The sequence below is a fragment of the Rhinatrema bivittatum genome, chromosome 2 (assembly GCF_901001135.1).
Source record: "Rhinatrema bivittatum chromosome 2, aRhiBiv1.1, whole genome shotgun sequence".
In the NCBI taxonomy this organism is placed as follows: domain Eukaryota; kingdom Metazoa; phylum Chordata; class Amphibia; order Gymnophiona; family Rhinatrematidae; genus Rhinatrema; species Rhinatrema bivittatum.
The window spans coordinates 180,904,140-181,026,035 of NC_042616.1; the positions used below are offsets into that span (position 1 = coordinate 180,904,140).

General features: G+C 42.6%; 1 protein-coding gene across 3 annotated transcripts; it reads right to left on the reverse strand.

The window, feature by feature from the left end:
* Positions 1–5,582: 5,582 nt before the first annotated feature.
* On the reverse strand, positions 5,583–117,753 carry ASNS (asparagine synthetase (glutamine-hydrolyzing)). 3 transcript variants are annotated; one of them, XM_029588939.1, is made up of 13 exons: positions 105,836–106,013; positions 105,092–105,114; positions 103,623–103,885; positions 100,358–100,595; positions 87,033–87,218; positions 85,251–85,352; positions 80,206–80,333; positions 79,890–80,016; positions 67,508–67,614; positions 35,484–35,584; positions 31,634–31,715; positions 30,898–31,053; positions 5,583–6,689 (listed from the first exon to the last, which is right to left on the reverse strand). In XM_029588939.1, the coding sequence occupies exons 3-13, from the start codon at positions 103,869–103,871 to the stop codon at positions 6,480–6,482; spliced, it is 1,686 nt and encodes a 561-aa protein (XP_029444799.1). In that variant the 5' UTR covers positions 103,872–103,885; positions 105,092–105,114; positions 105,836–106,013; the 3' UTR covers positions 5,583–6,479. The 3 variants fall into 3 exon arrangements, with proteins under 3 accessions (XP_029444799.1, XP_029444798.1, XP_029444797.1); XM_029588938.1 differs by lacking the exons at positions 105,092–105,114; positions 105,836–106,013 and adding an exon at positions 117,638–117,753; XM_029588937.1 differs by lacking the exon at positions 105,092–105,114 and having other exon boundaries at positions 105,836–106,012.
* Positions 117,754–121,896: the final 4,143 nt, after the last annotated feature.

Genomic DNA, 121,896 nt, shown 5'->3' on the forward strand with positions numbered 1-121,896 from the left:
ATTCCTAAACTGACCTTAACTGAGCTGAAAAGTGTCAAATTGTATCATTTTCAGTTAGTGCGCACTAACTCCCACTTAGTGCGCACTAACTCCCGTTAGCGCGCACTTACTCGAGTTAGTGCGCACTAATCGGAAAAAACGATTTTTAACGATTTTTTAACTAAATAATCGTGCCTAACACGATTTTCTTGCCCTGCCACACGATTTCTATCGTTAAGACGATATGGAAAACGATTCACATCTCTAGTGCATTATGTCCGGGATGGCATAGAGTCCAACAGGATAAGCATCTTGCATGAGACTAAATGCACAATTGAATCTATATGGGTAGAAATCCCTTGTGTGTCAGGGAAGATTATAGTGATAGGAGTATACTACCGTCCACCTGGTCAAGATGGTGAGACTAACAGTAAAATGCTAAGAGAAATTAGGGAATATTATTATTCCCTAATTTCCCATTATTACCGCACTAACCAAATTGGTAGTGCGGTAATAATGGGAGACTTCAATTACCCCAATATTGACTGGGTAAATGTATCATCGTGACACAGCTAGAGAGATACAGTTCTTGGATGGAATAAATGATAGCTTTATGGAGCAATTGGTTCAGGAACCGACGAGAGAGGGAGCAATTTTAGATCTAATTCTCAGTGGAGCACAGGATTTGGTGAGACAGATAACTGTGGTGGGGCTGCTTGGCAATAGTGATCATAATAAGATCAAATTTGAATTAATGACTGGAAGGGGGACAGTAAGCAAATCCACGGCTCTCGTGCTAATCTTTCAAAAGGGAAACTTTGATAAAATGAGAAAAATAGAAAAAAACTGAAAGGAGCAGCTACAAAAGTAAAAAAAGTGTGCAAGAGGCATGGTCATTGTTAAAAAATACCATCCTAGAAGCACAGTCCAGATGTATTCCACACATTAAGAAAGGTGGAAAGAAGGCAAAACGATTACCGGCATGGTTAAAAGGGGAGGTGAAAGAAGTTATTTTAGCCAAAAGATCTTCATTCAAAAATTGGAAGAAGGATCCAGCAGAAGAAAATAGGATAATACATAAACTTTGGCAAGTTAAATGTAAGACATTGATAAGACAGGCTAAGAGAGAATTTGAAAAGAAGTTGGCCATAGAGGCAAAAACTCACAGTAAAAAACGTTTTAAAATATATCCGAAGCAGAAAGCCTGTGAGGGAGTCAGTTGGACCATTAGATGATAGAGGGGTTAAAGGGGCACTTAGAGAAGATAAGGCCATCGCGGAAAGATTAAATGATTTCTTTGCTTCGGTGTTTACTGAAGAGGATGTTGGGGAGGTACCCATACTGGAGAAGGTATTCATGAGTAATGATTCAGATGGACTGAACCAAATCACGGTGAATCTAGACGATGTGGTAGACCTGACTGACAAACTGAAGAGTAGTAAATCACCTGGACCGGATGGTATACACCCCAGAGTTCTGAAGGAACTAAAAAATGAAATTTCAGACCTATTAGTAAAAATTTGTAACCTATCATTAAAATCATCCATTGTACCTGAAGACTGGAGGATAGCTAATGTAACCCCAATATTTAAAAAGGGCTCCAGGGGCGATCTGGGAAACTACAGCCCGGTTAGCCTGACTTCAGTGCCATGAAAAATAGTGGAAAGTGTTCTAAACATCAAAATCACAGAGCATGTAGAAAGACATGGTTTAATGGAACAAAGTCTGCATGGCTTTACCCAAGGCAAGTCTTGCCTCACAAATCTGCTTCACTTGTTTGAAGGAGTTAATAAACATGAGGATAAAGGTGAACCGGTAAATGTAGTATACTTGGATTTTCAGAAGGCATTTGACAAGGTTCCTCACGAGAGGCTTCTAGGAAAAGTAAAACATCATGGGATAGGTGGCAATGTCCTTACGTGGATTACAAATTGGCTAAAAGACAGGAAACAGAGAGTAGGATTAAATGGTCAATTTTCTCAGTGGAAGGGAGTGGGCAGTGGAGTGCCTCAGGGATCTGTATTGGGACTCTTACTTTTCAATATATTTATAAATGATCTGGAAAGAAATACGACAAGTGAGGTAATCAAATTTGCAGATGATACAAAATTGTTTAGAGTAGTTAAATCTCAAGCAGATTGTGATAAATTGCAGGAAGACTTTGTGAGACTGGAAAATTGGGCATAGTAGATAACACATTGAAATTGTCAGTTCAGTGTGCTTCAGCAGTTAAAAAAACAAACAGAATGTTGGGAATTATTAGAAAGGGAATGGTGAATAAAACTGAAAATGTCATAATGCCTCTGTATCGCTCCATGGTGAGACCGCACCTTGAATACTGTGTACAATTCTGGTCGCCTCATCTCAAAAAAGATATAATTGCAGGAGGGACAAGATGGCGGCGTAACCGGACGCATAAACGCTGAGCTCTGAGGTTTCGAGTAAATTCATGCAAAGATGCCGGCGAAACGCAAGGGCAAGCTCCGTGTCTTTCCCTCAGACACAGAGCTAATGGCCGCTCAACGCTTAATCACCTCTTATGCATCCGTGAAGGAACCTGAAGAAGGGGGAGCAAACTCCATTGAGGCAGCTATCGAGGAAGCGTTAGCTTCTCCGGGAGATATCACTCTAAGCCCCCCTGTTCCGAGGAAACCCGAGATAGCTTTCTCCCCGATCCGCCCGGAGACCGCCGAGCCGCAGGCACATGACGTGGCACTGGAGAGCCCGGTGCAGGGAGGTCAGAGGGCGGCGAATGCCGAGACGCCGAAACAAGACTCTGAAGTCCCCGGAACATCAGGGGCAGAAAGTTTGGTTATGCCCCCCGTATCGACTCCGATTGGAAATGAAGACAGAGGGAACTTGTTTGAAGCGTCTCTGGCACCGTTAAGGGAGAGTCAACCAGGCGGAATATCATCGGCACTGAAATCGGGTGAGTCTTCAAGGCCCCGTTTTCAAATGCCTAGTAAGCCTGAGAAAATAACTTTAGAAGCTATCTGGGATATTTTGGCTGCGCTAGTGAATGTGATTGGAAACTTTCAGGAAGACTTGGAAAACGTAGAACATAAAGTAGAGCTTTGTGAAAATCAACTAGAAGAAATTAAACCGAAACTTGCAGTTATGGAGACTGAGCTAAAGAAAAACCAGGAATGTAACGTGAAGATAATAAAGGATATTACTACTATCTCTAGAAGGTTGGAATTTATGGAAAATTTCTCTAGACATTTAAATTTGAGGTTTTTGAACTTTCCAAAAATTGTTGGTGAACTTCCATTTATTACGTTAAAAAAATTTTTTGTTGAAAATTTAAAATTTCAAGAAGGTGAAATTCCGCTAGTAAATAAATTATATTACTTGCCTGTTACAAATAGAAACAGAAATTTCTTGCAAAATGTAAATGCTGATGCTAATGAAGGAAACTTAACAAGATTTTTGGAGGATTCCACAATGGAGTATTACGAAACAGCTACATTAATGGTATCTTTTGTTGTTGAAAAAGATCTTAACGAGATAATGAAACGTTACTTTAGAAATATTCAGACCCAATTTCGTGGGGCAGCAATTAGGGTGTTCCCAGATTATGCACCAGCTACACAAAATAGGAGACGTGAGTTCCTGGTAATGAGAGCACAAGTGATAGAAATGGGATTTTCCTTTGTTTTAAAATATCCATGCAAATGTCTAGTTAAATCAGCAAAAGATATCTATGCTTTTCAATACCCTGAACAGTTAAAATCCTTTCTCAACGCTAGGAGGGTAATTGTTCCCTCCTAAAATAAGTCCAAATTTGGAACAAGTAATATATAGGAACCTTAATACGTTAATGCTTATTAACTGCATGTGTTTTTTCAGTTTTGAATCTTCCTTAATTTCTGTCCCCTGCAAAATTTCCTATTGGTGGAATGCAATGTATAATTTGAGAAGTTTAAATAATAGGTTTTGGTATTGGAAAATTGGAGATTTCCTTTAAGGTTATTATATTGTATTCTTATTACATTGTATTCTTTTTCTGAAGTAAGATAAAATCTTGCTGTATTTTGAAAAAATGAAAAATAAAATAATAATAAAAAAAAAAAGATATAATTGCGATGGAGAAGGTACAGAGAAGGGCTACCAAAATGATAAGGGGAATGGAACAGCTCCCCTATGAGGAAAGACTAAAGAGGTTAGGACTTTTCAGCTTGGAGAAGAGATGGCTGAGGGGGAATATGATAGATGTGTTTAAAATCATGAGAGGTCTAGAACGGGTAGATGTGAATCGGTTATTTACGCTTTCGGATAATAGAAAGACTAGGGAGCACTCAATGAAGTTAGCATGTGGCACATTTAAAACTAATCAGAGATAGTTCTTTTTCACTCAATGCACAATTAAACTCTGAAATTTGTTGCCAAAGGATGTGGTTAGTGCAGTAACAGTTAGTATAGCTGTGTTTAAAAAAGGATTGGATAAGTTCTTGGAGAAGTCCATTACCTGCTATTAATTAAGTTGACTTAGAAATTAGCCACTGCTATTACTAGCAACAGTAACATGGAATAGACTTAGTTTTTGGGTACTTGCCAGGTTCTTATGGCCTGGATTGGCCACTGTTGGAAACAGAATGCCTTATATGCTACTCAAACCAGCCCACAAAAGATTATTCCCACATGCATTTTATTCACCCCCAGAGCCCTTGTGCCCAAATATATGTGCTCTTGCCTAAGAACATACGCAGTGCCATACTGAGCTTGACCAAAATCCATCAAACCCAGAATCCTGTCTCTAATTGACCAATCTAGGTCACAAGTGCCTGGTTGGATCCCAAAAAATAGATCAAATCCTTCTTACTCATAAATAGAGATAAGCAGTGGAGATAAGTATAGCTTGGTTTAAGAACATGCCATACTGGGTCAGACCAAGGGTCCATCAAGCCCAGCATCCTGTTTCCAGCATCCAAAAAGGTTTAGACAAGTTTCTGGATGAAAAGTCCATAAACTACTGTTAACCATATAGATCTGGGAAAGCCACTGCTTATCTCTATTTATGAGTAAGAAGGATTTGATCTATTTTTTGAGATCCAACCAGGCACTTGTGCCCTAGATTGGTCAATTAGAGACAGGATTCTGGGTTTGATGGTCTTTTGGTCAGGCTCAGTATGACACTCCATATATTCTTAGGCAAGAGCACATATATTTGGGCACAAGGGCGCTGAGGGTGAATAAAATGCATGTGGGAATAATCTTTTGTGGGCTGGTTTGAGTAGCATGTAAGGCATTAATGAAGTCTCAATGGTGGATCCTCCTCCTGTACATCCTGAATAACTCCCAATTAACCACTTTTATAAGAGATGTTATTCTGCAGAATGCAAATATTCTGGGATATTTGCCCTTGGGAGTTAGGATTGGATGAATCAGGTCCATAGTGATCGCACATCTTTTTGACTCCCACCCATCTAAAAACTACATGGGTCACAAGTTGGGATGTATTCTGACTATAATGACCATACAATTGGGAAAAATGTGGGAAAGATGACAGATCTGATGAATTAAAACAGATTTCCTATGATCTTGCAGTAACCTTACAGTTAAAGGTTCTTATAAAGAAAATTACACACAGGCAAGCCTTATGTCATATAATGGATTTTATTTGATGGCACAGAAAAGCTAATCAGGCTTTCCAAACATGTGAATAGTATTGAGCAGTTAGAATTCTAAATGCTGTCTAAAAGCACAGATAGGTCACAATATTCCTTCATCATTTTTGGTTACACAGCTGACTCCTTTCTGCTTTAAGTGTCACTCATAGGTTTGAACCATTATTCCTGCAAATATGTCTAGCCTGCAATCAGGTGTCCTTCCAATCACAGCTACTTCCACACATACCAGGCTAGGTCATCCTCATCATTGCCTCTACTCTAGGAATGTGCTGTCATTTTAATACAACAATACAACATCAAGCATATCAGTTATATCGTTTTGTATGGTTTCCCATTGGAAAGGACACAAAACAACTAACAAAATTTAGTTTCATGTCATTGTGTCATTTTAGCATGCACTATTGGTAGAGTATGTACATTGTAAAAATGTACATGCGGTGTAAAAAAATATATATATAGCATATGCTGAACCAAAATGGCAGAATGACACAAAATATTTTTTACCATGCACACCTCTGCCCTCAGAAGTTTTTTGTTTGTACCCAAGCAATGATTGAAAGTTGCTTTTTCATGCCTGCAGCTGCACTTTGGGAGCGCAAACAAATAACTGACTTTCTACATCCTGTACTTTTCCATCTTATGCCTGAAGGTCAGATAATCAACTCTTGTAGCCTAACATTTGAGATGTGTACTTTTAGGCCAGTAATTTTCACAGTAGTGTTCTTTGATTTTGAGCTTAAAAAACAGAAGGAAGTCAATCAACTTAGTTTTGAAAAACTCTATTTTTCCCTAACCAAGGGGGGGAAAGAGGGGAACATGCACTGAAGCCCTTTTTTTTCATATAGTTTATGTTTAATTTATCTGAAAACGCTATTCTGTAATATCCGACTTATAGTGCTTCAGCGTGCGAGCAGAAGGATCAGTAGCTTTAATCCACCTAGGCATCCAGTAATGAGTTAACCAGTTGGCGTGCCCTGGATAATACTTCTCAAAGATCTGGCGATAGAAATAGCCTTCTTTTGTTTTAGGAGGATTGAAAGGAAATCTTTCTGCTGCCTTCTCCAGCATAATGTCATCCACCTACAGACACAAAAGTAGGAACATGTTAATCGGTAACTGTATTGCATCAAAGAAGAAAAGGAAATTACATGTTTTTAATAGATGAATTATCACAGCACAAGAATGTGACATGACAAAATCTGAAAAAATGTTTTTGTTGTATTCTTCCTTTCATTTAATATCTTACAATATATTATTCTACAGTGGAAGTTTGCTGAAGGAAGAGGTCTCTTTTAGAAGGGAACCTTTTCAAAAACTGACCCAGTTTCAAGCAGCATACTATCCTATTCAATTCTTAGGCTTTATACCATCTTATTCTCCCCTCAAAGGCACCCAAAGCAGTTTACATCATACGAGATAATACATCAATATAGCACATACTAAATAATGTAACATTCCAAATATGGCACTACCTATCCGCCATCTCACTAGGGAAGAGATGGGGTCTATCACATAATTACCAAATAACACTCCTTCCCAATTTCATTACAATAACTATAAAAAGCAACATATAAATATAAGCATAATGTAAAAAATACATAATAAAACACTTAACAGCATCACAATAAATATGTGAAGACATATTAATCCCACCCCTATCCCCATCTCCTAACAACTACCAGAAATTTAATCAGGATTTTGTTTGCGCCTATCTTTTTCTGATCAAGGCAATAATTGGCCTGACACTACTATGGTCTCAGGTTTCTCAAAGTGAGTTCCACTGGGCCCAAATGACTCTGATGTTGACATTTTTTGGTTTAGTGAAGAAAGATATTGATTTAATAACAGCTCAGTCTAAAAACAAAAGGAGGTTCTGTAATATTACAAAGCAGGAATGTTGGCAATAGTGGATTTGAAGAATGATTTGGACATTGTAAGCAAAGCTGCCAATTAAAGGAGGAGCTATGTCTGATCATTGTTAATAGACAAGACTTTATACAAAATTTTAAAACAGATCTCAGAATTATCCTTTTATTCTCCTTTACAAACTAATTCCATTAGGAAACAAATGGTCAATGTCTTAATAGAGGCCACATGAAAGGGTAAATTACAGACAGGGTGAATTTTCAAAGTTATGGAGGTAATTTTCAAAAGAGTTTCACGTGTAAATGTAATATACTATTGTAGCAATTTTCAAAAGCCCATTTATGCACTTAAATTGCACTTATACATATAAAACCTATCGACAGTTCAATGGCATATTTTATAGCAATTTTCAAAAACCCACTTACATACATAGGGCCAGATTTTAAAACTTAGGCGCGGGCATAGATTTGTACGCGCAACCCAGCGCACACAAATCTACGCCCGATTTTATAACATGCGCGCGCAGCTGCACGCATGTTATAAAATACGGGGTCGGCGCGCGCAAGGGGGTGCACACTTGTGCACCTTGCGTGTGCCGAGCCCTAGGGGAGCCCCGATGGCTTTCCCTGTTCCCTCCGAGGCTGCTCCGAAATCGGAGCAGCCTCGGATGGAACTTTCTTTCTGCCACCTCCCACCTTCCCCGCCCCCCAGCCCTATCTAAACCCCCCCTTACCTTTGTTTGCGAAGTTGCGCCTGCCTCTGGGCAGGCGTAAGTTACGCGCGCCGGCGAAGGCCGGCACGCGATCCCGGGCATAGCAGCAAATGGCCGCTGTGCCTGGAGGCTCCTGCCCCGTTCTGCCCACACCTCGCCCCCTTTTTCAAGCCCCGGAACATACATGCGTCCCGGGGCTTGCGTGCGTCGCCGAGCCTATGCATAGGCTCAGCGCGCAGGAAGCTTTTAAAAGGGTTACGCGCGTATATTATGCAGGTAACCCTTTTAAAATCCGCCCCATAAAGTGCATTTACGTATGTAAAACACAGATTTAAACATTTAAATCCTTTCAAAAATTATCTCCATTGTGCATAAGCCTGTATTCACACAATCAGTATTTGATAAAAGTCAAAAGTACATGCAGACTTTACGTTTCGCACACACATATACGTGCGTAACAAAGGGGTGGACTAGGGGCATTTTGGGGCAGGGCCAACGGTTACGCATGTAAGTTGCTATTTTAAAAGACAGTCACGTATATTTGGCAACTTACTCGCATAATTTTACACCTGCTAATTATCTGGTATAAGTGATATTAAACGGGTTTAATGTGTAGTACTGATTGCATGGGAGGTCTGGGTGGCCTGGGTGAAATTAAGGCAAAAGAACCAGAAGGGTCTTAATGACCTACAGAAGGAATGGGCAAATTGAGGGCTAATTGGTAAAACTGGGAATTTCATTGATGTTCACATGTTTTAAAATGCACCCATTTACGTACGTCCTGCTTTATTTTCATGCATATATTTATAAAATAGCAAAAGTACATGCATTCAATATATTGCTATACATGCTTCCAATGCATTATGGTGTATATTTTAAAAAACAGCGCCGGCGCGAACAAAAGTAGGCCGGATTTTATAAGATACGTGGTAACCGCGCTTATCTTATAAAATCCGGGGTCGGCGCACGCCGAGCCCTGCGTGCGCTGCCCGTTCCCTCCAGGGCCGCTCCGAAATCAGAGCAGCCTCGGAGGGAACTTTCCTTCCACCCCACCCCCCCGCACCTTCTCCTCCCTAACCCACCCCCCACCCCGGCCCTATCTAAACCCCCTCCACCTTTATCGCACAAGTTACGCCTGCTTGAAGCAGGCGCAACTCGCGCGCGCCGATGGCCCACTGCCGCGCCATCACCCGACCCGGGGGCTGGTCCGGAGGCCTCAGTCACGCCCCCCCCCCAGAACGCCCCCGGGCCGGTACCACACCCCCCGGAATGTCCCGAACGTTGCGCCGCCCCCCCGACACGCCCCCCTAGCAAAGCCCCGGGCCTTATGCGCGTCCCGGGGCTTGCGCACACCGCCGAGCCTATGCAAAATAGGCTTGGCACGCGCAGGGTTTTTTTTAAGGGTTATGCACTTAAGTGCGTAGTAACCCTTTTAAAATCCGGCTCTATATGTATTCGCATGTAAGCCTACACGCATAGTTTGCGGGGTAGAGATACGCATATTTTATAAAACATGCATATATCATACACATGGGTTATAAAATACTAGTATAGATCTGCTCACGGCCATAAATGCCGCCATGCGCATTTGTTTTTCAAAGTTGATCATCCAGTTACCATTATCATATAAACCTAAGATTCATAAAACATTTCATTGACTTCCAGGATTGCCCTATTATTTCAACAAAGGGCTCTTTACCTGAACCACTATCTTTAATGATAGATTTTTACATTTTTTAAATTTCAATATTGCCCTCCTTTTTAAGGTAACTAAAGAGATATGGCCAGTGGACCATATCAAAGGCCTTTTCGGCGTCGATGGATAACAGTACTGCCGGGGTCCCTTGTGCCTTGACCAAACATATAAGGTCCACAACCTCTCTCACATTATTTGCCGTCATGCGGCCGGGAATAAAACCCGCCTGGTCCAAATGCACTAATTTGGCCATGACTCGCTTCAGCCTATTTGCCAGGATCTTAGCAAAGAAGGAGATTGGTCTGTAGGAGCCACACAAGGAGGGGTCCCACCCAGGCTTGGCCAGGATGGAGATCCCGGCTACATTGGCACTGGGCATGAGAGAAGATAATCGGACTTCAACGAGTTAAACCACTCCTGCAATAATGGGGTAATTTGAGTGGAGAATGTTTTGTAAAATAAGGCCGTATACCCATCTAGACCTGGAGCCTTATGAATTTTTAACCCCTTGATTACCTGCAATATCTCATGTCCTGTGAAGTCTTTATCAAAAAACTGCCTTTCAATGTCAGATATGCAAGGAATATCTACACCTTGGAGGTACTGTTCTATGTGGCCTGTTTGAATCTGAGGGTCTGCGGAATAAAGGGACTTATAAAAATCCATAAATTGTTGGCGCATTTCCTCCGGCTTGGTTAACATGATACCCCCTTCCGATTTGATTTTCACTATTTGACGTTGGGCCACTCGTTTTTTCAAGCGGCGAGCCAAAAGTTGGCTGGCCTTATTCCCCCATTTAAATCGTTCCTGTTTTATTTGCTGGAGTTGGAAGGCTATTGTTTCTAACTCAAGGGCATGAAGCGCTTCTCTAGCTCTCTGGAGTTTTGTGTAACAAGCCTTAGCTAACGTTTTCTTATGTAGGTGCTCCAGTTCCTGGATCTCTCGCCGTAACTGCTGCTGTTGTTTGGTTCTATTTTTTTAACATATGCCACCCTAGCTATTAAGCGGCCTCTAATCACGGCCTCTAAGCCTTCCCAAACCATGGAGGGGTTAGTATCCTCCTTTACACTAAAGGCAATATATTCGGAAATAGCCTCTTCTAGTTGCATGCAATATTGTTCGTTCCTCAGTAATGAATTATTGAGAGTCCAGAATCGCCCCCCCTCCCGTCTAGAAAGATCTTTCAAAATAAGTTCAACTGGCGCATAATCAGACCATGTGATCGGTTTGATATCTACCATGCTATGCTGGGGTAACAATAGTTTGTCTATAAGAAAGAAGTCCAGCGTGGAGTAGGAATGGTGGGGATTAGAGAAGAAGGTATAGTTTCAACTATGGGGAAACTGGAACCTCCAGATATCTAAAAGATTCCATTTTCTCATCAGTTTCTTCACTCTGGTCCTTGCAGTATCCATTCCAGAGCTACCACCCTTTGTGTTATCAACCCGGGGGTCTAATGTTAAATTAAAATTGCCCACTAATATCAGGTGACCCTCTACTGCCTGCACCAGGTAATGACCCAAGGCGGTATAAAACGAGGCTTGACCCTGCACTGGAGCATATATATTAACCAAGGTAAACGTAACATTTGTCAGCTGGAATTGTATCATCACATATCGGCCCTCAGGATCAATAAAGTGACTTTTTATCACCCCTTGAAAGTCTCTGTGAAACAGAATGGCAGCACCCGTATATTTATCTTGATGTGTAGCGGCCGCAAAGTATTGGGTGGGATAAAGGGACCACTGCATTAATGATTTATACCGTTTCCTTAAATGCGTCTCTTGCAGGAAAATGATAGCGGCCTCTGAACGTATTATTTCAGCTCTCAGAAGCTGGCGTTTTCTGGGGCTATTAAGCCCTTTTACATTCAGGGTAACAGTACAGAATTAGCAGCCAAATGTCCGATCTGGATTCCTTTATTGAGCAGAGACACAAATATGTAAATTCTGTACTGTTGCCCTCACGGCTTTGTTAGACAGCCTCCCTTGCTGTTTCTTCAGTCCTTTTACATTCAGGGACAGCATAGATAATTGCTCAATCATGATTTATTCATTTAAGAAAGTAGGAAGAAAAGCAAGAAGGTCAAAGGTACCGTCGTAGTGTGTGTGTTGCCATTCTGTTTGCCCTGTGTGAGGAATGCGGTCAATACGGAATCTCAGTCCAAAACCCCAATCCCCAAAATATCTGCTATGCTGCCATAGCAAAGCTGCCCACGCAGCTAGAGGGGAGAACCGTGAGAACATTAAAACGTGCCACCCCCCCCCCGTGTCTCCCATGCAAACGTTATTTAACAAGTATAATAAGTCATTAACCCTTTATAAAACTAACAACCAAATCGCAAATCCTGTGTGAGTGCACTCAGAGTGCAGTCTTTCTGCCTATCCAAAGAGGATGGCATTGTCACTCCCCGCTACATTTCTCTGTCCAGTAAAGCCAGGAATATACCACAGTGTCTCCTCATCCTCTTTCTTTTCCAGCTTGGGGGTCCCCGGATTGCCTCTGAAGTCGCTTGTTGTTTTTACCCACTCTCTGCCAGCATGGCCTATCTAGTCGTCCAGTTGCAGGTGCTCGGTTCTGCTGTCTGGTCTTCTGGGTCATGTAGCAGGCCTCCGTCAGTATGCGTTCTGCTTCCTCCGCCTTATGCACCGTGGAGGTAGATCCCTGTATGGTCATTGTGATCCCAAAAGAAAACAGCCATCGGTATCTGATCCCCTCTTTCCGCATAACAGCTGTGACGTCCTTAAATTCCGCTCTTTTTTTCAGTGTCAAGGGAGAAAGATCAGATAATATAGAGATTGGATGATTTTCCCAGGTCCAGCTGTGTTGCTTTCTTGCTATAGACAGCACTTTCTCTTTAACAGGGAATCTGTGAAAGCAGGCTAATATATCACGCGGTCTGTCTCCAACTTTTGAGCCCAGCGTGCGGTGCGCTCTTTCCAACACAATCTCCACCGTGCTCTGCTCCGGGTCACTGCCATCTGCTTGGGTCAGCAAAAAGGCACATATATTTTGCACCACCTCTGGGACATTAAGATACTCAGCTGTTTCTGGCACTCTCCGGAACCGTAAGTTACATCGGCGCCCCCTATTTTCCAAGTCCTCCATTTTGAGGAGAAGAGCTGGGTTTTCCTGCTGTAACTCGGTCATGTGGGAATCTAGCTGATCAAGTTTTGCTTCCTGTGCATCCTGTCACACATCGCACTCATCAACGCACCGCCCCAGGTTCGAGATGTCTTCCTTCATCTCTGTGATGAGTTCCCTCATTTCTTTTTTAAAGTCAGTCACCTCCGTTCTAATTTCCCTAAACCATTCCCTGAACTCTTCTCAGGAGGGAATTCCACTCACCAGCCGACTCAGAGGGCTCCGCGGCAATGCTGGACGCCATGTGCGTCTCTCCGCGGCTCTCTTAAGCACCAGGCCCTGAATTTTCTTCCGCGGATTTATAAGAGAACTGCCGGAGATTGGGGGTCTTCTTTTTAGTGGGCTGAGCCATAACCTCTCCCGGAGGTCAGAGCGCTGCTTTGTGCACTGTTTCACGGGGTTTCCTGCCAGTGTGCATGCAATTAGGCTCGGTGAGGAACGGAGCAAACGCTTAAGTGGCCATCTTCCGTGGTGGCCACACCCCCTCCTCGTGATCGGCCAGTTTTGATTCAATAAGTACTTTGATTAGCTCCTATCTCAATCAGTAATTCTCTTAAAAAAAAAAAAAAAAAGATTAAGGTCTGGTCCTTCACTTTTGATCCAACCCTTTCAGACATGCATCCATTTTAAAAGAAGTGAAGTCTTTCTCCTCTTTCATTAGCAAAAGATATGTTTTTAATAATTATTTGAATTTTAAATATATATTATTTAACTCACAATTTTGTTTAACAACATAATTATCCTGTGACTCCTGAAGCAGGCAGTTTGTTGTGATGAGTCTCCAGTCTGAAGCATCCACATGGTGGTTTGAAATTGTAGCCTGGTCTCTAGATGCCTGTACATAGTAGTCTGAAAATATTGCTCCACACCATGAGAAATCAATTTGAATACCTACTTTGTTTAATATCTCAATCCACCTCGAAAGTTAAGTATTTAGAGCTTTTTGGTCACACACATTGCTCATAAAGAATTTATTAGAGGGATAGCACAGTTGAGAGATATTTTGTTTGCATTGCTAAAAACAACAACAAAAAAATAGGGGGGGAAGTGACATCATTAGACCAGATGGCTGCCTAAATCAGTAGCTCCCAGCCCGAATCTGTTATAATCCCCGCTAATTGCAATCGAGCACTTGTCTGACTATCTGAGAGTTGACAACAGAGGAGTTGAAAGGCAGGATGGCGTCACAAAAAAAGAAAGTGGATTTGAAGCATTTCTCCTTTGCAGGCATGGCAGTGGCTGGAGCACTAGAACCTGATTGTGAAGCAATGAAAGAACATGAGGCACTGAAGGTAAGCCACGATTGTGGTGAAAATGCAGCTGATGGCGTGCCGATGCGAGTAGATTTCCAGGCGTGGTTTAGAGAACTCTGTAGGGATATGGCGAGCATTAGAAAGGAAGCTGGGGTCAGGATGGCTAATATGTGCAGTGACATTACTGAGCTGGGATGCCGAGTAGAGGAGTCAGAATCCAGACTAGACGAGCAGGCCTCCGACTTGCCGTGATGGCAAGAGGTGCATGATAAGATGTTGCTGGCAAACGAGGAATTATTCATGTACATGAGGACATTGAAAATAGGTCCCACAGAGCAAATTTGTGATTTAGAGGTGTCCCAGAAGAGGCTGAGTTTGGAGACTGTTTCCAGATGGTATCTAGCATTTGTACTGCGGTGCTGGGTTTGGATAAGCACACAGCGGATGTGCTGTGGAAGTTAGAAAGTGCACTTAGAGCACTGGGGCTGGTGAGCAATAAACAACCGAGGGACATCACCACATGTTTCCACAGCTTTTCTTTAAAGGAAAAACTTGTGGCAAATTCAAGGAAAACAGGATTGCTAGTGTAGAGAGGCGATAAAATCAAAATTTACCAAGATCTGATTACTTCAACCATTCGGAAGGGAAGGGAGCTTCGGGACATACTAACACAGCTGTGTCATCATAATGTGAAATATGGGTGGCTATTCCCTTTTGGCCTGAACTTCAGCATCAGTGGGGTATCTTCACAAGTGAAAATGGTTTTGGAGGCAGTGTAAATAATGAGGGCTGCAGGCATGGAGGTCCAACAGAGCAACACAGCCACAAAAGCACAAGAATATGACAAATTGAATGTTGAAACCTCAAGAAGACAGCAAGTGAGCAAAGGCAGCAGGAGGCTGAGACGCCAGTCTGGTTGGTCGACATCATCTAAGGAAGCTCCAGTTTGAGGAAAATGGTCAAAATCACAACTGATAGCCAGAACTATCAGTTGTGATTTTCTTTTTCATTTGGCTATCTGTTTAGCTCAAAAAGGTTTCCTTATGCTATGTGGGGAAAAGGGAGGAGAATAACTTTGTTGTGGTTAGTTAGGATTGGGTTATGGGCTGCTGGGGTGGTGATCTAGTAGGAATGTTTTATTCCCCACACAAAAGGGAGTCCACAGGAAATGAAGGTAGATACGGATTGGGAAGTGATGGGAGGGAATGTGGTTGGGGGAGAATATTAGGATAGCTGAGGTTAGATGGAGAGGTCACAAAGTTTCATGGAATGGGTGCAAAGAATGTGGATTTGTGGGTGGTTGTATAGCAGTAATTAGGGTGAGTGTTGGGAGTTACTGGCTGAAGGGGGGAGAAGTATTGGTCAATGATAGGAATGCTGAAAATTATATCTATTAATACTAAGGGGTGGAACTCACTGGTCAAGAGAAGGTTGCTTTACCAGGAGGTGGTGGGACTCAAGACCAATGTAATCTTTTGCCAGGACACAAAACGTAGAAAACGATTGCTATGGAATAAGTCTTTCCCACAACAATATATATCTTCAGTGAGTGTAAAAAGTAAATATTGTGGAGTGGCTTTATTATTCTTATGTATTTTGGTGGTGGATGTACAGGCAGTCTTGAGAGATGCGGAGGGTAGGCATGTTTTAGTTAAGGTGCTGGTGGATAATAAGATATTTACTATGCTCAATTTACGGTATATGCCCCAAATATAGAGCAAGGGCCCTTCTTGGATAGCATCTTAACTCTCCTAGAGGGGTGAGCAGAAGGGTATCTCATTGTAGGGAGGAGACTTCAATACTACTAGATACCCCTATCTCGATAATACAGGTTCTGGGCTGGGGACGGACGGACAAGAAAACAGAAATGTTCTTAAAAATCAGATGTTGGATAGTGGGTTGATAGATATTTGGAGATTGAGGAACCCTACCATACGAACTGTACCTATAACTAGTGATTCTCACATGGAATGATGGTATATAAACATTCAAATAAATATAAAGATATTTTTTCCAAACATATAAATCTTATTCGCATTTGGATTATCTTCTGATTGACAAAACTCTAGTGGGCCAAATAGAGGATGTTGATTTGGGTAAAATCACATAGTCGAATCATGCTCCAGACTGTTGTGTCTCAAAACAAAATGTAGGAGTAGGGCACGCAATATAGGCTATTGGATGATAAAACATTTAATGAAACACTCACGGATGATATGTGCAAGTATTTGAATAATAATAATATAGACAATATTTCCCTGGACTGTATGAGAGTTTCTGAAGGCAGTGGTAGGGGCAAGCTGATTTCATGTGCCACATATCTCAAAAGAGAAAGGGAGGGTAAAAGACTGCAAATTATGCAACAAAGAGCAAAATTAGAGGTGAGCCACAAGAGGTCGCCAGAACTTCATACATTGAGAAAGCTGGAGGCCACAAAAAGGGAAATGCAATCGTTAGACTTCGCTAAAATAGCATTTCAGCTAGATTTTATAAAACAGAGGCATTTTGAGTTTGGTAATAAGGCAGGACGTTTACTCGCAAGGCGTTTGAAGGATAAGGCTATTACCAGCAGATTCACACGTTCTATGTGGAGCTGTATGACTCAGTTAAAAATGTTACAGAACAGGATATAGAAAAGTATTTGCGGGGAGTGGAACTCCTGATTTTATCAGAAAAGCTTAGAGAGGTTCTTAATAAAGAGATTTTGATAACTGAGGTGTATCAAGTCATTAAAGATTTAAAAATAGGTAAACCACCAGGATTGTATGGCTTTACTGCTAAATTCTACAAAACATTTTATCCAGTTATTATTCAGCCATTAGTAGATATGTTCAGTTATCTGAGGAATAGAGGATCAATTTCATCAAGTGCTAATCTTACTGGAATAACTATTCTGCCAAAGGGAGGCAGGGATCCCACACATTGTGGTTCCTACAGGCTCATTACCCTAATCAATATAGATCTTAAAACATTGACTTAAGGACAAATTTTTATTCTCCTGCGCATGTAAAAAACCCCCGTGGTTAGGCCTTACATGCGCTGCGCGCATCTTCAAAGGGGCCCGGCCACGCACGTAACCCCTGTTACGCGCCAAAGTGCTGGGTCCAGATAAAGGGGCGGTCCGGGGGGTGGGGCTGGAGGCAGCTGGTACAGCGGCCATTTGCCGCTGTGCTGGGAAAGTGCGTGCAAGTTACTACTGCACCGGAGAAGCAGCAACTTGAAAAAGAAAACAAATAAGATAAAGTAGGGCACGTTTAGGGGGTGGGGAGGAGAGGGGAAGGGGAAGGAAGGTTAGACAGAGGGGGGGGTAGAAAAGTTTCCTGGGGAAGGCTGGGATGCACCACTGCACGGGAATTCCCTAAATCTTTCCCCCCTTGTGCGCGCCTCCTGCCCATGCGTGCGCAGATTACAAAATACAGTACGCATCAGTGCGCGCCTGTTATAAAATTGGTGCGTCCATGTGTGCGCGCCGGGTAGCGCGTGCACATGGATGCGTGTGCGCTTCTTTAAAAATCTACCCCTAAGGTCATAGCAGTTAGACTGGAAGCGGTGGCTCCACTGCTCATTCACAATGATCAATCAGGATTTGTACCGGGGAGGCTAGCCTCGGACAATGTTAGGCGTTTCTTGGAACTTATCTGGAAAACACAGCAGAAGAATACACCAGCTGTTCTGTTAACAGTCGATGCAGAAAAAGCCTTTGACAGTGTTCAAAGTGTTAGAAAAAATGCAGTTGGGAGAAAGACTTTATCGGGCGGGTTCAAAGTTTATATGAAAGACTGCAAGCTTGCATAAAGATAAACAGGGGCTACTCTGCCCCATTTGAGATAAAGAGGAGCATGAGGCAGGGGTGCCCTGTGTCTCCACTACTTTTTTGCTTTGTCTTTGGAACCATTTGCACAAAGGATTAGATGTAGCACTCTAGGGCAGGGTATAAAAGAGGGCGAGTTTGATTATAAGTTGTCCCTGTTTGCTGATGATCTGCTGTTCACGGTCTCAGAGCCAGAAGCTTCACTTAGGGCTTTGTTGATGGAAATGAGAACTTTTGGGACAGTTGCAAGGTTTAAGATCAATGAGAACAAATTGGAGATGTTAAACATATCTGTACCCAAGATGCAAACTGCAAGTTTGGTTGCAGCTTCCATTTAAAAACAGCAATATCTGGGGATTAAGATAGGTCTCAAGGTGGATGAGCTGGTTGGGTTTAATTATGTTCCCCTAGTCCATGAGGTCAAAGGGATCTAGATACGTGGAATAGGATGGATATCTCCTGGCTGGGAAGAGTGGCCATTATTAAGATGAACATTCTACCTTGATTTTGTTATTTTTTTCAGACACTCTCACTGGCAACTCCGGATAAGATTCTGAAACTGTGGCAACGTAAGGTGTTGGGATTCATTTGGAAAAGGAAACCACCAAGGGTGTCCAGCTGGGTTCTTAGTGTCCCAAACGTATCATGATATTATGTGGCCTCTTAGTTAAGTACGTTTATACTGGCATAAGAAAGGGGAGCATAAACTATGGACAAATATTGCCCCAGTCGTTGCAGGAGATCCGCCTTTGGAGGTTAGGGCAAGGTTAAGGGGGGAACCTATGGCTAATGGTCTCTCCCCTTTTTCCTGGCTGACCTTGGAAGTGTGGAGAAAATGGAGATCGAGTCTGGTTGGAGATAGACTTGCATATCATCGCACATCATTTGTATACAATAGAAGCTTTTTCCCAGGGACTGAGCTGAAGGAAATAGTGAGATGAAGGAAGAGGGAGATAACCAAACTGGAGCAGGTATAGGATAGCCAGGGTTTAATTCCCTATAGCAAGCGGCAGATGATGTATCCTTTACTGGAGAAAGACCTTTTTTCTTACAACCAATTAGCCCATTTTTTCTGTAAGGAAAAGATTGGTGTTGAATTAAAGGGCAAAACGCTATTTGTAAATTTCTATGAACAAGCAGATTGGCTCAAAAGGCCTATTTTACAGATCTATGCATTGTTGAATTTGGAGCTGAAAATGAAACCACCCACAAGCTAGCCTGGGGAGGCAGATTTAGGAGGAGCCTGGAAGAGAGTGAATGGGATCGTTGTTTTATGGTTATAGGTAGACGTTCTGTGTATGCCCTGATAAAAGAAAATGGATACAAAATGCTATATAAGTGGTACTTAACTCCAGCTAGATTATGTTAAATGTTTGCATCAACTAGTGAGAGATGTTGGAAGGGTTGTGGGGCTCAGTGCAAGTGGGAATGTCCGGAGTTTGGTAAATTATGGGATGTAGGGTTGTTTTTTTTTTTTTACTTCCTCCATGATATGGCTGGGATTCTCATCCCCAAAGATCCTAAAATGTGTTTGCTAAACATTCCAGTTGAGGTGGGGAATGAAAGCCACCAGCGCCTGTTGATACAAGTAGTTACGGCTGCAAGATGTGAAATAGCCTATTGACGGTGTAGACAGTCCCTGCCTTCTGTAGCAGAGGTTTGCACCAGAATTGCGAGAGTATACTAAATGGGGAAGCTCACAGCCATGGAAAACGATAGGATAGATGGTTTTGAGAAAATTTGGAGGCCATCCATAAACAAGAATAGCAAATGACTGGGTATGACTAAGAAGGGGAGGGGTGAAGAGCTGCTTGAGTAAGGGGGGTAGGCAGTATGGCTTATACTGAGCAAATTACTTGAGAGATGGGAATTACTGTTATAATATTTTTAAATAAGAGTAAATAGCCAGTTCTGCACTCCTGCATACTGAGAGCGGGAGCTATATTTTTTGGGGAGAGGGGATTAATGTGAAATGCAGGGTTCTATGGCAATATTTTACAACGCCTTATACTTTATTGTGAGAGACCATGGTTAGTATGCACCTTGTTATCCTCAGATTTTTTTGTTGGAACATTGTTGATAAAATGTTGTAGATAAAACCTGCTAATAAAGATATAATTATTTAAAAAAAAACACAAAAAATATGATATAAAGAATATTAATTTCAGTAGGTGATTATAATTGTATGCTCTTGTCAAATAGTTTTATCAATTTTTGAAGATTTGTCACTGTACGATATCAACATTTTTTTTTAATTATTTTGTACTTTGGGGGCCCTCCTTTTTAAAATATTTTATAGTTGTGTGATGTGGGCATTTATGTCTCTGTTTTGCATTGGTTTTCAGGCATATCATCATGCCCACCCTTTATTCACCTCCTTAAAGGTTTCAGTGCTTTCCACAGACCTCAAAGCCATTTTTCTCACAATTTTGTCACTTTGCCCCACCCTCCCACCTTCCAGCTATGGTAAGAAAGCTTCTGTTTAGCACAAGTACTTAGGGCCTTATTTTCCAGACGAATCGCACGCAATAAGGGAAGTTTCGCACGTGAAAAGTCCCTTATCGCGTGCAATACCAAGATGGGGGCGGAGTCGGCCCCGGAAGAGGAGTAGTCGGGGCGTCACTGGGGCCGAGTCCACGAAGACGCCGTGGACGACGAAAAGGTAAGGCCCTTTTCGTGTCCTAGTTCGCGCCCAATAGCTACACCTTCTTTGGTGGCGCTATTGGGTGCGAAACCGGCAGCGATTGCACCGCGGCGGTGTGATCGCTGCCGGCTAGCGCAGGACCGCCCCCCGGGTCGACCCCCCCCCGCCCCTCATTACCTAAAGTATCACAGGCCTGCGATACTTTAGAAAATGAGGCCTTTAATTATACAATGGCGACAATCTCTCTCTCCCAATCTCCCCCATGCCATGCAGCCATATCCAGGCAGCCTAAACTCTGTTCCCTACACCTCAGAACCTAGTGCTAGAGCTCAGCTGCAGTTTTAACCCTCATTTTTTTATCACAAAGATGAGAAGAAAAATAATAGCACATTTAAACAAATTTCACATTCCTGAATAAATGAAAATAAATAGAAAAGCTTGCTTTGTATAGGGGTTAAAAAAACCCAAAAACTATCTTCTGCATTTCTTTCTCTTCTGCTCCATCTGTGCTCTATGACAAAGCTTTTCACCTTAACAGAGGCAACACTGCAAATTTAAAAAACTGAGGAATTAGTGCAATGCCTGGGTAATGCATCCTTATTTGTTAAAAAATAAATCAATATTGAGGTCTGCAATTAAAGATTTTGTGGAAAACATCCAAAATACCAGCGACAACTATGGAGATGGAAACAGTCCCCAGGTGATAGGGATTTGAGCCAGAATATGTCAATATCTGATTTGCAAGTTGAGTCACTTTAATCCAAATTTCAACATAATTCAAAGTAGGAGGTTTGGAATGCTCATATATACACAGAAAGGCTTTCCTTCTGATTCCAGAGAGAACTTTCAAAGCAGACTACAAAACAAAAAGTACAAAGGGTTTTTTGGGGTTTTTTGTTTTTTTTTTAAACATCTACATAGATTTCATCTCAGATAGTGCAAAAAAAAATCTTTAGGATTAGAAGCATCCAGAGTTTCTCTGTCTACTGTCTAACAAGAATAGGAAATCTCTCAGGGTTTAATATACCAGCGCTCATTAAAATTAACTATCGACTAAAGGATCATACAGGCTCGCATCAAATGAAAAAAAAGATAGTCAAACGAGAGTAGAAAAAGTATATTCAAAGAGCAGGTTTAAAATAATAGGGTGCTCTCAATTTAAAAAAAAATAGCAAACAAAAATACCAGCAAATAGAACAAAATAGTTAGCAAAATTTTAGATTATTAACTGATACTCCTTAACTTTTGCAAGTCCTTCAATTGTAATTTCTTAGAAAAAGGGATAGGTAGAACTAGCTGCACAAGTGTAAATCACCACTCTGTCTAAAATAAAAGAAACTTTTTTTTATAATTGCTGGTACAGTTTTATCTGAATGCATAATCTATGCTCTGAAATGACTGGACATGGCAGAGACATTCAAGAATCTCAAATACAAATACACAAGAGGCAGGCAATTTTCATTGAAACAGATGATACAGAACAAAGGGTCAAAATAGGAGGTTAGATGAGGGATATAGTCAAGATTAACGGCCCTGGAGTCACGTGATGACCAGTGAATAGATGTCCTCAGCTGAGCTCTGTGAACAACCTCGTACTTAAAATTAGCTTTTCTCTTTTTCCTCTCCCATTTTACTGGAACCTTTGGTCAGACTGTTTTTTTATATTCTCCCCTTTCTATTTTTTTTCCTGTGTGTTGCCATTCATGTCTGCTGGTTAATGGACAAATTTGTAATTCAGGAGGATTCTGAGATGGCTACGAAGTCTAAGAAAGCACTGACAGACAAGACCAAGACTTCTGAATCTTCTTCATCTGACTTTGCTACATTGGAGGAAATAAAGAAATGTCTACCAAGATTTCCAAATAGGTTACTACTTTAATAACTGCTGTATTTGAAGACTAGCTTTCAAAAATGCAGTCAATTCTTGAAGAGATGAATAAGTGCATGGGAATACATACCAACAGGATACCAGAGGCCAAAACCCACCTATCTCTACAGGAAGTAGGTCTGTGGAATTACCTCCTCAAGTTGCATAACATCTCAACAGTAACGGTACTGTTGGAAAGAGTGGAAGATTTGGAGAACAGATCACAGAGAAGCAATAAAAAAGGAGGGGGCCTACTATTATTAGTGAATAAAACCTACCATTTGTCCCAACTAAAAATTAATATAGCTGCACGATATGAAGTTGCACTATTTAAATCTAGCCTATTACAAATCTGCCTGGTATATACACCTCCGGGCTTATTAGAGCATAATAGTTCTCCCCTTATAGAACTGTTTTCATCTATGATTGATACTAAGATTCCTACAGTTATTATGGGGGATTTTAATTTACACGTGGACTTGTGGCCACGTTCGGCCAATTGTGAGATTTTCTTAAATACACTAGAAGCATTAGGTTTCACTCAGATTATTAATGCTCCTACGCATAAAGCGGGCCATACTTTGGATTTGGTGTTTTTAAATGACGCCCTGAAGGTCAATATAGTACCTAGTAGTCTACCAGTACCATGGTCGGACCACTATTTAGTTACTGCCGGTCTTTCCCTAAAAAGGCCTCAGATTGAGACGCTGCCAGATGATAAAATAGAAATTGAAGTTAAAAAGGCCTGTAATAGTGAGGATCTTATTGCCAACTTCCCGGAAGCCGTGTTATCTCTAGATAGATCGAATACTTTGGACGCAGTTAAATCTTGGAACTTAACTATGCTGGAGTTAGCAAACAAACTATGTCCCCTTGTAAAAAAATTGATTCCCCTTCAAGGTAAATACAGAGCCCCGTGGTTCTCCTCTCATCTAAAAGAGCTAAAAAGAGGACTGAGGAAAGTGGAAAGAATTTGGCGGAAACACCGAGACGAAGTGTCACAAGTAAACTATAGAATGGCCTTACATAACTATAGAGAAGCAACTAACACGGCCAAACGCAATTTTTATTCGGATAGGATACATAAATTTCAGTTTAATCCTAGGATTTTGTTTCAATATGTATCAGAACTGACCTATATTAGAGGCAATGTAGCTAATTGGGGGAATAACTTAAAAAACAAGAGCAATGAATTTGCCGCCTTTTTCAAGGAAAAAATTCAAATCGTATTAAAAAATCTCAATACACAGACCTTACAAAATATTGTTCTACCTAGTAATCCATCTGTGAATTGGTCAACATTTGATTCCATTTCATCGCTAGAAATAGCGAATTTAATAAAAAAAATGACACCGGCTAATCACTCCATGGACAAAATGCCGATCAATCACTTGAAGGTAGTGCGAGATATTATAGCCAAACCACTAGCTGATATTGTCAATCTATCACTAGAAGAAGGCACATTTCCTGACAGTCTGAAATGTGCAATGGTGAAACCTATTTTGAAGAAAACTAATCTGGATCCAGAAATCTTGACAAACTACAGACCAATTTCAATTCTTCCATTCGTGGCCAAATTGATTGAAAAAGTGGTCAACCGACAGTTAATGGACCACCTAGAAGAACATCAGCTGCTTTTCCCGGCCCAATATGGTTTTCGGAAAGCTCAGAATACAGAGACCCTGCTAATCTCACTACTTGATACCGTACAAAGAGGTTTCGACCAGAATACCTCCTATCTGTTGATTCTGTTGGATATATCAGCGGCATTTGACACCATCAATCATGAAGTACTTATTTCTAGATTGAGCGAAGTGGGTCTTCAAGACAAAACATTAGATTGGTTTAAATCGTTTCTGGCCAATAGATCATACGTTGTTAAATTGGGAACAGCTGAATCCGAGGTAATTGATCTTCATACTGGAGTCCCTCAGGGTTCTTCCCTCTCACCAACTTTATTTAATATTTATATGGCCCCATTATGTAGATTCTTAGCGGGTCTGGGGCTGGTACACTACGTTTTTGCGGACGATATCCAGATATTGATACCCATAAAAGATTCTTTGTCAGCTACATTGAAACTCTGGGATGTCTATTACCAATCAATAAACCAACTTCTTACGCATATGTCATTAGCGCTAAACAATTCAAAAACCGAAATACTCTTTATCGGTAACAAGGTAACAGAGAAAGTAGAAAAGGACATCCTTAACTGTCTCCCTTTATATAAAATTCAATCTGAGGTAAGAGATTTAGGGTGTATGCTAGACTCTGAGCTTAAAATGAAATCTTCTGTGAAGGCTATCCTAAAAGACGGTTTTCACAAATTAAGAGTGTTAAGGAGATTAAAACCACTATTGCACTCAAATGATTTCCGGATTGTAGTCCAGGCATTAATTCTACCCAAGTTAGATTATTGTAATGCCCTATGGTTGGGTTTGCCCTCATCGACTATCCGTCCGCTGCAATTGTTGCAGAATGCCGCTGCACGGCTAATATCTGACACAAAAAAATTTGATCATGTTTCCCCAGTTCTGATGGGTTTACATTGGTTGCCGGTTCAGTTCCGTATACAATACAAGTGCCTAACTTTAATACATAAAGCAATATATGGCACGAATTCGGAATGGCTGAATGCCTCCTTACGTATCCATGTCCCATCACGAAATTTGAGGTCCCTTGGGCAGGCCTTGTTGACCATTCCATCGCCCAAGCTGGCTCACCTTAGTTCAGTGAGAGAGAGGTCCTTATCTTTAGCAGGGCCAAAAATGTGGAATTCCTTAACCGCTGAGATTCGGACAGAGGAGGACATTAACAGCTTTAGGAAGCAGATAAAAACCTGGCTATTCGAACAGGCTTTTAGCCTGAATAGTTGACCCCGTTTTCCATAGTAGTACAGAGACACTAGGAGAGGAGGGAGAAGAGAGTCTAAGAGGGAAGGAGGGGAGATGGGTGGGTGGAGGGGAGGAGGGTAGATGGATGGGTGGAGGGAAGGGGGGTACCTGGGAAGATGTGGCAGAATTGTTGGGATTTGAAAGGGTTTAGTTTAATATATTTTTAGTCAGCTAGCTTTTGGTTTTAATGTATTTTAGTCATGTACCATGTTTTGTTTTAGTATATATGTGTTTGAAGGTTGCTACTGCAACTTCAATCAATGTAAACCGCCTTGAAATGAACTTGAAAGCCGGTATATAAGATTGAATAAATAAATATTAGAATCGTTGGTGTCCTTGAGTCAGTAAAGGAAGCTGGCTGAAGGAGCTCTGAGAGAAGTGGATACTTAAGCAACTTGATTTGCTTTACAATCACACTTTTGTGCTGACAGAGCGAGTGCACAGATTGGGATTGCTGAAAGAAAACACTGCGAAATCCAGGCAAGTTATTGCAAAGATATTTAATTTTGCTGACAAGGCAGACAGTGACCTTAACTATGAAGGGAACCGCGGTCTTTTGTTCTCAGATTTCTTGGCAGAAAAATGGTAGATTGCTGAGACATCATGCCTTATTGCTCTATTTTGTTTACGAAAGGAATCTGGTTCCAGCTACAATTCCCAACGAAAGTGAAGGGTACCTATCAAGGAGCTACTAAACTACTTTCATCTAAAGGGGAGATCACTGATTTTGTCAATGGTTTACTCTGAGGAATTTCATCTAATTTTCCTGTTTCATGGTGTTTATAAGGTCTAACGATTTGGTGGTGACCTTCGGACCATGCTATGGATTACTTTTTATTTTTTTGCATCGACTTTGCTAGCTTTGAAGATTGCACCCCTGGGATTGGATGATGGCATAGTTTGTGAGAACTGGACACAGTTCCACAAGCTTTTGCTTTGAGACGCTTGCAGTCTTTCTGGCCCATCTTACTATTGTTAGTTCTTGTATTGGAGAATGATGCAGTGTGGATACCATACCGGGGCTGCACTGCTAATGTTATTTATTTTGCTGTGTTCTTGGAGAAAGGGACAGGTGGACAATATCAAATAATATTTTTTCTTCTTCTTTTTCCTGTGGCTGGATCACTCTCTTCCAGGATGTTTATTTTCCCTCTACTTTCTTTTCTGTGCTCTTGTTGGAGGGGTTTGAGATTTCATTTTAAATTTTCGTATTTGAGGGTCTCCTGGGGCAGATTTGTATGGAAGGAGTACTTATTTGTTTAAGAGGTTTTTCTCAGGGGAGAAAGTGAATGATATGAGCCAGTGCTGTGGTATGAATGTGCTTTTGTGAGAGTATGGTCAGATATCTGTTACATATGTGTGGTTTGGGTTGCCATTGAAGGGACAAATTATTTCTTACCTGTGGATTTGGCTGAGAGGTCCTCTGGGGTAATTTAAGATGTTTTGTTGTCATGGGGTTTTTATATTTTGAGTTTTATGGCAGTGGTTATCTATTTTTCCAAAAACAAAGGAAACTCATATACAAATGGACATCAAAGAGATTGGGACGTCACTTTGAAAAAGCCAATCGCAGAAAGAAACAGGAGAATGTTGGAGAACCAACAGTGCTAATATTCTAATTGAACTGTACTCTCTTAGCCTTTATACAGACAAGACTGCCTGTTATATGGAATAATAGAAATAAACTTATTTCATGCATTTAAGACATTTTGTCTGTAGATGAACTTAAGCATTTGAACACACCCCTCGCCTGTGGACTCATTTCTTGGTGTGTTTATGTCCTCCACTTGAGTGATAATGTGTATGCTCACCAATTGTTTTCTATGTTGCCTTAACTGTCCAGTTATGCTGGTAGCCATATTATTATTGCTGGAAATTTCAACATTACTTCTGACAGCCATATTAATTGCAGACCAGCTAAGATGATACACAAGGACCAGGCTGCCAAAGGCATTAACTTCTAAACATCACAGTGGCGCACACTGCATCCAGAGAAGGTAGATTTTACTTTTTTTTCTGCTCTCCATAATGCTTATTCACGGTTAGACTATTTTCTCATTTCTATTAATTGTTTTGTGAATGTCATAGAAGCTACCATACTGGATAATGTTCTTTCAGACTATTCAAGTTCTCTCACCTTGAAGACTGGTGGGCACATTAGGCTGCATTTTTGGAGAATGAATGCCAACTTATGTTATGATTCTAACTTTAAGGAGTTTCTTTCCTTGGCCTGAAGTAATTATTATAAGGAAAACTCTAATGTGGGGATTAATGTCTTTATGTTATGGGAGACTGGGACAGCTTTTAGGAGAGGTCACATTTTTGCCTATGTGGCAGGCAAGAAAAAGAAAAGAGATGCTGAAATTAAACATCTTTCTAATGAGATTATTGCTCTGAAGTATCAACATGTCAATTCTCTATCTGATCAAGCTAAAAGAAGGTAACATCAAGCGCAAGAGTATCTTAATTGGGTCTTTCTCTTACATCTTCCTTAGTGAAGACCAAAGCAAAGAATTCATTCAGTTTCTCTGCTATGGCTTTGTCATTTCTAAGTGCCACTTTTACCCCTTGATCATCTAATGGTCCAACTGACTCCCTCACAGGCTTTTTAATTTGAATGAACCTGAAAAAGTTCTAATTCTGAGTTTTTGCTTCCATGGCAAGCTTCTTTTCAAATTCTCTCTTTGCCTTCCTTATCAATGCTATGCATTTAACTTGCCACGGCTTATGCTGTTTCCTGTTTTCTTCATTCAGAACCCTTTTCTATTTCTTGAAAGATGTTCTTTTAGCTATTATAGCCTCTCTCATCTCGCCTTTTAACCATGGCAGTAGTCGTTTAGCTTTCTTTCCACCTTTTCCAATGCGTGGAATGCATCTGGTTTGGGCTTCCAAGATGATATTTTTAAACATCAATGCTTGATATAAACTCTTAACCTCTGCAGCTGTTCCTTTCAGTTTTTTTCCTATTTTCCTCACTTTAACATAGTCACCTTTTTGAAAGTTAAATGCTGTTGTAGATTTGAGTGTCCTCCCTCCAGTAATTAAGTCAAATTTGATAATGTTGTGATCACTATTGCCAAGTTATTCCAACACTGTTACCTCTCCCACCAAATCCTGTGTTCCACTAAGGAATAGGTCTAAAATAGTTTCCCTCCTTGTTGTTTCTGGTACCAGCTGCTCCATGAAGCAGTCATTTATTTCATCTAGGAACTTTACCTGTCTAGCATGTCCTGATGTGACATTCACTCAAGTCAATACTGGGGTAACTGAAATCACCCATTATTACTGTGCTGCTTATTTTGTTAGCCTCTCTAATTTCTTTTAGCATTTCATTGTCTGTCTGTTCATTCTGGCTAGTGGATAGTAATACCCCCACTGCTATTTTATTCCCCTTTTCACCTGGAATTTCTATCCATAAAGATTTAACATTCCATTTTGATTCCTGCAGAATGTTAATCCTGTTTGACTCAATGCCCTCTTTAATATATAATGCCACCCCTCCTCCCATGTTGCTGATCTGCCAGGGCTCAGTCTGCATGCAAATGGCTATGAGCAAGACAGGTGGGACTGAGGCAATAGCTTATGATGTCTCCACATAGTCCAGATAATAGAAAGTTTTCTGGATGACTGAACACAGCTCAGGGATTGCGATGTTTTCTGGATGTTTTCTGGATAATGGAACTTTTTGGATATGACTATTCAGATATGTTAATGTTTTTAAATAACAACCACACAATATTTTTTGACCTGGTGTTCTAAACCTGTGAGACCTGTACCACAGTCACATCATACTGCTAAAGAAAACAACCAGGCATTAAAGAGGTTTGCCGTGCATTTTTCTTTATGAATATTACTATAAATGTACATTGCAATTGTTTATAAATCCAGTCCTTTTTCTTTTTTATGTGATGCTGCAACAGTGGAAGTAGTTTGTGATATCACTGCAGGAAGGCACTCCCTTGCAGGCAGCTACACCGTCACTACAGGAAGGCAGCACCATTAGAAGTCTTTTCCAAATTGTCATAGCACCATATTAAATACATAAAAGGACTGATTTTTACAATATATACTGTTTCCAAAATCACTGTCTCCTATGTCAAATGATTACAGTGTTAATTTATAGTAATGTTCTTAAAAAAAAAAATCAGTGGTTGTCATCTTTTAAGTCACTACTCAATTTCAAATTGAGTTCAAAAGACAGGGCCACCCCTATCTAGAAAGCAAGCCCCAACAACTGTCCTTGCCAGTTTAAGTTGGTGAGACATGGATAAAATATATTGGTCTCAGTTTCTGTGGCAGCTCAAGATAGAGAATACAGAGATGGTTAAAACATTCTGTAGTACAGTTTAAGATTCAGTGCCATTTAGCTAACCTAATATGCACAAAAATAATTTTCCTTTCAAATGTAAAATCGTATTCCAACCTTATTTATAAGCAGCTGGATGATTTATTTTATTTTTGCTTTTTTGTTTCTATCCTTTCTTCATCGTCTTCCCTTCCAATCTCTTTTCCTTCCTCCATCACTCCTGATTGTTCCCGCCTTCCAATCTGCTCCCTCGTCTCTTCCTCCCCTCCTGTCTTCCCTGCTCTACCTCTCTTGCAATCTCTTCTGCCTTTCCTTCCCAAAGGCTCTTCTGTTTGCTTCTTCCATCACCAGCCTTTTTCCAAACTTCCCCTACTTCAATGTTTAGCCTGTTTCACATCCCACCAATCACCAATATACACACACACACACACACACAACACCCCCACCAATCCCCAACATGAAATCTCCCCACCACCGCCCTGCCTTGCTGTTGCCACCATCTCCCTTCCACAGGCAGAGCTTTAACATTGTGTTTACTATGACTCACTAAGCATCGGGGAGGCAGAAAATCAGTGATGGGGGAATGAGAGGGAAGTAGTCACAAGCTGGTGAAAATTGCGCTGCAAAACTGTAGGCAAGAGGTGAATTCTGTGACACTTGCTGAAGATGCTAAACTGCAGCAAATTGGGCACCCTAATAAGAAATTATTCACCTCAGACCTCAAATGCCAAGAAAAACTCTCCATCACATTTTTCAGGCTAGAATTTTAAAATGGTAGCTGTCAACAGAAAGTGACCTCTGGGCCCACCAAGTCTGCTCAGTTGTCCCTACTTCCTATGCCACCCTACTTACCTTCTCATCTTCTCCTTCCCTTATTCTTATCACTGCCCTCTACATCTATCCCAAGCATTCCGTCACTGTAAATGTCCTGCCTATATCTGCAAGAACATCTTAAACTGCAGACTACAATTAAAACTAAACAATTTAAAATGGATGTTGAAACAATTTGCAATATTTTTAAAACTTGCATGGAAGTATGTCTAGAAGCATATCTAATCATGTATAACAAGATAGTAGTTGAGAGCACACACGCACCTGATTTTCAATGTGTTCCTGCAGTATCGTAAACCAAGATTTTTTCACAGATGTCAAACCATCACTGAATGCTTCTTTTGGTCTCCATAGTATGTCTTTAGGAAGTAGACCCGTGTCCTTAAATGATTCTCTCAGTAGGTGTTTTTCAATACCATTCTACCCCCAAAAAAGGAACAACACAGTGAACACAGTGTACAAATATGCACCAAAACTAGCAAAAAATTAAAGTGGAACAAATCAATGTAGCAAATCTGGTTTGCTCTATATCATATTTATATGTGAACTTTCAATGCCACGATAACGGTTCAGGAACATAAGCTCAAATGTTTAATTTCTATAATATAATGATGATTACAATAACATTTCATATCCAAACCCAAGTTCGTCTAAAAGGGAACAAACTACCACCTACTGTTTGACTGCATTAGAACTAAACAATACTGACATCAGTCATGTGTCAACTTAATCCATTATAATTACATATTTGTCCTAGCATAATTCTATTTAACTGAATGCGGGATCAGCTTTAATGCCAATGTTTACCCATAAGCTTTCTTAGCTGTCGTGGTTTTGATTTAACCTGAGTCTAGGCAGAAAAGTCAGTCCTCCTAGCTCAAAATATCACCTCCCTGAGCTGGGGTTGAGGAGTGGAGGGAAACTGTTCACCCATCTCTATATAATCTGTTTCTATACACTTTGTGAAGAGTACATGCACGTGCTGTTGTGTCCATAGTACCTTTGGAACCCTGAGCTCTGCTGGCAAGGACAGATAGTATGCAGTAAATCGGTGATCCAGAAAGGGAACTCTCAGTTCAAGGCTGTGTAATTATAAAAACAAACAAAAAAGGCAAGCATTAGAAATATTTCACTTAAACTTCCCACTGGTTGTTGTGAATGGTTTCGAAAAGCTGAGTGAGTTAAAAAAAAAACAAACCACCTTTCCTTAGACTCTTTGTCTCTGATCAACTAAGAGACACACACACACACACACAAGGTGATGATAGATAAAGACCAACTGCTTATCCAGCCTGCCCAATTGTTCTGGTTTACACTGCTAAGGATAAACCCCCAGCTGCAGCCATAGGAGCTGGATAGCTGGAAGGATATTTATTTATTTATTTATTTATTTTTAATTTTTATAGACCGAAGTTCTTGTAAGAACTACAAATCACTCCGGTTTACATAAAACGATGAACTGCCCAAAAGAGAAAGGGGCTTTACATGGAACCATAGAACAGTTGGAACAATATAACCAATGACAATTTAAAATAGTAATAAATAAATATTATATATAAAGTTAAACTATTTAACGTAGAAATAATGACATATTAATGTTACAATAGAAATACAATAAAATTGCGGTTGGATATATTACTCTTTATCCAAATCAGTTTTGTCTCTCTCTTTGGTTCTCTACCATCTTGGGCAGATGAAAATACAAATTAAACCTAGTCAATGACCCAGTAGATTTGTCAACAAATCTGTAGTTTAAACACTAGTGATGAATATATTATTCCAGATAGGAAGTAGATCTTAGTCATGTATTCAAAGTATTCCCAAGGTATAGGAAGGGGTGACTGGACTCACTCAAAGAACTGTATAACTCCATCTGTCACAAGTATAAGGGCTCTATTTAAACTAAAAAAGACAACTTTTGAAAGCAAAACATTTTTAGTTGGTTGCAAAATCTTTGCAGGCACAATGTTACCCTCAATCTGAGGCTATCCTACTATTACTGTAGCTTGTTTCTATTACAGTGCTCCCTCAGGTCACAAACTGAAAAAAGCGATTTAACAGACAGTACCACTTACACTAACAAACAATTCATAAAACTCAGCTCCTGGAGAATACTCTGAAGTTAGTAATTCAGTGCTTCAAAGGTTTCCAAAACCTTGTACTCTGTTGTTCTCTGACTTCAAATAAACTGGAATACACCCACCAGTGGTAAGAGAATGATTTTATTGTTTATGTGCTTTTATGCCCAATTTAAAGTAAGTTTTATAACCGTGTGTCTTTTGAAAAGCATAAACAAATGAAAGAAAGTAGAGTTGCTTACCTGTAACAGGTGTTCTCAGTACAGCAGGACTTCCTAGAGCCCTGTCGCGAGGATTTTCTGACCGAGGATGGTGGCCAAAAGGTGCTGAAGGATCTCATGGTGGTCCTTCAACTGGGACACCACGTCCCTGACCTTATCCCCAAAAAGATTCTCCCCCATGCAGAGCAGATCTGCCAGTTTCTCTTGAACCTCTGGCCAAAGGTCCAAGCCATGGAGCCAGGCCATCCTGCAGGCACCAATGCCCACTGCAGCTACCCTGGCTACCATCTCAAATACATCATAGATGGATCTTACCTCATGATTACCCGCCTCCAGACCCTGCTTTACCACCACTGAAAAAGCATCCTGCTGCTGTTGAGGCAGGCGCTCTGACAGTTCCTGGCTTGCTTCCACAAGTTCCGGTTGTACTAGGTCATATATGTTTGGTAAGAGGCAATGCAGGTGATGAGCATAGCGCCCTGGTAGACCTTCCTAATCAGGGCATCCAACACCCTATGCTCTTGTCCTGGAGGAGCAGAGGCGTGGGTGCGACAGCCTTGGCTTTCTTGAGGGCGGACTCCAACACAACAGACTGATGCGGGAGATGGTGCCTCTCAAACCCTAACACTTGTTGCATGAGGTAAATTGCATCCGCCTTCCCATTGACTGGAGGGACAGTCACGGGCTCTTCCCAGATTCTGAGGAGAAGCTCCTTGAAAATGGACTGGGACAGCCACTTCTTCCTTTGGGGCATCCACAAACTGGAGAACTTCCAGCATTTTTTGCCAGGCATCCTCCTCAGTGAGGAGCTGGAATGGGATGGCCTCCGCCATCACCCAGACAAAGCCCGCAAAGGAAAGGTCTTCTGGAGGGGACCTATGCCTCTAGTCCAGTGGAGATGGTTCCAAGAGAAGGTCTGAGTCATCTGAGAAGGACTCTGAGATATCATCCTCCCCCCTGGATCATATGGGCCCTCCTCCTTGCTAAGGTCCTCTGGGGGCCAATGGGGAGGGTCCCTGCCCAAGCTCAGTTTGGGCACCAGGGGTATTGATGGCCCCAAGAGCATCAATGGCCCTGGAATCATTGAGGGCACCAATGGCACCACAATCCCCGAAGGCCCAGGATCAGGGAATTGCAGTCGTGAAACTGGCGGGCCCACTGGTGCCATCGGGCGTATTGACTCTTCCTCCTTGGAGGATTTGATGACGGGAATCGTTCCAGAGGAGGATATTGGTGGCCACTGGGGCACTGATGGTACCCTGGGCAATGGTTGCGTCGGTAGTACGCCCAAAAGGACGTCTAGATGCTCAAGCAGGGGCGACAAAAGAACAGTGCAGGCTTCGGTACCAGCATGAGGACCAGTGTCGATGGTAGCTCGATACCCCACAGGCTTGCAACACCGCTAGTTGAACCCTACAATCCAACTCCTCCTGAAAATCCACAGAAGAAAAAATGGACTGCGGAGGAGGATGTGTTACCAGAGCCTCCTCGGATCCCTGAGGAGGCTTAGTGCCCAGCACCATCACCGGTGAGGAACACCTGGGACTCTCGGGTTTGATAGAGGTCGAGGCCTCCTATCCACGGGATCGCTTCAGTGCTGGCATGGCAGCCACCAGTGCCATGTAGAGACGGTGACCGGTGATTATGCTTGCGGGATTTCCCCCGATGCTCAACCCGGTGCATCAAGGAAGGCGAAGATCCTGATGTCTTGGAAATCGAGGACCCAGTGATGGCCTATCTCTGGCCCCCTTCTCTCGAGGGGGCCCCGATGGAGGAGTGGAAAGGGACGGCGCATCTAATGGCTCCCCATGGCCTCCCCAGTTTCGACGCCCCAATGCTGGAGTAGATGGGTCTGACTTTTTGGTCTCAAAAAGCTTTTCCATCTTATCCAGCCAGGCACGACGCCCTTTGGGGGTCATCTGATCGCAAAATGTGCACCCATGGATGTCGTGTAACCCACCCAGGTAGAGGATAGAAACCTCATGCGGATCCTTGATGGTCAAGGTCCACGAGCACTGGGGGCATCATCGAAAACTGGGCGATGCCATAAAAAACAGCTGGTGAGCGGTCGATGGCCAGCAGCCACCAAGCATCGACACACCAGGAATCAACCGCAACAAGGGAAGTTGAAACCTACCGTGCCATGGGAAGGACACAGACCGTTGAAGAGGGACCTGGTGCAGAAAAAAAAGCCGAAAACCGGGAAAAAACCAACTTCAAAAGAGCAGAGCTGCAAGACTGCGAGGCAAACACTTCGCGGAAAGAAAGAGACTGAAGCGGGACCCCACGTGGATGCACTGATAGTGGAATGCTGGGCATGCTCAGTGTGCCAATCATAGTTTCTAGAAACTTTGACAAAAGTTTTCCATGCTGGGCTCCATCTGATGATGTCACCCACATGTGAGGACTACCATCCTGCTTGTCCTAGGAGAAAGGTATTTCTCCATTTTTTTTTTTAATTTAATTTAAAGCCCATTTCCTCAGAATCTTTTTTTTTTCCCCCCCATAAAATTTCAGGAGAAGTATTTTTTTGATTTCTCTCTCATATTACCCATGGGCTGCCGTAGTTCTGTCTGCTCGAAGTACATCAAACATGTAGAGTTCCTTCAGAAGTCTCTCACTTTCTTCTGCGGCTTCGGCAGGAGAAGGCGCCTGTACAGAAACACAGAGAAAACCTGATGGCAGAGTGGCAAGTATGGGGGAACATTTAGAGGCTTCCCAGAAATGCCAAAATAAATAAGTATGGGTTAACTACCAACAGAAGACTTTTTTACATTTTAGCATTTGAGAAAGATTTATCTTCTTGTATCTGACCATTATATTTTATACATCATATAAGGCTGATTATAGGCTTTTTCAATAGAGTGACACTGATGATTTTAAATGTTTGTATTTATGCTGCTACATATCAAGTCTAATTGATTTTGATTTGATTTCAGCCAGACAGCAAGGAGCTTGCAGGTTACTGCTGAAGATATGACATTTTTTTTCTTTTTACTTTCACTGACAAAATGAAATAAGGTCAATATTCAAAAGGATTTGTTTGAGTTACCAGGACAAAATAAATTTTAAAATTTCCCAAACCTGTCAGCAACAAAACTTTTACCTAGATAAGTCATTCCACTGTTAAAATTTAGCCAGGATAAAAAGAGACAGGGACAGGGGCATTCTGGTGACATGGCTACAAGTTACCCAGTTAACATCGCTATTCAGGCCTAGCTGGATCTTATTTTATTTATTTCAAATGTTTCTATACCACTTTATCAACCCTACAGAATCACCCAGAGTGGTGAACAAAACAAAAAAAAAAAAGAAAAGAAAAAGCAAAAAAACAATCTCCTCATCCATCCCAACCAATACATTTATCTCAAAATCCAACTTGCCCTTAAAACCAGCATTTTAGAATAAAAAGTTAAAACAGCTACTCCCAGAACCACTACCTGACAGAACTAGCTGCCAGCAAACCAGCACCCCCACTGAAAAAAAACTCCAGCCCTCCCAGGTAAGTCTTGTCAGGTAAATCATGTCCTAAAGCTGCGCAGATCTCACTAGCTGGTAGAGTCAGTGGAACACAGAACAGCCAGCTGAAGTTACTTAGGTAATAACCACCCGAGTAACTTTCCCATTTCCTGGCTTGCTCAAAATCAAATTCTATTTATTTTTGTAAGGAAGAAAATATTTTTAGGTTTCCAGTATGTAATACAAATTTTTTTTTTTTAATAGCTAGTACTTCTGAGTCAGATTTTCAAAGTGATTTGCATGGGTAAAGAGCATTTTAGCTACATAAATAGGTTGTCTGAAAATGATCTACCACGACAGAAGTAAGTTCAGGGACTCCTTTTTCAAAATTACGTGCATATTTTTCATGGAAAATTCTATCCACACAAGAAAAAGATGTACTTTTTATTCCATAGCAATACTCTTAAGCGACAGTATGTGCATAAATTCACTTCAGGAACTGGTGGAAAGCCTGTTGAAATGAAATATTTGTAGTTTTTGTTACAGTGCAGACAGATTGAAAATTAAGGGGGCAATGTCAGAGTCCAAATATTGTCAAACTTAAAAAAAATGTATTTAACTTTTCACTATAAATTTTGGTAGGTTAGTATTTACACTACATTTTTAGGATAAGAACATAAGAACCCCATACTGGGTCAGACCAAGGGTCTTTCAAGCTCAGTATCCTGTTTCCAACATTGGCCAATCCAGGTCACAGGTGTCTGGCAGGATCCCAAATAGCAGATAGATCCCATGCTGCTAACACTAAGAGATAAAGTAGTGGCTTTCCTCAAGTCTGGTTAATAATGTCTAAACCTTTTTTTTTTTTTAAACCATCTATGCTAACAGCTCTTACCATATCCTCTGGCAATGAATTCCATGGTTTAATTGTGCATGGAGTGAAAAAATATTTTCTCCAATTTGTTTTAAATGTGCTATTTAGTAACTTCATGGCATGTCCCTTAGTCGTTTTATTTTTTGAAAGAGTAAACAACTGATTTGCATTCACCCTTTCTACTCCACTCATGATTTTATAGGTTTCTATCATATTTCCACTCAGTTGTCTCTTCTCCAAGCTAAAGACCCCTAACCTCTTTAGCTTTTCCTCATAGGGGAGCCGTTCCATTCCTTTTATCATTTTGGTTGCCCTTCTCTATACCTTGTGCAGTTCCATGATATCTTTTTTAAGACGCAGTGACCAGAACTGCATGCAATACGGACGGTGTGGTCGCATTATGGAGCGATTGCAGAGGTATTATGACATTTCCTGTTTTATTCTCCATTGCTTTCCCAATAATTTTTAACATTCTGTTTACTTTTTTGATTGCTGCTGCACACTGAGCCAAGGATTTCAACAAGTTGTCCATGATGCCTAATCTCTTTCCTGAGTGGTAACTCCTAATATTTTTATTTATTTATTTAACAGTTTTTTATACCGACCTTCATAGTAAATAACCATATCGGATCGGTTTACAGTTTAACAAAGGGAAAACTAGAGTAATAATTCAAGTAAACGAAAGATAACAATAGGTAGGAATAAGTCAAAGTTACAATCAACAGGGGGAGAGAACTTGGAAGCTTACAACAAGCTGGAAAGAAGAAAGGCCGGTAAAGTGTTGTTACCATAGAATGAACAAATTAAAAAAACTTAAACAGTGCTATAACCTGAACGTCTCAGAGTCCATTTTATACGAGAAGACAGAGTGCCAGACCGGGTAGGAATGAATGCCAACTAGTAATTGACTGGTGGTTCAGGGAAGGCTTGGTGAAAGAGCCAGGTTTTAAGTCTTTTTCTAAAAGTTAAAAGGCAAGGCTCCATGATGTCACCCATGCTTGAGGACTACCATCTTGCTTGACCTAGGAGAAAATGCATTATTTGGGGGTAATAAGTGGACCACCTGGACTGTAGCCTGAAGACTCACTTGATGCTTTAATAGATTTTACTGGGAAGCATTGCAGGAAATAAGAGCCTCCTCCACCTACCCCTCAACCCACATACATTCATACTGTTTCAGCCCATATGCATATCTTTTATAGAGAGGATTTTCTGTTGGAAAAAGTCAAAATGATCTAATCTTGCTTAGTCCTCTCCACCTAGATTATAGCCATACATCGAAATCACCCATTAAGAATGGCTTTGGCCAACACACAGCTTGCCTACTCTTCTAGGAATACTGCAATACTAGCTCATTTAATACTGCATTTTGTACTTTGATGAATGAGCGAACACACTGAAGGCTCCCTTCCTAATCCCCCCTGCTTCTAAGTCAGACAGACATAAGAAATTGCCATGCTGAGTCAGACCAAGGGTCCATCAAGCCCAGCATCCCGCCTCCAACAGTGGCCAATCCAGGCCACAAGAACCTGGCAACCATCCAAACACCAAGAAGATCCCATGCTACTGATGCAATCAACAGCAGTGGCTATTCCCCAGGTAAACCTAATATTAAATATATTAAAAAAATAAATAAATAAATATTAATATGAAACCTAATATTGTGTACCTATAGTTTACATTACTTTGCACTTGTCCACATTAAATTTCAACTGCCATTTGGATGCCCAGTCTCCCAGTGCCCTACTGAAATTTCTCACAATCCACTTTTTATTTTTATATTTTGCTTTTCAGGTACTCTAGGTATTTCCCTGTCCTAGGAGGACTCACAATCTACATTGGTACATGAGGCAAAGGAAGGTGAAGTTACTTGCTCAAGTTCACAAGCAGCAACAGTGGAATTTGAACCTTGGTTTCCCTGGTTTGCAGCTCACTACTCTAACCACTAGGCTACTCCTCCACTCAGAATAATTTTGTGTTTGTGAAATGAAGGGACAGCCGGAGATTTAATGGGGTCTATGGTATTACAAAAGGTAGGAAATTGGACAGACTAGATGGGCCTTTTAAATTTTCCATTATACTCAGTGTGCCGAGCACACTGTTTAACCCGCGGTTGGATGTGCATTGTGTAGCGAGTCCACAGCCCCTTACGCTATAAGGGGATTAGTGCATCCACAACGTGCGTCCAATGCGCTGCAAAACTAATAGCGCTCATCACATGCAAATGCATGTCGATGAGGCTATTAGTTATTCACCCCACATGCAAAAATAAAATGTGCGTCCAATCTGCGATATTAAGTCGGAGAAACTAAAAGTTTAACAAATTTAAAAAAAAAAAAAAAGTGTCAGCAGTCAGGATAGGGAAACGGACACTCAGTTAACCAGTGTCCATTTCCCTAACCTGTGGCTGTGCACCAGTTAGGAAAATGGATGCTGATAAATTCAGCATCCGTTTTCTTAACCCACAGACAGCCGACCTCTACTGAGCGCCTTGGCAGTACGACCTCTATTTTAAATATTGCATGGCGCCCCAGCAGAGGTGCCTGGGTGCGCATTAGGAAAGCGGGCACTGAACACTCGGTGCCCATTTTCGTCACTTTTTTTTTTTACATCGGCCTTTATGTTTCTGGTAAAATTACCTTGCATGTAAAAGACAACCAGTATGTATTCTGTTTTGTCATTTGTGAATGGCATTTATTTTAAAAATAAATTTACATTAGACATGATTCACTAAGGCTTTTCTCCTATTCTGTTTCTATGGGAAAAGATCTTCATAAATCAAGGCCTTGATGGCAGGGGTTTGTGAGACAGACCTAGTAGTTTTGGTGACTCCCCTGTCTCCCGGCCCCTTAGTTACGGATTTTACTTGCTTATAGTAAATAGGAATATGGCACTCATTCTGATTCATTTCCTTACTTTATGTGTAAAACCTCTATTTTATGCATGTAAAAAATGTACACACAAAGTAACAAAAAAAACTAAAAACAAAAAAATCCCCCATACTGACCCAACTAAAATTTGTCTTGTGCACACCCTCTAATAGTGAACAATACAATTAAAACTTATTTCTAAATCTGTTTCAATCCTTCAATCTGGAATGTGATGGAAAATGCAGATGCATTACTGATTACTAAAAAAGATGTATAACAGGCCTGTGAAGCCAGTTATTCCCATAATTCCTGGGAATTGAAAATGTAGCTTTTGAGAGTCATTAAAGTGATCTAATATCAAATGACGCTGGAGAGGTCCCTGTAAAATTACCCAAGTAACATTCAGCGGAACATAACCAAATATACAAATAAACTAACCCAGCTAAAAGTCAAAGTAATCCAGATAACTACAGAACAGCTCTTTGGCACAACCAGACATACTAAGATAACTTGACCCAAACAGTGTTGAATACTGACACCTCTGGAACACCTCATCAATGCTCTTTTTTTTTACCTGGCTAAATTTTGTGCAGAAAGCAAGGGGAAATTTTTGAAACCAATTGATCTGTCCAGGTGGAATTAAATGATACATTTGACCAGACACAACCAAGAATAACTGGATCTGAATTGAAAAAAGAATTGGCAACTTGTTGGACCAAGTTAACAGTTTGGAACAGGGGTCAGTTTTAGTGGCACAGCACTAAATAGAGCTGAGTGGAAACTCCAGCTGCTGATGCATCAAGCAGGCAGCTTGCTACAGCTTGCAGGCAGATTGCAGTAGCCCCCCCCCCCCCCCCCCCCCGCCCTGGCAGGAATCACATTTAAACGAACATCATCTCCTGCTGCTGCTGCGGGGCCTGACTCGCAGTTCTTATCATGACACCAGTCCCGTGGCAACAGGAGATGATGTTTTGTAATGCGACTCCCTCTGCTGCCTACTCCATGATCTGGCAGGCCCGCCACAGAGCCCATCCCGCAGTGGCAGTGAAAGAGTGAGAGGACCTAGTGGCTGCTAGCAGATCTTACCCAGCTGGTGGCTGAAGACAGAGAGGCCCAGCAGGCTGCTGCGGAGCCCACTATGATGGCTAAAGATAGAGGAAGGACCCAGTGGATCCCATCTCGCTGGTAGCTGAAGAAGAGGCCCAGACCCTCAGTGTGTATGTGTGAGCCTGTGTGTGTATGAGAGAGCCTGTGTGTGTATGTGTGAGCCTGTATGTGTATGAGAGAGCCTGTGTGTGTTTTGTGATTGCATGTTGGAGAGAGAGAGAGTGAGCATGTGTATGAGATTGCATGTGGCCTGCTCTGCTTTCTTAATAGAGGTTAGGGGGAAGGAATAAGAGGTTTTTCTTTTCTCCTTTTTATAATTTTGTTTTTACGTGAGGAAAACTGTATCAGTTTCAATCATATTAATACATAGCTCTTGAATATTTTAATTGAAAAGAATCTGGTGGATCAGGGTGCCGACCAACCTACCCCCAATTTAAATCTTGGCCAACCACTTCAAAAAGGTTGCCTACCCTTTGGAGCAATGCCCAAACTTAGAAGTCAGTGCATGACTACAGCAAGGACACCAACAGAAAAACCAGAAAGTGGCCAGCTCCCAAATACAAGAGAGAGACAAAATCCCTAGCATGTTTCAACATACAAACATGCTTTCTGAGAAGATCAAAAGTTCATCTGCCTGAATGTGTCTTAAAAGGATAACTTTCAAAGCCATTCCTGCAGGTAAAAAACAAAAAATGCTTTACCCATGGAAATGAGCTTTTAGAAAATTGCCTGCACTATAGGCACATAAAAGCATGCACAAAGAGCTTCTATGCAGGAGGGAGATGGGGGGTTGGGAAGAGGTTTGCACTTATGTGCATACTTTTGAATTTTAGAATGCACATAATTTTTCTCAGAAAAACTACCCATGCAAATTAGCAGGCAAAAATGCTGGGGTAGTTTTTCTGGGATAATTTTCAAAGTGAAAGTACATGTATACTTTCACTTTGAAAATTAGTATAAAGTTCATGAGTAAAAAGTACTTGCAGATTTTGCACCAATGCAGTTTTAAAACAACCCCATGAATGTGCATGAGTGCAAAAAAACCAACAGAATTCATTAACTTGGATTGCTCATTAATATATGTGTTCTCAGAATGAGGATCTTCCAAAATGTGAGTGACACTGTATATTCCATTTTATGGATCACCTATCATTAATCCTGAGGCATTCCTTAAAGGAGACAGAGAGACCAACAGTGTTATGGTCAGAACATATCTAATCATGCTCTGGATATAAGAGTAATAATTTGTTCTCTAGACTAGTAGTTTCTAAACCACCACTGCATACAGATTTATCTCATGCATGTGGGTATCCTGAAACCCCGATTGGATGGGGGTCCCCCAGGACAAGTTTGGGAATCATTGCTCCTTTACCAAACAAGGAGGAGAGGATTTTGCACAAAGAATTCCTAGAAAGAACTCAGGAAGGGAGAGTAGTAGTCTCATCCCCAGACTTTTTGGAGTGCTCTAAGGTTGAGGACAAATGAGTAGGTGTTTTCCCAAAAGGCTGGGAGAAAGCTTTTGCTTAAATAATTCTCAGGAATGGGAACAATGCCACCTTAAAAGAGGACATTCCAGTTAGGATGGCTAGAAGGAATCTGGAGCTCACAAAGCAATCTGCTGTGATTCTGAGTGTGAAGAGGAGAAAACTAACTTGTCCAGTTAGTGCAAACAGGTGCCAGCACAGTGATAATGAGAGAAAGGAGGGGAGCTGGGCTAAAAAGGTGCTAAACAGGAAGAGAGGAACCTGGCCTACAGATGTGCAGCATGAGAACTGTGGAAAAACGAGGTTTCCAATTACAAGGGTATCTGAAAATGGTAAAAGGAATCCCCTTAAATCGAGTCTGTAAGAGAAGAAGCAATAGAGATCGATACTGTAGAGGATGAGACAGTGTACACAGATTTTTCACTTAAGAAATGCACAGTATGCCAGATTACTGTAAATAAATATGTAAAGGCAAAGACTTTACTGGAACACGATTCTACTATGTGAAGAGTGTCTTGTGGGTCCCAGCATTTATACCTGCAAGGCCTTGAAGGATATCTCCCCTTCCCCCTCAATTGGAGAATAAACAGCCCAGTGCCCCCAATCCAGGGCAGATAGCAGAAATAGGGTTACAATTATTATTATTTGTATATTGAATGACAAAATTACTTTTGTTCATTCCTTTGAGATTAATCAGTAATACGTAGTATTCTCTTTTCTGGATAGTCTGTATCTGTTGACATGCACTATGTAGAGGGCGCCAGCTGCTTTCTGTGTCTTCTGTTAAACTTGGACAAGCAAGAAAGAGTTAAACTCTGAAATTCCAACTGAGATCAGGCACATATCATCAGTAAAAAATGGACCAGAAATACTGCCCCACAGATGTATTTTTCATATGCTGCAGAGGGTGGGGTTCAAGACCACAGAAAGGTAGCTAACATCATTAGATTTGTATAAACTGCTTAGTTATCCAATGGAATGGATATAATTCTTGTTAGATGCAGCACATAGAATTTATATCCTAAATGGAATTATGATCAAAACTATATTTTTTCCTAGATAAAGAATGGATTCTCTGCAAAGCTAGAGCATTAAAGGACCTAAAACGTGTGTCCTGACTATAATGTCAAAAGCCAGTAAAAAAGTACAGCTTTTACATCTGTGAAAAAGCAGCTATTCTCTAATGGCATTAAATTTCAACTTCTGTGCCACGTTAAACTAAGAATCCAAATCCAGGGTCACAGTGTTTCTTAGACAAGCTTGCAAGAAGCTAAAAAGCATGAGGCCAATATTCTAAAACAGCTGAGAGTCTAAACTTAGAAACACATGTCAATTCCCTAAGTTAAGGGCCTATTTTCAGACAAACGTAGCACCCATAAATTCACCTATATTTAGGTGTCTAAAACTCAGGGCCCTACATTTATGACTGCTATTAATTTACCTAAATATAGGGCCCTAAATTAGATGCCTAGTGCTGAATATCTGTGCTATGAACCTAACCATTGTCCCCACCCTAACTCTGCACCTGTAGCCACCAATGTTTTAGGTTCCTAAATTTAGAAGCCTAGTGGGTATAAGAGTCTAAATGTATCCATTCAACTCTAAGAAATTTTCAAAAGGGCCAATTTAGGAGCCTAGCTCCCAAAGTTAGGCACCTAACGCCTTTGAAAACTGGCCTATATGCTAACAGATTAGAAAAACAAAATACCCCCTCCCACCAAGAAAGGAATGTGGGAGCAAGCACCCCATTTGGGAAACTGCATTTGCTAAAATTGATGTCAGCAGCACTAAGTCGTTTTCAGCTTATGTTACAATTGCAGAAAGATTCAATCTGATGGAAGAATGCGTGTACCCTTTTGAACTTCTGCTGCTTCTAGATAGTCTCTCATAACATTTATCTGGACCAACATTAAATAAAAATCAAAAGATCATATCTAAACAAGAGGGCAAGTGAGGGGCTTCCTTGGTCTAATATACCAAATCAGATTAGGTTTTGTTGCATCGCAGGTGGACCCTTGGGCCGAGATGGGGTTGACACAACCCATAGGTAAGGACCTACGTGTCCCCACCGTCGGCAGGTGGAGTGGGCTGATAGGCAGAGGCTGCTGGAGCTTCACCTATACCAGCCTTCGTTCCCCACGGGTTGAGCCTTTGGGTGCCGAGGCCGGCAGAACTTAGGTGGGCCTCTGTATAGTTGCAGTGGGAGTTGGTTCAGCCCAGAGACAGCAGAGGAGAAATGGTACAGTCTTACTCCGGACTGGGTAATGTCCTGGAAACTCAGGCGCCAATGGAACGAAGGCAGACAGGGAGTGCTCGAGCAAAAGTAGGCCGAAGCCTGAAGAAACCATGTCCAAGGAGTAAGCAGAAGAGGCGTCCAATGGCAGGCTTGAGTCAGGGCTGGTGGCGATCCAAAGGCAGTGGGCAAGCAAGGCTGAGGTCTGATCACGGAGATAGTCAATAATGTGGTCAAGCAAAGCTGAGATCTGATCATGGAGACAGTCAATGCGTAGTCGAACGAAACAAAGGTCTGTGTCTGGAGATAGGCAGTACCGTAGTCAAGCGCAGCAGAGGTCTGGGTTTGGAGATAATCAATGGCAGCGTCAGGCAAAGCAAAATCAAAGTCCATGTAGTCAATCCGAAGCATAAGCAGGGTAGGAACGAAGAGACAGGAACCAGGAACAATGAGGAACAGGAACGCAGGGTTGAGATGAATCTCTAGGAAGCAACAAGTACTCGACCAGCGAGGAGACCTGTTGCAAAGGCAACGATAGGGAGCACAGCCTGAGCTTAAATACTATGGTTGAATTGATGTCATCATCCAGTGCCACGGCTAGGCTCCCGCCACGGTCTCTACTTAAGAGTCAGTCAATGATGCGCGTGCGCCTAGAGAGGGGTGCAACGCGAGTAGCAGTGCCTCTCCGTGGGCCTCGTGGAGAGGCCCAAAGAGCAGTGGAAGCAGGACCGGGGACATCGGGGACTGTGGCAGAGCTGGAGGCACTGGGGGAGGCCCGAGGACGAAGCTGGCAGCCCATCGCCGCCAGCAAGGAGGAACCAGAGGCTGGAGTCATTGTAGAAAGGTGAGGGGGCCGTGCCGCGGGTCTGCCGCGGACGGCCCCCTCACCTTTGATCGAGGTTGTTGCTAGTCTACAAAACTATAAATAAAAAAATCTAGGAGGTAAACTCACCCTTCATACTTATTCTCACTTATGTGGTATTTCAAAAACTATGAGAAAGCATATTACAATCAGAAGTTCAAAAATTCCTGCTCAGCACTTTCTTATCATATATGCAGCTTAAAAATAATTCAAGTTGTCTTCTTTTTTGTTTTTGCAAACCTGCAATTGTGATATATTGAACGCTCGTCACAGACCAAACTGATTCTATCATGGACAGTACATTATTTTAAGAAGCAGCAACGAAAGAGGCTCTCTTAATCCCATTATATTCCAGCCCTCTTGAATGGGATGGGGTTACTGAAAAGCAATGGCAGGTGGATAGGTTGTGGTAAAAGAAAGATATTAGTGTATATCCTATATTCCTATCAAAATATCTGTGACTTGTGGAGAATGGGCTACAGCTTTATTCCAGACATCACAAAGCACTCTAATCCCTTTAGTACAGGAACAATGATATCTGGTGTAACATTTGTAAAATCTGTATGACTCACTTTGCATAATTGAAGAGACTCATGAAGGAAGTTTCTGTGCAGAAAGCTGTGGGATGAGGGGCTTGGATGAAGTAGGTTGAACATGATATAGCAATAGAGAAATTATTATTAAATAAATGTTTTTAGTGCTTTTCCCTAAAAATAAATATTGTATATCTATTTGCTTTCTTGTCTGCATATAAATTCTCCTGAATCATTCAAACTAGAACAATCAAATTTCCAGGCTAAGTATTAGTGTTTTCTGTAGATAGCAGAATGTATTAGGCATGACATGTGGGGATAATGTCATCCAGTAGCACTGAACAGACTTGTCTCTCCTAGCTAGTAGAGCTTTAGCTGAGCATGTGCGAGTTGCCTTATGAGCCTCCTCAGTCGGTATCAGAGCTAATTCTAGCTAGGTCTAGCTAGGCTGTTCAGCTAGGCTGTTCAGCTAGGAGAAGAGATGGCTGAGGGGGGATATGATAGAGGTCTTTAAGATCATGAGAGGTCTTGAACGAGTAGATTTGACTCGGTTATTTACACTTTCGAATAATAGAAGGACTAGGGGGCATTCCATGAAGTTAGCAAGTAACACATTTAAGACTAATCGGAGAAAATTATTTTTCACTCAATGCACAATAAAGCTCTGGAATTTGTTGCCAGAGAAGGTAGTTAGTGCAGTTAGTGTAGCTGGGTTCAAGAAAGGTTTGGATAAGTTCTTGGAGGAGAAGTCCATTAATGGCTATTAATCAATTATACTTAGGGAATAGCCACTGCTATTAATTGCATCAGTAGCATGGGTTCTTCTTAGTGTTTGGGTAATTGCCAGGTTCTTGTGGCCTGTTTTTTGGCCTCTGTTGGAAACAGGATGCTGGGCTTGATGGACCCTTGGTCTGACCCAGCATGGCAATTTCTTATGTTCTTATGTTAGGTAGTCGACTCTCCAGGGAGGGAGGCAGGTATTATGCATGGCTAATTCATCCTGCTATCTATGGAAAACACTGTTGATGGTAAGCAAACTTGCTTTTTCCTTCGATAAGCAGGCTAAATTAGCCATAACATGCAGGAAATCCCAAACTAAAGGTTGCACCAGTGCATTTCTGAAAAAGCAACCTGGACTCCACCGTGGAGAGTAGTCTACTGCGAGAACAGGCTCCATAAAACCACCTATCTGACTTTTACTGTAAGTCGTTAAGAGATTATCCAGATAGTAATGGAATGTAAAGGTGTGAACTGACAACCAAGTTGCAAGTTTTGAAGATGTTTTCAAGAGATACCTGTTGCATATGCGCTATGGAAGAGGCCAAAGCTCTCACTTGAGCTTGGACAGAGTCTGTGCTGTGTAAGCCTGTTCAAGTGTAACAGTGCTGAATGCAGTCCGCTATCCAGATAGACAGTGTATGCTTGGCGACTGCTATGCCAAGTCTGTTAGGACTGTATAATACAAAGAGTTGAGAAACTTGGCGATGCAGCAGAGTTTGTCTAATGCTTCAGAGCTCTTTTACAATCCAACATATGAAGTGTCTTCTCTGCTTTATATGCATAGATATTGGAAAGCAGGTAGGCAATACAACTGATTGATTAATGTGGAAAGCGGATAAAACTTGGGAGAAACTTCAGGTGATACAAAGCACCACTCTATTGGAACAGTCGAGAGGGATTGGACCGCCACATTTTGTTCTTTTATTTGAGCAATCATCTCTCTGAATTTTTCACCAAATAAGTTGTCTCCCAGACAGGGGAGGTCTGCCAACTTCTCATGAACACTGTCTTGGATGCTACTTGCTTGAAGCCATGCCACATAGAGGGCTCCTATTGAGGCAGAAGAAGTATGTGAGAAGGAGTTGAATGACAAACTGAATGAAGAAGGTGTAGTATGCATTTTTCCACATCCAAGAGAGGCTGGGGGTAATAATCTCCACCATCTATAAGCTGTAGGAAAAGCTTTAGTTTCTGAATATAATCATGTACATATTTCATCACATATTATTGATGAACAGAGGTACAGGTGGTCAGCCTAGAACCTTGAAATACTCTTTCCAAAATTGCCCAGTAGCCTATAGTCTTTCCCTGGAGGAAAATTCGAATGAATCCTGTCTTTTTTGCCTTTTTTTAGAGAAAACTCAATGATAACAGATTGATGAGGCAGCTGTAGGGCTCTGAAGCCTGGTGACATTTGAACTCTATATTTTAAATCCAGCTTCCTAGCTGCAGGAATTCTAGAGTAGGTGTTTCCCATATTCTCATTTGAAAAAGATACAGAATGTTGTGGATTGGAAGAGCCCCTGGTTCCAACGGGGTGTCTAATATTTGTAGAAGCCCAAAGACTTCTGACTGGGGAGTCTTTATCATTGCATATAGTGATATCAAAAGGTTATCCCCATCTTTTCCATGAACTTGGAATATATCAGGTCCTCTGGGGATGATGTATGAACAGGAGGTCTGGGCAGTGGGTCAGATGGTATTCCTGTGGACCCTTCTTCTGAATCCAATGGCATGGGCTCACTGATCCAGGACTCCAATGACAAATGCAGCAAACTGGAGGGTTATCCCAATCGTACTGGAGGGGAGATAATCTGGCCAACCACTTCTGAATGACTGGATTCTGCTGCAATTGAGTGGAGCGACAAAGCACCCTAACATATACTCACATGTGAGAAATAGCATATATGCAAGTGCTATTTTTTGTGTGTACAACTTTTAAAAATTCAACTTCAAAATTTCAGTTGACACAAAATTGTTTTGAGTCATAAAAACAGTAGTGGATTATAAGGAACTACAGAAGGACTTTGTGAAACTAGCAGACTGGGTATCTAAATGGCAGATGCAATTTAATGTGAAGAAATGCAAAGTAATGCATGTAGGAAAAAATAATCCCAACTATAGGTAAATGATGATGGGTTCCGTGTTAGGAGTCACCACCCAGGAAAAGGAACTCAGAGTCCTTGTGGACAATACCTTGAAATCCTGGCTCTGTGTACGATAAAGATCAAAAAGGCAAATAGAATATTAGGAATTATTTGGAAAGGAATAGAGAACAAAACTGAGAAAGCAAATGTTGCTTACCTGATGTAACAGGTGTTCTCACAGGACAGCAGGATGTTAGTCCTCACAAATGGGTGACATCGAGGATGGAGCCCACCACGGAAAACTTCTGTCAAAGTTTAACAGAACTTTGACTGGCCCCTACTGGGCATGCCCAGCAAGGCACTGACCCTGCAGCCAGCAGGGATCTCCCTTCAGTCTGATTTTCAAAGCTACAGGCAGTGCCTAAAAAAGTAAAAACTAAAACGAACCCAACACCGCGGGGTGGCGGGCGGGTTTCGTGAGGACTAACATCCTGCTGTCCTGTGAGAACACCTGTTACATCAGGTAAGCAACATTTGCTTTCTCACAGGACAAGCAGGATGGTTGTCCTCACAAATGGGTGAGTACCGAGCTGAGGATGTCCTGACTTGCACCAAATGCACCCAACGACGTGCAACAGGCACAACAACTGGGGTGGAATTTGGTAAAGAGCATCCGCACCCTACCGAGAAGGTGGAAGGGTGTTGGTACATCATGTTGGAAAAAGGTTACGCAAGACAGATTGGCCGAAGATGGAGTCCTGTCTTCCAGCTTTGTCCAAACAATAGTGGGCTGCAAAAGTATGGAGAGAACTCCAGGTTGCAGCCCTGCAGATGTCAGGAAGCGGCACCGATCGAAGGTGTGCTACCGAAGTCGCCATGGCCCTCACAGAGTGTGCTTTTACACGGTCTTGAAAAGGAATGCCAGCTTGCTGATAGCAGAAGGAGATGCAGTCCGCCAACCAGGAGGAAAGAGCCTGCTTACCCTCAGGTTGTCCTAACTTGTTAGGATGGAAGGAGACAAATAATTGAGTGCTCTTCCTGTGAGCAACTGTACGGTCTAGATAAAAAGCTAGAGCCCGTTTGCAGTCTAGGGTATGCAGAGTCTGTTCTCCAGAGTTGGAGTGGGGCCTGGGAAAAAAGATAGGTAGTATTATGGATTGATTGATATGAAACTCAGAAACTACCTTAGGTAAAAATTTAGGGTGAGTGAGGAGTACCGCCCTGTCTTGCAGGAGTTTAGTGTAAGGCAGATAGGTGACTAAGGCCTGTAACTCACTAACCCTGCGAGCTGAAGTGATAGCCAACAGGAATAATACTTTCCATGTGAGATACTTCAATTCACAGGAATGCAGAGGTTCGAAAGGCGGTTTCATTAGACGACCAAGAACCAGATTAAGGTCCCAAGATGGGGCCGGAGGACGTAAGGGTGGCTTCAGATGGAGCAAGCCTTTAAGAAAGCGTGTTACCAGGGGTTGTACTGAAATAGGGACACCCTCTATACCTTTATGGAAAGCGGCTACCACACTGACATGCATCCTAATGGAAGAGGTTTTAAGACCTGATTCCGATAGATGCCATAAATAGTCCAAGAACTTAGAGATTGGACAGGAAAGGGGATCAAGGGACTGAGAAGTGCACCATGATGTGTACCTTTTCCATTTATATGAATAGGATCTTCTGGTGGAGGGCTTTCGTGAAGCTATCAGGACACGAGAAACCGAATCTGAAAGGTTGAAAGGCTGAAGGACTAACCTTTCAACATCCATGCCGTCAGGGACAAGGCTTGGAGGTTGGGATGGAGGAGGCATCCGCCGTTTTGAGTGAGCAGATGCGGATCCGTTCCCAGAGGGATGTGCCTGCGGATGGAGAGATCCTGGAGTATGGGAAACCACACCTGGCGTGGCCAGTGGGGTGCTATCAGGATCATGGTTCCTCCGTCCTGGCGAAGCTTCACGAGAGTCCTTGACAGAAGAGGAAGTGGAGGGAATGCATAGAGCAGACCTGTCGTCCACTTGAGGGAGAAGGCATCCCTCGGCCGAGAGTGCTGGCTCCGAATGAGAGAGCAGTAATCGTCCACTTTGTGGTTCTGAGGGGACGCAAAGAGGTCTATGCGGGGAGAACCCCACTTGTGAAACAGAGAGGTCGCTACCAGAGGATCGAGTGACCACTCGTGTGGTTGGAAGACACGGCTCAGCTGGTCTGCCAATACATTGTCTACTCCCGGCAGGTAAGTGGCCCTGAGGTACATGGAGTGGGAGAGGGCTTCCGCCCAAATCTGCGCAGCTTCCTGACACAGAAGGAAGGAGCCTGTGCCTCCCTGCTTGTTTATGTACCACATGGCCACTTGGTTGTCCGTCTGGATTAAGATTATTTGATTGGATAGATGATCTTTGAAAGTTCTGAGCGCGTAGCGGATTGCTCGAAGTTCCAAGAAATTTATCTGGTGTTCGGCTTCCTCTGGTGACCATAACCCTTGGGTTTGGAAATCGTCCACATGGGCCCCCCAACCGATGTGGGAAGCGTCGGTGGTTAGGATTACTTGTGGATCTGGTAGGAGAAAAGGTAAGCCCTGAAGGAGGTTGACTTGAGTCGTCCACCAGGTTAAAGACAGGCGTAGCGCTTGTGAAACTGTGACTATGGAGGACAGAGGCTGAAAAGCTTGAATCCATTGGTGTCGCAGAGTCCATTGTGTTACTCTCATGGCTAGTCGGGTCATGGGAGTGACTTGAACCGAGGATGCCATGTGTCCTAGGAGAATGAGGAATTGGCGAGCTGTGGCAGTGTGTTGAGACTGGAGCTGGCGAGCCAGGGACATGAGAGTTTGGACCCGTTGAAGTGGAAGGTAGGCCTTTGCCTATAAGGTGTCCAAGTCTGCCCCAATGAAGGATAAGGTTTGAGATGGGACTAAGCAAGATTTCTCGTAATTGACAAGAAACCCTAAGGAAAGGAGTGTGTGAATTGTCAATTTTAGGGAGGATTGAGCAATCTGAGGGGTAGAGGCCCTGATTAGCCAATCGTCCAGGTAGGGGTAGACGTGGACACCTTCCTTCCTGAGGAATGCTGCTACCACTACGAGACATTTGGTAAAGACTCGTGGAGCAGATGCCAGACCGAAAGGTAGTACCCGGTACTGATAATGGTTGCGGCCTACCAGAAAACGCAGATACTTGCGATGAGATGGTGTTATGGCAATGTGGGTATAAGCGTCCTTGAGGTCGAGAGAGCACAGCCAATCCCCCTTTTGCAGCAGAGGGAGCAGCGCGCCCAGGGTTACCATCTTGAACTTTTCTTTTTGAAGGTACTTGTTGAGGGCCCGAAGGTCCAGAATGGGACGTAGCCCCCCTGATTTCTTTGGTATTAGGAAGTATCTGGAATAGAATCCTGTCCCTTGTTGACAGGGAGGGACGGGTTCTATAGCATTTGATTGTAGAAGAAGGGATACTTCTTGCTGTAATTGAGCCAACTGGCTGGTTAGACTCCATGCCTGAAGGGGCGGGGAGTCTGGCGGGAGAGCCATGAAGTTGAGGTGGTAACCCTGTGCGATAATTGCTAACACCCAGTGATCTGAGGTGATCTGTTTCCAACGGTGTAAGAAGTGGAACAGTCGACCCCCCACAGGGATGTATGGAAGAGGGATCTGGCATGTGCTCAGTAGAGGGAAGTCAAAGGCCCGCCGCAGGCCCAGGAGGTGGGGCTACAGTAGGTCTTTGCTTTCTTGGCTGGCGAGGCTGAGGCCTGTTGGAGGACCGTGCAGGACGAGGCCTAGCTGATGGAGGATAATAGCGACGTGGTCGAAAGAACGACTTCTTAGAGTCCTTCTTTGGTGGTTGCTTGGAGGACACGTCAGGTGGGACAGACGAGAGTTGTTTCAACGTCTCATGGTGATCTTTTAACTCTGCCACAATCTGTTGAATTTGTTCTCCAAACAAATTGTCGCCTAAGCAGGGTAGATCAGCAAGACGATCCTGGACCTCTGGGCGAAGGTTAGACGCCTTTAACCAAGCCCAACGTCTGGCTGAGATGGCTGTGGCTGAAACTTTTGTGGAAGCATCGAATATGTCGTAGGCAGTTCTAATCTCGTGCTTCCCTGCCTCAAATCCTTTATGAAGAAGGGCTTGAAGCTGTGGTTGGTACTGGTCCGGCAACGTGTCAGCATAGTCTTGCATCTGCTTAAGGATGGCTCTGTTGTATTGAGTCACGTAAAGTTGATATGAAGCTATGCGTGAAATCAACATAGCTCCATGATATACTTTTCGTCCCACACTATCCAGGAATTTATTGTCCTTGGTAGGTGGAGTGGAAGAGTGTGGCTTAAGACGTTTGGCCTTCTTCTGCGCAGACTCAACCACAACAGAACGATGATCCAGTTGAGGCTTTTGAAAACCTGGTGCTGACTGGACAAGATATGTGGAGTCAGCTTTTTTGTTAACTGGTGAAATAGATGAAGGAGATTCCCAGTTTTTCTTTAGCAGATCCAAAAACACCTGGTGAATAGGGATGGAAGCGATGATTTTTGGAGCATCCAGAAATTGGAGTAGTTCCATCATCTGGTGTCTGTCATCGGCTTCAGATTGCAACTGAAAAGGTACAACTTCTGACATCTCTTTTACAAAATTAATGAAAGAGAGATCCTCAGGAGGAGATCTTTTTCTACTCTCTGTAGGAGATGGTGGTGAAGGCAAATCTGTGTCAGAAGATGTATCATCATCATCACCCCAGGTATCGTAGGGATCATGTGGGACTTGAAGCCCTGAAGGACCTGGTTGAGGCTCTGAAGGCATCGATGGAAATCTAGATGGAATCGGTGCTGCAGGTGGAACTAGGAATGGCATCGAGGGCTTCGGCGCTGCCGATGGAATCGGTGCCGGACGCGGAATCGATGGAGCCGAAGGATAAATCGGTGGAGATATACCAGAAGGTACCGATGGAACCACCCCGGAAGGGGGAATCCGGAACGGTGTTTCTCCTGCCGATGAGAATCCAGTCGGAGACGGTGGTGTTGTCGATGGTACTGGAATTACCGATGGAAGGGCCGTCATAAGTGCCTCCATGCGGTGCAGTAGAGGTGCTAGAGCTTGCACCAACGGCTCGGTGGTCGATTCCCTCCTCGGTGGCGAAGTCGGTGCCGGCGTCGGTGCCGGCGTCGGTGCCGGAGGCGGTGCCGGAACCGGTGCCGGAGACGGTGCCGATGGAGGTTGTAATTTCTTCATCGCTTTCTCGATGGCCTCCTGGACCAGCCGGTCCAGTTCTGCCCGGAGACCAGGAGTAACAATACCCGGCTCGATGGGAGAGGGAGGCTGAGGCAAGGCCGGAGGGACCACCGTAACCGGGGGGATCACGGCCCCCACACCCCGAGAGGGTGAGGGTTTCCTCGGTGCCTGCGAACGAGACGTGGAGGGTGTCCGGTCTGATCGCGGCTTCTTAGTCGGTGGCTCGGCTTGAGCGGAGGTCGATGGCTGTGGATCCTCGACAGGCCGAGACTTGTGCCGTCGATGGCGATGCTTTTCTTTCCGATCCCCTCGCCCATCCGGGGAAGGGACGGGAGTCGACGGCTGAGAAGCGATCGATGGCGGACGGTCACCGGAGGGTTGACGGTGATGGTGCAACTTCGACGGTGCCGGTTCCAATGACGTCGATGCTATCGATGGCGTTGGGGTGGGTGCATGGAAGAGGAGCCCCATCTTCTCCATCCTGGCTTTGCGACCTTTGGGTGTCATTAAGACACATTTGGTGCAAGTCAGGACATCATGCTCACTACCCAAACACATAACACAAACCCTGTGGGGGTCTGTGATTGACATAGTCCGGGTGCAATCCGGACAACGACGGAACCCCGTTGCCATGGCTGTAAGCCAAAATTTAGCCTGGGGATCGGTAAGTGCCAACAGGCCTCGAGGGCCAAAATCGACGGTAGTCGATGGAAAATGGCAAAAAACTTACCGGATTCCGTAAAGATGACAAAATTTGTCGAAGGGAGACCCCTGAGGGGCAAATTTTCTTAGGAAATTAATTTCCAAATTCCTGTCAGGAACGTGGTAAGAGAGCTCCTTTCACCGCGTGGCAACTGCTGCGTGGAAAAAAGAAGACTGAAGGGAGACCCCTGCTGGCTGCAGGGTCAGTGCCTTGCTGGGCATGCCCAGTAGGGGCCAGTCAAAGTTCTGTTAAACTTTGACAGAGGTTTTCCGTGGTGGGCTCCATCCTCGATGTCACCCATTTGTGAGGACAACCATCCTGCTTGTCCTGTGAGAATATCATAATGCATTTGTATAGATCCTTGGTGCGACTGCACCTTGAGAACTGTGTACAGTTCTCGTTGCCCGATCTCAAAAAAGATATAGCAGAGAAAAGATACAAACAGCAACAAAATTGATAAAGGCTAAACATCTTAGGGTTCATTAGTTTAGAAAAGAGATGATTAAGAGGGGATATGATTGAGATTTATAAATTCGTGAGAGGGGTGGAATGAGTAAATAGAAAATGGTTATTTACCCTTTCAAATAACACTAGGACTAGGGGACACACCATGAAAATAGCAACCAGCATAGAATTAAAACAAATCATAGGAAGTATTTTTTCACTCAGCACACAATCAAGCTATGGAATCTATTGCCAGAGGATGTGGTCAGGGCAGCTAATATCATGGGGTTTAAAAAAGGATTGCAAGCTCCTGATAGAAAAGTCCATAAACAGTTAATAACCAGGTAGACTTGAAAAAGCTATGTCAGCGGTCTCTCGTTCAACACAACATCTGGGTATTGCTTTGCCAGGAGAAAGTTTAATGTAAGAAAACAATTAGATAAAAAAAGTAAAATCCTTCCTGGCTTACACTTGCAGGATAAAATAAGGGACAATGCTGTTTCTCCTTACCAGAAGTCTGGAGAGATGACTCCAAACCAGCTTGAAATACTGCAGACTGTTCAGATCCCTATAAAATGCTGCTCCCAGGAAAAATTTGTACAGCATCGAATGTCACACGTATGACTTTTTACCCTATGGTGAGAAGTATATATGTACCCAGTGCAAAGAGCTCCTAGCTTTCAGAGAACGAGTCCGATCTCTGGAGGGTAGAGTGGCAGACCTGGAGGAGTTGAGGCAGACAGGCATATAGATAAGACCTTCAGGGATATAGTAGCCAAGTCCCAACTCCAGAATGGCAGCCCTGGTGCAGCCTTGGAGGAGAAAGTCTCTTGGTCGGACCGCATCAACCTGGTGCAGCAGGAAATGATCCTGTAGCAAAGTCCTGCTCTCCAGGTGATGCATTGGTCCTTTCACACTGAGATGTGTCTCCTAGGGCTACCGCCCAGGAGGGAAGGATTAGGACAGCTGTCATAGCTGGTGATTCGATTATTAGGAATGTAGACAGCTGGGTGGCTGGTGGGCATGAGGATCGTCTGGTAACATGCCTACTTGGTGCGAAGATGACAGATCTCACACGTCACCTAGATAGGATTTTAGACATTGCTGGGAAGGAGCCGGCTTTCATGGTACATGTGGGCACCAATGAATTAGGAAAATGTTGGAGGAAGATGCTGGAAGCCAAATTTAGGCTCTTAGATAGAAAGCTGAAATCCAGAACCTCTAGGGTAGCATTCACTGAAATGTTCCCTGTTGCACACACAGGTTCCCAGAGGCAGGCAGAGCACTGGAGTCTCAATGCGTGGATGAAATGCTGGTGCAAGCAAGAGGAATTCAGTTTTGTAAGGAACTGGGGAACCTTTTGGGGAAGGGGGGAGTCTTTTCCAAAGGGACAGGCTCCACCTTAACCAGGGTGGAACCAGGCTGCTGGCGCTAACCTTTAAAAAGGAGATAGAGCAGTTTTTAAGCTAGAACAATGGGGAAAGCCAACAGTCACTCAGCAGCACATGGTTCGGAGGGAGGTATTATCGAAGGAAAATAATGAAGCAGTAGAGTTAGAGCATCCCAACAGAGAAGGAAAAGTAGTCCATGTGCCTATAAGTAATCACCTGAGCTAAAAGATTCCAAATTATCCCTGTCAACTGTAAAGCAGAATATTAATACAAAAAAAAACCACACTTTGAAATGTTTGTATGCCAATGCCAGAAGAAGATGGAAGAGGTAGAATGTATAGCAGAAAATGATGAGATAGACTTAATTGGCATCTCAGAGACATGGTGGAAGGAGGTTAATCAATGGAATAGTGCTGTACCAGGGTACAAATTATATCGCAATGACAGAGAGGGGCAACTTGGTGGGGGAGGGTGGCGCATTATGTCAGGGATGGCATAGAGTCCAACAGGTTAAAGATCCTGCAAGAGACTAAATGCAGGATTGAATCTTTATGGGTAGAAATCCCTTGTGTATTGGGGAAGAGTATAGTAATAGGAGTATACTACCGTCCACCTAGCCAAAATGATGAGATGGACGATGAAATGCTCAGAGAAATTAGGGAATCTAACCAAATTGGTAGTGCAGTAATAATGGGAGATTTCAATTGCCAACTCAAAGAAAGAGAGTCAATAGGTCGACCACAATGACCAAATATACACACAAAAATGTGGAACCCAAAGCAATATTGAAATATTATTAGCCTAAGAAGGTGTCAGCAAGCCTGACGTTGTGTGACTTTAAACAAGACACCAACCGGTCTTCTAATCATTCACCTTCATCATACTTTAATGCTTCAAAAATATTTTTTTGTATAATGTTTATATTTTCTTAAAAATAGTCCTCCATCCTAAAAACGATGTTAACGGATAGACTCTTTAAATCCAAGTGTAATATGGTCAAACACGGCCAGTGTTTCACTTAAAAAAGCTTCTTCAGGGGCATACAGAAATCGTGGACACAGAGTCTTTATCCATTTAAAGAGGACCGTACGTCTCAAACATCACAGCATCACAGTCCTCCTCCGTTTCCATGCTGTGATGTTTGAGACGTACGGTCCTCTTTAAATGGATAAAGACTCTGTGTCCACGATTTCTGTATGCCCCTGAAGAAGCTTTTTTTTAAGTAAAACACTGGCCGTGTTTGACCATATTACACTTGTATTTAAAGAGTCTATCCGTTAACATCGTTTTTAGGATGGAGGACTATTTTTAAGAAAATATAAAAATTATACAAAAAAATATTTTTGAAGCATTAAAGTATGATGAAGGTGAATGATTAGAAGACCGGTTGGTGTCTTGTTTAAAGTCACACAACGTCAGGCTTGCTGACACCTTCTTAGGCTAATAATATTTCAATATTGCTTTGGGTTCCACATTTTTGTGTGTAGATTTCAATTGCCCCAATGCTGATTGGGTAAATGTAACATCAGGACATGCTAGAGAGATAAAGTTCCTGGATGGAATAAATGACAGTTATATGGAACAATTGGTTCAGGAACCAAAGACAGAGGGAGCTATTTTAGATCTAATTCTTAGTGGAGAACAGGATTTGGTGAGAGGTAATGGTGTTAGGACTACTAGGCAATAGTGATCATAACATGATCAAATCTGAATTAATGACTGGAAGAGAGACAATAAGTAAATCCATGGCTCTAGCACTAAACTTTCAAAAGGGAAACTTTGATGAAATGAGAAACATAGTTTAAAAAAAAATGAAAGGTGCAGCTACAAAGACTAAGAGAATGTGCAACAGGCATGGACACTGTTAAAAAAAACAAAAAGCATCTTAGAAGCACAGTCCAGATGTACTCCACCCATTAAGAAAGGTGGAAGGAGGCCAAACGATTGTTGGCATTGTTAAAAGGTCAGGTGAAAGAGGTTTTTTAGCCAAAAGGTCTTCCTTCAAAAATTGGAAGAAGAATCCAACTGAAGAAAATAGGAAAAAGCATAAGCATTAGCAAGTTAAATGTAAAACATTGATAAGACAGGCTAAGAGAGAATTTGAAAAGAAGCTGGCCATAGAGGCAAAAACTCATAAAAAAAACTTTAAAAAATATATCTGAAGCAGGAAGCTTGTGAGGGAGTTGATTGGACCATTAGATGATCAAGGAGTTAAAGGGGCGCTTAGGGAAGATAAGGCCATTGCGGAAGGACTAAATGAATTCTTTACTTCGGTGTTTACGGATGAGGATGTTAGGGAGATACCGTTCTGGAGACAGTTTTCAAGGGTGACGATTCCAATGAACTGAACCAAATCACGGTGAACTTGGAAGATGTAGCAGGCCAGATTGACAAACTGAAGAGTAGTAAATCACTTAGACCGGATGATATGCACCCCAGGCTTCTGAAAGAACACGAAAATGAAATTTCAGAACTATTATAAGTAATTAGTAACCTATCATTAAAATCATCTGTTGTACCTGAAGAGTGGAAGGTGGCCAATGTAACTCTGATATTTAAAAAGGGATCCAGCGGTTATCCAGGAAACTATAGACTGGTGAGTCTGACTTCAATGCCGAAAAAAATCATGGAAACTGTTATAAAGAATAGAATCACAGATCATTTAGTCAGACATGATTTAATGGGACATGGCCAGCATGGATTTACCCAAGGGAAGTCTTGCCTTACAAATCTGCTACATTTTTTTGAAGGTGTGAATAAACATGTGGATAAAGATGAACCAGTAGATGTGGTGTATTTGGATTTTCAGAAGGTGTTTAACAAAGTCCCTCATGAGAGGCTACTAAGAAAGCTAAAAAGTCATGGGATAGGAGGCGATGTCCTTTCGTGGACTGCAAACTGATTAAAAAACAGGAAACAGAGAGTAGGGTTAAACTGTTTTTACAGTGGAAAAAGATAAACAATGGAGTGCCTCAGGGATCTGTACTTGGGCTGGTGCTTTTTAATATATTAATAAATGATCTGGAAAATGGAATGACAACTGAGGTGATCAAATTTGCAGATGACACAAAATTATTCATAGTAGTTAAATCACAAGCAGATTGGTATAAATTGCAGGAGGACCTTGTGAGACTGGAACACTGGGCGTCCAAATGGCAGATGAAAGTTGAGACAAGTGCAAGGTGATGCATAAAGGGAAAAATAACCCTTGCTGTAGTTACACAAGGTTAGGTTCCATATTAGGAGCTACCACCCAGGAAAGAGATGTAGGCGTCATAGTGGATAATGTATTGAAATCATCGGCTCAGTGTGCTGTGGCGGTCAAAAAAGCAAACAAAGTTAGGAATTATTAGGAAGGGAATGGTGAATAAAACAGTAGATGTCATAATGCCTCTCTGTCTCTCCATTGTGAGACTGCACTTTGAATACTGTGTGCAATTCTGATCGTCGCATCTCAAAAAAAAAGATCTAGTTAAACTGGAGAAAGATCAGAGAAGGGTGACCAAAATTATAAAGATTATGAAAAGGCTAAAGAGATAAGGGCCGTTCAGTTTGGAGAAGAAATGGTTGAGGGGGGATATGATAGAGGGATACAAAATCATGAAAGGACTTGAACAGGTAAATGTGAATCGGTTATTTACTCTTTCAGATAATAGAAGGACTAGGGGACACTCCATGAAGTTAGCAAGCAGCACATTTAAAACAAAGTGAAGAAAAATTCTTTTTCACTCAGTGTATAGTTAAGCTGTGGAATTCATTGCCAGAGGATGTGGTTATGGCAGTTAGTGTAGCTGGATTTAAAAAAGGTTTGGATAAGTTCTTGGAGAAGCCCCTAAACTGATATTAATCAATAAGGAATGCTTATTATCAGCTTTAGTAGCTTGGGATCTATTTAAGGTTTGGGTACTAGCCATGTACTTGTGACTTGGATTGGCCACTGTTGGAAACAGGATGCTGGGCTTGCTAGACCCTTGGTCTGACCCAGTATGGCATGTTCTTATGTTCTTATGACCTAAAGGTCATGCCTTAAAAAGCAGCTTCAAACCAGGGAGGACTTAACTGCAGTCAATGAACTCTGAGCTGGGCATTGCCAGTGCTGCATACTGGGGAAGATATCAGCAATACAACTTCCCCACTTCCTTGTAGGTATCAATGGCTCTCTCCTCAGAATGCCAGTATTTCACCGCTAGGGTCCACGGTTCAAGACCCCAGCTGACCCTTGCAAGCTAGGGCTTAACCTTGGGAGTAAGATATAAGAAAGAGATCAATTATTGGGGATCTGACAGGTACTTGTGACCTGGTCTGGCCACGGTCTGAAACAGAATCCTGGTCTCTATGGAAATTGGGTCTGCCCCAGCACGGCATTTCTTATGTTATATTCTTAAACCTAACCGGCAATATTTGAATATAACTGGTTAAGCTTAAAGTCATCCAGGTACCTGTTCCTGAATAATTTAAATCTTAACCAGCTATATTCATGTAGTCCTGTCCCAGTCAGCTCTTCAGCATGGAGGCACACGAGAAGGGCCATGGAGCCAGCACCTCCTGGGATTCTTGCACTGGAGGGGAGAGTTAGGGGGAGTTTTTTCTTTGAGGCCCTTAGTGTTTCTTTCTCTCTGGGGTGCCTTTGCACACCAGTTCCAAGCACTCAAAATAACCGCTCTTCACACCTGTGATGCTGTTCAAAATAAAACGTCTTTACTGAAGTGGATTACAGGAACACAATTCCAAAACTATTACACTACTAGACAGTGCACCGCTGCAGCACAAAGTCCAAAAGATGGCAACAACTAAAAATTAATTCTTTCAAGCCACCTTCTTACACCTTCCCCAAACAGTTCAGCTCTTTGGGTGGGTACCCCTTCCTCTCTGGGCCCTCCCAGTACTGTTGGGTAGCTAAAACATTTTTCCACAAGGGGTTCTTTTCCCTTCTTGTCTCTCTGGAGTCTGTCTGATTTGTGTCAGATCAGTCTTTGATTCTAAAGACTTTCCCAGGCAGGATACCTCGCCTCTGGAACATCGGAGTACACTCATCTGGCTCTCTAAAATATGTCTGTATATATTTATTTATCCAGTGAATGAAGGTTTGCAGAAGATTTCTAACTGGCTGACTGCTAATCGTCTGTTGCTCAACACATCAAAAACAGAAATGCTGTTGATAAAAGCCTTTGAGGCTCCGCTGATGCCAATGAAAACTTGAAGGAAACAGGGTAAGTTGATAAAGTACGAGATTTGGGGGATAATTTTAGATTTTTCTTTGTAGATGCATATTTCAGACATTTTTATAAACTGCGTCAGTTAGCCCAATGCGGTCGGTTTTGAGTAGGGACTTTTTCCGAAAACTTTTGCAGGCTTATGTCACCCCTTTGCTGGACTATTGCACGGCTATGCTGATAGGGTGACCTGAAAGATCACTTCATAGGTTACAAATAGTCCAGTATTTGGTGGCTAGAATGATTTTTAGTTGTCCAAGAAGGGTGAGTGCGAGATCCTTGCTACTTCAGTTTCACTGGTTACAGGTGAGAGAGAGAGAATTAAGTTTAATATCATGTTGACAGTTTGCAAAGCAGGGTGGGGGTTACGGTTACTTGAGGCAGTTATTGATGAGGTATATTCCGGCTAGAAACCTCTGGTCTGGAGATGAATATTTGTTGGAAGTATCTTGGACAGAAGTAGATAAAGTAAAGAATTGCAGGTGAATATTCTCTGTGTTTGGGGCGGAATTATGGAATTCTGCCCCAGAGGAAGTTCGGCAGGTGATGAAGACGGTAAAAACGTGGCTTTTCAAACAGACAGGCTGATGCAATATAGTGAACTCAGACGAGCGCACAGCTTTACACACGCATGGACGTCCAAAACCCCTTATGCAATAAAGGGATTAGCGCATCCAAACCAGCTCGTAGATAATAGCGCTGGTTTGGATGCGCTAATCCCTCCGGAGCAGGCATTAATTCTTGAGGAGCCCCTAAAGTTATCAGAAAAGCAGAAAATACTGCTTTTCTGTAGTTCTTCCGACTTAATATCATGGCGACATTAAGTCAGAGAATCAAAAAAAGGAACAATGGGAAAAAAAAAGTCGCCGGCGTCCGATTTCCTAATCCACTCTCAGCCACTTCTGCTGGGCACCCGATGCTGAGGAGGCGCTAGAGACACACAATTTCCCCTAGTGCCTCCTTTTTATTGCGGCAGCTCATTTAAATATTAAATCGGGCTCCACGGAGAGGTGAATCGGTGAACGTTAGGGGAGCGGGCGCTCATGACTGAGTGCCCGTTTTATGCACGATGATACTGCATTAGCTTGAGAGCGGATAACAGTGGTTGCTGAAAAGAAATAAAATGAAATATAATGCAAAATAGTGTTTTCAGGAAAAACAGTGGGGTAGTTCAGGAAGTGGCAAGTAGTAGGTTGATATAAACAATGCAGTTAGGGTACTGTAAATGAAAGATTAAAGGGAAAGTTTTAAATTTTAATTTTATGTATTTTAAATAATGTATTTTTATTGTTGTGAACCGCCTTGAGTATGGGTATGTGCGGCATATAAATAATAAATAAAATTAAATTATTTATATATGGTCTCCTCAGCTGCTGAAAACCTTCTTCCTTCCACTATCTTGTCTCCCAGGAAGTTCTCCGCCTAAAGTCTTTCCTCTCAGATGAAACCTAGCCTGCCACTCCCTGGGTCCCAGCCTTCTTCTCTCCTGAGCCTTCCCTGTTGAGAGCCAGGCCCCACACCAGAATCCCAGATCTTGGAATCCTGCTTACTTACTCTCTTACTTTTTTTATATACCCTCCTAGAACACCTCCCAATGGAGAGTGATACTCTTCCCTACATACTGACACTACACTGATGTCGCATGAAGGCAAGTTCTAATAAGACCTGTGTCACTCTAAGGGCACTCAGACCAGCTGAAGCCTGTGTTGACATTTTTGTAAAGGCCTGGGCTACCTTTTTAAAGGCAAAACTGGGCACCCCATCTCATTAAATATATATAGCCGGTTGAGTACAAAAATAATAAAAATTTCCAGGTTAGCAAGCCCAATCCCTACCCTCATATCTATGCAATCAGTAAAAAATTATGTTGAACCAAAGTAAGTTATGGGTTGCAGGCCATAATAGCCCGAGGAGTCTCTCTGTTTGCCCCACGATTTTGAAAATATCTCACAGGCTCTGGGCCTCACCCTTCCTATCCACCCACAAGCCCCACCCTGAACCCCCTAAATCACTCCCCCATAGGCCACCAGGAGCGCAGTACATTCATACCACTCCCAACGGCATCCAGTGTTGCTTTGACAACAACTCTGATAGCGTACACTGTGTAGTTTTGCTTGGATTATTGGAGCAAACCCTATGGGTAAAAGTACCCACAGAGTTTGCACCATGGAGCCTAACTTTCAAATCTATCTGCAGTACAGCATTTGTACATGTAAGTAGATACATGGAGATTAATGCTAGTATTTTATAAACTGCGCAGCAGGAACTTCACAGTTTATAAAATACCGTGAATTTTTATTCTGAAAACATGTGCATCTTTCAGTACACGAATATATTTCCAATGCAAGAAAATACTTATTTCCTCTACCCATTTTATAAACATGCATGCACATATAGCTTATGCACAAAATAATTGTGACATTGCTCGAATAAACACTCAAAATTAAATGCAGAGGCAGGTATTTTATAAATATGCACGTACAGTTGTGATCCTAAGTTTATATATCCATGGCAGAATTTGTAAGATGTGTAGCATTTTAAGAAAACATGAGTGATCAAACAAAACTTGTCTTATTTTTAATATGTTTCAAATTAAAACTATTCATGACAGAATAGCACAATCATTAAACAAACCATAGCAATAAGGGAAATAATAAAACGCTCCTGTTCAAATATTTATATACCCTTGAATGTTTGGGCTGATAATATATACTCAGGTTGACCCATGCAGATTGAGATGGCAATGAAGAGTAGGTATTCACACCTGTACCTTGTTTGACTATTTTATACCCAGCACTAATTAAAATCAATGAGTTTCTTAGCTCTTGAGAAATCCTTGTGTATTTCATCCAGGGCTGAACCGACTCAGGTGGTTACTGAAGCATGGGGAAAGCAAAATAACTGTCAAAGGATCTGCAAACAAAAGTAGTTCCAACTTTATAAACCAGGAAAAGGATATAAAAAGATATCCAAAGATTTGAAAATGCCAAATCGGTACTGTTCAAACTCAAGAAGTGAAAAATTATGGGTTCTGTTAATACCAAGGTAGACCAAGAAAGATTTCAGACACAACTACCAGGAAAATTTGTTGGGATGCAAAGAAAAACCCACAAGCAACTTCTACTGAAATACAGGCTTCTCTGAAACAAAGTGGTGTGGGTGTTTCAACATGCACAATAAGGAGATACTTGAACAAAAATGGACTGCATGGTAGAGTTGCCAGAAAAAAAGCCATTGCTGTACCAATGCCACAAAACAGCCCGCTTACAATAGGCAAACAGCACCTAGAGAAGCTTCCAAACTTCTGGAACAAAATAATTTGGAGTGATGAGACCAAAATTGAACTTTATGGTCACAACCATAAACGCTATGAAGAAAAGTACACTATTCCTACCGTGAAGCATGGAGGTGGATCTTTGCTGTTTGGGGGGGGGGGGGGGGGGGAGCTACAGCCAAAATTGATGGCAGGATCAATGCAGCATCTTATCAGAAAATATTAGAGGAAAATTTGCATTCATCAACCAGGAAGCCTCACATGGGGCACACTTGGACTTTCTAATATGACAATGATCTGAAACTTAAGGCCAAGTGAACCATTCAGTGGCTGCAGTAGAGGAAAGTGAAGGTTCTGGAGTGGCCTTCACAGTCTCCTGACCTCAACATCATTGAGCCACTTTGGGGAGAACTCAAACACGCAGTTCATGCTAGACAACAGAAGAATTTACAGGATCAGGAGGCTTTTTGCCAAGAGAAATGGGCAGCTTTACCACTGAGAAAATAAAGGGCCTCATTCACAATGATCACAAAAGACTGCAAGCCATCATTGATGCAAAAGGAGGCAATACACAATAATAAGAACTAAGGGTATGTAAACTTTTGAACAGGACCAGTTTATTATTTCCCTTATTGTTATAGTTTATTTAATGATTGTGCTATTGTATGATGCATATTAGTTTAATATGAAACAAATTAAAAATAACATGTGTCTGTCTGATCACTCATGTTTTCTTAAAATGCTACACATCTTACAAATTCTGTTAGGGTTATGTAAACTTATGAGCACAACTTTTGAAAATAAGTACTTACTTGCGCGTATTTGGTATCAGTTTGCCACTACTTCCGCCAATTCCCCAGTCCTTCTAGGCTCTCTAGCACGTCATCCTGTACCCTGCCATTTCACCTACACCTCCCGCCCAACAAACTGCAAGCCCAATTTCACTCGCACCAGTCAATTAGCAGGTACAAAAGTGTACAAATAAGTTTGGTAACGTATACATGTTAACTCTTACAAAAATGCAATTACCATGCATACTTCTGAACTCCACCCAGAACGCCCCTTCCCCTCTCCACCATGGTAAAATATATGCATGAAACTGAAGATATGTGTGTACACTTAGCATTTATAAAAGGAATTGCCTTGATAACAAACTTCTTAGCTCAGCACAGTGAATGATTCAATTAAAAATCACAGGCAGAAAATCTAAAAAAATTGGTAAAGCATTAAGGAGGTAATTTTCACAGTTATGTGTGTAACAAGCGAAATGTAAAGTACCTGTGCACATATATGCTAATTGTTACACACATAACTGTGAAAATTACCTCAATGCTTTAGCAATTTTTTTTAGATTTTCTGCCTGTGATTTATATATATACACGAAATATATATATATATATATATATATATATATATATATACATATACACACACACACATAAAAAAGGGTCGGTCTGGGGCAGGGCAAAAAGTTATTCATGCAAGTTGCTATTTTAAAAGAAGAGTTGCACACCTACATTTGGCAACTTACTCATGGAATTTTACACCTGCTAATTATCTTGTGTAACTGATATCAGACTGGTTTATTGAGTAGTATTGGCTGGGTGGGAAATCTGGGTAAACTGTGGTGAGTTCAGGCTGAAGAACCAGGAGGGTCTCGACGACCTGGAGAAAGACTGTACAAACTGGTGGAGGAACTGGTAAAACTGGTTCATTTTAATTCTGCGCACGTTTTAGAATATGCTGCTTAGACACGTAAATCAGGTTTTACGTAAGTCCTACTTTATTTTCGTACGGTAAAATATTCTTGTATATATTTTAAAAACAGGTAGGAAAAGGACTCGTGCTCAATGCATTGAAATACTTGTTTTCAACGCATTGCATGTATTCACGTGTAAGCATACATTAGTATGTATTTTCCAGGGCAAAGATACACATATTTTATAATATATGTTTATATGATTCACATGGGTTATAAAATACTACAGTAGCTCTATGCACGAATATGCTGCCATGTGCAGTAGTTTGAAAGTTATCCTTAAAGTGTTTACCTTGTGGAAATAAATGTAGCCCTGCGTAAGCTCATCTGAACCCTCGCCAGAGAAGATAACCACACTGTCCGTTTTCTTGCGTATATATTTAGAAACCAGGTACATGCCTACAAAGAACATAAGTGTGAGCCTGTCATTCACGAATAATCAACACACAGAATCTGAGTATAATCTTCAATTATGACTTTGATTTTCCAATGTAAATAGCAATTGTCATCATGATAGTACAACCGCACTATCCAATCACCAGCATCTAAATCTTGAAAAATATGCAAAATACTGACCCGTTATTTGAAAGTCTAAGCAATTGTGTGATTAGCTATGTCATAGTAATTTATTACACTACTGTGATATTTACCTATATTGTCTTCATAATATTCCTTTGCTGCAAAGATTTGTTTTCAGTTTTCAGTATTTTGCTAATTTATGCTGCATTTTTACCATTTCTTCTCTGGCTGAAAATGTAGCAATGCATTTTCAAAATATAATATTCAGTTGGTGCAATGGTACACTAGCCGCTGCCATGTGAAATGCTTGGTTTCATGCCCAGTCCAAGCTTCTGCTCATCAAGCAAGCACTCACAACTCTTGGAGAATAAGAGGAGGAAAGGAAAATTGGTTCTTACCTGCTAATTTTTGTTTTTGGAATACCACGGATCAGTCCAGACTCTTGGGTTTTGCCTCCCCTCCAGCAGATGAAGACAGAGAAAGTTTCACTGACACTGTCATATTACCTGGTGTGCCACCTGCAGCCTCAGTATTGTCCTGTATTCAAGCCAAGATTCATGCCAAAACAATCCTAATGAAACAGAAACAACTTCACACAACAAGCAGAAAAAAAGACGGATCCCCGCAATGGAAAAAAATCTTTACTTTCGAACCACAAACCAGGAGAACAATCCTGAAATCCTGAGCATTTCTGCAGCATATATACAAAAGCAGCAAGAAGTACGAGCGGTCTCTCCTCCTCAAGCAGGGCGGGACTCTGGACTGATCCGTGGTATTCCAGGAATGAAAATTAGCAGGTAAGAACCAATTTTCCTTTCTTGTTCATACCCGAATCAGTCCAAACTTCTGGGATGTACCCAATCTTCCCTAATTAGGGTGGGACTGCAAGAGTCCCACTCGAAGAACACTCAAAGCCCATGGCCTCTGGAGCCTGGACATCCAAATGATAATGTCTGGCAAAAAAGTGTGCAATGACTTCCAAGTAGCCGCCCAACAAATTTCCTGCGGCGATACCTGCTGGCACTCAGCCCAAGAAGCTGCCTGCAACCGAACAGAATGAGCCCTCGATCCCACCAGGACAGGATGCCCCTTACAAATATAAGCCAAGCTTCCAGCCTCCTTCAACCACCTCACTATCATGGATTTTTGAGGTCTTCTGCCCCTCCTTAGAACCAGTCCATAACACAAAAAGATGGTTAGCTAGTGATGACCTTGAGGTAACGCAACAAAGCTTGATTCACATCTAAACATCACAGGTCCCTCGCATGCGGTGTTGACGCGTCCAAATTTAGGAAAGCCGGAAGATCTACCATCTGACTCAGATGGAACCCAGAAAAAAGGGCACAGTAAGTGCCCTAGGCCTTTTGCCAGGATGCGGTCCAAGGGATCCCTGAGCCCAATCTGACTGCTTCCCAGCTGTTTTCCTTGCCAAATAAGCAGCACAAATTCTGAGGAAACGCTGCAGGGCCCTCAGACTCATTTAGGCCTTTTGCCAGGATGCGGTCCAAGGGATCCCTGAGCCCAATCTGACTGCTTCCCAGCTGTTTTCCTTGCCAAATAAGCCTCATGCATAAGCAGCACAAATTCTGAGGAAACGCTGCAGGGCCCTCAGACTCATTCCTGAAGAGGTCCTCCTTTTCATCAGAATCCGGCTCCCTCCTGTTCACGGAGCTCTGCACCGCTGGAGTCAATGGGGGAGAAAAATCCTCCGAACCCCTGTAGGGAACTGAAGCCCTATCAGCTGAGGACCACAAGGCCGCTTTTCCCACACCCGACAGGAGGATACTCATGGTCTTCAGAGGCGCTCCTGCGCCTGTCTTTTGCTTTCTCTGCCGCTCTGATGGAGCTTCACCTGCCTCGACCCGCCCTCTCCCCCAAAGAGGCATTGAGGACAGAGCCTGGTGGGCGAATGTTGCACCATGCATCACCGCATGAGCGGCAGGAACTGCCATGCGCCATCAGACTGAGAAGAAAAAAGCCAGACCAGAGAAAAAAAGGGCCCGACTGCGTGGCTGATGAGCCATGCCGCCCGAGAACTCCCGCCCCAGCAAAGCAAAAAACTGAGCCGGTACCTCCCACAGCCTTCCCAGCTGCTGCAACAGTGCCGCTCCACTTACTTCTCCTTTTCTTCTTTTTTATTTTTTTTAAATAATTTTTTTTTTTTTTAACTTAATCAAAGTAGAGTTAAAGCAGAATAAAAAAGAGAGGATACATACTTGAGAGGCAGAAGAGCTGCAGGACGGCACAAATTCTCCTGGGAGGGAGGGAATTGGTACCACCAGATATCCATTCTCGGTGGCGAAAGGACTGAGCCAAGCAAGGTTCACCAACCCCCTGCTTGTCCACCTCAATCCCAGTAGGGATAGTCCCAACAGGGCCTAGCAGCTTACTGGAAGAACCCTAAAAAATTAACTACTTTGCTAATTGCACCTCTTCCATCTGCTGGAGACAGAAATACTAAGGGACTGCAGATAGCACACCAGGTTAAATGGCAGTGTCAGTGAAACTTTCTGTCTCCATCTACTGGAAGGTAGGCAAAACCCATGAGTCTGGACTGATCCGGTTATGATCAGGAAACCCAGCCAGCCACTGTACCAGAACACTACCTATTATATGTGACTTGGGATGCAAATATAACCTGGTTCTGAAGACAGCCTCAGTCTATGGGCGGTACCAAGGGCTGTCATTGCAGTAGCTGGGATTTAGAAGGAGAAAAGTAGAGCTTGTTCAAGAAAATAATCCCTGGAGCCCATGAATCAAGGCCCCTGGTGCCTCAGCTTCAAGCCTCTCTATCACAAACGTGAATGGGGCTAGTAATTTAGGTGTTGAGAATGATGAGCCAGGCCAAAGCAAAGTGTAATATTCACATTTTGATGGTTTTCCTGATTAAACTAGTAAGTAGTTCCATGGCCAATACATTTCTAAACATTTACCTTGTAAAATGATGCCTTTTGTTGTCACCTACCCCCTTCCTCCTGTCCTAAAGGAAACAAGGGGGAGGGGTAAAGATGGAGTGGAGAAAGAAAGCACTCAGAATATTTGATCACTCAAAGACCACGTAGATCAATCCAAAAATAATTATGATATAATTATTGGATGGAGTGATGTCCCTTGGTGATGAAGTAGGAACTTCACACACACTGAAGCAGCATGAAGAGACAGGATAGGTAAAGTCTCCAGCAGGCAGAGAGCTTGAAGGGAGGTCCTGGGGAACACTGCTTCAAAGGAGAAAGGAAACGTAAACCAGTGTTGACTAGGAGAATGGAAAGCCAGGAGGAACAGGAAATACAAGGCTGCTGGGAAATGTATTTCTGAGATCCTGGGCAGAGAATTAAATAGGATCAGCCAGGGCAACGTGGTGCTGAGTGGGAGCCAGAGCCGAGTCTCAGAGACTGCAGTGGTGTTCTTAAGCCAAAAAACACTGCCTTTCAGACAGAGGGGGAACAGAGAAGAGGAGGAGGAGGAGAACCAGGAAGGAGCTCCTGGAAGCAGAGATGTCCACAGCCCTTTGGTTAGAGATTTGAATCTGCAAAAAATGTACACTTGGGAAGTAGGTTATGTATGGTCCTGGGGAACTGGACTAGCTTACAGCTATTAGCCATGTACTGGAGTCTCAGAGAAGGACATGAAAAACTTTTAAAGTGTGAAGTGAACACTGATATCTGGAATAAAGTGATCTTTACTACAAATGGCTGGCTCTGAGAGATATGTTCCAGAAGGCTGTCAGCAGATTGTGCAGGACCAGGGCAGCGACTTGAGACATGCTTTAGAAGAATTTTATCTTTACACAAAGATTATTGCATCTTCATACATGGGCAACCATACACCAGCTACAAAGACCTGGATGTCTTTTTGGAAATCTGCACCTGCTGGTGTCCCACAGCTTGAAAACAGGGCATAAATTTCAATTCACAGAAGCCTTGATGATTTGCACTACTGCTGCCAAGTTTCAAACTTGTGTTAATTCAATCCCTTGTTATGTCTATTAACCTGTGTCCAATATATGCACATCCTGCCTCAAACTAAGGATGAAAGCCAGTTCTAAATGTTTTAATTAAATAATCTGTCTAATTAATAGCATGACAAACTACTGATGTTGAGGGAATTTGCTTTTTAACTATTTATTGTTTTACACAAAATTACAAGATTAACTTGTAACAAAAATATAACTTTGAAATCTCAAATTACAATATAATAAACAGGAAGAAAAAAATTACTGAGAAGGAGGGTTCCACAAAACGAGGAGTAATCAGGATGAGGGATAGGTCAAACACTGTATATTAATGAGGAATCAAGGAAAAACATCAGAGACCGGTGAGGAAGCCAAAGCAGAGATTAGATCCATCTTGTTACTGAGGAAGGCAGTCAAATGTGAAGAGTGAAGAGATTTAGGTTATTTATTAATTGCTGCTTTAAGAAAATACTGCCTCATGTTGACAAGTAACAGGAATAAAAAGGCCTGAAGAGGGGAAAATGTAATTCTTTCAGCCCAAGGCTGAGCATGGCGTGAAAGTGCTGATAAGCAAGGCTCCAAGGAAGTTATAACAAACAAGAAACAAAGTACTAACATAAGCAGAATGTGTGATGTCTGAAAGGCGCATGAAGGAAAATTACCAGCTGACATAGGGGATGAACAAGGGGGGGGGGGGGGGGGAGGGCGAGCCAGGTTTAACAGTGTATAAAAAGGTAATTTAAAACAATGAGTAATTGGCATTGCTCATAGAACAGTATATTCTGTAAAAGTTTGGCTCCTTTACTCCCGTAAGGAAACAATCTGATTCCTTATTGTTCCGCTATCTTGATTTGTGTATGCTTGCAATGAAATGAACAAAGCCTGCCAGCTTTTGTAAGATCTGTAAGCTACTTAATAGATGTTATGTTTTGAAACTGAAAGTCTGTCTCATCACTGGCTATCTCTGGAGAGGGAAACCAAGCAGGGTAAGTTCAGGGTTTTAACATGTTTTACGATCCCGTTCAACATTTGGTGGAGGATGCGAGCACTGCAAGGCACTGCAACTGAACTCAAGCAATGCAAGGCACGGACAGACTGAACTCCCTCAGGTTTCGCTCCCTAGGTATGCTGCAGATTTCTTGCTATTCCTTTCTGTACTTTTCTTTGCACTTTTCTTTGCTTTTCTCAGTCAAGATTAGATATAAGAGCTGAGAGCTTTCTATGGTACCAGCTTAGTGATTAGAACTCCCCAAGAGCTATAGGCTTTGGGTGATGACACTTTGAACTCCCAGAAAAAATCAGGTAATGAATATTTCTTAGTAACCCCAACGTGATCTGACAAGATACGGTACCATCATGATGAGATTGAGGTAACCAACACCAGAAAGTCTAATGGCGACCAGGAAGGTGGAGGATCTTCATCGGATGACGTACGAGGAGAGATTGAAGAATCTAAATATGTACACCCTGGAGGAAAGGAGGAGCAGAGGTGATATGATACAGACTTTCAGATACTTGAAAGGTTTTAATGATCCAAAAACAACGACAAACCTTTTCCGTAGGAAAAAAATCAGCAGAACCAGGGGTCACGATTTGAGGCTCCAGGGAGGAAGATTCAGAACCAATGTCAGGAAGTATTTCTTCACGGAGAGGGTGGTAGATGCCTGGAATGCCCTTCCGGAGGAAGTGGTGAAGACCAGAACTGTGAAAGACTTCAAAGGGGCGTGGGATAAACACTGTGAATCCATAAAGTCAAGAGGCCGCCAATGAAGAGTGGGTGACTCGCCAGAATGATGGCTACTGCCTGGACACAATACCCTTATTCAATAAACATACACATGCTTACTGTGACTCCAACATCGCTCTAAGCTTCAACAGCAAGAGGAAATGTGAAAAAAGGATTTGCACTTACAAAGAGGGGTGTAGCTGGCTTGTTACGGCGGTTACTACCCCAAACCAAATATGCCTGATACTTCACTTTCAATGCATATACAGCATAGCTCTCTGCTTCAACGACAGGGGAGAAGAATAACTGATACTTCACACATCCAGCAGAGCTCTCTGCTTCAACGGCAAGGGAGAAGAAAAAGGGTTCGCACTCACAAAGCGGGGAGTAGCTGGCTTGTTACGGCGGTTACTACCCCAAACCAAATGTGCCTGATACTTCACTTTCCATGCATATCCAGCATGGCTCTCTGCTTCAACGGCATGGGAGAATGACTGATACATCACGCATTTCCAGCATAGCTCTCTGCTTCAACAGCAGGGGAAAAAACAAAAAAAACAAAAAAAAAAAAACAACTGATGCTTCACGCATATCCTGCATAGCTTCAACGACAGGGGTGAAGAAAAAAAGGATTCGCAATCACAAAGCGAGGAGTAGCTGGCTTGTTACGGCGGTTACTACCCCAAACCAAATGTGCCTGATACTTCACTTCACTTTCAATGCATATCCAGCATGGCTCTCTGCTTCAACGACAGGGGAGAAAAAAACTGATACTTCACGCATATCCAGCATAGCTCCCTGCTTCAACGGCAGGGGAGAAGAAAAAACAACCAACAAGGGCTGTACAACATAGTCTAGGTAAAACAAATAAGCATGGGTGTAGCTTGCTTATCGCGGCGGTTACTGCCCCTACTACCCCTAACTAATCAAGCTAGATATTTCACTTGGATGCAGCTCCATCACTGCTCTCTACATTAATGGTGGGGGTGGAAGGGGAATAGAACAAAGAGCTAAGAGAAACAGATAAGTATGAGAGAAAAAATGTGTGAAGCTTGCTGGGCAGACTGGATGGGCCATTCGGTCTTCTTCTGCCGTCATTTCTATGTTTCTATGTTTCATTTCTATGTTTCTATGGTGCACCATCCCTCTTTGCTACCTTCAATGGTTTCTTCCAAACCATAACGGCATTCCGAAGCCTGTTGACAAAATGCTCAATGGCTCCCGCCAGCATCAAAGACTCAGCTGCTGGATAGGTACAAACCCTACCCTTATGCTTTACCAGAGCAACAGGAAAACAGGAGCAGCCCATAAGAGAAAAGCCAGCATGGATTCATCATCATGCTTCACCCCACTGAGGGCAATTTTTAGCATACACAGGTATAATGATCCTTTGGGTTCATTATCAAAAGGCACTAGTCAAATCTTTTGAGCTAGGAGAGGTAGCAGTAGAGAAGTGGGGAGGCACCATTCTGAATAGCTCCTCCTCCTCCCAGCCTCTGGGATTATAAAAGCAGCTTGCAATACTGCAAGAGTGGGCAGGGCAGCTTTGATTTTGGAGTTTAATGGAAGCAGGGGAGGTTTTTCCTAGGTTTATTTTTGGGCCTTCTTTTGGAGTCAAGCACTCCAGCCTGTTGTCCCTGGGAAAAAGTCAAGAAACTGCCCTTTTAGTCCACTCTTTGACTAGCTGGATTTGTCTACCAGGTTGTTTTCTTTCAGGATTTTTACCTTAGTTGAGGGAAGCCTTGGCAGAGCCTTGGTTTTGGCCTGGAAAGAGATTACAGGGGAATCTCTTCCTAAAATGACCAGGACAGGGAAGATCTGCCCCGCTTCACCCTCAACTAGGACAGAGATATGGTGGTGACCCACTGCAAGTGAATCCTGGTATTTGGAGAAAAGAGATTTTTGAGTTAGACCTGGGAGGAAGATTTTGCTGCCCCCTTCCTGCCTTAATAGAGGAACATCATGAGAACTAAGGGTGTTCCACCAGCTGGACCTTTTCTCTGCAAAAGATCCAGAGAGAGAGAGAAAAACATTCTGGAGAACTGTGAGTAAGACCATTTTGAGATTATTCTGAGGACCCCCATCATGAATCTTCACTCTGGGGAAGCAAAATTTTGGGACTCTGTGCAAAGACTGAGTTTTACCATTTTTCTTACAAATTTTGAAGGAGGGGTTTTCAGCCTAAGCAAGTATACCCCTGCCCACTCGGGAACCTTACTTTTTCCAAGTCTTGAAAGGCTTGGAAAAAGTTCCCTTGCCCTGGTAGAGAGACAGACCCTTGCGCAGACTGAAAACTATAATATCCATCTGTTGTGCCAAGAACCGATGTTGGGGAATTCTGCATTACTGCAGAGTACAGAATTTGCACAGAATTCCCTCCCTCTGCAGAATTACTATTTTCCGTGCAGAATTTGGTGAAGATGTCCGAGGCCCTGGCGTGCCGCAAGCGGAGCTCGTCCCACTCACATTGAAGATGAAAGCCCCAGTGAAGATGAAGCAGGCCCTGTGTGAGAGTGAGGGTGAGTGTGAGTGTATGTGTGTGTGTGTAAGCCTATGAGCCTGGGAGGGGGGGAGGAGACAGCAAGCGTGAAGGTGCATGAGAGTGGGTGCCACAGAGAGGGAGTTTATGTAAGGAGATTGTAAAGGAGTGTATGAGACTGGGAGCTGGTGTGAGTGAAAAAGAGATTGTGTGTATGTGAGGATGCTTATTTGTTTCTAAGAGAGGGAGTCTGTGTGAAGAGATTGTGTATGTGTGAGAAAGCACCTGTATGAAGGAATATGTAAGAGAGAGAAATCGGTAGCCTGCCTGAGGGTGTATGTGTGTGAGAGAAAGGGAGCCTGTGTGAGGGTGTATGTGTGTGAGAGAAAGGATGTGTGTGCTAGAGAGAGAGAGGGAGTCTGTATGAGCGGGTGTGTATGTTCACTAAAGAAAGGGAGACTGAGAGAGAGAGAGCAACAGACGGAGCCTGGGTGAGGGGCAGTACTGAGAGAGGGGTCAAACTCTAGGAGTGAGACAGAGTGAAAGGAGTTGAGCCTAGAGGGGGAGGAGAGAGATACTGGCAGGAGGAGGAGTTGGGGCCTGAGAGGGCAAAGTGGCTAGGGAAGTAGGGAGAGAGAGTGGAAAGGACACTCTTACAGTGATCTTCTAGAGAAATTCTACTCAAAATATTTTAAATTCTGCATCTTTAAGTAACAACCTTTTTCTGTATTACATTTTAAATGAATTACTTAAAACTTGTCTAGTACATTGTGATATTTTGATCAATATAAAGTATGCAAAATTTTATAGAATTTTAAGTATTTATTTATTTAACATTTTTATATACCGATAACCGTTTGCACATCGTATCGGTTTACAATTAACTTAGAACTGATAGGCAAAAAGGCCTTTACATGGAACAGTAACTGAAATTAGAACATGGGAAAACAGGAAATTAATAAACATGGGAACAGTAACTGAGATTAAAACATGGGAGCAGGAAACAGTAGTCAAATAAAGGGGAAAACTAGTGTACAGAAATTAAATTTACATAAATTTACAAGTATTTACAAAAAATAATCAGAGACAAATGCATATGGGATCTGTTAGCAATTATGAGGACGAATTGGCAAACGGGTAGGCTTGAAGAAAAAGCCATCTTTTGAGTTTCTTTTTGAATTTTGGGGTGGATGTCTCTGTGCGCAGGTCAGGAGGGAGGGAATTCCAAATGGTAGGGCCGGCGAGGGAAAAAGCCCTATTCATTGTGGAGAGCAGTTTGTAGGGTTTGATAGAGGGAGTGCGGAGGGTTCCTTGAAGGGCAGGACGGGTGGGTTTTGTGGAGGAGCGAGGAAGGAGAGGGGGGCAGAGCCAATGGAGGTTATTGTTGGTAATGCTCTTATGGATGAGGGATAATGTTTTGTACAGGATGCGTGATTGAATTGGTAGCCAGTGGAGTTCGATGAGGGTTGGTGTGATGTGATCTCGTTTTCTTGTGTTACAGAGGATACGGGCAGCAGCATTCTGTAGAAGTTGCAAAGGTTTGGTGTGGTTGGAGGGGAGGCCTAGGAGTAGGGCAATACAGTAATCGAGTTTGGAAAATATGATGGACTGGAGAACAGTGCGAAAATCTGAGAAGTGTAGGAGGGGCCTGAGATTTTTTTTTATAGTTTGGAGTTTGAAGTAGCAGTCACGTAGGAGGGATTTGATGTAGGGTTTGCAGGAGAGTTGGTTATCAAGGAGAAAACCAAGGTTGCGGGTGTGTGAGTGGAAGGTAAGGGAGGAGTGAGATGTGGGGACAGGGGGAAGAGGGAGTTTAGAGGAAATAATGAGAAGTTCTGTTTTTTGAGGGTTGAGAGCAAGATGCATGTCGGTGAGGAGTTTGTTGATGGCGGTAAGGCATGAGTCCCAGGTATGGAGAGCAGACTGGAGGGAGTCAGAGAAGGGGAGGAGGATTTGCACGTCATCTGCGTAGATGAAGTGTGAGGGGAAGCATGTAAATGTTGAATAAGGTTGAAGATAGGGAAGAGCCCTGAGGGACACCTTGATCTAAACTAATAGGGTCAGATTCATAGTTATCAGAGAGGACTGTGAATAGGCGATTTTGTAGGTAGGATTTGAGCCAGGCGAGCGCAGTACCAGTGATACCGATGTTACTGAGGATGTTGATTAGTATGGTGTGATTAACAGTATCGAAAGCGGCAGAGATGTCCAGCATAGCAAGGAGGTAAGAAGTACCAGAATCAGTTCCTTTGATTATGGTATCAGAAAGGGAGAGTAGTAAGGTCTCGGTGCTCAGATGTTTACGAAAACCATATTGCGTGGAGGGTAGAATGTTGTGAAGTTCAAGGTAGTCAGAGAGGCGAGCGTTGACAAGCTTTTCAAGGATTTTAGCCAAGATGGGGAGATTGGAAATGGGTCGAAAGTTGGAGAGGGAGGAAGGGTCAAGGTTGGGTTTGTGTGCAGAATTTTAAACCTTTTTATCTAAGAATACTTTCAGTAAAGTTTTAAATTTTGGACACTCACCCAGAGTCTCCTGTGGAATTATTGGCACTCACATCCTCCGAGGAGAAAGAGATCTTATATCTCTCCCAGTAGAAAGAAACAATTTCACTCCCTATACCCAGGGCCTTGAAGGAGAACTTCATCCCCACCCCGCCAGTAAAAACAATCTGGCCCTGGGGGTCAAAAAGACTTGGGTAAGAGTGTGAAGGAGTGGCCCTATTTCCCCTCCTTAACCCGTGCAAGACCAGGCTAGATGCCTGGTCTACCTTAAATCCTACAGGGAAAGAGCTCTTTGGGCGGGACCCTGCTGGGGCAAGATAAGTATGCAAGCCCAGCTGGGATCAGGGGTCCCCTACATCTCCAGAAGGAGGCAGCTCCTGTATCCATTTCTAACCTAACCAAAAGATTAAGTTCACTGCTATGAGGTAAGCAGTTTACCTGTGGTGTCTGCATGTGCTGAAGAAAGTGAAAGTGCATGAAAAAAGCCTGGAGTCCGTGTCTCCAGCCTGGAAACGTTGCTCAGCTATCGCACAGAGAGACTGGAGTTGGGATAATAGCCTCAAGAGCCCTATGTGCCCCTGCAACAATGCAAACAGCAAGTTGGAAGTTACATAAATGCACATTCTTGGAAAGATAAGGACCTTCTCAAGAAAAATATAAGAAGGATGGATGTACTATTTCAATTCAAAACAAAAGTGACATTTCACAGTTAAAAGTTTGAAACTTATGTGCCTTAACTTACTTGTTTATAATTTAAATGTTTAAAAAAACAAATGGTTTTCAATAAGAAATTTACTTTCATACATAGCAGTGTGAATCTTTATGCAAAGTTACGGAAATTTGTCACAGAATTTTGAAAAAACTACTGCAGGAAACTAGAGATGGATCGAAGAGTTATCTTTTCAGAGGGGTCTCTTCCAATTCATTCCTTTTTTGAAAACTCTTTGAAATACGGCCATTTAATTTTGCGAAACTCAAACTCTAATCGTTGGCACATGCCTGTCACAAAGAGAGATGATGTGCATGAGGAAAAAAAAAAAGTCTTGCAGCAGATTAAACCTAAATCAGCCTAATTGATTTGGGGCTAGTTTCCATTTCTTTCAAGATAAAATAATTGCTTCAGCAAATTGTGGTTTTCGGTCAGTGTCCTACCCAATTCAGCTAAACATAGTTATGGAATGATGCAATCAGAACCTCTGTTTGTCCTTTCACTGGATTTTCTTCATGAAATTACAGCACACAGCTTATTCAAAAAGGTCAATAAAGTCTGCTCTACTCCTTCGTGGAAATACTGCAGGATGTGTTACAATATATTCATGTCTGCTGCTGGCTCCTGTCATATATTGGCCTTGTGTAGGGATGCCCATAGGGACACTTTCCATTTCCTTACACAATCACTATTGCTTTAATCCTTGAAAATCTTACCAGCTATTATGGATAGTACATTTTGATTCTTTCCACAACATCCAAAATAGTAATTTATTTAAAACGCTTACCAACGGAGGCCCGTACTGTTGTGATGTCATAAGTTTCCAAGCTAAATATAACCTCCTCTACAGCCTGAATTCCTTCCTCAGAATTAAACATGACTTCGTGGTGCTCACTGCCAATATGAGAAGCTACCTGTGACATAACAGAAAGCGCTGTCAATTGCTGTGCGCACACAAAACATTTCATTCCATTCTGAATACAAAATGTCAGCTGAGATTTACTGAGCAACCTGTGCACTAAATCTTTAATTTAGTTTGAATTACTAGAATACATGTTGTGCCTAGACAGTGAAATCCGCAACAATGAAAAAAAAAAACTTACCTTTCTAGCAGCATTTAAATCTGGGCTATCTTCCATTCCAATTGCAAAGGTTTGTAAAGGATACGATATACTGTTTTCTTTTATCAGCTTCAAGAGCACTGCAGCAACTAGACTGGAATCCAACCCACCTTTCGGAAGAAGAAACAAGACTATTCAACCCAAACCTGCACCGTTCAGAATATGCTAGTACACAGAGGATGGAACAAGCCTCATACAGTAACAGGAAAATGATGGAGCAGCGGTCGGCTTATATTTCAAAATCCACTGCATGTAACCACTATCAAAGGGGTCAGAAATAAGCATCTCTTGATACATTGGCTGCAGACAAATTGGCAAATGGAAGAAGGAAACAGAGAGAGATGGAAAGAGGGACAGAAAGATGGAAGCAAAAAAGAAGAACGGGAGAAAGTGAATAGGAGACGGTAAGAGTGAGTGAGAGATGGAAGAAGAAACCCACAAAAGAAGCAAGGGAGGTTGAAGAAGTGTCCTCTGTTACTACCACAGAAGAAGCAGCCATGCAGGCAGCACAGAGGCAGGATTCTTGGCTCTGCACCTTTGTATTGCTCTTTCAACCTCTTTCTGTTCCAGAACAGTCTTCAGCCTTTTCTCTATGGCCTAGATCTGGTCAGATTATGGCATCCCTCCACCACTGCTGAGAGAGGGAGTCAGTATTTGAGATATGGCCTTGTGGAACAGTCCATTGCAGGTCCAGAATCTCCTCTTGCAGTAATCTCCTACACAGGCAACAGCTATGGCTCTCTCCTTCCTCATCTTATCCTTTCCTGACAATGGACTTCTTATTGTATTCCTTCCCTAGGAGTAGCAAGTAGTGCTCCATGCCCTGGATAAGACGAAGTTCCATGTCTTCAATTCAGAAAAGAAGTTTGTAGATCCTGGCTTTGGGTAGCAATGTCCCTGCCCTGCTCGTTGCCGCCAATGCCACATCTGCATTCAGTAGTTCTGGATGAGAATGAAGGAGATTTTTCCCTTTATATCATCTCTTCCCTCCATTTCTCTAATCCACGCTGTCCCCTGCCCCCTTCCATTTTCCATCCTTCCCCTCCTCATCATCTTCTTTTCCTACCACCTATTCTCTTTTCTCCATGTCTCCCTCTCATCTTACTTCTCCCACTTGCCTGTTCTCTTTATCCCTTCAGTGGTCATCTGCTTACAATAGTGCCCACAAGTAGCCTGGATGTTCTGTTCCCAAGTGACCTGGACGATCAGGTTCATCTCTTTGTCCTGCGGGGCTAGTGCATGCTTGGTTAAGAGGCTTGCTAAAATTATCATGGGGTAATTTTTGAATGGCAGGAAAGACTTAGCTAAGACTTCGGATTACGTCTGATATTGCATGCTAATGAGCATTACAACAGAAAATTTACTGCATGTTAATTTTGCATATCACTAGCTCAGTACATAGGACTATTATTGGCTGAATTCTAAAGCAAACACTACAAGCAAAGCTGAATGAACTAATTAGCTAAAATAACTGCAGTTTAGTACACAGGCTCCTGCATTTATTTTATTTTTTACTTATATTTAGCTCACACCTTTACACTGGTAGCTCATTGTCAAATCTATGCTGGAGACTATTACCTGAAGCATAACATTTTTATAAGGGACTAGAAGTTGTACAAGATTGACCTACTCAGCTCTGGGGTGATAAATACCTTTCAATTCCTTGGTAATGGCCCTTTCTGGATAATGTGTGATTGCAGTTACTGAGATTTTTACAGGCAGACACAGCCTGTTCTCTGTTAGAGAATGCTTACGAGAGGAACATTTCCTAATGCTTGCTGGTCATTATACTGTCTATGCCTGGAATTTTAAAATAGGGGTGAACATAAGTTGCTATGTCTATAAAGCCTTTTCAATTCAGTGACATAGGAACTTACTTTGTCAGACAGGGACAAGACTACCCTCCTACAACAAAATGTGACCCATAAGGTCTGTGTGTACTACATTACATGGTTTTGCAAAGGAGACTGCCCCATATGAGCTGTGTAGAAAAACTGCATACAGAAATTCCTGTTAAAAGGTTTGCAAATAAGTGAGGGGGGGGGGGGGTTTTGTGAAAACCGGTCTGAAAAAACAATTTTGCATGCCAGTTTTTGCAAAATTCATAATTAATAAGCAGCTTTGCATCATACTGCACTGCAATAGCTCAATAATTGTGACTCTGAATAAAGTTTTGTGTGTAGATGACTGCATGCAAAATTTTACTAGTTTGCAAATGTGAAAAATTTCACAAATGATGCTTCATGCCCTAAATGGAAAAATAGTGTACGTTAAATTGCAAAAATACTTACAAACTCACAATTTAGCAAGTAAAGCACCATTTGCAAAGGAGCTAGTACATGAACCTTAAAGGTAGAGCCAGAGGTGGATCTACTGCATCTAATACAGTTGCCACAGGTTTTCTACAGTCAAATATGAAGATATGAGCGCACAATGCAAAAGGCTGCTGCATTTGATCACCTGACCCTCTGGACTAACTGGAATAATCTGTATGCATTGCTCTAATGAAATGGGAAACCAATTAAAAAAAACTCCAGTGTTTATTCATCCGTGCCAGCAGATGGAGACAGAGAAAGTAAAACTGACACTGCTTCATATACCCTGGTGCCACCTGCAGTTCCTCAGTTTTGACCTGTACCCAAGCTAAGTCCGATACCAAAAAACCGGCATTCAAAACTTTGTATAACAAAACTGGTATAAAAACTTGTATTAAAAAACTTGGAATATAAATGTTCTTCTATGTCAAAAATACAACAGCTGAGCAGACGACTCTCCACCTCTATAAGTCAGGCGGGCTCTGGTACTACAGGAATGGAAATTAGCAGGTAAGAACCAATTTTCTGTTGCGTCCGTCGGTCTCAGACGGCTTTGCCCCGTATGCCTCACCTTGTTCTCAGCTCCTCCCACTTACCTTGGGAAAATGGCTACCGCCGCATCTGCAAACCGCCCTCTCCGGCGTCCCCGGAACGGCTAAGGCATTGCTTCCCGCCATGTTCCTCCCAACGGCCTACTAGGGTGCGTGCGCATGCGCTACCCACGTCTTTATTCCAGCAATGGCGCGAACCTCGGGGGTGTCCCCATCAAGTGACGTCACGCCATCCGGGTATTTAGCCTGCCCTTACTTGCTAGCTAATTGAGTTAGCAAGGACTGGACTTGGAATGGTCTCGGTCTAAGCTACTCTGCCGCTTCCGTGCTGCCGCTGGAAGTTCTCTCTCTCTGCCCTTCGGGGTATTGACTAACCTGGCTACCCGCTCCTTGGGGGCCCTCTACTTTATTTCAGGTGCCTTACTGGGATCAAGTACTTGCTCCTCGAGGGCCTGCTCTCCCTGCCTCGGTGCCTGTACCATCTACTTCAGCCTGGTGGAATCACCAACCTACAGATACCATATAGTGAATAATTTAACTCTCAGTCTGTCTCATCTACAGCATTGCCTTGCCTGGAAAACCCACACCGGAATCCCCTATACCAATGTGATGAGACGGGTTCCCTTTGCCGAGGGTCCCGGGACTGCTTTCTCTGGATCACCTCACTACTGCCACCTCTGGCGGTACACATCAAGCTGTATAATAAAAGAGCTAAAATCTGTGTTTGTGCATCCTGAGTCTAGCCCAGTACTGTGGCTCAACACGGGGCTCCTCCCCGTGGGTGTGGTCATCTGCCACAGTACCCAAGAATCCACCCAAACACCGCTAAACCATAACATTTTCCTTTCCCTGGACGTACCTGGATCAGTCCAGATTTCTGGGATGTACCAAAGCTCTCTAACCAGGATGGGACCTGGAGAGTCCCACTCTCAAGACACTCTCACCAAAAGATCGAGACTCTGGGTCCCCCACATCCTGCCAATAGTGTCTCTCAAAGGTATGCAGCAATATCCAAGTCACCGCTCTACAAATTTCCTTTGGAGAAACCAACCGAGTTTCCCCCCCAAGAGGTCGTAAAACTCTAGCGTCTCCGGCATCCCAGGCCCAATCGGCCCCATGACTGGCTCAGGGGCCAAAGCGGGAGGGTTCTGATCCCCCCTGCTGCACAGGAAGGCCTTCCTGCTGTGCCAAAAAGGCCTAGTGCATCAGCAGGATAAATTGAGGCGAGAAAGGCCGAGCGGCTGCAGGAAAAGCCTGTAGGCGTGAGGCCTCTCCCCCGGTGGTGGGGGACCCTGACCTAGGGCGCCCTCTGAATCCCTCTGTCCCCCAACAGGACCCGGGTGGACTGGGGAAAGCGGAGGAGGGAAATCCCCATCTGGCCCTGAAAGCGTGGGCAGGCCTGCAGGGATCCCAAAATGGCCGCCGCTCCCCTGGGTAAAGGAACAGAAGGCTGCACGCGGCCAGAAGCATTTAATTGCTGTGAAATTGGAACGACTGTGCTAGCACAGACTCTCCTCCTTTTCGCAGGCAGCGGGAGATCAGAGGCCGCCCCCCCAGAGATACATGCTATACAAAGGCCACAGCGATTTAGCCTCCTGGGATCTGCACCAACCTCCTGCTTGCTTAACTACCACCCCCCCTTTTTTTTTTTTTTTTTAATTTTAATACAGCTGGTCCCCTCTCCTAAAGCTGAAGAGAGCTGTCCAGCACAATACAGCAAATTAAAGAAAGGAGAGGGGAAAAAAACACTAACAGAGCCAAGAGAAAAATGGTCACCGAAGTGACCTTGTGAGGGGAGGGATCTGGACCACCAGATTTGCACCCCACGGCTACTCCTGGACCGGGCACACAAAAGGGTCACCAACCCCCAGCCTGCCCGCCTCAACCAAACAGGGTAGGAATCCCTGAGCAGGAACCCTGACCCCTGGGAGAAAGGCTCAAAGGAATAAAAAAATACTGGGCATACTGAAGAAACTGCAGGGATATTCACCAGCCACCATCTGCTGGAGATAGAGAAATACTGAGGAACTGCAGGAGGCACCAGGGTATATGAAGCAGTGTCAGTTTTACTTTCTCTGTCTCCATCTGCTGGCACAGATGAATAAACCCAGGAGTCTGGGCTGATCCGGGTACTTACAGGGAATTACAATTTTTTTTTTACCTGATAACAGACAACCAATTCTTCGATGAGCCATCAAGCGTTTTCTAAGAGCATTTTCAAAGAGAAGTCGAATGTTACTTTTCACTGTTTCAAGGTCAAAACCTAAAAATATAAGAAAATATAAAGATATGTAATGCATTATTTTACTACAAAGCACTGATTAATGGAAGTGCAATGTAATACAGAACATGCAATTTAATTTAATACATATGACTAAAGTTAGTATATTTCACAGTGGCTGGGCTGAATGAGTACAACAATTCCTAGGTCACAGAGTCCTTTTCTGTCAATTCCACTGATCTCAGAGGCTTAGATTTCCTATCACATTATGTCCCATAAAATTTTACTGCTTGTCACCTTCTGATCACTGAAACTCCCTCAGCCCCTTAGCCTTATTACTGGAATGCCTTTTATGATTCACTTATGGTAGCTACACTACTCATTTCCTGGTAATGTCAGCTTTTGCTCATATGAATTCTGATTTGAAGAAGAGACACTATTAGCTCTTGAAAGCTAGTCGAGAAATGTATTAAGTTAGTCCAATAAAAAGGTATCACCTTATATTTTGGTTTTCCTTTGTTAACATTTTTATTTCTCAGCTAGCTGAGACAGCGAGTGCTGTGCAGTCAGTAACTACAGTTGCTGAGAAAGGGAAGGAATGACTTGTAAACTTGGTACTCCATGACACCAAATTTTCACTTCCAGGCAGCTTAAACTGAGAGTTCCTAATAGAGTCCTCTTGCCTTACAGCCATAAACAGAGAGAGCTGCTTGAGCTACAGCTTTTTGTAAGCCCAGATGCAGGACATAAGAACCTGAGGATCATCTCCTTGTGCCCTGCCTAAGACAATTCTTTGATGCTTTAAAAGCAATATTTACCCAATTAAAATGTTCTATTAATCATTAACGTGTTAATTTGCGATAACGCAGCTTAGCACAAAATATTTCAGGCCCAATGCAAGAAAAAAATAATGATTTGGGGGAAGGGAGCAAAGAAGCACCTAGGGTCAGGCAGGCACTAGCAGGATAGGAGCGTGGGGATCCCTCTTGCCCCCACTATACCAGTCCAGAGTAAGCCTGAGGTCCAGGTCCAGGGGGTGAGTTCCAAAACAGGCTGGCAGAATTTTTCAAGGCAAGGGTGACTTATTTGCACTATTTATTGCCTGAGTGGGGGTGGGGGTGGGGAGGAGTCATAGCCCACCATGGATTTCAGTATGGAAAGGGAGACTTCAAAATGGCCTTGCGGCCCCTTTAAAAACATGGTGGCCCTAGGATGTTAGGGGGCAGGAGGAGACTGCTGTTGTGTATTGCCATGGCCAGGAATGCACAAAGTTCTGGACTATAACAATGCAAGGCAAATTACTGCAGTATTTACTAAATTGCAGTCCTTGGGTACTACAGCTAAATAAATCCCACAATAATTTACTCATAGTAAAATGGAGTAGTATCACACATTTTTACTGTAGTTTAGTAAACAGGGCCTTTTATCTTAATTCTTAAGGCAAGAGTGCATAGTGGGACAGGCCACATTTAAATCCAAATGGCTGGGAAACTCTGACAGGAGCAAACAAATACATCTAGGATAAACAAATTTGGTGCAGAATTGGCCAGCAAAGGCCTTATTTTATAAAAAAAAAAAAAACCACTTTTCTAAATGCAAAAGAGAAAAAACATTTTGAGCACAAAATGTATACTTTGATTAATGCTGACAAAAAATGTGCATAGTATGCGTCAGTAGGAATCAGAAACAATTCAAAAACAAAGTGGCCATTCTCTGTATTACCTGAGGGTAATACTTCCAGGGAATCATAGACGGCATGCAGTGGTTCCTCTTTAAAGCTGTGGTATTTTACCAGCTCCATAGATACGACTTTGCCACTTGGCTTTAAATCAAACACCTCATAGTGTCCTGGAGGAAAAGGCTCGACTTTGGGAATGGAAGACGTCGAATGCTTCAGATTGATAAGGCCTGTAAAGATGAGAAAACAAGCATAAGACTTCAAAGCTCCCTTCCACGCCAACTAATCAAGGAAGATTATTCATCATAAAAAGATATCCAGAAAATGAAAACAGAATGAATTCAGGGCCTGTTCAGTGGTAGGGCTAGGCATTGCCATGTAAGAGAGCTGCGTCTGATTCCCAGGCTCAGCTTCTGCACCTTAGGCCTGACAGGGATGAGGATGCTGCGGAAGACGTGTTCAAGGCCTGGGGGTTGGGAGGGAGTCTCAGCCACTGCACAACAGCGATATCCAGTGGCCAGATTCAGGGTGCATGCCAACCAGATTTGAAAAAGTGCCACAACCTGTAAGGGCTAGATAGGGTAGTGGCCGACAAAATGGGGGAAAAATTGGATAGCTTCGTATCATGGTATTGCTATAGCCCAGGTGCCTGCTTCCAATTGAGCTAGAAGCCAAAAGGAGGAAACTGCAGAACCAAAAAAAAAGGGGAAATGCATTTGAAGATTAAAAAACAAGTTGCTGGTAATTGACCCATAGGGGACTGGTACTAGACACCTTCCCTACTGATTGATTCCTCCCTTTTAAAACTGCCTGTGTGTCACTCATGTGGCATGTATGTCTCTCAGAGGGCTTTGTGGGCATTTGATCATTTTACTATAACATTCTGGTATTTCACTAGCCACAGTGTTAACCAACAGAAAGTTTTCTACAGGATTTCTAAAGAAAATCAACCATAATGCTTCAGGACTAGAGTTTCAGGGGTTAGTCTTGCTGGCAGACTTCAGACAAGTCTGCCAGCAAATGTTAGGTTCCATGTTAGGAACTATCACCCGGGAAAGAGATCTAGGCATCATAGTGGATAATACTTTAAAATCGTCGGCTCAGTGTGCTGCAGCAGTCAAAAAAGCAAACAGAATGTTAGGAATTATTAGAAAGGGAATAGTGAATAAACGGAAAATGTCATAATGCCTCTGTATCGCTCCTTGGTGAGACTGCACCTTGAATACTGTGTACAATTCTGGTCGCCGCATCTCAAAAAAGATATAGTTATGATGAAGAAGGTGCAGAGAAGGGCAACCAAAATGATAAAGGGAATGGAACAGCTCCCCTATGAGGAAAGACTAAAGAGATTAGGACTATTCAGCTTGGAGAAGAGACGGCTGAGGGGGGATATGATAGAGGTGTTTAAAATCATGAGAGGTCTAGAACGGGTAGATGTGAATTGGTTATTTACACTTTCAGATAATAGAAGGACTAGGGGGCACTCCTTGAAGTTAGCATGTGGCACATTTAAAACTAATCAGAGAAAATTCTTTCACCCAACGCACAATTAAGCTCTGGAATTTGTTGCCAGATGTGGTTAGTGCAGTTACAGGCCAATACAGAACGGTACATTCGGCCGAGCGCACTGTTAGCTCCCATTTGGCTGCGCATCTTTGACGAGCTATTATTACCCCTTATACAGTAAGGGGTAATAATAGCGCGTGGAAAACGCGCAGCCAACCCCCCTGAAACTAATAGCTCTCATCACATGCAAATGCATGTTGATGAGCCTATTAGGTAGTAACCCGCAATACAGAAAGCAAAATGTGCGGCCAAGCCGCACATTTTACTTTCAGAAATTAACTCCTGCAAAAGGCAGAATTTCGGCCGGCACCGGGCAAAAAAATTGCTTTTCTGTACACCCTCCAACTTAATATCATAGCGATATTAATTCGGGGGCCCCAAAAATAAACAAAATAAAAAATCATCTAAAAAAAAAAAAAAATCTGCCCGCAGCCCGCGGGTTGGAAAACGGACAATTTTGCCGGCGTCTGTTTTCCGAACCTGTGGCTGTCAGCAGGTCGACAACCGACGCCGGTAAAATTAAGCGTCGGCTGTCAGACCCACTGAGACCCATCGCTTCCGCCAATAAGGAGGCACTAGGGACCCGCTAGAGTCCCTAGCGCCTCCATATTAGTGCGGGCCCTAATTTAAATACTGAATCGCGCTCCCAGGAGAGGGGCCTGGGCGCGGGTCAGGAGAGCGGGCACTCGCCTCGGAGTGCCCGCTCTCCCGCGCAGTTTACTGTATTGGGCTGTTAGTGTAGCTGAGTTTAAAAAAGGTCTGTATAAGTTCTTGGTGGAGAAGTCCATTACCTGCTATTAATCAAGTTAACTTAGAAAATAGCCACTGCTATTACTGGCATCAATAGCATGGGATAGACTTAGGGGCAGATTTTAAAACCTGCGCCTATCTAACCTACCCCCCAGCCCTAACCAGATCCCCCCCCCCCCCACCCACACCTTTGTTTCAGAAGTTACGCCTGCTGGCGTGCCATCCCCCGGCGCTGTGCCGGAGGGCTCGGGACCGCCCCCGGACCACCCTCAGACCGTCGTCACGCCCTCGGACCCGCCCCCTTCCTGCCCCTTTTTCGAAGTCCCGGGACATACGCACATCCAGAGGCTTGCGCTCGCCGCTGAGCCTATGCAAAATAGGCTCGGCGCGCGCGCAGGGGCAGATTTTCTCGGGTTACGCGCTTCTCTTACATGCGTAGCCTTTGAAAATCTGCCCCTTAGTGTTTGGGTACTTGCCAGGTACTTGTAATCTGGATTGGCCACTGCTGGAAACAGGATGCTGGGCTTGATGGAACCTTGATCTTGTTCTTAAAGGGCGAGGAGGGGTAGGGGACAGAAGTAGGAAGAACGCTTTTCCATATAAAAATATATTTTTAAAAGGCCTCTAAAGACTTCTTTCTGTTGACCTCTCCCTTATAAGGGAGGGACACTAATACATGGGAAGAAAGTACTGTAAAGACAATATGTATTTCAGATGTAGTCTGAAACAATGTTGCTGAAACAAGCGTTTCAGAATCAGCATGGGACTCTTCCAGGTTGTGTGTGACTATTGTGTATTTTCAGTGGGGGAGGGAGGCAGCTCTCAATAGCCTATGTTGTGTGTGATGTACCCAGGCCATTCTAGCCCGCACACATTGCACCTATTCTCATTAGGAGAACTTCTTGCATTGTTTCCCTGCAAGAAGAGCATAGTTTACGTTGCACCTGCTGCTAAAGAGCAGGCACAGGTTTGGAATTGCCCTGCACGCTCGCTATACTACTCCTGACCTAATCTTACACACAGCAAGGCCTCTTTGTAATGCAACTTAACGAACATGTGCCATGGAAGCCGCGCAGACTCTTCTCCACATTTGAGCAAGGCCGTTTTCAGTCAGGCCCTTTTCCCTGGGTACTTTTGAAAGCTGCCCTCTATAAAAGCAGAGAATAGCATAACCAAAAGCTCTCTGATACGACTCATTGATGAAAGAGACCACTGCTGTGTAAAACTGAACTGCAAGGGTGCCATCAACTGCATGTGTGTTCCTGAAGAAATGCTGCAAATACCTGCTTTGTGGCATGGTGCCAGGACTCATTAGTTTAAAATATCCCAAGGGGCTATCAGATGTTTATCTTCCTTATTTGAAGCAGGCCTAACTTTTCATTAAAAAAAAAAAAAAAAATTGCACCCATTCATTTTCAAATACTGCCATCTGCTGGATAGCTGTGATATTTGAATAAGTTTTTTTGTACATTCAAATTTCCATACTATACTGCCATTAAAATGTTTATGGCTTCTTTGCAGGCTACTTTGATGGCAGAGACATTATTTTGAAGTGTAAAGGATGAGTTTTCACAACCTTATGAGAGGGAAGCAGTCACTTTTCACAAATCAAATAGACCAACAAGAACTATCCACCAAGCCAAACTCCAAACTCCCGCTCTCAAGCATATCAAACATGTTTCGACGCGAGAACGCTCATTTACTATTGCAGGAACCAACTTTTGGAACAAAATGCCCACTGACCTACGCCAGGAGCCCTGCCATAAGAAGTTTAAACAAAACCTCAAAACATGGCTATTCAAACAAGCTTACCCTTAACTGGAAATCTATTAACCTGAACTGCCAATCACTCATTCCCATCTCTGCTATCCACACTACTTCGATAATTACTCCCACCGGCAACTCCCGGTAATCTATATACGTTTCTCCTGAAATACAACACCCCTCTACATTTAGAATTCAAGATTGACTCTCCTTGCTACTATTGTTTGAAAATTCCTAGTTATTTATACTTACTTACTATTTAACTGCCCAAGTTAGGCTTGTTTAATTTTGTATTAGTCTTATTTATTTGTATTATATGTTTTTCTATCATACCTGGAATTTTTTTTTGGATACATGTTTTGTTCTATGTTCTTTAGAATGTAAAGCCTGTTGCTGAATTATTGTTTATTGTAAACCGAGGTGATGTTCTTAACGTGCCGCGGTATATAAAAATTTCTAAAATAAATAAATAAGAAACATATTTTGTTAATAGAAAAACCCTGGTGGCACTCTGGGTGTTTCTTATTGCTGGGAAAGGAGACTTGTAGTGAAATGATAAAAAGCTGGTTTGTATACCTTTTATGGAAAGTGCTCTTACTATGTACAGAAATGAACTGCTCACTGATATATTTGCTCTTTCATACCACATTCTGCCCTGCCCTCTCCCATTTTTTGTCCTGCATATTTGTTTGTTCCCAGACTCTAATGAGGAGCAGGATTTTGTGTCCACTTTGCAGGCACCAGTGGGGAAGAACCCAGGGAGCGCTCCTTGTAAAGAGTACTTACTACCAGCGGATGCAGGTTCTCTAGTGACAGTGGCCGATTTTTCTTCTGGACTTTTACTTCTGTATTGAAGTGCACTGGTCAATAGTGGTCTACTTATGATTGCATTCCTGCCATCAAGTTTCAGTAAAAAGGATTTAGTTTGAACAACAGCCACTGTGGGCCTGTATGTTTTGTGATGGACTATTGCAGAAGACCTTGGGAGAAAAAGCTGAGAGCATGAGTCAGGAAGTGGTCCTAAAACTTCCCCAGATAGCCTCTGAGCCCACTTAGCTAGTGGGACAAAGGGCTACATAGTCTATTGGAAAACTGCCCTCATAGTGTGTAGTATTTCAAAAGTACGCATAGCAGGCATTAACTCTCCCTCTGAAACACACATACGTTTTACTACTAGTCCTGCTGTTGTTCCTTGTGACCTTCAGCAAGTCACTTTACCCTTCTTTGCCTCAGGTACAAACTTAGATTGTGAGTCCTCTGGGGATAGGGAAATACCTGCAGTACCTGAATGTAATCCACTTTGAAGCGCTGAAAAAAAGTGTGAAAAGTGGAATATAAATCTAAATAAATAAATGACTAAATACTACATCTTTTGGTTTTTTAATTCTTCAATAGTACAGAGTCCTGGGCAGCAGTAAAGGCAAGAGCATTACAATCTATCTCCCACACACACCGGATCAGATTAGTTTGCATTAACTAGGATTTCTCAGATTATTTCACGCATACAGTGAATGAACCGATAAGATCCTATTCCAAGTGAGAGTTGCGACAGTGCTCCAAATATGGCTAATCTTTGGAGAATTAGAGGAGTTACTTAAATAAATTTAAAAAAAACTTTCACTCTGAATATACAAAAAAAATGAATTTACAGATGGTGGCAGGCATTGCTATTGACTGTGTGTGCTTTTGGTATACTGAGCTGTATACAGAGGATAAGGCTTTTATTTTAAAGAGCAAGTTTGAAAACTGCATACTTCGAGGGTAACAAAGTAGGTGCATTTCATAGTCTCTTTGTGTTTCAATATTTTTATGGATCCTCCAGTAAGCTCAAACAATGCAGTTTGATGTGGGTGGGCCCTTGGCAGAATGGGAGGGGCTAATGTGATCTCAACAGGAAGCAATCAGTCTTGAACAGCAATGAGTGTTCCAGGGATCAATGTGTAAAACTCTATATATGAAAAAAAAAAAAGCAAATCATTGTATATTTTAAATCATAAACCTCAACAGTCACACATTTTTAAAGGACATATGTAAGGAGAGTCCCAAAACTGTCCCTTACAAGCATGCCTCTGAGTCTCAGACTCGAGGGCGAGGTTGAAAGTAAAGGAGGAGTGGTAGAAGAGGTTTGACACTCTCCATGGAAGATATTATAAGTTTAACAAAACTGCTATTACCACATGGGTTCAGTGTTCTTCGGGCTAAGCTTAGCTCTCTGGCTAAAAGAGGTACTCAAGGTGGTCTCTTTAAGGGGAGGGGATTGCCAGTCCTGACTCCTATTCTGGGTCCAGACCTCCAAGGACTAGGGAGGTCTTTTCTTGGGGTCCAAGAGTTGGTTCCTGAGATATTCTAAAGATAAAAGAAAACAAATGCCTCTAAGAAGACAAGGCTTGACTGCCAATCTAATTCTGTCTAAGAATTTCTTCCGAAGTTAAAGAAAGAAGCTTGCCATTTGTGGGGGTCAGGAGGAGGATCACCGAACAGGAGAAAGATCCCAAGAGTTACTGTCTGAAAAAAAGGAATCGGCCAGAGACTCATCTGCTTTAGCTTTTTGGAAGAGGGAAAGAGAGAGCTGCATCCAGAGGAGAAGGTACCAAGGAAGTGCCCAAGGAGAGTGTTCCTGACCCAGTGTATCTACCTGTCGGCAGTGCTACTGCCCCAACCATGATTTCTTTCTGGACTTTATTTTTCTGTACCAACTGTGCACTAAACCATTTGATTTTTATTTTCTTGCTAATTAAAGCACCAGGAAAGGATTTTATTTTCGAACAGCAGCTACAGGGTGGAGTGTGTTTTTACTGGTCAGGGTGCAGTGGAAGTCCAGGAAGAAAAAGCCTTAAAAGCCTTCAAAGACCGACTCTTCCCCCCTATGCGGGAAGAACCCAGGAATACAGGTATAGCCCTGGTCCAGGATCTCTCACGTAAGCACCTACAGACCCAAAAACATTGGGGCAGGAGTTGCACATTTGGGGGCAGATTTTATAAATCTGCGCACATGCGTACTTTTGTTCACACACCAGGCGCGAACAAGAGTACGCGGGATTTTAATAGACTAAGGGCTTGATTTTAATAGATTAAGGGCTTAATTTCCTAAACTAGACACAGAAAAGGAGAAAAGCCTTCATAAATCTGGACTTAAGTTTGTACCCGAAGCAATGGAAGGTGAAGTAACTTGCCCAATGTACAAGGAAGTTGCAGTAAGATTTAAATACTGGTTTCCAGCCTACTGCTCTAACCACTAGGCTATTCCTCTATGCCACACATTCCAGCTCTGAGAGTACATTCAACAGAAACAAAAAAGACAGAAGATCTCATAAATATACTGTGCTTTTCTAGACCCCAATGATTCATTACAAGATTACTTCTATCAGCAGCCTAAGTACAGTCCAGTCAAATTATAGACACATATCAGCTATCCTTTAGTCATGTTTATTACAAAAGAGATGTTTAATATCCTCTGCTAAGGCTACAGGATTCTTTAGAGAATACACACTTAATACAAAAACACCTTTTATAACTAAAAGGGAATTTTGGAAAATTGGAGCAGATGCAATAAAGTACTTTCAGTCTAGCATACAGGTTAATGCACAGTCAGACATGCGCTTTGGATGCACTAGACTAACACCCAATGCAAAAAGGGGATTAGCGTGTCCAAATGCATAGCTAATAGCGCTCATCACAAGTAAATGCCATGTGGATGAGGCTATTATCTATTATCCTCCCCTGATGCAGAAAAATGCTGGTTGCCCAACATACCCTTTTTAACGAGGAAAATGTAACGCCAGCCCTGGAGCAGGTGATGTCATACTGCAAGCCAAGGGCGCATGACAAAAACAAAAATACTGTTGGTTCCTCCTATTTAGTATCATTGCAATACTAAGATCTACTGTTTGCGGCGATGAAAATTAAAGGAAAATGTAATGGGCCGATAACCCCAAAAATAATTTCTGGGTGCATAATGTACACGCACAAGATACACGCTCCAGGGCTATGCTATTGTGTGTGCATATTGTGCGTATAAATCAACTGTGGGCAAGACAATTGACGCTCATATTGAGCCCATTTTCCTGACACATTCACATCCACTTTCCAAACTGGTGATCATCCTCCCTTGAAAGATTTTCCTTTGCTATTAAGTACTTTAGTCTTCGGTGCTGGTTGGGAAACAATACTGACTTCCATTGGTTCGCTCCCTTCGTAGGGTCAGTCCCTGGCTATGTGGCCTCACTTCCCACAGTTGAAACCTGCAGAGGAGCCTGATGGCTGTGCTCTGAGTATGGAGGCAGAAGTGTCCTACTCCAGGGACTGTTGTTGGGGGGTCAAGTATTCACACTGCCACAACAGGAAGCCTGTGTGGGCTGTCTTTCCAGTGTCCGTACTACTTCTGACATCAGCTGATCCTGATAGAAGGCATCTGCGACTTTCAATGCTTTCTATAGGATGAGCCCTGGGTGTCCACACACCCTGTTCTGAATAGGCTGGTCAAGCCCATCCCCAAACTGCTCCAAAAGGACCTAACTGGCTACCCCGAGGCTTGACTTCACCACTGGTTGTAGCCATTTCCATCAGGCATCTTTTAGCCAATGAAAAAGGCTGCATGGAGTTTCCCAGGCTGTAGGGTACTACTTCGGAACTGCTGCTGGTAGGTCTCCATCATATAACCCGCTCTTTTCAGTATGGTGGTTTTGACAGCAGAATAGTTGGTTCTCCCATTGTGAATGACCACTTGTCTTTTGCTGGTGAGATTTGCTAGGTATGTGGGCCAGCTAGCTTCTGGCCAACCCCTCAGGTGGGCAGTTTTTCCAAAATTCTTCAAGAACACATCCAGGTCTTTCCCCTCCTTCATCTCACACAGAAAAGGAGATGGATGGCATGCCTACATCATTGTGGATTGCATTGCTTGTTCCAAATGGTTTAGTATCATCTGCTGTTGGCTCACCAATACCAGCTGCTGGCCAAATTCTCAGTCAGAGTGTGCACCCCCCCCCCCCCCCCACACACACACACACACACACAGGTTTTCTGCTACCCTTCAGTGAGGGCCTGTGTGGCTCGCTCCATACAAGCCTAATGGCTCTGGTACCACAAAAGTTTGCTGACGGGCTCTGTCCTGTTCTACAACACTGAAACAACTTTCTTTCTCCTAACAGGAAAAATAAAACAAAACCTGTCTGTTTGGCACTGATTCACTATAGATATAAATCCCTCACTCCATGCAAAGCTATCATCCTTAGCTGCTGTAAAATTAAACTTTTGCCTGGCACTGCAGCGAGGCATGGTTTCTCTGAGTGTGCAAGGCTTACTACATAAATCCAACTTCTAGCACACTATATGGCACTTTAAGCAGTCTTGGGGTAACTAGAGAACAGATTTTGTTGGCCTCTGGCAAAATTCTTTCATAAACTTCTTTACCGTGACAAGAAAAACTAAAGCAGCTTTGCTATTTTTTATGGTTCAACAAACAAAAGTAGTAATACAACTTAGTTTAGCAGAATTCTCTCTCTCCAGGCTCTCTAAAAACTAAACTAACACATTCATACAACCATTCATCCCCATTACTAATTTAAAAACAACTTGCACCTAAATTAACAATGTACATACATTACTAATCATTTATTACCAACAATAAAATTGCACATTCCCAAAACCAAAAAATGGATCCAGATCATAAATCTCTTTACATACATCTAAATGTTTAAATCATTTCTGAAAATGGATCCTAAATCCGAACTCGCGATTAGCTTCATAAACGCTCCTCACATGAAAATTCCATGTAGATGAGGCTATTAGCTAATACCCCGCGATGCACAAAAATCCCTGTGCGCCCGAGGCACACTTTTTAACCTGTCAAATTTTGCGCCTGCCTGAAGCAGGCATGAAGTCTTCCTGCATGTGAAGGGCTCAACTTAAAAACAAATAAAACTGCTTTTCTGTGGTTCCTCCTTAGTTCCTCCTGCTTAGTATCGTCGCGATACTAAGCAGAAAGAACCAGAGAAAGTAGTACCATGCAAAAAATAATCTTGATGTAAAAAAAAAAAAAAAAAAAAAAGGGTGTACAATATATAGGCTCAGGGCCATGTATATTGTGTGGACATACTGTGCCAGTAAATTAGCTGCTGCAGGATAAAACGGACACTCATAAATTGAGCGTCCATTTTGGTAACCTGCATACACGGGGCACTTAATATTAATTTATTCACTGCTTCACTCACTGCCGATCGGTCCATTCACTGTCACATTGGTGAAAGAACCAATCCCCTTTCAGAAGGCTGTCCTGAAAGGGGTTTGGTCCCTTTCACTGACACTTGTCAGTGAAAGGACCAATCAGGAACAGTCCTGCTGGGGGCGGGGATGGAGCTCTGGCCAGGCTGTTGTGGACGAACAGCCACTTCTCCTGGGTGCCTGGTGCACAGTGCTAGGGACGCACCAATTATCTATTGCATGTCCCTTTTAGTGCAGCAGCTCATTTGTGCATTGCATCGAAAGTGAGGGAGAGGTGGATGTGCACGCTTTCAAAAAACATGCATCCACTTTGGATGCACGTTTTTTAAGCGCCTGATATTTCATCCACCTGACAATGGGGTTTTTTTTCTGTGGCATTCTTATTTTTGCCAATTTCAGTCTCTTGTTGTATTTTAAGGATTCTAGTTCTTCCCTTAAGGCTTCTTCTTCAGTGTTTGTGTGAATAGCATGATACTTACAGATTTTGCAATGTATTTTTCAGAACTGACTATTCTGTCACTCATGACTCTCTGGGAGCCCTGGCAAGTAGTCCGGTACTGCAGTCAGCTTCTGATATGCTCTGCATCCAGCAAAGCAACTAATATAAAAAAGGAAATGCCACTATATCCTGACAGACAAAATAATAAAAGGTAGTAAAAACTGTTGCACAAAACAGTCCGATTACAAATCCAAGATTTTTGTTTTTCAAAGCTGCAATATGTGCAAACATTTTAGGGACTGTATGGAAATTTTCTGGTGTAAAAATTCAAAATCTGACCAGCCCCCTTAGTAAAAAAAAAGTTATACATGGCCAGAATACATTCAAAGCCACCTGGATTTCCAGAATATCTTGGAGCCTGGCTACAGTGAATGCAAACTGAAGAATGAACTGTTAATTAGAAGAATATTAATACTGTCTCACCGTCACCTTGTTTTTGAGAGAAGTACTTTCTCTTTTGATGATGGCATGGTTTTTCTCTTTACAGCTGAAATGTTTTTGTTAGTCATTGATATGAAGAGTATGTCTTTTTTTTTTTTTTTAATTTTTAATTTTGCATTTTCAGAATATAATACAATATCCATAATTAGGAATTCAAGAGATCATAACAAATTATAATTGAAGGTAAACATAAAGGTAAATTTATATTTATATCTCTCGTATTAAGGAAACATGTTGGGAACCAAGATTAAGGAAATTGGAGCTAAATTAAGTATTTCAATCAACTAATATAACAGCTTCCCTGTAAGAACAAGACATTACCAAGTTTTTACACACTTTCAGATTTACCATCCAAGAAGCCCCTTAATTGTCCCGGTTCTAGAAATATGTATGTTTCCTTTTGATATTTCAGAACGCATCTACAAGGATATTTCAATATCATAGTTGCCCCACGATTTATCACCTCTGGTCTCATACGTAGGAATACCTTCCTGCGCTCCTGAGTAGCTTTTACAATGTCAGGATATATCCAAATATTCTGTCCGTAATATTTATCTGTTCTATTTCTAAAGAAAAACTTTAGGACCATATTCCTGTCATGCTCAAAGGCGAAAGAGACGAGTAAAGTTCCTCTTACTTTAATCTCTGTCTGAGATGAAAGTTCAATAATTTCAGTTAAATTCATAGACTGTTGTTCCCATCCATCCATATCTTCTGCTCCTAATGGCTTCCGCGAGATGATAAACGCTTTAGTAATTACAGGCATTAATTCCTTAGGAAGTTTAAGAACCTCCAACAAGTAATCCTTAAATGATTCAATAGGGGAAATTTTTTCCAAAATCGGAAAATTTACTACTCTTAGATTCATAAATCTTAAAGAATTTTCAACAAACTCAAATTTCTTTTCCATCATATTCTCAGATTTGATTAAATTAGTTTGAACCTTCTCCATAGATATTACTTTGGTTTCAATTTTCTCAATCCTTCCTTGCTGGAGTTTTGTAATCTTCTCAGTATTCATTTCTTTCTTATTCAAATCTAAAAAAGCCTTGGTTAAAGATGTTATAGCAGTTTCAATAGATGTTAAGGCACTCCATACAGACTCTAGCGTGACAACTTGAGGCTTTCTTAATGCAAAGACAGTTCCAGGAATAATTTTTACCTCTGCTTCTTGTGTGTCTTCGGTGGTTGATTCCGGTGGAGCCTTGGTGGGGGTACAAGGGGAGAGAGTCATTCCTCCGATAGGAGTACTCTCGCCCATATCAGACTGCCTTCCTCCACTTTCAACCCCGGGGTCTATGGGATCCAGCCGCCTCCTTTCTTCCCCCACAGGGCTCGGCAGTTTTTCTCCTTCAGACCCCCCTCGTCCCCGGGGCGGAGAAGGAGTCATCGGAGCCCCCGGGCTCAGCGAGATCGCCTCGGCCATCGGACTCGACCCAAGCTCCAAGGTCTCACCCTCAGCGGCCCTCGCTTCCGGTATCTTGGTGTTGAGGCGAAAAAACTCTCGATTCTTGCTTGTTGGGAATCGTCAACTTTTTCTAAAGAAATATTTTTAAGCTTAGCTTTACGCTTAGTATGTGGCATCCCTCCAAGTGATACAAACGCAGAAAAAGCACTGCAGGAAATCCTCAAAAGGTACTACGCAACCCGAGAGCTCCTCTGCCACATCTTACAGGTCAGCCATCTTGGTTCCCTTCAGAGTATGTCTTTTTAATGATGAATTGTTTTACTGTAAAGCACTACGATCTCTTTTGAAGCAAGCAATATAGAAATATTAAAAAATAAATTAATAGCAAGCTCTACTTCTGGACACGCAGGGGGTGGATAACTCCCACTCCTGCTTCCAGCCTTGGATCAAGAGGAGCTAACATTAGAGCTAGCCAGGAGCTGAGAGAAGCTGCAATCTGGACTAGTCCGAGTCTGGCCTAGGAGGTGAGACTGGACAGAAAGTGAATGGAGGAAGGGCAGAGCAAAGAAAAGCAAAAATAGAGCAAACATAAATCAGAATATAAGCCAAATACACATTTTAATATATATAAAGAGAGAGACAGACAGAGAGCAAGAGTGAGATTGCCCTCAACACAGGGGACATCATTCATCAAGGACCAAATTGTGCTAACAAAATGTTACCTTTTGCTTCAGAACATACTCCCAAGAATCCATCATCTGTGAGAACTTTAAACATGGGTCGGACACCGTACATATCTCTTCCCAGAAACACCTTCCTATTTGATGTGTCTAACAAGATGAATGCAAAAACACCATCCAACATAGAGGCCGTTTGCTCTATTCCTCCTTTACTGTAAAGATGAAGGATTACTTCACCATCTACCAAAGTCTGGTACTCAAATCCAAAATGCTTCTGCAACTAAGGGGGAAAAAAATCATGTTAAAATGCACAAGCTGCAAACAATATTGGCTTATTTTCACTTTCAAAATCTTACAGCATGTAATAAAAAAAAAAAAAGGAGAACAATGTTATGAGATAAAATAGGGGCTAGATCAGTGATTTTCAATGTGGACTCTGCGGAATCTAAGGGTTCCCTAATCTTGTGGATTCAGATGACAGACAACGCTGGGCCCCTTCTTTTACGGTCCAGGGTACTGATACACAGACATTAAGGAAAAAACGCAAAACTGCTTCTATGGCCAAGTCCAAAAGCAAAGCAGCATTGTCTGAATTATCAAGAAGGCTTAAACAGTATATTGAGCCTCTTATCCTGCTAAATCATAGCCGGATTTGTTATCTGGCTATAACTTAGCCGGATATAAAAGGGGTGTTTTTTTTGGGGGGGTGGTTCCATGGAGGGGTTCCATTAGCTGGCTAACTTAGCTGAATATCAGGTATATCCAGCTAAGTTATCCACATAAAACTTTAGACCTGCTGGAAGTAGATCTAAAGTTATCCAGCCTCATGGGGGTCGTATAACTTGAGACTTAAAACTTGAGACTTAACCGGATATATTCAAAAAAGAATATATCTGATTAAATTACGCTGAAGAAAAAAAATCCCAATGCAGCCTGTACCCCCACCTCCCTGCTACCCAAGTTGCGAAGACTCTCTGGAGCTGACCTTTCCAGCCCCCAAAAAATGGCCCATTTAATTAAAAAATGTAATAGCGCCGAGACAAACCCATCTCCCTCCCCCACTCACTGCTCCAACTTGCCCTTAAATGTGCAAATTTTAAATTTAGTGGCCCTTTGAAATCACCCCTCCCCCAACGCCCACCCCAACTTTTTCCCTTCTCCCATCACCTTTTTTTTTAAAGTTGATGGCCAAGACTGCGGTAGCCTGCTACTGCGATCCAGGCCTGGCACTTCTGGGGACGTTTCTGCCATTGCCAAAGTAAACGCGAGCATGCTACTTATTGAGGGCAAGCTAAATAGCAGGATTATGCTAAACTGAGCATGCTCAGTTCTCCTTTCCGCTCAATTCCTCTTGCTAGCTTCCAAGGGGTATACAACTAAGCCTAGTACATGGGGCTTTTCAGTACAGAGGGAAGAAGTGGGAGAGCTACTCCACTCCATGTGAGAGGGTCAAAGAAGAGTGGAGAGTTCCAAGGCAGCAGAAAACTTAGAACAATCTGTCTTCTGTGCCAATAAGGATCTTTAAAGAGAGGTGTCAGAGGATGTGGCTAGATGTAGAGGCTGGAGGCAGAAGAGAACATGCAAGGGGGAGACTCAATAAGACATCTTGCCACCCTGACTCAGGACTCAGACATCTGACCGTTTCCCTCTCTACCACCACCTTGTAGTGTAAGCACCCATGATGGCTGCACCACAGTCTGCTACTGCCATAAAGCTCACAAGCATCAGCTTTGAACAGAAACCAAAACAATTAGTCTTTTAGAAAAGCTTTTGAGGCAAGACTGCTCTTCAACATCAAGCCACTGAATACCTACAGCAGTCTCTGGCTACAAAAACATCAATGACAGCAAAGACCTTTATTCTCTGAGAACTTATTGTTTGGAAATAAATTTGCCTTGTGAAAAGAATAGCAGGAGCTCACTCCAAAAAAAGGGGGCTGCCAGTTGTGTGCCACAGGGATCAATCCTTGAATAGGTTCTTTTCAACTTTTTCGTAAGAAATATTGCAGAAAGTCTATCGGGAAAGGTTTGTCTTTTTGCATTGGCACCAAAATCTGCAAGAGGAAGATGTGGAAAAAATAAGGAGGAATAGTCTAGGAATAGTCTTTTTCTGCTGTCAGGTTTTTGTGTTTCTATAGGAGAGGCCCTAAAAGTCAACATTAATGCCGTAATTCGAAGCACAGTTATATAATGTCAGTGTTCCTTATCTAATGATATAGTGTAGTTATTTTTGCTTCTTTTTTGCACTGTACAACTGATTAAATATGAATACAGAATACATAAAATAAGTGCGCGCTGCCTGTAGGCTCAGCACTTCATGCAGTAGATTTGGGTTAGATTCCCTAGCCCAGGTTCTGCTCCGCAGGCTGGCTGGGACTGAGGATGCTGTGAAGGTAATATTTACATCCCCAGAAGGTAGGTAGGGAAAAAAAAAAAAAAAGGAGGGCAAGACCCAGCCATTGCACCAAGATGACACCAATGGTCAGACTTGGGGAATACATGTATCGGGTTCCACAGAGAAATGTGATCTGTGACCCCTGGCTAAGGAATATCACTGTAGCTAAACAGAAATGTGGGGAGTTTTACAAATTAGGGAAAACCTTTGGATAGTTTCCAATGAAAGTTCATGAAACCAAAATCCCAACAGGGGCTGGTTCTGGTTGAGCTGAAAATGCAAAAGAAATAGCAGAAAATTGCCAGACCAAAAAATGTTTTAAAAAGAGATCTTTAACCATGTAAACACATCATGAAAGAGAAAGCATCTTAAAATAGTCTATGATACCTTTAACTCCAAGTATAGTACTGTTGTGTTCAATGTCTTCTGTACTGTGACTTTGGGCCAGAGTTAGCAAATGTCAGCTCCTAAAATTTCATATCACAAATGCTTTTAAAATGTTTGCCTCAAATACGCTCAGCGGTCCCTGATGCCCCTTCCCCAGACAGAAGAGATGTGCCATTTGTTTAAATAGATAGAGGTCATTTTGGAGGAGAGGGTTTATGTCATTTCAGTTCAGCAAACAAACATTTAACAGAACGAAAAATGGAAAAAAAAACCCCAACTCTGAAATGAAAAAATGAAGCGAAACAAATTAATTTTGGCTGGCATATCCCTACCAGGCAGTCAGGAATCCCTTGATGGGTTGGAGAGCTGCTTCCTCCAAGGTGCAGTCTCCACACCTGGGCCAGTAAAGGCCATCATTATATATTCACAGCCATCTTCCCTCTCCAATCCCGAGTGTGCCACCTCAGTGGCTCACTAATTTCTCCAGCAGTGAAGCACTGCTATACAGCTCGCACAAAAATGTTACCTGTTTGTAGTTGTAGATCTCTCCATTGTAGCAAAGCCATAGATATGGAAACTTCTTCACACGGATGGGCTGCATGCCATACAAGTGGTCGACAATTGCAAGGCGATGGAACCCAAAACAACAGTTGGTGAAGCCATTAACGTTTTCAAAGCGAAAAGCATCAGGACCTCGGTGTGCTATTTTCATAGCACTAAGACACTGAACAGAAAGGCATTCATCACTGCCAAAGAGAGCCCAAATGCCACACATCTTCAGTGTTCCACCTGCACAAAGAAAGAAACTCTCATTACACACTGCAGACTCTCTCACATGCCACAACACACCTTTTCATTCTGTTAATAACCTGAATTACAATTCTTGTTAGTATTCGGCACTACCAAGAGAAAAACCTAAATATCATTCCTGGCTCAGGCGTTTGGGCTTCGTGTTAGTCAGGTTTGGAAGTGCTGCTGAATTACACATGGTCCATGTGAGGGAGTGGGAGGTAATGAGACTAATCTTTTTCTGCCAGCTACTACACAAAGCCTTTTAGAAGTTCCTCAGAAGAAAAGGAATCATGTTACTCATATGTGAGAGAAAAATGTGACCACTCACAATGGCTTTCTAAAGAGATCCAGACAAAAAGAATAAGGAGAGGGGGAAAGGGAGCAGACAACCAGCTTATACTAGTGAATGAAGAAATACTTGTATGTAATATATTTTCGTGTTTGTTCCATCAGAATAAACAGGCCCTTGGCCAGGTATGCGTGTTAAGTTTTTTTCAACTATTTCCATGTTCTTCTCTCTCCAAATCAGGACTTCTCAAATCTGTCTTGGGGATCCCACAGCCAGTCAGGTTTTTCAGGATATCTACAATGAATATGCATGAGATAAATTTGCATATACTGAATCTGCAGATTTATCTCATGCATATTCATTGTGGATATCCTGAAACCCCAACTGGCTGTGAGGCCCCCCAGGTCTGGTTTTGGAAGCCCTGCTCTAAATCAACTTCATTTATTCTTCTCTAACCCCATGTGAAGGAGTATACAGGAAAAAACCCAAAACACCTTAAAGGACCAGATTCAGAGATGTGGCATGGCCCAGCCCGGCCCACCTTAAGCCTAAGAAAGCAGGGAATCCTGCTCTGGGTGGTGGTTCGTGGGAAGGCGTATAGCTAGCCAGGCTCAGGATGGAACTGGAGGTCCAGGGGAAAAAAAAAAGGGAATACCACAAAACTGTAAGTTGTAATACCACATTTGTGTTATTGAACTGTGAAGTATAGCAGAACTGCTTTTTGTTTGTTTTCTTGTCACTGATAAAGAAGTGTATGCAAGATTTCTGTCAAAGTCCATAAATATATATACTAGAAGTTAAGCCCGTAACAACAGGCAACATTTTATAACATTTTTTCTGTCCATTTCCTAGGGATCTCTCAGAAAAAGAATACTGAATGATGAATCAGGTTTCTCTTGTAATCAATTTCTCACCTGTATATTCCTGGAGAATATAACTGCAATGTCCAGATTTATCACAAAGACAGATAATATTGGTAAAAAAAAAACCACAAAAAAAAACCACAACAATTTCCAGGAGATCCAACTTTTTTGCTATAAATGTAACATATATACAACAACAATCTTTTAATCTAATGGATCAGTCATGGAAAAGATACTATTTTGCCTTGTTTTAAGTAACTGGATGGAAGTAATACACACACATATTAACATGCACAAAGCAGTAAAGGAGATCCCAAAACCTTTTTTTTTTTTTTTTTTTTTTTTAAATCAGATTAACTGAATTACATAAACTATTGAAAAATCACAAGCAACATATCTGAACTTTGCATGCACATGAAAAATCTGACACTTGTACATGTCCGTCAGATGTATACAAGTTTCAAAAAGGTAATCCCTGTATTTAAAGCCATTAGATCATAAAATAAAACTTCCCGGAACAGGCTGTCAGAGCTGATAACCCTAGCCCTGCGTGCATCGAAGTGCCATGTCCCTAAAAGAACTTAGCAGGAAGACGCAATCCCTTAGGGGGGGGAGGGAATAAAACGATTCCCTGTTCCGTCTTCCACTAAGGAGCTCAGCCAGCACTTTACCATGGGGATTTAAGGCAAGTTTCCCTTGCTCGCTATCCCTCCCGTGGATCTAACCCTTCCCCCCACTACTTGCAAAACAAAACAACCCTACAGCATCGTTTCACTCGTAGGCTATAGTCCTTACCAAAACAAAAGTGCGCCTGGTGTCAATCCCACCACCTAAATGTTAATTAGAAAGTGACAGAACCTGGAGGGGAAGGTGGCACTGAGGGGCTTATTGCTACCACTCGGGCTGTGCCAGCGAATGAAGCAGCAGCATAAGGCACGGCCCAGGCTGGCGCCTTGCAGTCGCAGATGTAAGACGGTTTCGGATTGGTTGCTTTAAGCGGCTGCCTGGGCGATCACTGAGAGCCCCTTCGTGAATGGCCAGCGCCATTGTCTTTCCCTGGCAGCCGCTTCCGGCTCCTTCTGTTTCGTGGTCTGCCGTCAGGCTCGGTGGAGGCTTCTGTGCAGATCGGCTGGTTGTAAATTGTCGGATTAACTGGTTGACTTCTAAACAGTGTCTAATTACAGTTGAATTGCAAAGACATGTGCCCTAATGTTGCTGCACTAGATTTTACTTAGTTTGTAGGTGCACCGCTGCGGTTTTGTATTACGCAGATTCAGCTATTAGCATGACAGTTTTACAGGTGTTTCCAAAGTAATAGCGAGAATGATTAAAATAAAATGCTAGGAAAAGACCAGAACAATTTCAAAATGGTATTAAGTAAAGGTTACAGAAAATACAGCATGAGATCATGTCTCAGGTTTGGGTAATGGTTCGTGTTGGCCCTGGTAAGGTTTCATTTCCGGTCGGGTAACGGGATACTACGTTTGTTGTTATATCTGCTGTTTCCCTTTCCCCTAGGATTATAGAGAATATTTTTGCATATTCTTTTGGGGAAAGTCTTGTATTTTCATGACCAGCTTTGTGAAACGTGCATCTCTGATATCTGTATTTTCCACAACGCAAGAGGAAATGCATTTGTTTCTATTTCTCCTGTGTTGCATTGCATAGAGGGTCTGTTCATGGGGTTTCCAGTTTAGTTTTGTCTGTATCTTACTATTTCTAGTCTGTAGTCCTTCTTTGATTTTTTTATTTGTTTGGGCCGCAGGCAGCTTGTTCCAGTGAATCGCACTTTAAGGCCTTTTTTAAATTCTGGAAGGAAGTATAATCCTGTGGCAATAACTGCAACATCATCACAAACCAAAAGAGGGGCAGGGTATTAATCTCACTGCTGGACCCTTCTCCCTCGAACGGTACAGATTCAAAATATCAGCCAAAAGACCAAGAAGGGACCATTCTCTGCTCATAGTGGACTCTGCACTTAGATTTTAATCAACAGGCTAGGAGGTAAGAAAATATTATTAAATGTTTGTCAACTTTCAGAGCACTTTAGGCCCTGATTTACTATGTTCTCTTAAACACAGTGGGGCCGATGCAGCAATAAAGTTTGCCCAACCTAGCGCACAGGTTTACTCGTGGTGGGACACACTAGACTAGCATCTGATTCAATAAGGAGATTAGCATTTCCAAAACATGTGCCCAAACGCATAGCCGATAGCGCCCATCATACCTAAATTCTATGTAGATGAGGCTATTAGCTATTATCCCCTGAATCAGAAAATCACAAGGAGCCCAAAGCACACTTTTTAACCTGGCAAATTTAACTCCGGCCTTGGAGGTGGTGTAAAGTCAATCCATGAGTAAAGGGCTCATGAGAAATTTAAAAATACGGTGCTCTATGTTTCTTCCTTAGTATCATTGTGACACTTAAATGTACTGCTTACCTTGTTGAAAAATAAATGTAGATTGGCTTGATTTAAAAAAAGAAATATTCTGGAGACACAATTTAGACACCCACTAGCAAGGGGCACTTAGATAAGGGCATCTTCAGCAACCTCAGCAAAATATGCCAGAAGAAGCAGGATAAAAATGGATGCTCGTATTGAGCGCCTGTTGCAATTGTGGACACCTGATCCATTTAAGTGCTAGGAATGCACAATTTTCTTCTAGCATTTTCTTTTTTATGCAGTCCCTCGTTTAAATACTACATCGGGCGCCCAAGGGATGTGGCTGCCTGCACGTTAGGAAAACAGGCGCTCAGTATGAGTGCCTATTTTTCAAGGGGGCTGAAGGCTTCAACCTGACAGAGGACAACCTGAAACTCCTGCCAAACATGTACCAGAATTCCCTGCTTCATGACGGGTTTACTTACAGTCTGCAATACAGCTGTAGTTAGGACATTGAGAAACTCTCTGTCAGCACATTGCACATTTTCATTTTTGGCTTCGCTGTTCTTATTCTCTGATAAGCTTTCACTGCTGTAACCTAGATTAGAACAATGGATGTATTATGTGAAGGGCTGTATTGCTGCAGACTCGCAAATTCCTTTCCAGAACTGCAAGTCCCGACAGCCTCTCCTGCAGAAGCTTCACGAAGGTTCCAGGTTGTCTAAGGAGGGGGTCAGTAGCCCCTCAGCTGAGATATGCTTGCTCAGCAAGGCGTAGAACGCATGTGTAAAAGATAAGAAATGTAGAATGTATAAAAGCCAGCTCCTGAAGGGGAGGGGCACGCAGTTTCTGAGCCATTGTTCTCAGCTGTGTCTTGCATATGCAATAAAAGTCTTTCTTTTCGGAACAGTTTCTGGGGCCTATTTTCTGACGGTAACATTTTCAACGTGCATCTTATTGCATCGGCCCCAGAATGGAGGTGGGGGGGGGGAAGCCTTAAACATAAGCTTTGCATCTACAGGGGAGTATGGCAAAATGTAAAGAAGAAAGAGCTAGAGCTAAATGTGTCAGAGAAAACAATTAAGAGACAGAATTTGAAAGCAATGAGCAGAGTAAAATGGATAAAACATGAATTGGAAAACACCAGCATGTAAATTAAGGGGCCGATGCAATATCCTGCGTCCAACAGCGGGTTAAACAGTGCACTCGGCTGAGCGCACTGTATTGCATCGGCCCCTAAGATCCTTCAGCAGACTTCAAGTTTACATGCAGGGGATTCAAATTCCCAGAGAAAAGAGGCTGAGTGTCAACAAGGACCCTTAAGAGACACCCCAGAAAATACAGACCAGCAAAAAAGAGTCATGCCCGCAAGGAGGGGAAACAATTCAGGAAAATTTTCAGGGGAAGCAAAGAGTCCATGAGCAAACTTCCTGAAGTCCAGGAGTTCTCAGGGGGACCAAATGAAGTTTTGGGGGTCCACACCTCAGTATCCCCAGTAGGCGGCCATCTGAGGAGCTTTTATGAGGAGAGGACCCACGTGATGAAGGACAAATGGGCCCTAGAGTTTGTCAGCAGAGCTATGTCCTCAAACTAGCTGCCCCTATTCCTGAAAAGAACGGTATATGGTTTTCCCCTGTATGTCTCAAGGAAAGAAAAAAGCTGTCCAATCAACAGTAGAAAAGCTTTTTCTGAAAGAGATATATAGTACCAGTCCCCAAGTCCGAGAGACTTTATTTTGTAGTGCCGAAGAAAAAGGGATAGTTCTGCCCAGAGTTAGTCCTGAAAGAGATAAACAAACACCTAAGAATCCCCCATTTCAAGATGGAGACCCTAAGATCAGTTATGGAAATTGTATGGAAAGAGTTTTTTTTTACTTTCCTGGACCAAGTACAGACATAACTAGATATTTCCACCAGGGAAATGCACCAAGGATTCCTGAAGTCTGCAGTTATGGGGAACCATTATCAGTTAAAGGCTATGCCCCTTAGTCTGACTATAGTGCCATACACCGTTAACCAATGATAGTGGTGGCAGCGACACTGAGGAAAGAAAGGATCCTAGTCCATCCTTATATGGACGAATGGCTAGTAAGGGCCACGTCGAGATTGGAAAGTGAACAATAAATCCTAAGAGTAAAGCAGCTGTTGGAGATATTGGGATGGGTTATAAACATAGCCAAAAGTCATTTACAGCCTTCCCAATCCCTAGTGTATCTGGGGGCAAGATTCAATACAGAGACAGGCAAGATCTCCATGACCCCAGCGGGTCACAAAGCTGCAAGAGCAAGTAAGGAAATTGTTAGCAGGCAGGAAGCCCAAAGCAATAGCCTACTTGCAGGTCCTGGGGTCAATGGCCCCTTCCATAGAACTGGTTCCTTCAGTGAAAATACATATGCTCACATATGCATTTATACTCACGAACAATGGACTCTGACACTTCCAGGTTAAAGCACCTTTTAAGCTTTTAACCCGTACGCTCTATGGTAACTCTTTATATTTATTTCCTGCCTTATCTTCTTTCCAGCTTGTTGCAAGCTTCCAAGTTCTCTTTCCCTGTTGATTGTAACTTTGACTTATTCCTACCTATTGTTATCTTTCGTTTACTTGAATTGTTACTCCAGTTATACCCTTGTTAAATGTAAACCGATCCGATATGGTTATTTACTATGAAGGTCGGTATAAAAAAACTGTAAAATAAATAAATATATAAATATGCACTATTTGCACAATGGTCACTGCAGCAGTCTCTGGTGGTGGTTGAAAGACATCAACTTGTTCGAAGGGATATATCTGGGGCCACCAAAGTGGATAATAGTAACGACTGACACAAGCCAGAGTGGCTGGGGAGCCTATTGCAAAGGACAGATAGTGCAGGGCAAGTGATTGTTAATGGAAACTTCTTGATCAATAAACCATCTGGAAATAAGAGCAATCAGATGGGCTCTGGTCAGCCTCCTCCCCAAGCTGAGGGGAAGAGCATTAAGGGTGCTAACAGACAGTGCTACAGCGGTAGCATATGTCAATAGACAAGGGGACACATGGAGCCCACACCTAGAGAACGAGTCGAGAAGCTTGATGGGTTGGGTGGAGGTGCACCTAAATAGATTGGTGGCAAGACATATAGGAGGAACAGAGAACAGGCAGGTGGACTATCTCAGCCGACACATGCTGGAATCAGGAGAATGTGAGCTGTCGGAGCATTTGCAGGCATAACAGTCCTGGGACCCTCTTTGACCTGATGGTGAACCATTTAAATACCAAAGCCAGGAAATGTTTCAGCCAAGCTCAGGAAAAAGGTTCTGCAGGGATAGATGCGCTGATCCAGCCATGGGCAGTGGGTAAAACCACTGTATATGTTCCTGCCATGGCTCATGATCACAAGGATCTACAGAGTAGTGGTTTATGGTTTATTTGGGTTTTTTGACAGTCACATCAGTAAAAACCTTCACAAAGGTAAAAAACTAAAAGCTGTTTAAAATTAGAATAAAATTTAAATAAAAATAAAAACAAACATGCTACTAAAAGTTAAAAGAAGCACAGTTCAAAAAGACATGAATAAATAACAAACAAGGAAGAAACCAACTGTTCAATTACCTGCTCACTGTACAGGTGCACTTAAAGTGGCACACGATGGTTGGGTCGTTGTGATAGCACTGGATGGGCCCAGATACCTATGATACACAGACCTGTTAAGGCTGCCCAGGGTTCTTCTTCGCTAGGGGCCTATGGTGAAGGAAGATTGAGGGACTTCTGTCTTTTGGCTTGGTTCTTAGGAGGAAGCTGAAAAGCAGAGGATATTCTGATGCAGTGTTCTCAACCCTTTTTGAAAGCAAGGGAGCGATCCATGCCCCTGGCAGGATATGAAAACTTTTTGAGGCCTGGTGCAGAAGGAGGGGTATTTCCCCGTTCAAGGCACAGGTACGGTCAATACTAGATTTCTTGCAGAAAGGCTTGGACAAAGGTTTGGCATTAAACTCGCTAAAGGTGCAGGTAGAATCATTAGCATACTTCATTGGCTAAGTGCAAGGATTGTCAGCAGGGGCCCATCTAGATGTGGCAATAAAGCATGTATGCCCTCTGGTCCAGCAGATATTGCCAGCATGGGATCTAAACCTAGTGTTGAGGGCCCTGATAAAAGCACTCTTTGAACTCCTAAGAGGAGCATCAGTCAAAGATCTGACATTGAAGACAGTATTCTTAGTGGCAATCTGCTCAGCCAGAAGGGTCTCAGAACTCCAGGCACTGTTGTGCAGGGACACCTACTTGACCTTCTACAAGGACACAATTTGGCCAGTCCTGTCCTTTTTACCTAAGGTAGTGTCAGAGTTCCACATGAACCAGGAGATATCTCTTCCAGCATTTAATAGGACGGAATGCGTCAGGTCGAGAAGGGTCTGCATCTGTTAGATGTCAGGAGGGCTTTGCTACAGTACATGAAGGTTACAAACAATTTCTGGAAATCAGACAAGCTGTTTGTCCTTTTCAGAGGCTGAAGAAATGTCAAAGCGGTGTCCAAAACATCCATTGCAAGGTGGATTAAAGAAGTGATCATGCAGCCTACAGTTTTTCTTTGCGTATCAAGCATCATGATCATTTACTCTGATATTACCAGAAATCTACTTAAACGCATTTCACATTTGGCTTTCTCATAAACCGCAACTAAATTGAATAAAACTGAAATATTAATTTTCTCTGCTCCGAAAAATAACTCAGCTTTCCCCAAAACTTTATTTTAAAGGACATGAGATAACTATTAAACAGCAAGCTCGTTACTTGAGTGTTACAGTTGATAGCTCATTAACAATGAAACACCATATTAGTAATTTAGTCAAAAATTCATTCTTCAAATTACGTATGTTAAAAAAACCTAAAACCGCTACTAGACCCACAAGATTTCAGAACAGTCCTCTAGGCTTTGGTGTTAACTGGATTGGACTACTGTAATGCTGTTTTGATTGGTTTACCAAATACTACTCTCAGACCCTTACAAATAGTACAGAACATGGCAGCATACTTACTTACAAGAACCAAGATATGTGAACATATTTCATCAATTTTAGAAGCCTTGCATTGGTTTCCAGTACAACAAAGAATTTATTACAAAATAATATCCACAATACATAAAACTCTGCAGAACGCTTCTTCACCATGGGCTGACGCCATCCTTCGCATTTACAAACCAACTCGTGTTCTTAGATCTGAAGGCAAAATCTATTAGAAATTCCCTCTATTAAAGTATCCAGGCTTGGCATTACCCGTGAAAGGACTTTCTCAGTTGCAATACCCATTATTTAGAATGCGATTCCACAAAAAATTACGTTTTAATACAATGCAGCAAGACGTTCAAAAAGGCACTTAAAAATTACCTATTTAAAACTACATTTAAAGATAGGTAAAAATATGTAATGATCTTACTTCTGCATCTTTTTTTCTTATATTTTTATATCTCTTTAACTTTTAACATCTTATTTAATTTTGTTTTATTGTTTTTATTTCCTTTGTCTAAGTGATTTAAATGTTTTATATACATCTTCTGATTTATTTTGTATGTCAATTTGTACTCCGCAATGAGCTATGGAATATGCAGAATATAAAGGCTTTTAAATAAATAAATAAATAAATAGATAGATAGATAGATAGATAGATAGGCAAGCAGGTGCTGCCCATAGTGAAAGTCCATTCGACAAAAGCCCAGGCCTTGTTGCAGCTACATGGTCCTCTTTAGATGCATTCATGAAGCATTATAAAATAGACATGCAGGCAAGGGTGGCCTCAGCCTTTGATAGGTTCTAGAGGCATCATCCCACTCGAGATAGACGCTGTCAGGCGAATTTTAAATTACCCGCGTGCGTAAAATACGGGGGTTATGCATACGGCTGGGCAGAGGTCCAGCAGCTAATAGGAATATTGTTCTGTCTATTAAATCTGAGTGAGGGGCAGAGAAACAGAAAGAAAGAAATCATGAGCTTTTAATGAGAAACAGTGAACCGACCAGAATGCAGTTGTAGAGTTTCTGGTTATGCCTTTGATCTACATATTCTAGATTAAACATGCTGAAAAGGATCATCAAAATTGATGGGTTGAGATGGCCTCCAGGCTTGCACCTTCCCCCCCCCCCCCCCCTGCTGTTGAAGCTTCGGGCTGCCAGCCCTAATGGACTGCTTGGCCCCATAGCAGAATCATCTGTCCGATCCCGCCATGCTGTTGCAGGTGCAACTCATGCTTCAACCAGTGAAACCTGTGCTATCCACCAGTCACACTGCTCACTGGTACCATCCCTTTTCTGGAGGACCACATCTCTGCTTCTTCTGGGCAGCTAAATGGTGCAGGAGAAGACAGAATATAACACTGTGCACTGTGTGATATCTGCCTGGAAGAAGCAAACACGATGCAAAGAACCGCAACTTGCTATTATATAGGTAAGTGACACGGAATGGGAGCTTCCAGACATAGGTCTCCGGAGCTCCTTTGAGATGTGGTGCTCCTGCATGGAGGGCAGGGCCATAGTGTCCATAGTGCACAGTGGCACAAGCACCTCCAACTTTACAGGCTGTCACACACACACACACTCTGCCTCCTGGTTTCCTCTCTGCTCCCCCAAATCCATTGTTCCCTTTCCTCAAAAAGCACCTCAATGTTGTTGCCCTTCAGCTCAAATACAGATGCCTCCTCCCTCCTGCAGCCTTGCAGTGAAAAATCTCCTGCTTGAACTGTGAAGCTCTGTATCTACAGAGGCCCACATGGTTCAAACATCTGCTGTTAGAACTGTGTGGCCCTGTTCATTTCTAACAGTGGGTGATTGAACTATGCAAGGCTCTGTAATTACAGAACTTTGCAGTTCAAACAGGAAATGTTTTACTGCGGGACTACAGGAAGGAGGAGACACCCGTATTTAAAAGCAGCCCGAGCAGCTTAGAGGTACTGGTTGGAGGGAGAGAAGGGGCAGTGTAGGGGAAAGGCAACGGAAGAATGAGAGGGGTCTAGGTAGTGTAGGAAGAAGAATGGGAGGCAGGGACTGAGAGGATGGGTGAGAGCATGGGAAGAATGGGATTTGGGGATTCAGGAGAGCAGGTACTGGGGTGAAGAGCAGGAGAAGAACATGGACAAGGGTAGAGCATGGACTTGTGTACTGGGGCAGCATTAAGATCTGGAACTCAGAGTTGGGGGGCAGAGCAGTGACTTGTGAATGGTGGAGAGCTGGGATTTCATGAGGCAGTGGGGACTTGGCAGTTGGGTGGTTGATAGTAGGGGTGTTAGATTGGCTGGGGAGAGTATGAGTGAGCATGTGAGATGGGGCCAAGAGAAAAGGACTGAAGGGTGTGGAAGAATTGAGAGGTAGTGTGAATGGCCTGGAGGACTGTAAAACTGGTGAAAGGCAGTGAACATAAGAAATTGCCATGCTGGGTCAGATCAAGGGTCCATCAAGCCCAGCATCCTGTTTCCAACAGAGGCGAAAACCAGGCCACAAGAACCTGGCAATTACCCAAACACTTAGAAGATCCCATGTTACTGATGCAATTAATAGCAGTGGCTATTCCCTAAGTAAAATTGATTAATAGCCATTAATGGACTTCTCCTCCAAGAACTTATCCAAACCTTTTTTGAACCCAGCTACACTAACCACTAACCACATCCTCTGGCAACAAATTCCAGAGCTTTACTGTGCGTTGAGTGTGAAAGAATTTTCTCTGATTAGTCTTAAATGTTATCTATTTACAATTGAAAAAAGTTTGGGGGGCTATGAAGGGGTGTGTGGAAAGAGATGGGTCAGTAAAAGGGGATAATAGATGGCAGGAATGGGGCTGGGTAGGTGATGAAAGAGGATGCCAGAAGAGAGTAAGAAACAAGAATGAGCTAAAGGCCAGGGATGGAGCAAGGGCTGGTGAGGAGATGAGAGCACAGGAAGGTAGTTGAGGATAGGATGAGTACAGAGGTTGATGGAAATGGGGGACTAGGGAATGGGTGGACTAGAGAGGGGTTGGGAGATGGAAAGCTAGTAGATAGGTGAGAGGGGAAAAGAAGGCTTTAACTGGAGTGTTTGATTTAGAGAAACCCATACATTTCTACGCATACCTGTTGTAAGTAAGCTGATGACTGATGGGAGTTGGGACTAAAATTTGTGGGACAATTGTAAATAGATAACAGTACCAATTTTAAAACATTCCAAGAACTTAGATCTGAATTTGGGGTTGAAAGAGGCATCAGAGCCATTCAGCTGGAGCATTCTTTAAGCCTGTCGTAGCACTTCCTGGATGCTTGGGGAGAGTTGCTCTTTCGATTTTGCCGATGATGGCCCATCTCCTTGGTCTCAGGTAAATTTTAAAAGGAGTTTGCACGCGCCCATAAATGCGCGTATTTGACACACAAGCAAAAATACACTTAATTTTATATTGTGCGTGCAAGTACACGTGTATCATTTAAAATATCCCTACTGCACGTATGTGTGGAGCCTTTACATTCATACTCACAGAAGTGACCATGGGGGTGGGGGGGAGAGAGAGCCTCTGTTAGAGAGACAATGTGATACTCTATATCTCCCACTGTAAGAGGGACACTTTCAATTCAGGGTGGGTTTTTGTTTTTTGAGGGGAGTACGGTGTTACAAGTGTCTACAGACTCTTTACCCTAAGGTGACCAATGCAGTGATGTCCCCTCACTTGATTGATACGCGGGTTGAGTCTGCGTAGTGGGCGGAAATCACTTTTACTAAGTTATCCTGTTTTCATCTCCCTGTTTTATGTAACTTTCTTATGTCTCACTTTACCCCGTGTTCGATGTAAACCGGTGTGATATGACTATTTGTCCTGAACGTTGGTATAGTAAAAAGAAGTAAATAAATAGTCCACAACCTGTTTTAGAGAGTTTGAGTGAATTCTCTTTTTGGGTTTCTTCTTGTCTACAAGGAAATAAGAGGAACCTGAAGGAGAGATGACAATGGTACTGGGAGTGGGGGAATCTAAGGAGGAAGTGGAGAAGAAACCGAGGAGGTGGGAAAGATGGAGAAGAAGTTAAGGGAGGGGAAGATGGAGAAGAATCTATGGGTGTATGAGGAAGAGATGAAGGGGAGGATCGGGGATGAAGAGGAAATAAAAAGAAAGGGTTCCTGAGGGAGAGGAAAGATGACAGGGACGAACTTGGAGGTCTGAAGATAGAAACAAATGAGAAGGAGATAGATGGAGAGGAACCTGGAAGGAGCATAAAGAAGGAGAGGAAAAGAGTGGGAGGTTTAATGACACCAAAACAGCATGAGTGCATTTCACATTATTGTGATTCAGTACCTGGGGTTTAATGATGTACCATACCTTCTGCAGTCTTTTTAAAATTCTGGATCTATCTATGCATGTCATGTATGAAATTCTGTTGAAATGTTGGGGTTTTTTCATGCATGGCCTTATTGAAAAACCGGACAACTGTGCATCCTGTTCTTTAAGCAGGACATAGGAAAAAATGAGTCCATCCTGTATAAAGCAGGACACTTCACCACCCTATTTGACCTCCCTGAGATTACAACCAAACAGGACAATTGTCCTATAGGAAACTAAAGTAAAAAATAAACAGCACTTCTAAGTGTAGGGAGTATTGGGGACACATGAAAAGTGTTAAGCAGGGAACGCCAAGTGCTCTATTGTGTGTCAAATAAATCTAAATAAAATTGGATGAATAATTCAAAAGTTGTGGGGGTGAGTGGGGAGGATACTCTTACAATGCAGACAAACAGCCATGATGATTTTATAAGGCTAAATTCCCAGTAGAAAGCCAAGCTAAACATAATGTCCACAATTTTTCAGTTTTCCACTTGTATCACAAATTAATGTTTCAAGTATGTATTACAATAAAGTTTCCAAATTAAGGGTCTGATTCACTAGGGTTTTTCTCCCAATCTGCATGTATGGGAAAAAAGTTTAGTGAATGTAGCCATAATGCAGTTACTACAGTGAATTTACTCTAGTAAACAGTACTTGAGTAATTTTATAATGAAGTTAAAGATTACTTAAAATGCAGTGGATATTCTACAGTAAAAATGTGTACTGTCTAGACTGTACACACACACACATACACACACACGAATTTGTCTTTATTATCAGATGCATTTTAGAAATACCTACAGCATTGAGACCAGAAGACTAAATATCTTTTAAAGACTACTCTCAGCAGTAATTGACAGTATTGTTAGTAAAAGCAGAAAGAAAACTTAGAAGGAAAATCAAACTCACCTTTCGGAAAAGAAATTATAATAACTGGCTGGAAGAAAAAGCCTCGTGGCAGGAAGTCTTCAAGGGCTGGCAGTAACTGACTAACCAATCAACAATGCACTTACTTCTGACTCATCTGCTACAGTGCGCTGAATCATAACTAGGAAGTATGTTGCCTGGTGTAACAGCACTGTGATGTTTCATCATTCTACAGCAGAGAATCTGTCTACAAGCCAAAGACGACTCCTCACACACTCTGCCAGCAGCACCAGGCCATGTGCACTTTCAAATAAGTTTGCCAGCTGGCTTCAAGACCCTTTAGTAGCGCTTGCCAAATTAAATTGTGCAGCCCTCCCTATCAGATACTCACTGTCAGACCTGGGATCTTTTGATTTCCTGTCAGCCTGAGACTGGTGTGACTTAGTTGGGGGAAGGGGGGCTGCAGCAGCATGCACACAAACTCTCATATATGCACATACATTAACACACTTGCATGATCACTCCTACTCTTTCACACACATTCCTTTTATTTACACACTAATTTTATATATATACACACACACACTCACTCACTCCTCTCCCTCTGACACCCATACCCATGCTCACTCATGCTCTCATTTCTCTCCCACATCCCCACTACCTCTCCCTCATTTTCTCTCCTCACCTGGAACTCACTAACAATTAATGCCTCCTCTTTCAAGGTGGACAGATATCCTTCAACTTCTTCCCCTGTGTGGGCCCTATCGATTTCCTCCTCTTTCCTCTGTCATGGAGGCCCATGTTCCCTCTTGCGGCTGTGCGCTCCTTTAAGTGTGTGGGGCTTTGGCTCCACCTCGTACATGCACACATGCAGCCCAACTATCTCTGCCTTCTGGCACAAGACCCACACTCTTCTTCCTTGCATGCAGTCTGATGGATCTTTTCCTTCTGGACCACACTCTATCTTCTGGCCACACAGGCCTGAAGGATCGCTTCCTGGCTGTGTGCCCTGGCAACTTTTTCTTCTGGGTCATTCTTCTAGTTTCTGCAGCAGGACAAGGAGTTTTCCAATGTTGGCTCAGAGACCCAGTAATTCCGGAGCCTCCAGGCCGTATCCGGAGAGTTCCCAGGTATGCTTACTCTTCACAAGCTCATGCCTCATCCAATACTCACTGTCCTCTTTTCCCACACACTCACAATCCCAACAAATACTTACTGCCTCTTTTCCCTGCACACTCATGCCCCATCCACTATTCACTGCTCCTTTTTCCCCACACTCTCACAACACCATCAAATGCTCTCTGCTCCCTCTCCTGACACACTCAGGCCTCTATCACTTACTCACTGCTCCAGGCTCTCTCACTTGCATGCCTGTTATAATCCTACCCATCCTCTACCCCTTTCCATTATTCAGCTAATTACACAAACTTCTGCTGCAAGCAGTAGTATTCATTATGACCTGGACTTCACTGTCTTCTGTGGAGGCAGGGGGAAGAAGGAAGGGAAATCCTCAACCATTAAGTCACTTCCACTTTTTGGCTATGAAGTCCTGCTTCAGTCAGGTTGAGCACATAGGTCTATTGCACACTGGAGCTCTTCTGCTTCCTCTTAGACAGCAGTTCAGTCTATAGAGCAGGGAGTCTGTGCTATACATAAGGACCAATGGGGTAGATTTTAAAAAGAGTGCACGGGCATACATACATGTGCACGCACACATGTACACCCGATTTTATAACTTGCGCGCACAAGTTATAAAATTGGGTCTGTGCGCACAAGGGGGTGCACAATTGTGCACCTTGCGCGCACCGAGCCGCACTGCCTTCCCCCATTCCCTTCCACCTAACCTAACCTTGCCATACTCTCACCCCCCCCCCCCCCCCCCCCCCCCCCCAACTTTTGATCACTGGAAAAACTGGCTCATGTTTTCCACGGATTTTCTTATTTTGTTGTTTAGAATAAACATTCCTGGGAAAAAATGAAGGTCCTTATTTATACTAAACATCTGTGTTTAACAGCAGCTGAAGAAGCCATCATACAGGCTGATTCAGAAAAACATGCGGGAGAGCTGGCGAGCGCCCGCTGTCCCGGCATGCGCACAGGAGGGTGGCCTATGCAAATTAGGGCCCGCGGTAAAAGGAGGCGCTAGGGACACTAGCGCGTCCCTAGCGCCTCCTTTTTGACAGCAGTGGCAGCTGTCAGCGGGTTTGACAGCTGACACTCAATTTTGCCGGCGTCTGTTCTCAAACCCGCTGACAGCCATGGGTTCGGAAAATGGACGCCAGCATAATTGAGCGTCCGTCTTCTGACCCGCGGGCCACAGGCCGATTTTTTTAGGTTTTTTTTCACTTTTGGGGCCTCCGACTTAATATCGCCATGATATTAAGTCGGAGGGTGCACAGAAAAGCAGTTTTTACTGCTTTTCTGTGCACTTCCCCGGCACCGGCAGAAATTAACGCCAGCCTTTGGGCAGGCGTTAATTTCTGAAAAGTAAAATGTGCGTCTTGGCTGCACATTTTACTTTCTGTATCGCGCGGGAATAACTAATAGGGCCATCAACATGCATTTGCATGTTGTGGGCGCTATTAGTTTCGGTGGGGGGGGGGTTGGACGCGCGTTTGACGCGCTATTACCCCTTACTGAATAAGGGGTAAAGCTAGCACGTCGAAAACACGCGTCCAAATGCAGGTTAACAGTGCGCTCCTGATCGTTTTTAAAAATTGGCATTACATTGGCAACCCTCCAGTCTTCAGGTACTGTAGATATTGATAATTTTCAAATTTCCAATTTCGTTTCTTAGTTCTTTCAGCACTGTCATATATACCATCTGGTCCAGATGATCTGCTATTCTTTAATTTGTCAATTTGCCTTAGTACATCTTCAGGTTCACTGAGATTTGTTTCAGTTCCTCTGAATCACCACCTTTGAATATTATTTCTGGCATGGGTATCTCTCTTAATCTTCCTCAGTGAATACTGAAACAAAGAATTAATTTAGTCTGTCTGCTATGGCTTTGTCATCCCTAAATGGTCCTTTTACCCCTTGATCATCTAATGGTCCGATTGATTCCTTCGCAGACGTTTTACCTCGAATATACCTGAAAAAGTCTGAGTTTTTGCTTCCACAGCAAGCTTCTTTTCAAATTCTGTCTTTTCCTTCCTTATCAATGCTTTGCATCCGACTTGCCAGTGCATATGCTGTTTCGTCATTCTAATTCCTTTTCCATTTCTTGAAAGATGTTCTTTTAGATATTATGGCCTCTCTCATCTCACCTTTCAACCATGCCAGTAGTCATTTAGCCTTCTTTCCACCTATAGGTATTTAGAAAAGAAAGCCTCAGAGAAAGTTAAATGGATTGAAGAATCAGAGAAAGCCTTCCAGGGATTACAAAGAACTCAGATCCACTGCTGATCAGCCCTGACTTTACAAAACCGAAAACATGGCTTTTCACGAAGGCATTCAAATAGTACATATCACCAAAACTCACTCACTTTGCTCATCCTTCAATCTTCTTTGCCAACAAAACACTCTCCCTGCCACACAATGCCTCTACCCTCACCACCCCTCCTCTCCCGCGTCCCTGCCCCTAACAGATCCCTCATAAGATAACTCCCTCTCTTAGTTGCTACCATCTTGGATTTTCAACTTCATGCCTTGACTTACATATCTTCAATAATGTACACTTTGTATATAGTTTTATAATCATATATGCTATTTCCTCCCCAATGCATCTATTGTAAATAGTTCCTTGCAATCTATGCAACTCCTCCTTTCCCTCCCCCATGCAACCCTTTCAACTCTTCATTCCCCTCCCTATATGTAATATACAACCCCTATCCCCTCTATGCACTCCGTCCATCTTCATCCCCCCTCTACCCCCTTTCTTTCCCCCCACTCCATCCCCCAATCATTTCTCTCAATACCATCTCAGTTATCCAACAACCTCTATTTAAGCCTCGTTCATTGTATAGTTTATTTAATTTTATTCACTGTTTTCCTATAAGTTCTATGTAAAGCCTCTGTTTTGCTGATTTTGAAGTTATAATGTAAACCGAACTGATGTTACCCTACGAAGTCCGGTATATAAAAACCACAAATAAATAAATCAAACTTTTTATATTATGGGTAAATGCCTCTGAGTTGAGGTTTGGGGCTTTTCTAGCCCAGGAAGGGGAGAGCCAGGAATACTGTGGCCTTCAAAAGTAGGAAATGACTGCCAAGAGAAAAGTGCTACTTTGTAATTGAGAAAGAAGCTTTAACTATCAAGTACAATAATTACGTGCAATCCCTCTGTCTAATGTATG

Coding starts and splice junctions, on each gene's coding strand:
- ASNS (XM_029588938.1), bottom strand. CDS start 103,871: ATGTGTGGCATTTGGGCTCTCTTTGGCAGTGATGAATGCCTTTCTGTT. Junction 100,596..103,622: donor AGATCTACAACTACAAACAG/GTAACATTTTTG, acceptor TTTCCCCCTTAG/TTGCAGAAGCATTTTGGATT. Junction 87,219..100,357: donor AGTATGTTCTGAAGCAAAAG/GTAACATTTTGT, acceptor TCATCTTTACAG/GCCTTATCAATCTGAAGCAT.